Raw genomic sequence first — 144,179 nt, 5'->3', positions numbered from 1 at the left:
TTGTGCATGCGCAACTTTCGCAGGCCACTGCTGACGCGCGTCCGACTATAAACGCATATTTCCCAGACCGCTTTACTTGGCGTGTCTGACTTCGGTTTTTGCTGACTGCAACGCTGAAAACGTTGGACTATATCTGTGCCTTAAGCGACGGCGTCGCTCGCGGGAACGTCGGCCTCCACCCTGCCGTTATGGTGGGTCACACTGTCGTTAAGCGGAATGAGAGCTGTCAAGACGGCTGCAAACTTGGCGTGGCTCCTATCGACACCACCACGGTTGGCGCCGGTGTTTAGATCGGGCGACAACGCGTTTGTATCAAAGAAGATGTTTTTATTGAAACCACTTCACCGCGGAGGCAATTCATCACTGTCATACCTGTCCGATTACCAGCACAATACACAAAGTTCTTCCTGGAGCTTACATTGCTCAAATGTCCTCACAGCTCCTTCGCTGGGAATTTAATATCGCGACTAATTGTGCCCACTGCTTCTAATTGCGTGTATATCGTCAGCAAAATGTCCGTGAATTAATTGCGGTGCTGTATCACGAACCACAACACAATTTCATATTATTCATGCGTTGAGCGAGCAGCGCGAGACTTCTTCTCCATCATGAACGCGTTGTCATCTACTTCCTAAACAAGGGGCTATGGAAACCAGTGTTTCCACAACCTCGGGGCGTCAGTCCGTCCGTTCCGTCGCCGAGGAAGACCCAGCAAGCAAAAAGCTTTGAACAACAACAACAAAGGTTTCTTTCATACCTTAGTTACACGGGCGAGATCCTAATGGCACACCGCCGCCAAACAAAAGCCGCCCAAACCACTCGCACCCGTGTGCTTATATCTCCCTGACCCGCCCCCCTCACACGTGTCGTCAACCACCTGTCCTGCCATCTCGTGGCACAATCAAAACTGATAGCGATGGCCCACATCCCCTCACCATCAAGGGTCCCACCCGTCACTCATAGTTCATCGTCGGACACCTCGAGGACTACGTCCTCATTCGTCTTGGTAGGGGAAGATGCCTTCAGAAGATCAGGCCTGAGCCTTCTGAGCGTGGCCAATGCTGTGGCGACATCTCCATGGGCGGGCTGGGCGGGCTGCTGTTTAGCCTTGTTTAGTGGGTCACGTCAGTGAGTACTGCGGTGAATTTCCGGTTCTCCGCAAAGCGGACACAGGAGTCTCCTCTCTTCTTCGGTATGTAGGATGGGCGGGTCATTCAGGTGACAGTCAGTTAGGGTTTGTCCCCTGAAGGGGAGTGGCGCCTTGGTAGGATCGCCCGTGCGGAGCGGACGTGGCTGCGCAGACCAGCGGGTACGGGTGGCCCGGCTAGCTCAGTCGGTAGAGCACGAGACTTTTAATCTCCGGGTCGTGGGTTCGGGCCCCACGTTGGGCGCCAGTTGTGGAAACCTGTGTTTCCACAATCTCGGGGGACGTCAGTCCGTCCGTTCCATCGCCGACGAAGACACAGCAAGCAAAAACGTTCGAACAACAACAACAAATGTTTATTTCATAGTTACACGGGTGAGATCCTAACGGCACACCGCCGTCAAACAAAAGCCGCCCAAACCACTCGCCCCCATGTGCTTATATCTCCCTGACCCCCTAATACGTGTCGTCAAGCACCTGTCCTGCCATCTCGTGGAGCAATCAAAACCGATAGCGGTGGCCCACAGCGCATCCCACGTGATTCTCCTCCTGTTACACTATTAGCTGATCGTTGAATTCCAATGGCAGATACGAAGCACCTCAGGAGCAAGTTTTGTTGCTCCGCCGAGAGCAATTCTGTTCGATTGGCAGATTGGAAACAGTTCTGGAGTCTTCCAATGGGAGCTTTGGAGCGGCATTCGAGCCAAGGTCGCTCCAGGGAGCAACCCAGACCGCTTCGCCAAAATAGGCAGATTCAACCAGAACTCTATGTGGCGTGTCACTTGTGCTTCCTATTTCCTGTCTCTGCTTTGCCAACATGGCCGCTTCGCAACGCGTCTTCGCCGTGACTAGTCTTTCGCGTAGTACGTTGGCGATTTTGTTTCATGAAGGAAGCGATAAGTCAGACATTACCAGGGCAACGTTAGGGCGTTATAATGGAACATGAGTACCTTCTTCTTCTTCCATCTCTAGCCGCCATTATTATTAACCTCTAACGACAGTCAACAAAGTGCGCTGTCGTTAAAAGCGACACGGGAATACCAAAAGTGTCTGGTATCTCTCCCGGTGCTCGTTATTGCCTTCTACCCATACTTCTGTATCGACACCGTCGCTGGCTTTCGACAGCGGCTCGCAGTAGGGCCCCGTGTCGACCCGAGAGTAGGGAGTAGCTACTCTCCGCGTTCCAAAACCTGCTCGATGACGTCACGACCTCCGTTCCAACAGCAGGTCGCCTACTCGAGAGTGGCTACTCGAGATCGACTCGCTCTACTCCCTGTGAGACGGGAGTGGCTAAGAGTTGTGCCGTCAGAGCTGTCGTCTGCATTGAAATCTACGGTCGTCTGCTTTTGCTGCTGCTCGTCTCGTCAGCGTCATACAGGATGCAGGAAAGTTCTAGTGCAGATTTTGCGACCTGATGTTTTCTTCAGAGCAACATGCACGGAACCACATATACAACACACATCAGATAGACACACGCACACACACATGTGCATTGCATGTGAAGGTCGAAACCTTTTTCTGTGCCTTTAGTGCTAGCTGAAGACGAGAACATTGTTACCGTTTCTTGGAACGCGCGGTAAATACCCCTAATTCGTGGCATGAATGCTTTACGAACCCACTCAGATGACCGCATACCGAAGTCGACCACGTCACACTAAAGCGAAGCAGCGGACAGCGGCCTCGATATCCCGAGGCCCAAATGTCACTGTCGTCTGCTGCCGCCATGTTGAAAATTGTACTCGCGCCCGCCCCACAGCCTACCCGAGGGTTACCCTACTCCCGTGGTCACGTCGTACAACTCTGTCACGTTATTCTACTCTACTCTGAAGTTCGTTTTGGAACGCAGCCTTTGCTCTCTACCAATCGCACCAGCCTGTATTTTTCCTCGCAAGACGGTGCTCATTGAGCAATATCCTGACGTGCCCACACCTGTTCCATCCCGTTCTGTCTTGCATGCTTTTTTTTCTTGACGCATTTAGCTGGCTGTTCGATATTTTTTCTTGACAAGAAAGATTCTTGTTGAAGCAGTGTCTTCAGCATGACGATAGTGCTGCCACACCCTTTTAATCCGCCAACATGGCGCATGATTCTTAATAATTTTGCGATGAAATTAGTTCGGAAAGTAACCGCTAGGGACCAGATGCGCCATTCACTCCGTTTACATGGGACCGCTTAAGGGCCAGTTCTCACTTGGGGAAGCCAGCCACGTCGTGAGAGGGCGGCGGAAATGGAGGCGCATTTCAGCCGCTAAGTCAGAGCGCGCGAATTTCATGTTTCCACCACTGTGGCATTCCGTCGTTTAAAGCAGACAAATAATCGGGAGGCGTGACCTTTCTGTGTCAACTTAATTGTCGGCAGTATATCGTTCTCGGCATTTTTCGCTGTCATCGTGAAAGGCGTTCGGCATGGCACTTGTTTTGTCCGCGTTTCTCCTCTCCCCACAGCGGAGATGCGCATCTATTTTGGCTGCCTGCTCAAGACGTCGCCAGTTGAGAACTAGCCCTTAGATGTCAACCCCGGGGCGTCCGTGGTGACGTTCCCCTTCTGTACCGTTCAAGGTAAGTTTCACACGCAATGTTCTATTCGCGGCATTTTTTTTTTCAGGATATGTTCGATGGTTGCAGGTTGATGACAGTGACCACGGCCGGCATCGTCCCTAGTCGATTTGGGCGAGCTCGGTGAACGCAGATCCTGTGAGTGACACATGGAGCATGACTTGTATGACTTTCGGGCTTCCGGACTGGCTTTCACGGAAAGGGTCGGCGATTTTGGATTCTTTCTTTCTTTTTCTTTTCTTTCTTTCTTTATTATAGACACAACATGTTACATCAGTTGTGTAGGGGGGCGGCCAAAAAGCGGCAATACTGCAGCTTGACGAGGGCACGCCCCTTTAATAACGTACAGCAGCATCGCAACAATTGTACAACTAGCTATAACAAAGCAAATCGCAAAACAAATCGCTAGCAGTGCATGAATGTGTATTCACAGTAACAGACATAACAAAACAAAAACCGGATAAATGTAACGAAAGTAATCAGAAATAGAGGTTACAGAGATGACTCTGATGCAAGGCATAGTAACAAAATATTAGTCGCTAGAGAAATTGCAAGTTGTCAGAATTCAAACATGGCTCCTAGAGTTGTAAATGATGTATTCGCAAGATCGATACCGTTCTTGATGTACTTCTTAAGGATTGTTGCAATATTATACTGTATCAATTGTGTACCGAAATTAGTACGCAAGCGGGGCACATTCCAGTAGACTGCCTGGCGTGTCCTTTGGGTGCACTGTGACTGCAGGTTGAAAAGTGACAGTATTACTAAGTTGTTATTTTTTACGGCCGACATGTAGAACTTCAAAAGGAGGTACTCATAGTATTGATAAACTTTCATGATACGAAGTTGTGTAAATAATTCCGCAGTGTGATAGCCAGGTGGCACACCGGCAATCAGCCTTACTGTGCGCTTTTGTTGACGATGTAGGTCTTTGATGTTATTTTGAGAGGTGCACTCTTAAAAATGAACTTCACCGCACAGCACGCTCTAGCCAACCATCTGCTCGAATGATATCGCTATGTGCCCTGATTTGTTCAAAACGGTAGGCGTACGCCTTTTTTGTGACACTTATGCTGTTCATAATTGTCACAAAAATGGCGTACGCCTCCCGTTTTCAGCAAATCAGAGCAGATAACGATATCATTCGAGATGATGGTTGGCTAGGAGCGTGCTGTGCGGTGAAGTTCATTTCTAAGAGTGTGGTGCTCCACACAAGATGGCAATAGGTTAGATGCGACCTTATCAATGAACTTTAAATAGAAATCATAACACCTTTTGGCAAAATATGGATTATGTTCCGTATCTCAGGTGACGCAGCTCGACGAGCTACGTAACGTCCATTTGTCTGTCGTACCGGAACTGTGAGGGAAGAACTACCAGCTGAGGTGCGCTGAAAGTATTCACTACTCCCCGCTTTCGTTGCCTCTTATGCCGACGTCCATTCGAAGGTAAAAAAAGGGACGCACTTTCTCGGTCTCCGCCCCATGTTGGAGCTTCGAGGCGCAATGTTGCCAGGCGCGTGGCGTATTCCGCACCCTGTGACGTCATACTTGTTAAAAATAGGGACATACAAGGGTCGTTGAACGATGACCGAGACTTTTTATTTTTTTTATTTTTTTTAGATTTATGTATAGTTTATTTATTTTTAGACTTTATTTTTTAAACCCAGTGGAAGATTCGGAAATCACCAAACAGGTCCGTTTTCAAAGGTATTCACCTGCCCCACGCAAATGACTAGCAGCAGTCAAGCAGCAGTCTTGTTGCTTTTAGGCCATCCCTTGTACATAGCCAGTGTAAGTTACATTCCCATCTCTTGAATAAATTCAATTCAATTCAATTCAATTCAAAATGGAAGACGTCCCCAAACAGTCACACAGGACTCGAAAGTAGAAGGGTTTCGCCAGTTAATCATATCGGCAATGGAACATACGTACATCCAACAATCTGCCCTGGAGCGCTCTCTATGGTTGGGCATCTTCATTACCATCTAGTTAACTTCAAACGACCATTTTGGCCACTGTGGATTGGTCTAATATTAGCTGTTTAACTAGTGCCTTTCTGAACATCTGCTGAGGCTTCTTGATGCAAGGGGCATCTGTGAAGGTACTCAGTACAGTTTAGCGTGGAGAATCGTCCAAAAGGAACTTTGGGACAACAGGTTGGATCGTTCTCGATGACGTGATTGACAGACCTATCTCTTTAAGCATCAGCTTCACCCATTTCTGGCAGTTGTTCTTAGGGACATTATACTTGCTGGCGTAATACCTGTTCATCTTCTCCATCACCTTCCATATACGTTCCTTTGCGATATCAGCATTCCTTTTCACCGGATACTGGAACGATAAAGAGAAAATAAATATATTAAAGGAGATATAGCCCCTTCCCCTAAAAAACATGCACACACGAGGCTTGTTCAAACGTATAGCTTTCCGCAATCCCACTGTTTGCCTTTTAGTTTGCCAATCAACAATCCCAATCCAACACGCAAGACCAGTTTCAGAAGAACCTTAAAGGAGCAGTCTAGAGCAGTGTTGCGGATTTGGCCGCTCAAATCGGATTTAAATCAAATCCGCATTTTTTCTGAAGGTAGTAAATCAAATCCAAATCAAGTCCGGATTTAATTTTGGCACGTTAAATCAAATCCTTTTAAATCCGGATTTGTTTTTCCGGACCTAAATCAAATCTGCTTTTAAATCCGGATTTATCGAATCTTTTGACAAATCCAGAAGCCAAAATTCGTGCAGTAGCATTACTAAACCTATAACCGTGTCTACAAAGTACTAATACTGCACGTATTCACTAAACAGCGCTTAAATAACAGCGTGACGTGCCACAAAGAGCAATAAATTTCGTCTGATTGACGAGGATATAAAGGGCCAACCTATCAATCCGGTGGCCGAAATTTTATTCATATTTTAGGACATAAATTTTTGAGTTTAGCACGACATGTTCGGTTCTATTCACTTTGTTTTGACGTGAATGCGTGCACCTTATGCGTTCATATGATGGCGAAGACCACGAGTTTCGCGACATGATTTGGCAAGCTTGAAACGGGTCGTGCTTGAAGACTCAGCTAGAGGTCCACGGGAAAGGTGCTGTCCAATGGACAGAATAACGTTAACTGCGTTCAAAGAACTGCACCTGGTGCTCCCTCGGTGCGGTGAGGGCAAGTGATTGGAACAAAACGGCTACTCCTGTCGCTCTGGAGAGAGGACGCCGCTAGTGCGTGTGCAGATTTCAGACAAGGTCACATCAATTCGGGTAGAATGCGAAACGGCACTTCGCTCAATTTCAAATCCATGCATCTTGTGAGGGAGCTTGGCGAAATCCATGCGCAAATCCGCTGAAAAAGGGGCGATTCAATCCAAATCCAAATCATTCGTGAAAAATGCGATTCAATCCAAATCCAAATCCTGCCCATATTTTTTTGCGCAAATCAAATCGCAAATCAAATCCGCCAGCCCTCTGGTGGATTTAAATCAAATTCGTGGATTCAAATCCGCAACACTGGTCTAGAGGGCACACAATTTTGCTTCAGGTTTTGGTCGGTATGGAATGTTAGGCACTCGAAAATATTTTTCCCACAATTTAGTACAATCGTGGCGAAATTGGGACGCCTGCAATAGCCCCTGAATCTCCCGTGGGCAAAGCACCCTCGATTGTGTGCATCCCCTGGTCGGCAAACACATATCTTCTCACGGTATAAAGTTGCCACTAATGATCCTCAATGGATCAGTTGCTAACGTGTTGGTTATCCCTGTTAGTGATTCCGGGAACAGCGTGTTCGAACCCGACCGAAGACGTCAGCAACATTGTGCCAGCTGCTTTACCACATCGTCTTGCGCGATGGTCAACGACACGGTGTGTCACTCGTTGAGATGCCAGTGCATCTGAACGACCTCCGCACGTGGGCAAGACGAACGGAGTCTAAACCTCGATGGTGTCTCTCATGAGCATATATACCGCATTTTCACGCGTATTAGCCGCGGCTTATGCGCGATTTTTTTTTTCGCGGACGCTCTGCGGCTTATCCGCGGGTGCGGCTTATCTGATGGCTATTTTTCCCTGGTATTTTCCCCATGCCCCGGATTAAACGAAAGGGCCGACAGTGCCTCATGTTTTTCGGAGCAGGACCGCCCTGCCAGTGCACGAACATTACCGAACAGGGGCGGGTCCATATTCGAGTGGACTGACCTTCCGAATACATTCCCCCATGCAGCTTTAACAAAAGGGGTGACAGTGATTAATGTCTCCTGGAACACCACTAACTCGTCAATCCACGAAAAACACGCAACAAGGGCACAATCCGATCTTAGTAGAACACTAGAACTGGCCTCCTTTGTTATACATTATGCCGACACCGGAATGTGGACCACAGGGTTTATGGCCTTCCCTACGGTCTCCTGTGTCGGCAGACCCACAGGAAGGGTTCAATACACCTGACATCGGGATAAAACGTGGTCAGCTAAGCGTCAGTTCTCATTTGACCAGAGCAGCAGCATTCGTGGACACAGGCACGGCAGTTAGAGGTAAGGCATGTCTACAACGCGGAGGCACAGCTACGACAGCGGCTTCAAACTGAAAGTCGTCGACGTCGTGGACCAGTACGGGAACAGGGCAGCTGGAAGGGAGTACGGCGTCGACGAGCGCTGCGCGTCTCTATTGATTTTGTTTGTGCATCACTGGTTTAGCGCACAAAGCAGTCGCGTCGTATTACCCGCGGCTTATCTGCAAAAACATTTTCAAAATGTATCTAAAAACGAGTCCTGCGGCTTATCTGCGGCGCGGCTAATACGCGTGAAAATACGGTAGTTGTCAAGATGCAGGATTGATGTCGTGACTCTTACCCAATTGCCCCCTCGTTCCTTCAGATCGTCGTAAGTGAACAGTGCCGTAGACCCAGTCAGTTTTTTGGTCTCGGCGTCCGCCGTGCCTTCGCATCTCACCGCGGTCTTATCACGATAGATGAAGTAAAGAGCCCAATGGCTAAGGCAGTCACAGGCCAAAGAGCACGAAGCCGACGACGCTGAGCACGACGCAGAGAAAGACGAAAACCAGGATTGTGGTGAACGCCGTTCTGCGTGGGAAGAAGAATCTATGAGACGAGTGTAGATATAAACATCGCACGTATTGGGCAATGGTACGATGCTCGTGCTGTTATTCACGTCTTCGAATTCCATGGCTCTTCTGTGTGCATGACACTCTGGACCGAATCCCATATAGAAAGTATAGCTTGGCTTCTTGTCGTGCGATATGAATGCTATCTCCCTATACTCTTCTATCTTCTTGGCAAGCGCTCGCTTTCACGGCAAGGCGAATGACCGTGAACAAACATCGATAAAAGACAGACAGAGAACGGAATGCAAAGACACCGCAAAGTACACGTGAATGTAAGGGATGTAGTTCGTTACCGGGACCACTGCGTTTTTGTAACCAAAGAAAATAACTATAGGTAAATGATATGTTTTTACCTGAAGCAGGAGCAAATTAGGAACGCAATTAAACAGGAATGACCCTCGTATATTGCGTAAAACGTATAAAAACTAAATTTTATCGCCGGTTTCTTGATGGCGATCCGCCATCTTGGCTGAGGACCATCCGACCTAACCCGAGGCACAGTCTGGACGCCCGCACCGCCTAGTGCGTGCTTGGGGGGCCCCCAATCTGTAGAACCCGACTTAGCCTAGCCTCACTAAAGTGAGCTATATTTAGCACGTTTCAACGACCCTACTTTTCGCAGGACGGCAAGTTTCGAATGCGTTAGGCTTAGCTTTCCCGTGTTTCTCCTGCGCTAAAAGTGAATCAGATGGGGTTGTTTAAATGCGTATAAAAAAATTTCTAGTCCACGGAATTTTATGATTCTTACATTTTTAGACTCAGTATATGATCTTCTTCCACTTCTATGCAATTTCCTAACAAGTGGTCCCGATACGGAACTACGCCTTTTATTGGTATTGTTTTTTTTTTCTTTTCTTCTTTTTCCTTCTCTTCCCTTATTTCTTTACACCCCTTGTCCACCTTTTTCTTCCCCTTTTCGTCCCCTTTTCCTTCCTTCTTCCCTTTTCCTTTTTTTTGTCCGGAATAGCAAGCCGACCTTCGTCTGGCTGACCTTTCCCTTTCTATTTCTTACTAAACATACTCCCCCTCCCTCCCTCACCTTTCTCTCCCGCACTCCTTCGTTCTGGACAAGAAGCTTGAAAGCTTTAAAGCCCTTTACGCGTCATTACTTACTGCCGACGGTGCTGACTGCTGACGTTCCAAATTCCGCCGTCTTTTCGGCCTAAATGATATTATAGCCAATAAATGCCACAGAATTTCGAAGAGTACTCGCGCGAAGACGCTCACCACATGAGTCCCTGATGTCCGCCATTTGCAAACGAGGCAAGCTGAGATCAAAATTGCGCCATCCACGATGGCCTCAAACATGGCGGCCGGTTTATCCTACTCTGTCTCGTTGCGGGCTAGGTGCGGTTCACGGTTCCTGGCCTTCGTCTCAACGCCTGCCGTTTCGCATTCCCTCACTGCTGCTGTTCATTGTAGTCGTCGTGCAGTCAACGCGCCTCTGGTTGCTTGTCCACTCGAAGTGCTATCATACGTCTCGCGCTCTGCCGCAGCGGGCCGAGTCGAACTGCAACAGAGCCGTATATAGAGAGAGTTTGGCCATCGTTTGATCTTTTGCCGCTTCACTGGCGGAGTCTGTTTTGACGTCATAGTCGTCATAGCACCGCCTAAATCCAACTGAAATCCGCTTATCAGCCAGCAGGTAGGCACCATCTTGATGCAGTTCACCGGCTGGTCGACATGTACTATTGTCGCGCTCAATGTAATCTACAAGGGTCACCAGCTTATGACCCACAGGCGCCTGTGAAATGGGGGCTTTGTTACCAAACTGAAAGGATTCAAGGACGAAGGGGTATCAAAGGACGCGGTAAGCACGTGTCTTCCCCTTGCATCATGACCAACGCTTTTGCATCAACGTGGCGTCGGCGACAGGTTGACGACTGGACAAAAATAGAGCGCAGAGAGGGAGGTAGTTCAGCCGTGACGTCGGGCAGGATGCGGTTCAAGTTAGGCTCCTCCTAATGGCCAAACTCTCTCTATAAATGGCTCTGAACCGCAGACGCCGTACTCGCCCTTCGTGGACGCCCTGTAGCACTCGATACGCTGACGACGCACGACGCTCCCGTGCGTCCCGCATGCCGCCGATATCCGCGCGGAGGTTGTCCACTAATAGAAAGGCATGATAACAGCTCGTTGTACAAATATTACAGTTTCTCGAAACGGAAGCATCGGAATGGCGAATTCGCGGGCGGTTATTTCGTTGGCAACACGGCCTTGTGCTCGGAAATCGCCCGCGCTGGATTACGTGACCGTTGCCACACGAGCATGAGTGCAAGGAATCTCTAGCGGCACTATGGCCACGGTTTTAGCCGCTTGAATCATGCTGGGGGCATCGCGGTTTCGTCAGTTTCGTCGTCAGCTAACTCACAGTGAACTAGTGCGACGTGTGGGCCAATGACCTCGCCGCCCTTTGAGTGCGGATATGACGGCGCCACGCGACGAGACCAAGCGACGGAAGCGCTTGCTTGTATATACTCCTGGCGCTCGGAAAGCTCCACGCGGGATTACTTCGTTTTGACCAAGCGAACATGACTGCTTTGGATCGTGGCACATATGACCACACGAATTCGCAAATAACAACAGAGTTTGCGTCGGACTTCACACTTCGAAGACATGTCATGCCGGCGCTCAACAAGACGTAAGTCACGGAAACCCTCAAGCACTCGTGCGCTTGTTTTCTGCTTCCATGGACACAGATGAAACGGGAGTGCCAAAAGCCTCTCGTGGTTTCACACTCCCGGGTGCACGAGTGGAGCTTGTGTAGCATCAAATGACTGGACTCTGAAACACTCGCACTCCGGGGCGGCTACTTAACGCACCCTGCGTGTGAGTGCCGAACAGAACCGCATCTAGCCCTTATTGCGCGTAGACGATGTAGATACAGCTGTCGCTATCACTTCGCACGAGGTTGCGATAGGCGTGAATTTTTTGCCCTGAACGATGGAGTGCGAGACAAAAGGGAGAATATCTTGAGGCTTCAAAGTTCCAAGGGACGGTTGCACGTTCTAGGCCCTTATCGCGCATGGACGACAGATAAAGGTTGTGCTAATCGCTATCACTTCTTCGCACGCGGTTGCGAAAAGGCGTGATTTTTTTTTCTTGCCCTGAACGAAGGAGTGTGAGGGAGAAAGGTGAGGGTTATCTATCTTGAAGCGTCAAAGTTCAAGGGGAAACGCGTGCTGTTGCAAGTTGCTAAGCCCTTATTGCGCGTGCACGATAGATACAGCTGTCCCTATCACTTCTTTGTACGAGGTTGCGAAAAGGCATGATTTTTTCTTTTCTTTTTTTTTTTTGCCTTGAGCGAAGGAGTGCGAGAGAGAAATGCCAGCGACCTCAACTTGGCTAATTTTCAACACATACTGCGAACGCGCCTTAAACAAAACCGGCTTTTACGAATTACCGCCTTATTGAAATTCTGACGCTGTCCCAACCGAAATTTGCCCTGCTGCCGACTGACTCCACCTTGTGAGAAGGGCGAACCGACCCCAAACTTTTCATATTTTCCCTCTCTCTCTCTCTCTCTCTCTCTTTTCCCTCTCTTTAGCATATATTAAAAGGTCGCCGCGTTTGCCGAATTCTCCCCCGTCGCTTTGCCTTTGGTATAACCAGGGTTTACTGGATTGCGAGATCAGGCATTCTGATACCTATTCTGCCTGGCATGGAACATGCCTCCAGCTTTGGAACACACATTTCTGCTTTCGTGTCGACACAGAAGTATACGCTCCGCAGTGCCTATATTTCACGCGCGCAGCAAGGAATCCTTTCAAGCACGAACCATCTCGCAGCAGGTCTATAGCGCTAACAAATTTCTCCTGAGCACGTTTAACTTCTTTCCTCAATAACTTTCTAATCAATTTTCGAATCGCGCACTTGTTTCTCCATAGGCTGCGGTGCTTTGCGAGCCTAGCTACAAGCTTCTCACCGAGGTACGCGAGAAAACTCACGAGTATAGTCCGCCAGTGAGTACGACGAAAGCTGGCTTTAGATCGGCGACCTTGAAGGGAGTGACCCCCTGACCATCTTGATTAGTTCTTTCGGTGCTTCTTTTATAAGAAGCAGTGATGGCCATTAACTACTTCTACAGTAGTTTAACTATAACTACTAACTACTTCGTGATGGAGTAGTTTAACTAGTAGTTCAACTACTTTTCAGGGGAGGTAGTTAAAACTACTTCTTTAACTACCGCAATGTATTTTAACTACATCTATAACTACTTAACGTTGTCCATCAACACCAATCCCATTCTATAGTGTTCTTGGACACCGAAATTGGAATCACAAGCAGTGATAAAGGTGAAGATTTAGTTCGCATGCACGGCACAATTGCTCTGCACCTCCGTTCTCATCAAACAAGTAGCTCAAGGTAAAAGTCGGAAGCACAATCGTGCCGTAAAGCTTGCGGCAAAATCGGAAGTAGTTGGCGCCTGCAGTAACCTAACTACTGTAGTTAACTACTCGAAATAGCAGTTTAACTAGTAGTTGCCACTACATTTCTGCAAGTAGTTCATAACTACTTTTTAACTACAATCAGGTAGTTTAACTAGTAGTTTAACTACATGTAGTTAACTACTGGCCATCACTGATAAGAAGTATATACTCTTTTAATCATCCAAGGATTCTTGCCCTGTCGTTTGCCCTGTCGAACAGTCCTGGCTGGAATTCTTCCAGTAGATGTCTTGAAGACGAGGAATGTGACGGTAGAACAGAAGAATACCGCACAAGCTACGCACACTCAAACGATGGGGCTAAATGGCAACTTGACTGCCTACTTCCTTTGCCTGTGGCTTCCGAGCCTTTCCGAAGAGCAGGAAATAAGGAGATCCAAAGTACGCGGTAGCGGTGCCACATGCCCGGCAGTCGTACACTCTTAAAAATGAACTTCACCGCATAGCACGCTCCTATCCAACCACCATCTCGAATGATATCGTTATCTCCCCTGGTTTGTTGAAAACGGGAGGCGTACGCCTTTTTTGTGACAATTATGAACAGCATAAGTGTCACGAAAAAGGCGTACGCCTCCCCAGGCAGCACAATGTACCGAAAGTCGAGTGCAATAGGGGTGGACGGTATGTGTCTTATCAATGTTCTTTAGTTGCAAGAGCGTGTTCAAGGCCTTCCACCTACCCGTCCACCCCTATTGCACTCGACTTTCAGTACATTGTGCTGCCTGGGTCCCGTTTTCAACAAATCAGGGCAGATAACGATATCATTCGAGATGGTGGTTGGATAGGAGCGTGCTATGCGGTGAAGTTCATTTTTAAGAGTGTAGTCGAACGGGTCGAGTAACATGTCCGTTGCATTGAGCAGAAAGTTAAAAAACTAATGGAGGTCCGTTCGAAATGTCCCGGTGTAGTTGTATGGGTTCAGTCTTGTCAGTGGGAGGGTTGCTTGTGGATCGATGCTGCAGTTCCTATGACGGAGATGTTCACAGAGAGTAATAGAGCTGGGGTATCCGCATACGGGGCAATGAACGCAGTCGACTCTAAGCGTGCTTCCATTGAGTTCTAGTGAGGCAGTGAATTACGTGAATTTGTGGTACTGACTAAAATTTGGTGCAAGAAACGCTGTACTGTAGAAATATGTGCGAAAATGTTCCTATGGGTAAGGGAGTGTGAAAATATGCACTCGATACGACGTTGTCTGCGTACAAAGTTATTGACGGCGTTCGGGGTAATGTCGTTCCGTAATGTACTTGTAGCCTTCTGAAATCGTCCAGGTTAGATATCACCTTTAGTGCTCCCGAAACATTGTACCGGAAGGCGTCACTGTTGAAGTGGCCTTGGACAGTGACGACGATCTGCTGACTGCGTGAGGCGGGAGAAGTCCCAACTGTGCTGACCTGCGCATTTCGGAGTCATTAAGATTCCGAAGATTCATTGCCTTCGACACCGCTGGAACCCACTGGAGAACGAGCCTGTGCCCTGTTTCGTAGGCAAGGTTGTAAGCCATTAACATATCCATCACCAACGGTACGGTTGAGCCTCGGGGGGTGCCATAATTTTCAATAAAAAATTAGTTTCGAGGAAAATTGATGCTTCAAATTTTTAGTGCTCAGAAAAGATACTAAAAGATCAAAAAAGTGGTAACTTTACTGAAATATTCCTGCAGGCGGTAGTGTTAAAATATGTCTTGAAGTTGTGGGCAAAATTTCATAACTTTCTGCCCCATTCGGATTTCTGAAAAAGTGTACCTCAAGTTAACACGGTCCGCCATTTTTAAAATTATCTGTCAGACATCGAGGAAACAAAAACTATATTTGAAACAGGTGTGGATATACAGCTTAGCATGTACACAACCCCCATGCGCAGTATCATGCAGCTATATAGCTGCAAAAATGGAAGCGCTACGAGCCTGTTATGCGCAGCATGGTAAATTTGCCTGCATCTCTCATTAACGGTCTGTCGGCATCGGCGGGAACTGCTAAGTATGCTGAGTGTTCCGCGCTTTTGTAGCCTCTCATGCCGACATGAGACGGGATCTATTGGAAGGTAAGGAATCACTGCAACAGGGGACGCACATTCAAGGTCTCCGCCCCATGTTGGACCTTCGAGGAGCAATATTGCCAGATGCGTGACAGATTCCGCACCTTATGACGTCATACTTCTTAAAAATAGGAAAATAGAAAGGCCATTGAATGTTGACCGATACTTTTACTTTCTAAATACAATGGAAGATTCGAAAAACACCAAACATGTCGGTTTTCAAAAGTATTCACCTGTCCTCACGCGAATGAAAGACGCCTCCAAACGGTCACGAGGAACAAGTTCGCCAGTAATCATCAGCAATGGAACATACGTACAGTCTTAAAAATGAACTTTACCGCATAGCACGCTCCTAGCCAACCATCAACTCTAATGATATCGCTATGTGCTCTGATTTGTTCAAAACGGTAGGCGTACGCCTTTTTTGTGACACTTATGCTGTTCATAATTGTCACAAAAATGGCGTACGCCTCCCGTTTTCAGCAAATCAGGGCACATAACGATATCATTCGAGATTATGGTTGGCTAGGAGCGTGCTATGCGGTGAAGTTCATTTCTAAGAGTGTACATCCAATACTCTGCCCTTGAGCACATTCTCTGATTGGACGTCTTCATTACATTCCAGTTAACTCAAAACAGCCATTTTTGCCACTGTCGATTGGAATAATAATGGCTGTTTAACTCGAGCCTCTCTGAAGATGTGCTGGGGCTTGTCGATGCAAGCCCAGTCAGGGTACTGCGGCCTCATCTGTGAAGTCAACTGCATGGGGCAACTGTGAATTAATCCAAAGTAATCACAGGGCCCCTAAGGCAATGTAGGGCGACTGGTCGTATAGACATGGATGGCGGCATTGATACACCTATCTCTTGAAGCATCCGCTTCACCCAATCGTGGCAGCTTTTGAGAGTGACCTCGTGCTGGCGGTAGTAATCCTCGTTCATCTTCCCCATCACTTTGCATATACGTTCCTTGGAGAGATGAGCACGCATTTGCAGCGGATACTGGAACGATAAATGAAAAAAAAAAAATTAACTGCTGATTAAGTCGTGTCCATGGATGTGAAAAGTGTGCTTTTAAATCACATGCACGTACGAGGCTCGTTCAAATACTATACAACCTTCCCAAATCCCAATGTGTGTCTTGTTTTCTTCTTTTTTGTAACCAGCCAACAATCCCCAACAAGAACAACAACAACAACAAATAAGTAATGATAATGTAGTGGGATGTTTCGCCGCTCAGGCGACTCCCCCCCCTCCCCATCCCCATCCAACACGAAGCGACGAGCTTGAGATGAACTTTACATGTGTGCCCCAGTCACTCGGCTAATACGCGAGCCAGTCTGCCTGGGCTGTTGGGTACATGCGTTGAAGAAAGCATCCTGAGGATGCCACATTCCCCACCGCAGAGAAATGTGGGAGAAGTGACGCGTAAGGTTACACTAATAGCGTCCTGATAAACTGCACCGGTGCGCCCCGGTGCGACCTGGTGCGGCTTGCCATCCTCGATAAACTGCACTGGTGCGCACTGAACGTCCTCGATTAAAGGAGTGCACCCGTTCGGTGCAGCACTGAGTTGCCCCGAACCCACACCGAGAAAATCGGCCGAGCGCCAGAGTGCAATCCCAAAAAGCATCGCGATTGCCGGAAGCACGGAGGAAGGTGGAAGCGGCAAGTAGCCAGATGTAGCCGTGCAAGTAGCAGCAGACAGTCATCGTCAGCATGGCATTCGATCGGTGCCTCTCGCTACGGGTCGCGCAGCTTACGAGCCACAACGAGCCACAACGAGCACAGATCTCTAGGTAGCGCATGCTAGTATCCATCAGATCCACCAGTGCAGTGCAGTTTCATGTTCGATAATGCCTCCGCCCAGGGCACCGCCAGTGTAGAGCGCCACGCACCACTGTGGTTTCGGGGCAATTCCGGAGCAAGTTTATCGAGGACGCTATAAACCAATGGAAACTTGCAGACGCTGGGCGCCGCCATTTGTTGGGGGCAAACGAGGGGGTAGAGGAGCCAGCGTTGCGCAAGATGACGCCAATATTTGAAATGTCAGCCTGCACTCTTAGAAATGAACTGCACCACATAGCACGCTCCTAGCCAACCATCATCCCGAATGACAACGTTCTCGCCCCCGATTTGTTGAAAACGGGAGGAGGAGCCTATTCTGTGCCGTGCATAATGTGCATAAAATAGGCTCCTCCTCCCGTTTTCAACAAATCAGGGGCGAGAACGTTGTCATTCGGGATGATGGTTGGCTAGGAGCGTGCTATCTGGTGAAGTTCATTTCTAAGAGAGGGGGGGGGGGGTTCCTGCGAGGAATTTGCCTGCCCGTGGCAATTGGCGACTGGAGAACTACCAAAATATCTCAGCAATTACGTCACTCACTTTCCTTAGCACCCCTTTCCTCCGTGGGTAGATGTCCCAGAGTTTGTCCGGATGTCCTGACCCCTTCCTCAATTTCTGTCCTCACATAGTGTTCAATTGACCCTAGACCGCTTATCTAGCATACTGTCCATGTCTGGGCCCCCTCCTCAGAAAAATCCTGAATCCGCCCCCTGTGCACGTGTGAAACTCTTCCCGACATTGTGCGCGGGATGTCTTGTATGATTGTGTCAACACTGGATACCACTTTTCAGGTTACGGATTTTCGAATAAACTAGGTTGCTGACGGAACGATTCCCTTTTCCACGGTATATGTTGGAAGCTTGAGATGGCACGGGCGAATGAGACCTGACAATGTTATAGGTTTGTCTGATCTTGCTCGTTCGTGCACATAGGGGGTGGGGGGTGGGGATATTTATTAGATCAAAGGAAAAAAAACGGAGGAAAGGTTAGCCAGCTGTAGGGATCGAACCCACATCTTCTGGATTACCGGTCCAGGGCTCTACCAATTGAGCTAAGCTAACACGCCCCTCCAGCGACTTTCGGGGTTGCTTCATCTGAAGGGACGACAAACCAGCCACTCACTCTCACTCACCCTCCTTTCACTCTTACATTTTTTGCTCACTCATACACACATTCATACGACGGAAATCGACGCAAGCGGCACCTGTTGAACAAGAGAGAAACTGATGTTCTGAGGCTGGAACACATAGAAGGGACAGATACAAACAAAGCCTCAAATTGCCTAAGAAATCAACGATGAAAGATGAAAGTCACTGAAAAGGTTAGCCAGCTCTAGGGATCGAACCCACATCTTCTGGATTACCGGTCCAGGGCTCTACCAATTGAGCTAAGCTAACACGTCCCTCCAGCGACTTTCGGGGTGCGTCATCTGAAGGGACGACAAACCAGCCACTCACTCTCACTCACCCTCCTTTCACTCTTACATTTTTTGCTCACTCATACACACATTCATACGACGGAAATCGACGCAAGCGGCACCTGTTGAACAAGAGAGAAACTGATGTTCTGAGGCTGGAACACATAGAAGGGACAGATACAAACAAAGCCTCAAATTGCCTAAGAAATCAACGATGAAAGATGAAAGTCACTGAAAAGGTTAGCCAGCTCTAGGGATCGAACCCACATCTTACACACCCAGGGTATATGACCCGAGGATAGAAGTCGGTTGTATGTTGCGACTATCATGGTGTCTAGGCCGCCGATTGCTCTGGAGGAATAATTTTCCAGAACTTCTAGCGCCGCCTTACTGCCCGTGAACACAGTCCAAGCGCCGGGCGCTGATCCCGCTATGTGGTTCAACGCGGTCAGTATGGCAAAGAGCTCGGACTCGGTATACATGACGTTTCGTAGGAAAGCTGGTGCGCCACTTCAAGGTTTTCATTCTTTTCTTTTTTTTTGGCAATCAGTTCCACCAGCAGCGTTTTCTGGCCCGGGTTAGCCAAAGGTCGACGTCGTTGCTGCGCTCGAGAAGTGTGTAGAGCTGTGGTTGCGCCTCGTCCTCGTATCAAAATTTGGCGAGCGCACGTTCTCGATTCAGGGCCTTGGAAAGAAAAAGTGGATTCAAATAATATGATTGCCTGCAAAGCTGCTGTCTCGCGTTTCCTCGAAAACGTCTAACTGATACGAATCAATTAATTTGAGGTAATTAGTCGTCCACTAGTGGACATGCGCGTTCCCACATCGTCTTGCACCATGCTCAACGATACGGTGTACGACTTGCTAACGTACCAGTGCAAGTGAACGACCTCCCGCGTGGGCAAAACTAATTGAGCCAAGGGTCACTAAATAAGCTTCGCTTTAGAGTATATCGACACTGAGTTCCAAGAGCGAGCACGCGCCATCTTGTTTCCACGCCACGGTAGCCACGCGCACGTCAGGCGCATTTTTGCGCACTATGCCATCTATCGTGCGTGGGTGAAATGTTCCTTTCCCTTCAACTCACCTTCACATTCTCGGGACGCTCTGATGGACAATACGTGGATTATCTCGCAACAGTGATACAGGCACAGGGATGACACAAACCCGCCATTGTTGTACCTGCGCTCAAGCGGGCGCTTCTGGCAAAATTTCCATCTTGTCCTGGTTGCACGTCATAGAAAACGTAATTCTGACTTCACGTGACTTTGTTTTGCCGCTTACCCGCGTATTTCCGTCGTCATAGTGCCAAGATATGAACGTATTTTGCCAGCGTGATCTATGCGGTGCTTCTTCCGCAACATGGTAGCCCATTTCTCCTTAGTTTAAGTACATCGCATCCGCTCAGTGAGTCTTAACGCGCGGTCGTCATCACATCTTTGGGAGTCGTCAACAGTACGAGGCCTTATGTGCCAAAACTGCGCGTTTTATTGCGAGATTATCGGATAAAAATAACGACCGTGATCGAAAGACATCCGAAACGTCGCGCAGAAACAACAACCGCAATTGTTGGCGAACGGCTTGCCCGCCGATCACGTGCGCCGCCATCTTTGAGGTCACGTGTGCCTCGACGTTTGCTGTGACGTGCGACCAGGACCCGTCCAGGACGTATTGCGTTCGCCTAGCACGCTTTCGTCTACGGAGCCACCCCTTGGATGCCCCCTCATTGGATGCCCCCTCATTGGATGCGCCCTTCTCTGTGCCACAGGGAGCATTATGTTAGCTGTCTTTGATCCTCAACTGGGGATGATATACCGGTGTGGTGCGGAAACAAGATGGCGCTCCTGCTCTCCCTTGAAGACAGCAGTGTCGATACCCTGAAGCCTAACTAATTGGCCCTGTTGTAAAAAGGACGAAGATCATCGGACATCGTTCACGCGCGCATCTACCATTCAGTCCTGTATCGTTCTACCATCGGTCCATTAAATCCTGCACCCTTCAGACTCCGGTTTGCCATAGTTCTCAACATTTGGTGCCGAAACCCGGGAGAAGACTTTTCGAAGAAATATGGCAGCTGGACCGTGCCTTTTGAATAGACCGCGACAACTTCGGGAGCCTGTCCGAGACAGGGTCAGGACACTCTGTTCAGAAATATCCGGACTGCTCAACAACGCTACCTTGTCAAGTCTCTTGGAATTCAAGCTAGCTCTTCTCATGCGTAACGCCAATGTTTTGCAAGGACTGGACAGGGAGATTTACGAAACCATCGACCTGAACGACCTCGAAAGCGACGTGGAGGCCTGCGAGGAGATCACATATCTGGTTATCCTCACTCTACTACGTGCTAACAGGTTCCTTGGTCGTCCAACGGCCCCAACCTCGGTGCTGTCGCTCACAAGCATCGTTATCAAGATGTAGAATTGATGTAGTAAACTCTTACCCAATCACCCTTGCGTGTTCCCAGATCGCAGTGAGGTAATACTGCGGTACATCCAATGAGTTTACCGGTCTTGCTGTCCCTTATGCTTTCGCATCGCAGCACCGTCCCATCATAATAGACGAAGAAACAAGCCCAATGAGAAAGGTAGGCACCGGCCAAGCTCCACGAAGGGAACGACGTAAGCCAGGCTCCTAATGAAGATCCATGTACGCCACGAGTGTAGATATAAACGTCGCATATATTGCAGGAGTCGTCATCCAAGTCTCGTTGGGGTTCCATGACGCTTCGCTGGACAGCACTGTGGATCGAATCGAGTAGAAAAAGGTTTCCTGTCGCGCGATCTGAATGCTATCTCCCTACTTGTCTATCTTCTTGGCAGAGGCTCGCTTTCATGGCAGGGTGACCGACCGCGAACAAGCATCGATAAAAAAAAAAGAAAAAAGAAACGGAGAAAGAACGAAGTGCAAAAAAATCGCCCCTCATGCCGATATGATACGTGGTCCATTGGAAGGTAAGGAATCACTGCAACACGGGACGTACTTTCCCGGTCTCCGCAGCATGTTGGAGCTTCAAGGAGGAGTGTTGCCAGGTGCGGTGCAGATTGCGCCCCCTATGGCGTCACGCTTCTTAAAAATAGGGAAATGCAAGGATAATTCAGTGTTGACCCAAGACTTTCAGTCTTTAAAAACAACGGAAGATTCGGGAAGCACCTCACCTTTACAAGAGTATTCGCCTGCCCTCAGGCAGACAGAGTGAAGCAGACAGAGGGAAAAATGGCGGTTTGCGGGCGGTAGAGGCCATGGGAAATGCACGGGGTGAGAATTTGCTTTGCTTCTAACTTTTTTCCTACAAAAGTGACAGCATTTGAAAAAAATATGGACAAAGCTTCAGGCGAAAGACTTATCAGTCTGCGAAGTTTGATGCCCCAGAACCATCACCTTCTATCTTTATGACGCGATCAAAGATGTGTAACCTTTATTAAATGCACACTGTATGTCGGCAGCGCGAAAGTGTCGTTCGCGAGCGAGAACACGTGGCATGTGACGCAACTTAACGCTAGCGAAGAGAATTTGGTATTTCTTCCGCCCCAAACGCGTCGCCCGTAAAGGCGCAGATATAGTCCGACGAAACTGTGCTGCGCGTTCGCGCGCTATTCGCCTCGAGATCGAATAGCGTCGCCACCATGCGGCTGCTCCGTGAACTGCCTTTAGTGGGGATGCGCCGCTTGAGTGGGTGCTTTCGCTGTGGTTATCATGCTCGAAAACGTGCTTGGAAGGATCAATTTCTGGACATTTGAGCTTTTAAAATCGCTTCAAAATGAGTGAAAATGACTTGGTGGAAGTCTTTTTTGAACTTCTCTAGTTCTCTGCACCAGCGTGCTTAGCAGGGAGGAAAACTACGGAACATGCATATGTTCCAGTATGCAGATCCCACTCGTCCTTTGTTATATTATATTTGTCACTGCGGTTCTATGTGTCAAATAAAACGTACCAAGAGCTAAGGTCAATGTTTTAAGTTTTTTTTAAAATCATAAGCATAAAACTATGTCAGTTATTTATTGAATGGTTTATGTGCTAGCTTTTCGAAGTTACTTCATAATGCTGAGTTAGGATATTCTGCACGCGCTAAACACAAATTGTATCGAATGCATGAATATATGGAATATATGAATGCATGAATATGTATGTTATACGATGTTCATATGTATTTATGACACGGGTGTTTTTAAATGTGTGAATTTCAAGCTTTCATCTCATTTCATCTGACCGTATGACAGGATAAACTTTTATCGTTCACATACGTAATCATTTGAACACACGCATTCAAGGTAAAATGCTATGACCATCACTGAACATCTATGTTCTATGAAACTGAACGTTCTATGTAAAACACGCGTGTTTTTTGGGGGTATGAAGCGCGAGTGCAACAGCGTGTCTCAGAATATACCTGCGCTGGAACCAAAAACTTAGTTTATATGTAGTTATTACCTGACCGGTAGCACCCCACACAAAGTCAAGTCCACCACACAGCGAGACATCTCGTAACATATTTTAGCACCATTTAATGAATGCCCACACAAGAAACGAATCATACCTCGAACCTCTCCCGGACTCGCACGACCTGAATAATCACTGCTCTTATTCGACGCAAAAAATTGTAGCGAAGGGCTTGAATACTTCATGGGCTATTCTGCCCTTATGCTGCATTCTTGCACATTTGTACATTCAGATTCATTATTGTTGATTAGTACATTGTACATTTCGATCAGTGGATCAGGAGTTCTGAGTGTTTCTTTTTTCTTAATTCTTGTTGTCTCGACGTAAGATAAAGAGGTACAGGGAAAGACGGCTATATACACAAGCGACGAATAAATATTCGAGCGAGAGCTGCAAAACAAAATCCAGCTTGGAACAAAGGAGGCAGTGTTTCCCTTCAAAAGCGCACAGGAGATTTTCTTTTCACAACTTCGCGACTTGAGCGTTTCGAAGTGCATCACTTTTTGTCAACTTCCACACCTCATCAGCGTTCTAAGTATCGCATTTCAACACATCCGCAATATGTGAGGCACTGACAGCAGCATTTCATCCAGAAACACTGCGATACATGCGTAGAAAAGCCAGAGCCTACTGCGTCCGACCATGCCGTATCCCCACTAGGGCATCCGTCGCAGCGCCACCTACAGTTCGATCTCGAGGCGAATACAGTTGCGCCACGCGCGCAGAGCCGTTTATATGGAGAGTTTGGCCATTAGGAGGAGCCTAACTTAAAGCGCGTCATGCGACGTCACGGCTAAGCCACCTCCCTTGCCGTGCTCTATTGTTGTCCCGTTGTCAGCCGGTCGCCGACGCCATATTGATGCTGGTCATTGTTTACGATGCAAGACGGCCAGACACGTGCGTACATTGTCCTTCGAACGCCCTTCGTCCTTGAACTCTTTCAGTTTGGCAACAAAGCCCCCTTATCACAGGCGGCTGTGGGTCCTAAGCCGGTTATTCCTGTAGATTGCATTCATTGCGACAACAAAGCTGGCGGACAGCATCAATATGGCGCGCACCAGATGGCTGATAAGCGGATTCTGCTTGGATTCAGGCTTTTTAGGCGGCGCATCGACCACTCTGACGTCGAAATAGGCTCCACCCACGAGGCGGCAAAAGATCAAAGAATAGCCAAACTCTCCCTATAAATGGCTCTGCACGCGCGGGGGAAATCACGCCCTCTATAGTCTAGTTGGTAGCACGGCCGGCGGCGTTCAACCCGCTAGGACTTCGCCCGCGCAGAATAGAACTTGTTCTATTTTTCGCCGTCCGCGCTCGTGCCGTCAGATCAGCACAGTCGCAGTCGCGCTGCTGAAGTCACAGTGACTTTGCGCATGCGCAACTTTCACAGGCGGAGGCAATTCCTCACTGTCATACCTGTCCCATTACCAGCACAATGCACAAAGGTCTTCCTGGAGCTTACATTGCTCTACTTGTCAAATGTCCTCACAGCTCCTTCTCTGGGAATTTAATATCGCACCTAATTATGCCCACTGCTTCTAATTGCGTGTATGTCGTCAGCAAAATGTCCGTGAATAGATTGCGGTGCTGTATCCCGGACCACAATACAATATCATATTATTCGTGCGTTGAGCGAGCAGCGCGAGACTTCTTCACCATCATCAACGCGTTGTCATCTACTTCCTAAACAAGGGGCTATGGAAACCAGTGTTTCCACAACCTCGGGCCGTCAGTCCGTCCGTTCCGTCGCCGAGGAAGACTCAGCACGCAAAAAGGTTTGAACAGCAGCAACAAAGGTTTCTATCATAGTTTAGTTACATGGGCGAGATCCTAACACCGCCGCCAAACAAAAGCCGCCCAAACCACCCAAGCAGCACAGTGTACTGAAAGTCGAGTGCTATAGGGGTGGACGGTATGTGTCTTATCAAAGTTCTTTAGTTGCACAAGCCTGTTCAAGGCCTTCCACCTACCCGTCCACCCCTATTGCACTCGACTTTCAGTACATTGTGCTGCTTGAGCACTCACACCCGTGTGCTTGTATCTCCCTGCCCCGCTCCCCTAACCCGTGTCGTCAACCACCTGTCCTGCCATCTCGTGACACAATCAAAACTGATAGCGATGGCCCACCATCCCCTCACCCTCAAGGGTCCCACCCGTCACTCATAGTTCGTCGTCGGACATCGTCTTGGTAGGGGAAGATGCCTTCAGAAGATCAGGCCTGAGCCTTCTGAGCGAGGCCAATGCTGTGGCGACATCTCCGTGGGCGGATTGGGCGGCCTGCTGCTTAGCCTTGCGTAGTTGGTCACGTCGGTGAGTACTGCGGTGAATTTCCGGTTCTCCGCAAAGCGGACATGGGAGTCTCCTCTCTTCTTCGGTAAGTAGGATGGGTGGGTCATTCAGGTGACAGTCAGTTAGGGTTAGTCCCCTGAAGGGGAGGGGCGCCTTGGTAGGATCGTCCGTGCGGAGTAGACCAGCGGGTACGGGAGGCCCGGCTAGCCGAGTTGGTAGAGCACGAGACTTTTCATCTCAGGGTCGTGGGTTCGGGCACCACGTTGGGCGCCAGTTGTGGTATCACGGGTTTCCACAACCTCAGGCGGCGAATACCAAAAGTGTATCGTGCATATGAATACCAAAAGTGTATCGGCGAATACCAAAAAAGGTATCTCTCCCGGTGTTCGTTATCGCATTCTACCGATACTTCTGTACCGACACCGCCGCTGGCGCTCTGACAGCGGCTCGGAATAGGGCTCCGGGTCGACCCGAGAGTAGGGAGTAGCTACTCTCCGCGTTCCAAAACCTACTCGATGAGATTACGACATCCGTTCCAAAAGCAGGTCGCCTACTCGAGATGGACTTGCTCTACCCCCTCTCAGACGGGAGTGGCTAAGAGTAGTGCCGTCAGAGCTGTCGTCTGCATTGAAATCTACGGTCGTCTGCTTTTGCTGCTGCTCGTCTCGTCAGCATCATACAGGGCGCAGGAAAGTTCCAGTGCAGATTTTGCTACCTCATGTTTTATTCAGAGCAACATGCACGGAACCATATATATAACACATATCAGATCATTGCATGTGAAGGTCGAAACCTGTTTCTGTGCCTTTTAGAGCTAGCTGGAGACGAGAACAGTGTTACCGTTTCTCGGACCGTGCGGTAAATACCCCTAATTCGTGGCATGCATGCTTTACGAACCCACGCAGATTACCACGTACCGAAGTCGACAACGTGACACTAAAGCGAAGCAGCGGACAGCGGCTTCGATGTCTCCAGGCCCAAATGTCACTGTCGTCTGCTGCCGCCATGTTGAGAATCGTACTGGCGCCCGTCCCACAGCCTACCCGAGGGTTACCCTACTCCCGTGGTCACGTCGTACAGCTCTGTCACGTGATTGCACTCTATTCTGGAGTTCGTAACGTTCTCAACGAGCTACGTAACGTCCATTTGTGTGTCGGGCGTCGTCCGAAACTGTTAGGGAAGAACTACCAGCTGAGATGCGCTGAAAGTATTCACTACTCCCTGCTTTCGTTGCCTCTCATGCCGACATCCATTTGAAGCTAAAAAAGGGACACACCTTCTCGGTCTCCGCCCCATGTTGGAGCTTCGAGGCGCAATGTTGCCATGCGCGTGGCGTATTCCGCACCCTGTGACGTCATACTTGTTAAAAATAGGGACATACAAGGGTCGTTGAACGATGACCGAGACTTTAATTTTTAAATGCCATGGAAGATTCGGAAAACACCAAACAGGTCCGTTTTCAAAGGTATTCACCTGCCCCACGCAAATGAAAGACGTCCCCAAACGGTCACACAGGACTCGAAAGTAGAAGGATTTCGCCAGTTAATCATATCGGCAATGGAACATACGTACATCCAACAATCTGCCCTGGAGCGCTCTCTATGGTTGGACATCTTTATTACCATCCAGTTAACTTCAAACGACCGTTTTTGCCACCGTGAATTAGACTAATAATAGCTGTTTAACTCGAGCCTTTCTGAACATCTGCTGGGGCTTCGTGATCAAGCGGCATCTGTGAAGGTATTCAGTGCAGTTGAGCATGGAGCTTCGTCGCCAAGGAACGTTGGGGCAACACGTCGGATCGTTATCGAGGGCTTCATTGACACACCAATCTCTTCGAGCATCAGCATCACCCATTTCTGGCAGTTGTTCTTAGGGACATCATACTGGCTGGCGTAATCGCTGTTCATCTTCTCCATCACCATCCATATACGTTCCTTTGCGATATCAGCATTACTTTGTACCGGATACTGGAACGACAAAGAGAAAAGAGATATTAACTGGAGATATTAACTCCCTTCCCCTGAAAAGTGCGTTTTGTAATTATATGCACATACGAGGCTTGTTCAGATATACAGCTTTCCCGAATCCCTATGTTTGCCTTTTTTTTTTACAAGCCAACAATCCCAATCGGAGGATCGAGTACATATACAGGGTGTTTCAGTTAAATCCCCGGGCTAAATAATTCGCGAACCGGTGCACCAATCGAATAACTTTCTTTTTTACAAGTATCTGTCCAATACCGCCTACAAGATGCGCACCGCGTGAATGAGCGGGAGGCGCTCATTATTTAAATAAAAATGCAAATGAGTTTCGTAAAAAAGCGTAACTTCTAAAGCAGGGCGCTGTCGGTATTAAAATGGGTACTACCCCTTTTGGGACCTTCAGTGGACACCTTTCAGAGAAAAATCTGCCACCGAAGCGGGTCATTTGTTGCAGTAATTAAATTGGTTTCGGTTTACGTATTTTTGTCGCGGCTGGTCGCGGCGAAGCGCAAAAGGACGTAATTCATTGATGTAATTCATTGGTGTAAGGACGTAATTCATTTATGGATAAGGGAGTGAAAGAGCGTCTTTTTGCGCTTCGCCGCGACCAGCCGCGACAAAAATACGTAAACCGAAACCAATTAATTACTGCAACAAATGACCCGCTTCGGTGGCAGATTTTTCTCTGAAAGGTGTCCACTGAAGGTCCCAAAAGGGGTAGTACCCATTTTAATACCGACAGCGCCCTGCTTTAGAAGTTACGCTTTTTTACGAAACTCATTTGCATTTTTATTTAAATAATGAGCGCCTCCCGCTCATTCACGCGGTGCGCATCTTGTAGGCGGTATTGGACAGATACTTGTAAAAAGAAAGTTATTCGATTGGTGCACCGGTTCGCGAATTATTTAGCCCGGGGATTTAACTGAAACACCCTGTATGGTAAATCCGTAATATGCCGATTACAACCAATGGTCGCTCTATTTTACAGTGACTGTATTTTGTGGTTATGTGCTGTACTTTACACTGATTTTTCTAGACATTTCTTTCCTTCTTTTTTGCTGCCACTGTTGCCAATGTCATTGACGAACGTCTTTAGTGGACCCATCACTAGCCTCTGCTATGGGACCACTCAGTTTTTGTGACATTTTACCTTGAAGAAAAGTCCAAATCAAATCAAATCAATTCAACACGCAAGACCAGCTTCAGAAGAACTTTAAAGGAGCAGTCTAGAGGTACACAACTTCGCTTCAGTTTTTTGGTCTGCATTGAATGTTAGGCACCCGAAAACAGTTTTCCCACAATTAGTACAACCGTAGCGAGATTCGGACGCCTGCAATAGACCCCTGAACCTCCCTAGCGCGAGACACCCTCCTACGCCTTCTTGATAGACACGTGATGAGCGCCGCCACGCGCATCGCTATGTGACGTGAGCGGTAGGGACGCTCCTCATTGGACCCGGGGTCACATGATCGATGATGAGCAACACCGCGCGGGCCGGAGCCTCTGCTACCGCCTCGGAGACGCAAGGCGTCCCCAGCTGCCTGATGCACGGTATTTCTAAGCAGGTAGCGCGACTCCCATAGGCCCCTGTGTCTTCAGACTGACGCCATGATAGAGACGGTCAGCGCCATCCATCCGTTGCGCGGACTAATACGACTTTAGGTAAATGACTTCAGAGGTGACGTCAGCAGGATAAGTAATGCATAATTAGCCATGGCACGTTTACGTTCGCGCACTCCGTTTGCGTTCTATTCCCTTTCCCTCACCCAGGCAACAATACCAGACGAGAACAGAGAAAAATAAATCGTGTCAGGTTTAATGAAACATATCAATTCGAAATACGTATAGTTACCACAAATTTTGACAACTCCAAACAGAAGGGCATCGTGACGACCACGCAGAAATTAGGAGGCTCACTTAAAGCTCAATTTCTCACCTATAGAGCTATACATACACGTAGTGATTAGACGTTTGCATTTATTCAATGAGTGACCATTATAGGTCCATTGCAACAAAACATGACATCGTTGGTGCACAGCTGATTCCTGCTAACACGCATGCCATCATGGCCGCTCGTCCCATGTTTTTTTTTTTTTTTTTGGGCCAGCAACGAGGACGCATTGAATTCACCTGTTCACATGTGTTAATCTTGGTCTACGGTAGAGCCCTGCACCATCCGCGGATGGAAGCGGATATCCGCAAGATACTTGCGGATTCGGATGAAGATTTAGCACTTTCTGCGGTGTGCGGATCGGATGCGGATGGCGCGAGGTCGGATGCGGATCGGATGCGGATACGAAGGCAGCGGATCGGATGCGGATATACCGCGTGCTGTCATTTTTCCACCAGCAATTTATTTGTATTGCGCGCCGACAGCCGACAGCGAGCGCATGTTCGGGTTCACCTTTGACCATGCACGGCGGCAAGACGGGAGAGGAGGCATTCTGGAGTCTCGAACCTCGCGAGCACCGACGAGGTAGCGTTCCACGCGTTCCAGAAGTCTCTCCATATCGCGTTTGTTGAAAGGTTACCTTTGCTTGTCGTCATGACTGAGTCCTTCCGTGACAGCATGGAGGCATCCGAAATTATACCAACATGCTTCCGGCGGTCTTTACGCGTCTTTCGAAACGTGCGGATTTTGCGGATCGGATGCGGATGATGCGTTTTGCTCAGCGGATCGGATGCGGATGTAAACTGTTGTGTATGGTGCGGATGCGGATAACGTATGCGCGGATGCGGGTCGGATGCGGATGCCAAAAATCCCATCCGCGCAGGGCTCTAGTCTACGGCTCCGAGATGTGAAGTCAATCGTTTCCTGTTTAACCCAAAAAGTGGACGAACTCCGTATTACACTGCACGGACACACTGCACGGATACAGAGGCGCACGGAAAAACGCGACCCACTGTGACACATGCGCAAAGGAGCAGGATATGAAAATGTACTCGGCTGGTAGATGATTTCGTGTATGTGCACGAGTGGGGCAACAGAATGTTTTTCCTACATTGAATTTATGAATAACCTATTAGTGAACACACAACCCAGGCCAATGTTGTAAAGTTTTTTTTTCCTTGTTTTTACGATTGTCCGTCTACTACAAACACCCAGGATCGCTCGCGCCTCATCATAATAGCCTTGCCGAAGGGTCTGATGGGGTATTTTCACTTGTTTTCCCTACCACTTTATATATATATATATATATACCTTGCGTGATGTCCGAAACAGAGCACTTGAAGGCTGTCAAGGACATGACCGCTGATTTTTGGGACCGCTGATACCATGGAAAGAACGAGCGGTGCAGCACGAATCTAACTGTGTGTTGTACAGCGATACCCCACCCAGTGCTTCCCGATTGTTCCCGATAACGTGGAGCATGCCTCACCGTTTTCACCGCACAGTTAGTTCAGTGGCTATCAGGTGGCGCCACAATAGCGCCATCACTGCTTGCTTTGGGGAGTTCTCGAAATTCACCATTAAGAATAAACCGCTTAAGAGTAAAACATTTAAGAATAAAGCGCTTAAAAATACACTGGTAAAAATATATCACCTAAAATAAACCGTTTACTATCCCCGCTTAAGGATCACCGTTTAATAATCCCACCATTAAAAATCAACCGTTTCAAAATCCCCTCACCATCTAGCACGGAGGCGCACTGATTGCAATTTGCGCCGGGTTGGATCAGGTTATGTTAGATTAGTTTAGCTTGGTTTCGGTTAGTTTGGGATAGTTTAGGCTAGTTTGGTCCTGTGAAGTTAGTTTAAGCCCCTTGCTTGCAGTTCACGTCGATGTGGGCCATACGACATTACTTTAGCAACTATAGGGGAGTTCCCGAAATCCACAATTAAGAATAAACCGCTTAAGAATAAAACAGTCAAGAATAAACCACTCAAGAAATACACGGTTAAAAATATATCTCCTAAAATAAACCGCTTACTATCCCCGCTTAGAGATCACCGATTAATAACCCACAATTAAAAATAAACTGTTTCAAAATCCCCTCACCATCTAGTACGCAGGCGGATTGATTACAATTTGCGCCAGGTTAGATCAGGTTATGCTAGGTTAGGTTAGGTTAGGTTAGTTTAGCTTTCTTTCGGTTAGTTTGGGAGAGTTTAGGCGAGTTTTAGTCCTGTGAGGTTAGTTTAAGCCCCTTGCTTGACTTCATCTTGATTGGGGCCATACCACATGACTCTAGCAACTGTAGGGTGGATTTTGGGGGATTCCGAAACGATATATTTTTAACCATGGATTCCTTAGCGTTTTTATTTAAGCGGGGATATTTCGGCGATTATTTTTGCGCATTGATTTTTAAGCGTATATTCTGGGAGATATATTTTTAACAGTGGGTACTTACGCGTTTGTTTTTGAAAGATTATTTTTAATGGTTTCAAACGGGATACACCCCAAATTGCAATCAGTCCGTGCTAGATGGTGAGGGGATTTTGAAACAGTTTATTTTTTAATGGTGGATTATTAAACGGTGCTCTCTAAGCGGGGATAGTAAGCGGTTTATCTTAGGTGATATATTTTTAACCGTGTACTTTTTAAGCGGATTATTCTTGAATGCTTTATTCTTAAGCGTTTATCCTCAAGGGTGGATTTCGGGGAACCCTCCCCCCCACACACACACTAAAAGGGAGTGATTTCTGAAGAAAGGGGAGTCAAACAGTAGACAATGCCCCGGTGATATGTGACCCTTTTCCAGAAAAATGCAAATACAGTATACATGACAGAGACTGAGGCCGTTGACGCTTTTCCGGACAAGCGAATGAGAATGACCTATATGACGTCCTTGCAGATCGTTACCCGTACTTGCCGTCCGGATACGGACGACGAATTCCGGATAACCGAAACAAAATCCGTTGGTAGCAGGCTCGTTCCCTGTAATGTATAGTCCGGATAACGAGATTTCCGGATATCTGAACTCCGGATAAGCGAGACACGACCTCACTGGCTTCGCACTGGGCCTTCAGTGGTGTTTCGGCACACCCTCACGGGGCGACTCACGCGCTACGTCACTTGCGGCGTGACACACCGTGTCTCAACGCCTCTTACGGACGTGCCTTAGCAATTTGCACAGTCCTTGCAAAAGTTGGAACCCACAGGCCGCACTATACCCTCTGATACTGGACGAAAAGTGCAAATCACTAGTGCGGAAATTGCATAGCACAACTGCGCGATGCGGACACGTTGAGCTACTCTTCCGCTGACGTCTTTGCTACGACACTTCCGACCGAATCCTTTCGCCACGCCAGCTGTGTCGGCAAGGGCATATCTCATCACGGGATGAAGTTGTCACCTATCAACTTCAGTGGATCAGTTTCTATAACGCGCCCTATTAGTGACCCCGGGAACAGCGTGTTCGAACCCGACTGAAGACGTCAGCAACATTGCGCCAGCTGCTTCACCACATCGTCTTGCGCGATGGTCAACGACACGGTGTGTCCCCGCGTGGGCAAGACTAACGGAGCCTAAACCTCGAATGGTGCCTCTCATGAACATGGCTCTCAAAATGCAGAATTGGTGTCGTAACTCTTACCCAATTGCCCTTGCGTTGCTCCAGACTGTCGTGAGGTAATACTGTGATAGCTCCAGTCAGTTCGCTGGTCTCAGGGTCCTTGAAGCCTTCGTATCGCACGGCGGTCTTATCGCGATAGACGAAGTAACAAGCCCAATGCGAAATGCGGTCGAAGGCCAAACAGCACGAAGACGACGAAGAAGTGGACGACTCAAACCAGGACTGTGATGAAGGCGTATCTATGGGGCGAGTGTAGATATAAACATCACACGTATTGGGTGATTGTAAGGTGATCGTGCTGTTATTCACGTTTCGTTGGGATTCCATGTCTGTCCTCTGTGCATATAGCACCGTGGATGGAATACTATCTCTCTACGTCTCTATATCTTCTTGGCAGGCGTCCGCTTTCACGGCGAGGCGATTGACCGTGAACAAACATCGATAAAAGACAGACAAAGAACGCAATGCGAAAGCCCCGCAAAGTACAGGTGAATGTACGTTCCCGTGCACCAGACTTGTGCGTAACGCGTTACTAGTAATTGCGTTACTTGTAATCAATTACCTATTTGAGTAATTTTTCGAGTAATCGGTTACTTTACTGTCAAAGTAATTTTTCGAGTAATCAATTACTTTTCTGAGTAATCGATTACTCAGTAATTGATTACTTTTCCGGCAGAGATCTTATCTTTCAGATGTTCTGCCCCAAGTCAAGCCCCTGGTGCCATCAGCCTTTGTTGGGCTGTACCACTATAGCAAGCGGAGGTCATTGTAATAACGCTCTGGAAGTTCAGCGTCTCTCTCCCTAATCTCTTCCTACGCCAGTGTGATGGTACCTGAAGCTTTGGAGGTTTAGTGAGTCATGGGGAAGTTCCACGCAATGCTCTTCCACAATCGGGTCAACGTCTTCCCGGGTGTACAGATCTCCTTGTCCTACGTGTTTTTGTTTGTCTTGTTATTTCAGATGTTCCGCTGTTGATCCTTTTTATTTTTATTTTTTTCTGAGGCACACAAAGACGGTTATAATTTGCGTGAATGCAGAGTAACGACCGAACTAACGCGTTACTTTTCTACTCGTTACTCAATTACATTTGAAGTCGAGTAATTGGTAATGGTAATCAATTACTTTTTCCACAGAAGTAACGGTAACGGTAATCAATTACTTTTTTCGAGTAACGGGCACAAGTCTGCCGTGCACTACGTGAGAATTCTGCCTCACGTGTGAGCAAATCAGAGGTGGGGAGTAATGCATTGCAAAGTAATCACCGTGATTTCTACTGTGCGCACCTTGGAGTAAAGGATAATCAATGAAATAGGAATATAGCCTCTATGAGGGCAACAAGTAACAATTAGTGGTAGTGATTCGCTGTTTTGGTATGGTACCGTCTTAGTGTCTCTTGTGCTGTCAGAGGTAGTTCTTCTGCCAGGACGGAACTGTAGACTGTGGGCTTCATCCGCCGGCTCCATAATGCTAGATAAGGCATCATCTGTAATAAATCTTATCTATAATTCTTGTCTATCAGCTCCCCTTCTGCGGGGATTTAGTGGCACCGATTTGGGGATGCACGGGTGGCTATTACCTACTGCAAAAAAAAAAAAAAAAAAAAGCGAGGGAAAAAACTTATGCATAGCATCTTTGAGGCTTATGCCCTAAAAGTAAAACGTAAATGTAATGCCAGAGTAATGTCATTACTGCGTTAAAGTAATGGCATTACTAATGCATTACTAACATCCAAAAAGTAATGAGTAATGTAATGCATTAGTTTTTTTATACATGTAATGAGTAATATGGTAATGCGCTACAAAATAAAAGTAATTTCCCCATCTCTGAATGAAGTGGAGAACACTGAACATATATTAATTAACTGCACCAGATACAATGTTCAAAGCACGACCTACTACGTAATAACGACCATGTCCTAGGCACCCCTTCCCAGCGCCGCATTTTTGGAAGCTAGCGGTGGCGCTTCTCATCGTCCCAGTTATTGCTTCCCCAACTTCTACGGTACTTTGTACTTCAGCTTACTTTTGTATTTCTGTACGAGCGGTGGACGTTCCACAGATGTTTCATTCTGAGGTTGATTATTATTATCATTCTACGCGTTTTCATAGGAGCTATCGCTGCATGTCGTCTGCGGGTGTATCCCGTTTGAAAGTCTTAAAAATAACCTTTCAAAAATAAACGCGTAAGTAGTCACGGTTAATAATAAATCTCCCAGAATATATGCTTATAGATCAACGCACACAAATAATCGCTCAAATATCCCCGTGTAAATAAAAACGCTAAGGAATCCCCGGTTAAGAATATGTCGTTAAAAATAAATCGTTTCAGAATCCCCCCAAAATCAACCATACGGTCGCCACTGTCACGTGGTATGGCCGCGAGTGAAATAGACAATCCGCTTCGACAAATAATCCCAAAGTCGGCGAATTTAATTGCACTCTTGCCATGAGTATACTTCGTACATCGAACTTCCATTCTTTGTACGCATAGCAAGCGTACTTCATTTGAACGTCAGTGTAAAAGTGTCAGTGTCAGTGTCAAAAGTGTCAGTGTCTCTTGTTAAAGCGAACTCAGAGCACACGGACGAAAGAATGAGCGCTCAACACTACCACAGTTCCCTTCGAAACAACGAAATCAAGTCAAGCGAAATAACTCCGGACATGCATATAATGCATAGTGTGAAGAAGATCCCGATCACGCTCAGCCCCATCGCTCCCACCATCGCGCCGAGCCGCGCGCAATTAATTCTCGTTTCGGAACTTCTTTTCCGAAACGGTTTTTCATAACTGTTTTTCAACGGCTTTTTTTTTGTCCTTTCTCCACGAGAAAGGAAAACATAGCAACAACACACACATAAACAACATATGGCACCCATGACAGATTACTAGGTAGAGGGTGAGTGCTAACAAGAGCAAAATCCACCAATATAAGCTATGTCTTACCGCTATCATTTGTGTAGAGGTACACATCTATCACTCCGCTGTCGTGTTGGACAACAGGTCATTTTTTGACAGTTTATTTTTAATGATATATTTTTAAACAGTTCACTTGTGACGATATATTTTGCAACGATATATTTTCATGGTAGATTCTTGAGCGATTGTTTTTTGGGCGGGGATTTTTGCGGTGTTGATTCCTTATCGGGGAATTTTACGCAGTTTATTGTAAATAATATATTTTGGAAGAGTTTTTCTTAAAGGATTTATTCTTAAAGAGTTATTAGTGTAACTCCCCTGGTCTGCTACGGTAGTCGACATACGCTTCTGCGCGTTCAGAATTCAAATTTCCATCGTCCAATCGTGGCGTGCCGATGAGTAGCGCACCTAGCGGATCGTGCGGACGGGCTCCTCATAGGGGTTGCTGATTATGATATGGTCGTTATAATCTAGTAGGTCGTGGTTCAAAGTAATGACATCAGAGCCGCCTTGGAAAGAAAGAATGGACCACCGTCCTCTAGACTTAGTGAAGCTCCTCGGAGAATGGTCGCGTACACTGCTGACCCTCGGGAATATCCTACGACAGAGCCACAAGATATTCCGTAGCAGACGACAGGGAAACACGCTGACGGTGTCGTCCGCTAGGTGTCGTCTGCTAAGGTGGTGTTCTTGATGTCTCGTGCTTCGAAATAACATGTTCTGTTGCACATTTTTCAAAACGGAATAACGAAGAGGAAGTGATAGCATCGGTGACCGGCCTCTGTGGCGCAGCTGGTATAGCGTGTTCTCAGGTATAACGACTTGTATATATAATAATATATAATATAATAAAGCGTGTATATCAGGTAGATATATCTCAGACAGCGTGGGACAGCTGCTTTAATGACATCTCTTGTGCACATTGCTGCGCCTCTAACTTTCAAGTCTTCTATTTTTTTTATCTTCAAGTGTCTTGGAGTAGCCGGCACCTGTGTTTTGTAGGAACCGCCATCTCTATATATTTCTTTTTATTCCAACCATCCAATCAACCAACCGGCCGCAACCGGGATTTTGTTTTCTGTATTATATGTATTCATGGCATTATGGGGCAAACATAAACAAACCCCCGCCCCCAACTTCTGGTGCCTCAAAGACTTCCGGTCCTTGCACGACTCTAAGGACTCTCGCAACCAGCCGTCATGCAGAATTATATCTTTCGCTTTCCTGACTTGTTGAAACAGGGAGGCGTATATGACGCTCTTTCTCCTCAAATCAGAAGCGATATTCTGTATCACTCGCCACACTGGTTGGCCGTGGCGCAGAGCGTGGTTGGCTGTAAAACCGGATGTTGTTTCGGCACCAAACCGGAAGTGGTGAAAATGTCACGTTGCCACTCCAGGCACCGATGGGCAGGATGACACATGTTTACACCAACAATAAAAAAAAAAACATCTATTCGGCGCAAGTTGTATATGCTCGCACTTGTATACTCCTGGCGCTCGGAAAGCTCGACGCGAGGTTACTTCGTTCTGGCCAAGCGAACAGGACTGCTTTGCATCGTTGCGACAAAAGTTGCCACGAATATCATTAGACGAACTCGCCAGTAACAAGATACATAGTTCAGACGTCACACCTCGAAGACAGTCCTGCCGGCGCTCAACAAGAAATACGTCACGTAAACCCTCAACTTGTCGTCTGCTGCTGTCGTCTGCTTCTACGCACACAGATGAAACGGGAGTGCGAAAAGTCTCTCGCGGCTTCGCACTCCCGGGTGCACGAGTGGAGCTTGCGTCGCGTTAATGGCTGGATTCTGAAACTCTCGCACTCCGGGGCGACTACTTAACGCACCCTGCGTGTGAGCACCGAACAGAACCGCATCTAGCCCTTATTGCGCGTAGACGATGTATAGATACAGCCGTCACTATCACTTCGCACGAGGTTGCGAAAGGCGTGAATTTTTTGCCCTGAACGATGGAGTACGAGAGAGAGAGAGAGAGAGAAAAAAGAGAAGGTTATCTCGAGCCTTCAAAGTTCCAAGGGACGGTTGCACCTTCTAGGCCCTTATCGCGTATCGACGACAGATAGAGGTTGGGCTAATCCCTATCATTTTTTCGCACGCGGTTGCGAAAAGGCGTGATTTTTTTTCTTTTGTTCTGAACGAAAGAGTGTGAGGAAGAAAGGAGAGAGTTTTCTTGAAGCTTCAAAGTTCGAGGGGAAACGCGTGCTGTTGCAAGTTTCTAAGCCCTTATTGCGCGTGCACGATCGATATAGCTATCGCTATCACTTCTTAGTACCAGGTTGCGAAAAGGCATGATTCTTTTTGTTTTCTTTTTGCCCTGAACGAAGGAGTGCGAGAGAGAAATGCCAGCGACCTCAACTTGGCTGATTTTCAACACGTGTACTGCGAACGCGCCTTATAACAAAATCGCCTTTTACGAATTATCGCCTTATCGAAATTCTGACGCTGCTCTCAACCGAAATTTGCCGTGCTGCCGACTGACAACACAAGGACGAACCGACCCCAAATTCTTCGTGTTTTTTCCTCTCTCTCTTTTCCCTGTCTCTTTCGTATATATTAAAAGGTCGCCGCGTTTGCCGAATTCCTCCCCCCACTCCCCGTCGCTTTGTCTTGAACCATGGTCCATAATGGATGGTCCATTTTAGTAAAGCAAGCGCCACCTGTGGCACGCAAGGGCTCATGGGAACATCTAGCGCCCTAAAGCATTATACGAGACGGCCAGAGCTACGGAGGTAGAAGAAGAACAACAACGTTCCCGGTGTGCGCAGCAGCAGCGTCAGCCGTGGTAAACCACAACCGAAGCAGACGACAGAGCAGTGTCCCTCAAAGTTCCCATGCTGCTTTGCGCCGCGCGCTAGGTGGCGCGCGCAGCTTTTTAAAATCGCCCATTGCGAGATCAGGCGTTCTAATACCTATTCTGCCCGGCATGGAACGCGCCTCCACTCGCTTTGGAACACACACTTCTGATTTCGTGTTGACACAGAAGCAGTGCGGCCTTCGCGCAGCGCCTATATCTCACGCGCAATGCGAGGAATCCTTTCAAGCACGAACCGTCTCGCAGCGGGCCTTACGCTAACAAATTTCACCTCAGTACTTTTAACTCCTTTCCTCAAGAACTTTCTAATCAATTTTTGAATCGCGCACTTGTTTCTCCATAGGCTGCGGTGCTTTGCGAGCCTAGCTACAAAGCGTCTCGCCGAGGTACGCGAGAAAACTCTCGAATAGCCCGCAAATGAGTACGACGAAAGCGGGCTTTAGATCGGCGACCGTGAAGGGACTGATCCCCTGATCACCTTGATTAGTTCTTTCGGTGCTCCTTTTATAAGAACTCTTGAAGTCATCCAAGGATCTTGCCTTGTCGTACAGTCCTTCCTCGAATCCTCATGTCATCAATTTCTTGAGGACTGCCTTGTAAGGTGACCCATTGTTGTACAATAGGTCCAGAAGGCTCTTCACCGTCAATAATCCTTTGAAAGCGGACAATGTCTTTTGGCGCAACCTTCGTCCACTCGTTCAAGTCTTCCACTTTTGCCATATAAAACTAAATGTCTCGGATGAGTGTTATCATAACGGATGCAGTCTGGTGCATGGCCAAACACCATGTCCTTCAGAACCATCTCTTCCGGAAGGTATGGTGGAATGTGCGGTGAAAGCATATGCATGCCGTCGTTTGTTTCGTAGCAGGGATGCCATGTCATAAATTCCGTCTTCTAGAGGGACACTTCGGAGTAGAGACGTTATAGAGATCCCCCGTAGATAGTGGACAGCGTCGGCACAAAGAACGGCAACGACAAAAGGATAATTCCAAGAGGCGTCAGTCTCTGATGATCAGCTGGCAACTGCCCGGGAATGGCTGTCGAAAAAAAAAGTGACCCGCCGCCGCAGTCGCATTGCGGGTACACCCACATTTTACCCGCTTACCCGCAGCGATCGCGAATTCCTACCCGCAAATCGTGACTATGTGCGGGTAACTGCGGGTACCCGCGGGTATACCCGCAAGCGCTATACTCAGCGCTCTGGCAATAATGGACCCGTGCTTTGATCTGTTTAACGAGAACAACTTTATTTTATTGACGGCGATTGGGGGAGATTCATAGCCACTGGGAGATACTCTACCTATTGTATTGCACCTTTTACGACATTTCCACCAGCAATGAGCTGGTGGAAATGTGGTAAAAGGTGCAATACAATACATCATTCGTATCATCTGACAGTGACTCCCTCACGAAGATGCTGGCTCGGAATCCCACAAGGGTATAGAGTGAAAGGTGACTCCCTTCGTCTGGGGCTTCCGCGAAGCCGAAGTGGAGGAGCAGGAATGGCGACTCCCTCGCCTGGGCTTGTCCCAAAGTCCCATCTCAGTTGTACATGAGCAAACTTATAGCAAACTGTGAATGTTAAGAGGTTCAGACTATAGGGCATCCGAGCAAATTGCAAGTGACCTTGGAGCTCCAGGGAGTGCGCACCCCCCCCCCCCGCCCTTGCCCCCCTCCCGATGCGCCTATGCCTGAAGGTCGCTTTGAACTTAAACAACATGGAGCTTAACAGGTAACGGACCCCCTTCATTAGTGATCCATACCAGTTCAAGGCTTTTCACAAAGTCTTCAGGAATGCCATCAAGTTCTTGCTGGGTGAACTCAATGGTTGAGTTTTCTTCATTAAGTACCTTCATGAACGGAATGCATAAATCGTTGATTTAATTTGGGAGTTTCTTGAATGTCGTTTGGCAAGTGAAGGCCTGGCACAGAATTGTACAGGTCGTTAACGTTGTTCCCACTTGCAAATCTCACAACTGTATAGGGACCGCGCGACACCTACAGGGGGCGCGCTGCTCCGTCGCGACAGCGCCGCCAGTGGCGGTCTTGGACGTCTCCGACGTGATACGGCGCCGCATATTCTATGCATTCTCAAGTGGAACCGTAGCTTGCGTAGCGACCTCCGTAATTAGAAGGGCTAATTTTCGAAGTGCAAATAATGTGGAACTTTTCTGGGGCGCGAACGAAGAGAATGGAGACAAACTGCACAGAAGCAACAGCCGCATTTATAATGCATCTAACAGTACGGAAGGAGAACAGCCACTCGCGTCTGCCCGGTCAAAACACCTGTAAGTGATACGTCGAGAGGATGGTTATTTGACTCCTCACAAAATGGCTTGCTAGCGAAGGCTATACACGTGTATTCCTCTGACTCCAGCCATTTGTAATATCATGTTTTTGACTGAGTCTTGTATCCCTTTCGTCGTCCTTGCACACACATAGCTTCGTCACTGAAATTTACATCGTGCTTCCATACATATAAACACGTGGGGTCACAACTTATTGCCTTTACTTGTACTGCTGTTTTTCCAATATCTACAGATACAATAACTCTAAAGAGATCCTCAAAGAAGAAAGTATATGAGTTTTTACCTCGGCTACCGCCGTAAGCTTGCGGGACGACAGCTGTGAAATGGTCGGTGAGTAAATGCTAAACAATTTGGACAACGTAGAACTTCTGTTCTCACTGTGAGACTCGTCATACCGGGAGCAATATCGGCTCTGGGCACTGGCGATGAAACACTTCAATCATTATCTCGAAATAGGTTGCCGTTTGGTCGGTGCATTTGACGGTGATACAGTATCCAGCGGCGTTTCACCGTCACGAAAGTGGCAACTGTAAATCATTGATCATTTTGCAGGTCCTCATTGCAGTTTCCCGCAATGCAGTTTCATTGAAGCTAGAACAAAAGAAATAGAATATATTCGCTCATGTTGTGCACACCTCATGCAATGGCCGAACGCGCGTCACAACGCTATTCGCTGCGAGTCTAGTGACCTCGGTGGTATTGGAAGCGTAGAAATCACGAGAAATGAAGCATCTGGTCCTTAATGAAGAGTTCTTTTAGGTGCTAGCACAGTTAGCGATGCTGTGGCAAAAAAAGATACCCGCACTTCACATGTAAACAAAGCTGGCTACCCGGCGGCTATCACGCAAGGTACTTTCTCCGGAGGCCGCATCGCGGCGCCACCAGTTTGTCGCACAGTCCCTATAATGCTACATTTCTAGCAGATGCAACCCTACGTATCATAACATAGCATTCCTTTCACCAAGTTTGATCAATCTGTTTAAGTACCTCTGTATTTCTGCAGGTAGCACCGTTGCGTGTTTTTGTTCCAGTGCTTTCAACTTCTCAAGTATATCTTGCCGCATGCTGTAACACACAAAAAAAAAGAGTACCACTTTTTAAGATGGAATAAGCGAAATGTGTTTACTAAATAAATATTACAGCTGTTTGTGAACAACATGCATTGCCAGCATGCTACATAACGGCAAGCAGCCACATGCATGTGTCGTCTGTTGCCAAGCGCTCCTGGTGCAAGGAACGGAGCGTGTGACTTGTGCGTATACAGGGTGTTCAAAATTAAGCTTTCACGAGCGCTACGCAAACACAGCGATGGCAGGGAACCGGATGAAAACTTTACGCTACTTGTGTAAGAAACAGGTGCTGCTAATTATGTGGCACCTGTTTCTTACTCAAGGAATAGAAAAAATAGCACCAGTTTTCTTTTGTTCGCCTAGTTATAAAGTGCTAGTGAAAGCTTAATTTTAAACACCCTGTATGTACCGTATTTTCCGACACTGTATAACACTCGCGTTGGATAAATAGGGTTGAATAAATAAGGCTGCTGCAGAGATTATAGAACCGGTACCTAGAGTCACTAAATAAGTTCCATGATAGGCAAGCCTGAGCGACGGGCAGGCGTGCCTATCATGGAATTTATCCACCAGCAACCTTGCATTTACGCCATTCTGTCAGTCACTAAATAAGCTTTGCTTCAGAGCATCGACACAGAGGTCCAAGGGAGAGCAGGAGCGCCATCTTGTTTCCGCACCACACCGGTACCTAGAGTCACTAAATGAGCTTCGCTTCAGAGTTTTGACTCTCAGGTCCAAGGGAGAGCAGGAGCGCCGTCTTGTTTCCGCACCACACCGGTACCTAGAGTCACTAAGTAAGCTTCGCTTCAGTATCGACACTCAGGTCCAAGGGAGAGCAGGAGCGCCATCTTGTTTCCGCACCACACCGGTACCTAGAGTCACTAAATGAGCTTCGCTTCAGAGTTTTGACTCTCAGGTCCAAGGGAGAGCAGGAGCGCCGTCTTGTTTCCGCACCACACCGGTACCTAGAGTCACTAAGTAAGCTTCGCTTCAGTATCGACACTCAGGTCCAAGGGAGAGCAGGAGCGCCATCTTGTTTCCGCACCACACCGGTACCTAGAGTCACTAAATAAGCTTCGCTTCAAAGTATCGACACAGAGGTCCAAGGGAGAGCAGGAGCGCCATCTTGTGTACGCACCACTCCGGTACCTAGAGTCGCTAAATAAGCTTCGCTTCAGAGTATCGACACAGAGGTCCAAGGGAGAGCAGGAGCGCCATCTTGTTTCCGCACCACACCGGTACCTAGAGTCACTAAATAAGCTTCGCTTCAAAGTATCGACACAGAGGTCCAAGGGAGAGCAGGAGCGCCATCTTGTTTACGCACCACTCCGGTACCTAGAGTCGCTAAATAAGCTTCGCTTCAGAGTATCGACACAGAGGTCCAAGGGAGAGCAGGAGCGCCATCTTGTTTACGCACCACTCCGGTACCTAGAGTCGCTAAATAAGCTTCGCTTCAGAGTATCGACACAGAGGTCCAAGGGAGAGCAGGAGCGCCATCTTGTTTCCGCACCACACCGGTACCTAGAGTCGCTAAATAAGCTTCGCTTCAGAGTATCGACACAGAGGTCCAAGGGAGAGCAGGAGCGCCATCTTGTTTACGCACCACTCCGGTACCTAGAGTCGCTAAATAAGCTTCGCTTCAGAGTATCGACACAGAGGTCCAAGGGAGAGCAGGAGCGCCATCTTGTTTCCGCACCACACCGGTACCTAGAGTCACTAAATAAGCTTCGCTTCAGAGTATCAACACAGAGGTCCAAGGGTGAGCAGGAGCGCCATCTTGTTTCCGCACCACACCGGTACCTAGAGTCACTAAATAAGCTTCGCTTCAGAGTATCGACACAGAGGTCCAAGGGTGAGCAGGAGCGCCATCTTGTTTCCGCACCACACCGGTACCTAGAGTCACTAAATAAGCTTCGCTTCAGAGTATCGACACAGACGTCCAAGGGTGAGCAGGAGCGCCATCTTGTTTCCGCACCACACCGGTACCTAGAGCCACTAAATAAGCTTCGCTTCAGAGTATCAACACAGAGGTCCAAGGGTGAGCAGGAGCGCCATCTTGTTTCCGCACCACACCGGTACCTAGAGTCACTAAATAAGCTTCGCTTCAGAGTATCAACACAGAGGTCCAAGGGTGAGCAGGAGCGCCATCTTGTTTCCGCACCACACCGGTACCTAGAGTCACTAAATAAGCTTCGCTTCAGAGTATCAACACAGAGGTCCAAGGGTGAGCAGGAGCGCCATCTTGTTTCCGCACCACACCGGTACCTAGAGCCACTAAATAAGCTTCGCTTCAGAGTATCAACACAGAGGTCCAAGGGTGAGCATGAGCGCCATCTTGTTTCCGCACCACACCGGTACCTAGAGTCACTAAATAAGCTTCGCTTCAGAGTATCAACACAGAGGTCCAAGGGAGAGCATGAGCGCCATCTTGTTTCCGCACCACACCGGTACCTAGAGTCACTAAATAAGCTTCGCTTCAGAGTATCGACACAGAGGTCCAAGGGTGAGCAGGAGCGCCATCTTGTTTCCGCACCACACCGGTACCTAGAGCCAGTAAATAAGCTTCGCTTCAGAGTATCGACACAGAGGTCCAAGGGAGAGCAGTAGCGCCATCTTATTTCCGCACCACACCGGTACCTAGAGTCACTAAATAAGCTTCGCTTCAGAGTATCGACACAGAGGTCCAAAGGAGAGCAGTAGCGCCATCTTATTTCCGCACCACACCGGTACCTAGAGCCACTAAATAAGCTTCGCTTCAGAGTATCGACACAGAGGTCCAAGGGAGAGCAGGAGCGCCATCTTATTTCCGCACCACACCGGTACCTAGAGCCACTAAATAAGCTTCGCTTCAGAGTATCGACACAGAGGTCCAAAGGAGAGCAGTAGCGCCATCTTATTTCCGCACCACACCGGTACCTAGAGCCACTAAATAAGCTTCGCTTCAGAGTATCGACACAGAGGTCCAAGGGAGAGCATGAGCGCCATCTTGTTTCCGCACCACACCGGTACCTAGAGTCACTAAATAAGCTTCGCTTCAGAGTATCAACACAGAGGTCCAAGGGAGAGCATGAGCGCCATCTTGTTTCCGCACCACACCGGTACCTAGAGTCACTAAATAAGCTTCGCTTCAGAGTATCGACACAGAGGTCCAAGGGTGAGCAGGAGCGCCATCTTATTTCCGCACCACACCGGTACCTAGAGCCACTAAATAAGCTTCGCTTCAGAGTATCAACACAGAGGTCCAAGGGTGAGCAGGAGCGCCATCTTGTTTCCGCACCACACCGGTACCTAGAGCCACTAAATAAGCTTCGCTTCAGAGTATCGACACAGAGGTCCAAAGGAGAGCAGTAGCGCCATCTTATTTCCGCACCACACCGGTACCTAGAGCCACTAAATAAGCTTCGCTTCAGAGTATTGACACTCAGGTCCATGGGAGAGCAGGAGCGCCATCTTGTTTCCGCACGACACCGGTACCTAGAGTCACTAAATAAGCTTCGCTTCAGAGTATCGACACTCAGGTCCAAGGGAGAGCAGGAGCATTTGACAGCATCTCCAGCCGTCGAGGAAGCACAAACGAATTTGCCCAAAGCTTTTCGTAAGCTTCCCGACTCGATGCGACTCAAGTCAGAATCTAGACGCACAGAGACCAACTTTTTCGCGTTATCATTACAACACATATACACTCATGCTCTTTTATTTTTTATTTTTGGCTCGTCAGTGTTTCTCTAGTCATGTAACTAGACAACTTTACTTTTGTCTCGTTGAATCTCATGTGTCCTATTGTGTAACCTCATGGGGAAATACATTCCCTGCCTATCAGGAAATTCTGGCTGCGTTCCAATACCCCGGTTAGTCGACTGCCTAGCGGTCTAACCGGAAGTGCCGCCATGTTAAGTCTCGTTCCAAATCTCGCCAAGTCCGCTATTCAGTCGGCTACCGCCTAGTGCGCATCGATGCAGTCTAGTTATACGCCTGACCATCTGACAGCCGGGATGGCTGAATGCGGGAAACGCTAGTACCTGCTGCGCTTGCGCCGTACGCATTTCTTGCGTGAGCAACGAGATGGCGCCACAGGCGCCTCGGCTAGGCAAGCCTGTTCCAATAGTGACAAGCAAAGGGGTCTACTCAGCTGCCGAGTCAGGCGGCTTCGCGGGCGCGAGGTATTGGAACGCAGCCTCTATTTAAGTTGCAGGGCCTAAGACTGATAACCTTGTCTCACACGAGGCATCCATCGGTGGACCTTTTTACGAGACTTAACATACTACCATTACATGATTTAGTTCGCTTTGGGTGCCTGAAGCTAGTGTGTAAAATGATAAATACCGGGGAATATCTTGGCACAACAGGGGTTTAATTTGTGCCCTAGAAATAACAGGAGCGTACGACGTCTTATTTTCAAACCTTTTCCAACAAACAACGTTTGTGGGAGCCGGTTGCTAGAAAGCTATGGTATCAGATTGTGGAATATGCTGCCATCCGACTTAAAATTCGGCAAACATTTTGTGTTCAGTTTACGTCGCTATGTGATGAACACCTCAACCATTCTGTCATCTTCTTAATGATTTTGCTGTAAAATTGTAGTGTAAGAGTATGTGGGTAATACTTTTAATGTCGTTTCACTGCTTTTCAGTGTCGTTCTAAGTGACCGTGGCTTCCCGCCAACGGACAACCGACATTCTTCCCCCCTCTATGTTGAGCAGAGTTGATCCAACGCTCTGCGCTCAAAGCTCTTCTGGCATTTCTGGACACCATCGGACTTCGATCGTTATTGTGAAGGGGCTCGTTATTTTATTCCCCCCATTCCCACCAGCAATGGGGTAGAGTATCGCCTGTGGCGATGAAACTCCCCACTCTCCAAGGTAAAAAAATAAAGTTGTTGTTGTGAACTAATGTTATTGAGGATGAGCTGTGGGAGTGAATACTAGCCTGTGCTAATGACACCCATAATTCCATCCCTAAGCTTTATATTTAGTAATTTTAATTCAATAAACAATATAAATCAGTTGTTGACTGTGACCCCGAAGGTAATGTCGGCTTTGGGGTGGGTCCATATCTGATGTGGTATCTTTTGCATTTTGTTGCCACTTTAAGTGCCCCCAGGCAGACTGGCTCGCTCAGGGCCGAGCACCTGGTGATGATTACTTATTATTATTATTCGGTATCGGAATCGAGTATGTCCTATTGTGATATGTTCCGTCCTTGTGCGTACACAGGTCTACAATATGTCCTATTGTGATTCCGATACCGAAGCTTATCGGTATCGGAATCGAGTATGGAATTTAGCACGCGGTAAAAAAATAAAGTTGTTGTTGTGAACTAATGTTATTGAGGATGAGCTGTGGGAGTGAATACTAGCCTAACCTTAATTAACACCCATAATTCCATCCCTAACCTTTATATTTAGTAATTTTAATTCAATAAACAATATAAATCAGTTGCTGACTGTGACCCAGAAGGTAATGTCGGCTTTGGGGTGGGTCCATATCTGATGTGGACATAATGCAGAGTAGAGGATTGTTAGGTCGCTTCGAAGCTGGTGATTGGTTGATGAGAGCTTCAATGTTTCGTGTCTCCTCCGAAGAATTGAAGAGTACAGTCCACCATAGGTAGGACGTGAGGAGAAGCCCAAATATCCAAGAGGAGTGTTCAAAGTACAAGAGAAATTCCTAGTGCAAGAGTGCATGTTGAACGCGTGGTCCGACGTGTGAAAGAATTACACATTCTTGATCGGGCCTTTCCCATCAGCATGGTGGACATTACTGAGCAGATATTTTATGTATGCTGTTACCTTAGTAATTTCGAAATATCCTTAATAAATGAGGCCTAACACGACGCAGGGAATGAATTAAACAGACACAGAGTGTATGGGGCCGGTTGTTACATATCCTAGAGCAAGGCCTAGGAGAAAGAATTAAACAACTGTGCACGTGTTATCGTATTATCATAATGTAACACGTGAAGTTACCCTATAAGATGAACAAAGTAATGAGTCAGTCCTCATTGAGAACAGCATCTTGGAAAATGTTTGTAGCACTGTATGCATTTACTACATTCATTATAAGCGCTATCTATACACGTTATGTACATTCTGTGCATACATTATATTCTCACGCTGTACATTACTACATATTAAGACTACACGTCTTTCAATCAAGACTTAAAGACATTAAGGCTGTACGTATTATACTCATTCACTATATGCGCTCTCCCGGAGATCTATGAAATAGCGACTTTTATGTCTCTCATTGCTGCCTTTCGCACTGATGATGCCTCCAGAATGGGAGACGAAACGTCTGCAGTAAATTGTTCATTTGTTGTGTTAAGTCGGTGTATTTGTGTGTTTTTCTTAATAGGCATACCTGGTCATCTAGGGGACTGTTAGAGTTCGCCCGGCTCCCCTTCGAACGGTCCAATTCTCCGGACTCCGAGCTCAGGCCACCTGTCTGTATCTCCCAGGTCTTAATCGCCCATTTGTAGTGCAGACAGAAGCGAGCTCAAATATTCAAAAATCTCTAATAACGACGGATCTGACTGTTGGTGATTGGAGAGATGAGAATTCTCGGCAGTGAGAATTAGTGACGCAACCAAAGGTTGTGGGATGCGTGATAGAGCATCAGCGACAACATTGGTTTTTCCCGAACGATGGTGAATCTTCAGAGGAAGTTCTTGAAGATCGAGAACCATGCGAGCAAATTTTCTATTGATTTGCTGTGCATTGGTCATTAAGGAGACACTGTAGTTGTCTGTCCAAACATGGACGATAGGCAACCCGTACACATAAATACGAAATTTGTCTGTAAGTGCCCAATGAAGAGCAATGCATTCGAGCATGTTTGAATGCAGTTTTTCCTCTGTTGTGTTGGTTGGTTGGAAGAGGGGGATGTCCTGGGTCGCCAAGTGTGGAAGGAAGGTGACCGGGCCGTGGCTCACTTGAAGAACATCTTCATCCGCCAAACTCTTGTAATAAGGATGCGGCAGTCGGAGTAGCAACAAATACAAACGTTTAATGATGATGAGACGTATTTACAGGCATGCAATGCTGGAGTGCACCTTCGGGCTGTTGTAACAATTGTTACAACAGCCCGAAGGTGCACTCCAGCATTTCGCAAGCCGCACGCGGATGTCGCCTGAACGAAATTACACCGTGGCGGAGAAAGAGTGGCTAGCTATCATGTTCGCAATGAATAAGCTCGACATGTATCTGGGTGGTGCGCAATTTGCAATCCAGACTGACCACCAGGATCTTGCCTGGCAGAGTAGACTGAAAAATCCCGCCCGAAGACTTTGCTTGCGTTGGAGTCTGACGCTGCAAAGCTACGACATCTCTATCTGATATCTGAGGGGGACCTCTAACAAGGTGGCAGATGCGCTGTCTCGAGCACCTCCACCCCTGGAGGACGTCGTTACCACGCAGGAGCTCGTAGCCGCGGTTGGATAAGCCGGTACGGACAGAATGCTGGCGCGGGGACACATCGTGAGCCGGGAGGACATCTTGAAAGCCCAGAAGAGCGGACGGACTCTGTTAGCGTGTAGTAAGATGGCTGGACACTACGGGCCCAGCGGACGCCTGAGACGCTGAAGAGAGGTTCGACTCTTATCAACTGAGCGAGGATGCTCTTCTGGTAAGGCACGTCCCTCAGGCGGAAGACGAAGAGGTCGGTCCATTTCAGGATCATAGTATCACGACAGCTACGCAAGTTATTCCTCAGGTATTTCCATGCCTCGGGTTTGGCAGGTCACGGTAGCGGTAGCAAGGCTTATTTTGTGTTGTATCGTGACGTGGCCAGACATGAGACAGGATGTCTCGCGATTTACTCGTAGCTGTCCACAGTGTCAGAAGTCGAAACCTTTGGGTGGGCAGCCGCGCCGGTATTGCTGCAACCGATTGTGAGTCAGGAGCCTTGGCAGTAGTAGTAGTCGCATGTGACGTAATGGGGCCATACCCCAGAAGTCCTCGTGGTAACCAACATCTGTTAGTCATTACAGATCACTTCACGAAGTGGGTTGAACTCTATCCTCCGCGGAAATTGGTGTCAGCTCGAACCTGGGATCGACTGCCGGATGTCTCTTCGCGGTTACGATTCCCGGACCAGCTTATCACGGATAACGCCTCGTACTTTACCTAAGGTGTATGGTCAAAATTATGATGGTAGCGCTTACCACCAGGCATGAAGTTTGGGACGCGTGTCTACCCGAGATTGGCTTCGCCACTCGTACGACGGAAAATAGGTCTACTGGATTCTTTAAGTCACACGACTGGAGCAAGTATCCCAGTGCAACAAGGTAGCATACCGCGTAGGAGACTTAGTGCTGAGGCGGACGCGCGGCGAAGGGCTTTGCAGTTTCTCTCGCGGACCGAGGGAACGGGCCTTACCAGCTTACACCCGTTACTTACAGACTTGAACATTCCAGTACAAGCGACGAGTCTGACGCCCAGTTCACATCACAGACTTCGAGAAAGTCATCGATCGCATCTTGTAGCAAGACGAACGGCAAGAGGACTCCGGCACAAGTTCGTCGCAATTCCAACCTTTCCACGGCCCCATGGACACGGAGCCGCAGCCCGCGGAAGATGGGGCAGTTCTAGGCGGATTACCGGGGTCTCTTCGTTATAACCTTCGCCTATAGCGCTTCCAATGTGATGTTTTTCTTTCTTTTTTATCGCAGATGGCCCGCGAGTACGCATCACGGAACGGATCTCCTTCTGGCTCCTCCTGTGCACGAAGACCACCCGGTCGCAACAACACGGTACGCGACGCGATAAGCAATCACGTTAGGAGCAATTGTATGCTCACCCGTGCGTATTGCGGCCTGCTAAGGATGTTATTAAGCGATAGGAAGCCCGCTGATGTGGCTCAGTTGGTGGCGAAACTCGGAAGGGTCGTGCTGACGGCAGCACGGAGTAGCTTATGTTTCATGTAAGCAAATCAACTTTGTTCTTCGTTCTTTAGTTGGTGTGTTCGTCGTCTTCGCGGTTAGGGCGGGTCGGATTGGGAAGCACCCTGGGTTTGTGGGCCGCTGTTCCCACAAGTGTCACAAAAAGGTGTACGCCTCCTGTTTTCAACAAATCAGGGGTGCAAACGACGTCACAGCGAGCCTGCACTTGCTGTATAGAAGGTGCAGTACGAGTGGACGTGGAGCAGACGACACGGGTCAGCGTCCGTCGCATGGATGTTGGTACGCTGACAGTTCCTACCTGCAGCACTACAGTCGACATGTGTGCGATGCAGCAGTCAGTGAAGTTGCATGCTCGCGATGAACGCGTGGAATAATGCGTTTCTATTTTGCGACCTCACCGAACGGATTACTCGCATTCTCGACTGCACTAGGAGCATTAATTATTACGCTCGTTTTCACTGCGGCAAATGACTCAAGTTTCACAGCCTCAGTAAAAAATTATAATGTTCATTCTGGAGTTGCCAACATGGTATAGCCACATCCTGTATACCATCAATACCTCCATCATTTATATAACCATCTCTCATCTCAATATACCATCATTTATTAATGCTTTCGTACCAGCGATGCAAAGCAGCAGTGTATCAGAGCATTTGAAGGCTCCGTAGTCTTGGAGTTAGTGGTGCCCATACCTGCCAACTTGGGAACATTCAAATTAGGGAGATCAAAAGCGGGGGGGGGGGGGGGGGGTAGGAGAAAGCCGTTTTTGGGTGGCTTTTATTTGCATATGTAACAGGAGCACACTTCACCCCAGCAGGCTCGTCGTTTTGCAGCAACAGACTTTGCCCTCTCCAAGAAACTATATCTGGCTGTCAAGCTGTGACAAGGCTATGAAACTTTCTCAAAAGAACGTGAGGACACAAAACTATGTCTCTGTTCTGTTTTCGAGGTCAAGGTTCTCTTTGCGAGGTACGCAAGGTCGAAACAGCTAGTGCAAAGGCACCTTTGTCGCCCGAAAACATGGAGGAAATGCCCGGAAACTAGAAGTGCTACAACTAGAGCCATGACCAGAACCCCGTAACACAGAGGCTCCGGGAAGCGGCAGCGATGCCGATGGCAATTGGGCTGGTATTGGATTGACGTTTTCGTCTGTGTGCCCAGAGAAAAAGCAGGCGTTTGAGATATAGAGAGGGAAACTGCATTTTCCGGGAGATTTGCTTCTCGGCCGTACAATCGTACAAACCGGTCCGAATCCAGGAGTCTCCCGGATGAATCGGGAGAGTTGGCGGGTATGGGTGCCCCTTTTAGGATCGCAGTGGAGCTTTATGAAGTATATCTTCTTTGCAACTTTTGTATTGGTCATGCCACCAGTGAGGGGCATGTAAAAGGAGTCTGGCGCAGTTGCTTCCGGGATGTTTGTGTTTTCGCTGTTACAAGCCCTGTAAAACATTGCCTTTTTTTTTTTATTTACCGCTTCCGTGCCAATCGAGCACGGCACCTTGAAGGGTCCTGCACACAAACACGGCAGAAAGTCATCCAGTTTGCAATTATTTATCACTGCGGCACAAGCGACAGCACTGGTCGAATCATACCTTTTAACTTCTCCACACAGTTTCAGCACCTTCATTTGTACGTTGTCGATCCATTTATTATCAGGAGTCTCCTTCAATACATTCGAAGAGGCCATTAACGAATCGAGCAGGTGTTCTTTGGGGAGCTTATTTTTATTTCATCATATATTACATACCTTGTCTCTAGAGGTTCAGTCATGTCAATTTAGCATGACTTAATATTACGTGCACAGCTTCGAAAACACTAGCATGCTTTTTTTGAGACATCAGCATATGGGAATAGTGTAGACACATATACATAGCTGCGATATTCAGGAATGTTATTTTCCTGCAATTCCTCCAAAAAACAGGAGACACCGAGGAAATGCTCCATGTACGTGAATAACTTATTTACAGAACTTAATTAAGAAAATATAACCTCATACAAAATGAGCTCATAACTCCGTTACTGCACGTTTGCCCCTTTTACGCTTTGCAGGATCGCATTAAATAAACAACAAAAAGTCATGCACCATGTAGCTGCGTAGCGCAGCAGCAGCAGCAGCAGCAGCTATACCAATTACAGTGTAGAGAACATCTTTAAATTGCATACAACAGCTAAAACAACGGATCAAGGTGTGGTTACCGATGCAGATTATCTCATTGTTAAGCATTGGCACGATAGAACTTTTCTCCGTCTAAAGCCAAGGGCGAGACAATTCCTCTTCGTTTATTCTAGGATGATCGCCATAAGACTGATTTTCGTGAAACACGAGTTTTTGCTAGTAGTTTCAGCACACGCTTTAAATTAACCTTTTACAAAGGTTTAGCATTCTCCTCGTCGCAAATACACGCTTTCAGTTGAAACAAAGAAGTTAAACATCGCAACATATTGGCAATAGCCTTCTCACGTTCGACTGAGAGAAATGGAACACATCGCCCAACGTGTATTCAACCGCCTGTACAGAAACAACACGCTACCGAATTAAATTCAATTTGCCTGAACAGATATGCTCAACCACTTCACGAAAACAGTGATCTTCAACAGTGAAGAAGTTGCTATAATTCTCTAAATTAATTGCACTGCATACTGAAGGACTCCTAAGTTATGAAATTAAATGCACATATACAGCTGCTCTCACATAAATGTTAAAGCCATTTCAGCAACACTGTGTTTAGCTTACAATGGTACAAGTTGTTGAATTTTATATATTTGGAGGCCATATAGCAGGAGTGAATCTCAATTATTATACAGACAAAATCAAATAACACAACACATTCCTTCATGTATTCACTCTATTTAGTTAGTGTCGTTATTTTTTTTTACACCAAGCACGACCTTGCACCAACGACCCAGTTGGAGAGCTGTAACAGTATAATCCTAACAGAACTAACAACGTGAATCGAAATCAACAGACTGACTAGACGGCACGTACGAAAAACAGATCGTCTGCTTGCTTTGTCGTTTGAAGCTTAGGGAGGCAACCCTGGTACAACAATACAGGAGAGGAACAGCTCTGTGGTGGGGAAAGGGCGCTACAAAGAAACGAGGGAGTATACACTGTAGGTGAACGGCGTCTGCTCGAAGAACGTCGCAACTCCTGAGAATCATCCAGCATTAGCTGCAATAGAAAAGACAAACGCATCTGTGTGAATCATGAGATTATAACCAATACTAGTTTTTTGTGTAAAGTGTGGTGGTCCACCTGAGAAGTGCCTTTCAGAGCGATTTTGGTGTGAATTTGGTTTGGTTCTCCCCAGGGTAGCTTTGTATACTTTGGCCCGTTTATTACGATCCGCGATATAACGACAGCTCCGATATTACGATCCAATTACTCGTTCTCGTCAGCTCGTTCATTGAAGTACATGTAAAGAAGGCTTCAGTGTAAAGGTCGGCATGAAGAAGCTTGCTCGATTATGGCGGTCAGAATTTATCCCTGGAGTCGCTGAAACGGCGCCAAAATCGAGAAGCAATATTAATGTTTTTAACGGAAAACAAATGAACTAAACACTTTCAAGTGTCATAGCCTTCGAGTGCACTAAAGTGAGAGCGTGGTGTGTTTAACCGCGCACAACTGAAAGGGATACGGTACAGTACTTCGAGGTACAGTAGAAAAGGGGTTAGAACTTGGGCGTGTTGCTAAGTCATAATTAAAATCAGTTGTCAGTGCTGCGTCATCGTCTCCTCTGTGTACGTCCATGTCTTCGTGCCCGCACTGAGCGTATTTTCGATTTTAATTATAGGTAAAGGAGGTTCCTCCCTACGTCGTTCTCTCGTCCTGAAGCTTTCTCTGAGTTGTTGTGTGCATTGATGACGTCTACGGCTCCTGGACGGATCTTGATGAGGAAGGGCACATGGCTGGACTTGAAGTTGCGCGTGCTTGACAGATTTTGCATCTCAGCAAAACCTCGCGTGCCTTCCAAAATGTGAGTTTGCAGACGGTTGCGCGTTGCCGCTCAAGCACCGTATCGACGCTCTCCCAATAGTTCAGCTGAATCCCACTGGGGTGTTCCAGCTCAGGTGTCTCAGCCGCACCGGCTGGAGCTGCGTTCAAGTTAAGGTTGCAGGGAGCTGTACCTGCGTGTACTGTCCTACTTTGTTGACGTGATCCCGACTGGCGATTTTGCGAAAGTTCGTGTATAACGATCGGATTTCGCGTTCCGCTCAATATCGTTATAAACGGGCTCGCTCTCTTGAAAATCTAACGAGCGCCAAAAACCCAACGGAACACTTTAGACAGGAATGTCATAGTCTAGAACACCCGTATTTTGCCTGCCGGATTCGATAGCATATTCGAGGCACCTATCCTGACAAGACTTTACCCTGACGGACCCCAGATATAGACATAGATACACTTCTTTTACAATGCTTACTCTCATTAATCAGCACGAACATTCTGAAACTGCAAGTGGAATATAACAGTAACTACTCACGTAATTAACACTCGTTTTGACCCAAAACGTAGCATCACAGATAGAATGCATCAATGATGCGTCAATTACGCGTGTCAATATGGTAATACACGAGTGATGCTTCAACATGTCTATGCAAGCACATAGGTTTTTTTGGCGCCTTTTACAGGTATGAGCGGTCTCTAACCCCTGAACTATCCCCGGTAGCTGCTATTTACCTTTGTCAAGGCATCCAGTAATTTGTGACAGCCCACGTACTACTTCTCCCCCTGTCGGCTGCCTGGCCGCTTCCATCCTCGGTGCACTGGTATCAGCGAGCGGCGTTGCTGCGGCTGCTGTCGTCCCGCAGGCACGGCCGATGAGCTCGAGATATTAGGGCTCGAGGTCCTGGAATCCGGGGTCTGCGACCTGCGAGTGGGAACACCGCTACGCGCCGTCCGGGGGCTCTTCATGCTGCTCGGCCGAGGCAGGCTTCGTGTGGCCTTGGTTGGAGACATCGTAGGGACTACGTAGAGCACACACGCTTTTAGAGGCGCGAATGCATCTCACCCTTTATCCTACGGTGTTGCAGACAAGCAACGCAACAACACTGTATTAAAAGTAGTGATGGCCACTAACTACTTCTAGACTAGTTTAACTATAACTACTTTGCGATGGAGTAGTTTAACTAGTAGTTCAACTACTTTTCAGGGAAGGTAATTAAAACTACTTCTTTAACTACTGCAATGTATTTTAAACGTTGTCCATCAACACCAATCTCATTCTATAGTGTTCTTGAACACCTAAATATGAATCTCATGCAGGGATAAAAGTGAAGATTCAGTACACATGCACGGCATAATTGCTCTGCACCTCCGTTCTCATCGAACAAGTAGCTCGAGGTAAAAGTCGGAAGCACAATCGTGCCGTAAAGCTTGCGGCAAAACCGGAAGTAGTTGGCGCCTGCAGTAACCTAACTACTGTAGTTAACTACTCGAAATAGTAGTTTAACGATTAGTTGCACACTACATTTCTGCAAGTAGTTGGTAACTACTTTTTAACTACAATCAGGTAGTTTAACTAAATGTAGTTAACTACTGGCCATCACTGATTAAAAGTACTAAGCGCTTTCCCTCTCCCGGGGACGTGGCAGTGATTTTTCGAGCAATCTCATATCTGCTGCTTTCTGCACCATTTCTGCATTGTTGGATGTGTTTCTCCACTTAGAGTGGTCTGGAGTGGACCCAAACGTTAGGTTGCACGCACTACAGAGACGGTAATATTTCAAACGGAGGAAAAAATACCCAAGACAGGGAGCACGAGGACAGGACACGACATGTTCTCCCACCCTCGACTCTCAGGTTTTGCTCTGTTTTCAATGTATCAGCTTGCATGCACACTAGCACTTTTAGCAGTGCTAATATCTGTTTACCTCATACGAAAGCATTATGTAGTGACGAAACATTCGACCACAATCAAAAGACATCGTCAGAGGAATCACTGCGACACGAGTGGAGCACGTTAGAGATGTTCCAGTGCATGTAGATCATACAGGGGACGATCATTGCCGTCATCGCGCTTGCCACTCTGTGCCTCAATTAAGACAACCTCGCGTAAATTTGTCGTAACCATTTCCTTACGTTCGTTCGCCACGGAGCAGACATGCATCGGTAGTTTTACAGCGCCAGATATTAAGGGCAGATCTTCCCCCCCCCCTCCCCGGCATCTCATGGTCGGCGTCCGCGGAGAACGCGCGTGACGTGACCTCTGCAGCTATACAACACGGTTTGACTCATACTCTTAAGGCGACATGCGTTTGAAGAAAAATGTAAGGAGCGGATAGATCGTATTGGTTGCGAGACAGCGTATGATGCGAGGGGTTTACGAAGGCACGACCGGATTGGTGGATAGACGTCACCACGAGGGTTATCAGGGGCTGTGGTGACGTCACCACAACGGCCATATAAACCGGTTGCAGAGTGTTTCTGCCTTCAGTGCCTAGTCAAGATGGGACGCCCAAAGTGCGTCAAACAGCCTTAACGTGGCCCTACAGTTGATGTTTACCCCCAGCACCAACGACGGGAGCCCCACTCGAACCCGTAACTTGTGTACGGACCCTGGTGTTTCAGAACGGGAACCTTGTGCGGGATATTTCCCATATAGCGACCCATTTCTTGGATCACGAATCCATCGTCATGGCTTTGAAATATTGTGGTCTTACGACTCAATCATTCAAACCATTGTATTATAAGAACTACTAGGCATTGATTCACCCGCAGCTGACGCTGAAAATCGCGTCACAACTGCCTAACCGTCCCTTCAATTTTTTGTAGCCTCTTTGGGTATCTTCATCGCGCTGTTTAAAAAAGATGCAGGTTCTTGTCCTCGACCAAAAATTCGGAATTGGTCGATAGTTTAGACCGAATTTATTGTTTCTGGAAAATCGATCCGGCGACTCTATTCTAGAACAAACATTTTCCAGATTTTGGAGATTTCCTTTTACATGCACTCAGCCCGAAAACTGCTTTCATGGAGCGCATTGCTCCTCACAACAAGCATACACTGCATCAAAAGTAGCAAAAAGTACACACTGTAGCAAAAAGTTTTTTTTTTTTTGATTGCGTGTTAGCGCCGCGAAGCAACTGTGGCTATAAGCGGCGTACAGACGTGGACAGGTGGAGAGAGGACAGCAGGAAGGAGAGGGGGACAAGGGGATTAGTATGCGTCCTGGGCCGACTTCAAGGGGAACTGTGCCGACATTCGTCTGGAAAGTCTTCGGAAAACCCAGGGAAAACCTCAGACAGCACAGCCGGTGGTAGGATTCGAACCCACCACCTCCCAGTCTACAGCACGACCTTGGTTACCACCAAAGAGCGGACGGGTTGCAAAAAGTATCCCTACCCTTTGTCGGTGAAGGGGGCAGGGCACCCTTCTTCTCCGCTTCGCTGGGGGCATGTGACATCTTTTCCCAGTGATTTCTGAGTTGCTTGAACCGACGCGCCTCTTCCTCGTCGCCGTGCATGGCCGGGTAGGCCCGCAGGCCGGCTGCAAATTGAGGGTCGGCAGCTCGGAGTTTGCGCTGCAGTTCGAGCACCCGCGACGAGTTGTCCAGGGTTTCCGGGAGCGGGGGACAGATTTGCATGCCCTGATTCGAAACGTGTTCACTGTATTAGCGCACAAACTACTTTCCCTGCCCTACAATTTACCACCACTATAAGACATGTACAGCGCGTTCATGTTACAATTGTGTAATTTATTTATTTATTTATTTGAAAGATACTGCCGGCCATCTATTGATGGCCATGGCAGATGAGGTGAGTACACTACATACAACACATACAACATACGGCTATACACAGTGCAAAATGTCAAGTGTTAAACATCTGAAGTCAAGAAAGAAAGTTAGTCTACAAGACTTTGTAAAAACAGGGTTGGTGATGAAATTTGTGTAAGACAAGAGGGCAATTTGTTCCATTCTCGTACAGTGCGAGGAAAAAAAGAAAATTTAAACACATCTTTATTGCAACGAAACTCACGGATTAATTTACTATGTTTCAGTCTTGTGGATCGGCTCGAATTGTAAATGAATGTAATGAATAGTTACTCAAATAAGAGAACTCGGGGGGGTCAGCCATTGGGCCACCCTTACTTATCCAGAGCATGAAACAGATCCATGATAGTGTGTCCCCAATAGGCCTGCATACAAGCAACTAAACCATTATTTGTTGTTAGTCGTTGATTAGTTTGCGTTCCTCGGGGCTGCGGTGCGTCGGAATTCGAACCACTCGGAGTTTGTGGACAATTACCCAAAATTGGCGCCCGATGTTGTGCGGAAATTACGACCCACAAACCCCGGGTGGTTCGAATTCTGACCCGCCGACAACAAAAACCGTGACCTCGAAGAACACAAACTACAGTGAATCCGTTTATAACGAACTCGAAGGTCGCGTGGAAACTGTTCGTTATATCCAGAAATTTGTTACGAGTGGAGTCTCGTTACATAGAGCTTAATATTAACGGTCGTTTCCGATGTGTTCGTTATAACCGGGAATTCGTTATAAGCGGGGCTGTTATGGCCGAGATTCACTGTAGTCAACAACTAAAAACAAAGAATACGTTTATTCGCTTACATGCAAGTATGGAAGGGAAGCCGCCGGTTTTCCCATAAGTGACTCAGCTGTCCCAGAGGCAAAACAACAAGCCCCCTTGCCGTAAGCTCCGCTTGGCGTGTGACGTCTTCAATTGGGAAGCAACGATGGCTCTAGAGCGCTTCGATTCGTTAAAACGGAGCAATCTGACAACAGCTTCGGCAGTTGCGTCTTTCTTGCAACATCTTTTTTTTCCTCCAGCATGAAGCGCTCTGGCTTACAGCATTGGTGCCGCCAGTTGAAGGTACCATTACATTCTCTCGGGGACTGCGCACGTTATTGTGCCCAGTCTGTATAGACGTTGTCGCGTTACTCTCAAACCACTAGTCTCCGTACGCTGCTTAGCCTCGTTCCCAGCGACGACACAGCAGGGGTGGACTGCCAAAATTGCTCCATCCCTAAAGGGGTGCTGCATGCGATGTGCGCAGTTGTTCACTTGGGGAGTACTGGTCGATGCGATACCTGTTCTACACTGGTTTTGCGTCATACGCAAAAACGCGATACTACCGGCCTAACTACTGCCCTAATTACTGCAAGCACGAGTAACTTTTACCTGTAGCGATCGTAACAACAGTAAAAAGAAGAGAGAGCTGAAGCACACCTTGCTGTCGGGCGTGACTGCTTCCTCAAAGGACGATCCCACCAGGCTGTGGCAAGTGACCTTACGTAGGTCATCCTCCGTGTCGTCACTCTCATCTCCCTTGCCTTGCCTTGCCCGAGGGGAAGGAGGGAAGGGGGAACGGGGGGCCAAATGGGGTTTCAAGCTGGGGGCTTCACTTAGCGGGGCGAAGCTTAGGCTGAAGCCGAAGGGAAGCTCGGAGAGCAGATGCAGGTTGCAGGTGAGTTCCTCCCGCAGGAAGAACAGCGAAGGGTGCGAGAGCAAGCTGAGGAACGCTGAAGAGGTCTGGTAGTGCTTCTGTTGAACTTGAGGGTTGGAAAAGAGGTTCACAAACCAAGTGTCTAGGCAACCCAAACTGAAAGGAAGTAATTACAGTGTAATGGGTAACTGGCTCTGAACCAAGTTCCATTTTCTGAAGTATTTATTGAGAAAACATGAGGTGGTTAAAAAAAGTCAGACATCGCTGTTGCTGAAATGATCTCATCACGGGCATGATCCCTCGCCAACGTTTTTGTCTCCGCAATGAACTCATAAATGGTGTCGCATTTCAACGGCAGTTTCTGCACAGCGATTTCTGTCGTAATTTTGCTATACAGACATTAACACAGTTTCCTACTACGTTATTTTTACTAAACTGATCGACGCTGAGTCTTCTTTTTAATGCCTATGGATTTTCGGCAATGTGCCCTAAGTCCACGTGGCTGGCTTCATAGGTGCTTCTCTGGCGACTTGTTGTGTGGATACCAGGGAGGTTTCCATTGGACATGTTATCTATGATAACGCTACATCTCCTTTGAATCCTGTACGGCAACGTGAGGTACTTCTAACCCTATGTATTACCGCTTGTCCTTGTGTATCCCATCCCAGAGTGGTCTCCACTGCTGCTACGGGATTGGTTATCTCGTACGCTTTTCCAGTATCTATTTCAAGACAGTAGTCTGATCCTGCCAGCGCCCCTTATCACTTTTATGATTATCTGTAAAACGCGAAAAAGTTATGCAGGCCTCCTGATGAAGCTAAGCGAGACCTTGGGGTGAAGCGAAAAATATTGCAGGATCAGATCATTATAAGCGATTTGTTACTGGAAAGACAAAGGACAACCGATTCCGTAGCAGTAGTGGAGACAACCCTGGGATAGGTGACACAAGGACGATGTAAGATGTGGGTGTGTACGTCCCACACGTCGCCTCACAGGACTCTAAAGGAAATGTAGCGACATCAACGATGAAATTTCCAGTGAAATCACCCATTGCACCCACACAAGAAGTCGCTGTAGAGCAACTACGGAACTAGCCATGAGAGACGTTCATGCACATCGTTGAAGATCCATGGCCGTAAAAATAAGTTGAGTAAGAATGTGTTGTGCAATTTCAATAAGGTGAATAATATGTTGTTGTACAAAACAGTGCATAACAAAAGTACAGTCGCCGACCGATTTTTCGGACATGGTGAATTATTCGGACTCGTTCGCGGAACTGCCGCGGATCCCACTGAGTTGATGTATAAGGAAGTCCAAAAATTCGGATGCCACATGCAGCCCCGTCGCTCGATATTTCGGACTCTGTTTGCCCAACCAGCGAATTTCTCTCTTGGGGTGACGGAAAATATTGGTATCATCCGAAATTCGTATAAAAAATTCAATCAACTAAATGACTGAGGCAAGAACAACAACAACGACATAGATGAATGGATGATGATGATGTGGGATGTTTCCCTGCGTTGAGTGCAGGACCCTACCCCATTCTAAAGAGGTTCATATGAGAGGATGACGAGGGAAGGAAATCCCTACAGTTCATGAAGGAGGCCGGTAGCCCTCAGAAAGGAAAGAAAAGCGCCAAGTGCACGGCACTGATGTCCAGGGTTACCCCATGGGCCGAGAACTTTGCAGATGTTGAATGGCCTCTGATCGAGCATTTCAAGTTGACATTTAAAGGCCCGTCGCTAGCATACGTACTGGCTGCAGTCTTCTAAAATGTGTCGGATTGCTGCCGGGACACCACAAGTTGTACATAGCGCCGTGTTGCTGTGGCCCAGCCTATACCGGACTGCAGGGGTGAATGCGACGCTAAGTCGTAAACGACGTACGAGAGAGGTAAAGAGGCGAGGGAAACCGCCTGGCATTTCAAATAATAGTGTTGGGTCAACAGCATACAGAAGCGACCACCGGGTGATGTCATGACACCATTCCTGATAGGCACAAGGCAAGAAAAAAAAAAAGGCAATGATTCAAAAGCCTCGACTCAAAATTGCTGCCGTGAGGCCGACAACGGCAAGCCCTATCGCCACCACCACCACCACCACCTCGATTCAAAATGCCCAGCACGTGCTGTCTGCCCGCGAATCGCGCGACAGCGCTGTAAAGCGAGCTTCACCTAAAGAACGCATACATTAGGTGAAGCCGACTTGCGGATTTCATGACGGCTGTCCCTGTGTCAGTGTACAGTGACGAAATGTTGCTTCGAGAAATAGAAGCTGATGTTATCAGGCAGAGCTGGAAGCGCCTTAGGAAAGCCTACTGGTACTTCGCAAAGTTTACTTTCAAGCGAAATTCGTTTTTCTTTTTTTGGACAGCTCGATTATTCGAACTTTTGCGCCGTCCCCGAAGAGTCCGAAAAACCGGACGGCGACTGTACTAGAGAAATCGCTGCGCAGAAACCGTCACTGAAATGCGATACCATTTAGGAGTTCATTGAGGAGACGAAAGGTGCATCGATGGAACTAAGAGAGTGGAACAGAGAGGTTCTAAGAGTGGCATTGAAGATTAATAACACCCTTTCCCGGCATAACAATGGCGGCCGCAGCATGCGTCGGCGCGAGGAAAGCAAAACGAAGAAAACAATTTTGCCACCGTGCAGCCAATTCTCTTCGAAAGCGAACGTTGCCTAGATCACATGAGTCCGCCTTGAGAAACGCGAGCGTGTTAATTGTGCGTACAAATGCGGTACTATTTTTTCCGAGAGAAAAAAAGTAACTCACTTTAGTAAGCCCAGCATGCAGGCCCGAAACTTCTGGCCCTCGTCAGACAGGGCATCCGATTTCTGGATGTACTCTACCAAGTCCAGTATCTCCTTCCTGACATCCTCTGCAAAAAAAGAAAACACAATTTTGTCAGCACACGCAATATCACAGACATTTCGGGGTTCGAATTAAAAAAAAAGGTCGTGAAAAATTGAACTTTTATTTCGAAAGATTCGAAAAAGACCGCAAAGTTTTGCATGTTTATTTGAGCTTGTGCTAGTCAGGTGGAAGCGCTAGAAAATACCTATTATGGGGAACCACCTTTAGCGAGCTCTGTTGGTTTGGTGGGAAGACGACGCTGCACAAACGGACAACATTTATATTTTCTCGGGCATTGTACGTATTCATGACATCCGATTTCAAAGTATAAAAGCTATGTAAACAGTAACATTTTTACTTTTCAAATAAGACACACACACACAGAATATATCTAATACATAGGGATCATAACTCACTTGTCTGAGCTAGAGATTCCGTGAGATGCCACAGAGAATTTGGGAGCGGTCCAAAGAGACCTCGAACATGAGGTTGAAGTCCGTCTGAGAGAAGAGCCTCCATCGCAGGAAGTAAGTATTCAGTGGTTAAGCGGCCACAGGTGCTGTCCTCTGATAGTGAGTTGATGATTGGTTGCTACAAAATGTAAGTATTTATTTACTTGTAATACCCTCAAGGTAATAACTTTATAGGGGGAAGTGGGGTACAAACTAAACAGGGGGATATGTTTAATGCAAAGAAAAAAAGAGAAGGTAAAATAGGGAATAGGGAATAAATAGGGATACAATGTGAGGAACAAACAAATTTGTGATCATGTTCGTTATTGCTGGTGGTGTCCACTTTATGAGTGTGATCCATTCTCATTGCGATATAGTGCGGAGGGGACATGAATTCGTGTTTTAGTACACGGGACTATGAAAATATATTTTGTGAAAGAGGGACAGTAGCAATCTTACGCCCCGTTGGTTTGAATGGAGAGCTGCTGTTTCATTAACGGCACCCTAGTAATTCGAGTTGTTACTAAGAAACAAACTTTGCTGCCATATAGATATAGAAATGAACTGCCTTCAGCCGTCGCTCATAGTTGTAGGATCACTAGTAGTATAAGGGCACAGCAAGTAAGGTAGACTATTGTCTAGTCCACGTCTAGCCAAGTCTGAGCTGTTTCTAGCCAGTTCTAGACTTGTAGAGTAGTTCATAGGCTGCCCCTAAACCAGCTTCTCACCGCGATGCAAACAATTCCCCGCAATGATTGGACATTTTCCCCACATCATTATTCGCGTCTTTTATGAAAGAGAAAAGAAGGAAAACATAAATTGTGGTCTCTTTCGTACATAAACCATGAATGACACCGACGGACGAATCTTATTCCGATCTGCAGTGTTGTTCAATATAGAGGCATCTTTCATGCCACAACGAAAAATGCTTGCACTTTAGTTTCGCTCGAGACACCTATTGATATCCCATTACAGAAAAAGTTGTGGTGACTCACTTGTGAATTATGTTCTGCAGTGCAGCTGTCGATCACCTGTTTCGTGCATCTCAGTGCACTGTCCAGAAGGCCTGAGAATACAATTTAAAGTTTATAATAGAACAACAGAACATTTTCAAGAAACTACACCTGCACATTATACAATCACTTCAATCACAAATCTGACCTGTGGAAATTTGCCATTGTGGCCATAGTGTAGCCCATAGATTGAGAATTTTGATTGAGTTTTGAATTTTCAAAGATTGAGAACAGAACTGAGAAGTTACCCGTCAAAAAGAACTCATTACAAGTTAAGTTACCGGGTGAAAAATGTAACTAAGTTAATAACGAAGTTCTAACTCGCAGTTACAGAAATAGAAAACACTAGAAACAGTTTTTGCAATACAGCACAGTGCATATTTTGTTCCTTAAAATGCACAATTTTATACGATACCAAACAGAGGTATCAAAAGCTGGGGCCCCTCCCGTATCAGGCTCAAGTTAGTGAGCTCACTCCCTTTAAACAAGGAGAAATAGCTGAGGCACATCTTTTCCCTAAGTTGTTTGAAAGTATATATTTTAGTCTTATAAGCTTGATTTTTTGAAGTGTTTATATCTTCACCTGTGTGGATCTTGCTTAAAGCGGGTAATATTTTTCATGTAGTAAACTCCATTTCAAATACGCATTCACTATACCATCAAAACACCTGTGATATAAAACACATTCCAAACATAAAATCTCTAGTTTTGTCGTTCACATTTGGAAAAGGAAAAGAACAGCCACTGCATAAATAAGAGTGCCGTATGTGGAAGCTGCTTAACATATTTGGAGTCATGCTTAAGGCCCCCTGGTTCTCTGCTGCAGCAAATTCAAAATTCTGCGGCGCCCGACCAATAAATTCCGCGATTTTCCGCGGCAAGCTGTCAACGGTTGCTTGAAATGGGAATGGGATAATGCAGGAACAAAAATATTTTATAAAATTACAGACTGAAAGCACTGTTGTGGCTCAGCATTATATACATGATATCTTGTGTGCTCCCTCTGACAAAGACAAAGGTTAGTCGTCTGCTATCATTTTATACCTGCTAAAAGTTCTTTCAGTATCTACACAGCTTATAGGAGCTTTATAGGAAGATTATAGGAAGGAGCTTACAATACATGCCCTGTGGAAGTTACAGGACATCCTTTTTGTTTCGGCTCTGAGCATTATTGAAGAGTCTTTAAAAGCAAACTCCCAGACATCAAATCAAAGTCCCCCACTGCCACCGCTAAACTGCACACGGGAGGGAAGCCGCCCCTTCCTCAGGCGAAGTATGCACAATAAACTGGGGCTAACATTATCTTAAGACGAACCACAATCTCTCTGTGCTGGTCCTGCAGCATCGGCAATTTCGTAAAGCAGGCTTCGCCACGTGAATTGAAGCTTCAGGTGAAGCCCACTTTCGGGAAGCGTCGTTCGTATTCGGCGAATAATCGGATATTCAGAAATTCGAATAATGCGTATTCGATTCGCGGATGAAATACTTCGAGTGATTGATAATTGATTCGAATTCTAGAATCCGAATATCCGCGCAGCACTAAAAATAAGGGATTCCGTGACATTCTGTTTCCAACGAAGGATTCCATGATGAATTTCGGATTCCGCGATATTTCGCAGAACTGCGTAAAACTGCGGGCCTTAGTCATGCTGGACGGTGGCTTCAGCTTGCAGTCCTATGACAAGGGACTTGCAACGTCCCTGGTACCAAATCATTGGTAACACACATATTACGCAAAGCTAAAGTAATAGAAACTATGAGAGTGACGGTGTTCAGAACTTCAACCTTATGACCACATAGGTTCTGCGAGCTAACCTTTCTTCTGATCGACGAGCTCCTTCTGCGACCTTGAAAGTGGGGAAGCAAAACACGAAGGTGACGTTGATGGTGACAGGCACTGGGTAGAGACGCTAAATTCACGAGGCGGTCTTTGTTCTTCGTCCCCTTTGAAGAAAGGCAGCGTCATGTTGCGTGGCAGGCGCTCGGCGCTCCCTGTAGGCAGGAATGGGAGTGTTATGAAAATAACTAGAGTCACTAAATAGCATCGCTTCAGAGTATCGACACTAATGTCTCCCAGAGAGAGCAGGAGCGCCATCTTGTTTCCGCAGCACACCGGTACCATCCCCAGTTGAGGATCAAAGACGGCTAACATAATGCTCCCCGTGGGATAGAGAAGCGTGCATGATTGTTGCGTGATAATCCACGTATTGTCCACCAGGACGCCCCGAAGATGTCAAGGTGAGCTCGATGCCGTCAACTGCTGCTTGTAAACGAAAGGAACATTTCACCCACGCACGATAGATGGCGTCGTGCGCTAACGTGCGCGTCGGTAGCGTGGCGCGGAAACAAGATGGCGCATGCTCGCTCTTGGAACTCAGTGTCGATACTCAAAGCGTAGCTTATTTAGTGACTCTAAAAATAACCACTCTGACTGTTCTTTTAGAAGGTCACTAAGATACGATAAGATGACTAGAATTTCCTAAGTGAGTGACATAACAGAAGATGACGTTGAATGCAAAGTTTGCACGGTGCTAGCCATCGCAGCGCAAGCCACCATCAGAGCCAGGCGGTCGTCACTAGATCTCTTCATTCCCCCTTTGTTCAATAAATATATACCCCCCCCCCCGTTCATTAATCATCTTTGCGTGGGGCGTGAGCATGATACTACCTGGTATTACTGTGAGAAAAAGTAAGATAACTAGGAAGGGTGGCATATCCAGTGAACAGGTAAAGGAATGTTATGGGAAGAACCTCAGGACGAGAGAGCCCCTGATATTTCAGACAGAGACTGTTGTTCTTTTGGAAGGTCACTAAGATAGGATAAGACAACCAGGATTTTCACAGCGCTGGATAGAAAAGATGGTGTATGCAAAGCCTGCATGGAGCCAGCCACTGCAGCGTAAGCGACAGCCAGCGCAAGGCGGCCGCCTCCAGACCCGTTCGTGAATTGTCTCGGCATGGGTCATTATACCTCTCTAAATTACTGTGAAAAGCTTCAGGACAAGTGGAATCTCATAAGCGCTTGGACAGAACAGAAGATGACGTTGTATGCAAAAATCGTGATTCAAGTCTTGACAAGAAGATTCCTGTTGACGCTGGGGGAACTGATTCAGGTATATTTCGGTAGAATATTGTACTTAAATTTTCCTTGTGCGTCGGGCTCCAATTTTGCAACGACAACATGCCCTTATGGCCAAAAAAGTATATGAATAACGTGAGTAAGTAGAGTATATTTTCACTCAATCTGTCTGTTTGTTGTTCTAAAAGTACATACACGTTATAGAAACTAGAAATGTTTCTGCACTCACTCACCGTATGTCTTTACGGGACTACTCCGACAGTTGCAAGTGCAAACTGCAGATGCTCGAGATGCCTTCTGTTCTTCTGACTCAACATTAAGGTCTTCACTAAAGCTCACTGCCTTCTTGGCCCTGCAGGCGCAGCAGGGGTGTTGTTGCTGAGTCCCAACCGCAGACAAACCTTGGGCCTTGTTCCTGGTGTGGCCGCCTCTGCGCCAGGAACCTTCAGAGTTTGTCCTTGATAGCGGGTGAGGTTCTTTTCCCAGTCCCGTACTTGACGTCAAGTCCCCACATGGCGGGAGCAAGCCATCCAAGTCTGGTAGGTTCTTAAATAACCTTCGGTAATCCTGGAATTGAGCCAACAGTATATTATGTACTATGTACCTCATACCATTTATTACCAGTACCATTATGTACCTCGCATGGTCGAGTATTGCCTTTCGTAGAAGTCTGCGTGGGTTATGATACAAAATGAGGTCAGATTTTCCTTAAAGGGACCATGAAATGATTTTCGCGAATTTCGAGTACTCTGCCAGAAACCGTCCTCATGATCCCTCACTAACATACACACATCGACTTTTAACCGTATTCAGTGCACCGGGGGCGTAGTTGACACGCAAAAATAGCGGGCGTGGCCGTAGGATACATCCATTCGAAGCGGGCTTACGTCATCAACGTCCAGTCCTCTCAGCCAATTGTGGACGAACTGGAGCACACACCTCGCGGGACCACGTGGGTGCATGGTTTCGGTTTGGACAACAACGACGTCGTATACCTGCCGTCGAAATCAGTAGAAATATGGCTGAACGCAAGTTGTCAGCGATGGAATAAGAGATTACGCGATGCACACAGCGTCTAGGAGCCGTCCCGTACGCGGCAGCCACCGACGGAGAAGAAGCTCAGAGAGGAAAACGTGCTTCGGTAGCCATGCTTACAATCAACGGCTACATTACACTTCTGGTAGGATTGTGTGGCAAGGATTAGATACGATCGTAGGTTCAGGTCAAACGAAGCATATTTCATGGCGAAGTTTACAAGCTTGCTTGCAAGTTTTGCAAAAAGACCGTCAGAGACCGTCGCAAAAGATCGCTTCTCAAAAGACCGTCCGCGATTCGGACGATGTGGCTGATTCGCCGACCATCTTTCTGTCTCTGTGTATGACGTCACGGCCAGTTTGCCTCGCAGGCGGGTCGTAGCAGCCGACGTTCACGGCCGTGGTTAATATAGAATATTTTCGCTATTCGAACGATTTTCCACTTCATATTTCACAGGGGAAACAAACTGAAAATGATCGTAGGCTTGTCAAATATCCTTTGACGGTCCCTTGGAACTAACAATTCGGATATCTTGATAATTTCGGACTGATTTGGGGTAGACTGAATGAAGGGAGTAGGAGGCAGGCAAGCTGTTGTCATCGACTTGTGGCTAACATAGTCCTTGATTGATTTCTCATTATACTTTGGGATTATGCTACCTAAAACGTAAAATAAATCGATCGGCGACTGCATACTTGTGCTAACGCATGTGCAAGTACATTTTATATTGCCATATCTCTTAGCATGACCTTTTGTAATTTACAAAATGCAAATGTGCAACAAGGCGACGTAAAAACATTTGTACTCAAACCCACCTGAAGAGAGTGGCGTCGATTCGGAACTTCGTCAGGGAACACTGGATCTCGACACCAACCTCCATCGCCTTCTTCAGCCGCTCTTCGCAATATTCCACGCTGCCCCAGAAACCCTTTCGGCGGCGACATCGCCAGAAATGTGCCCGCTTCCTCTCGAACGTTGCCCGCCTGATCCAGATTCAGCGGTCTCAAGACCTGAGACCTTGTCGTCGTCACGTCCTCTGGCGCATCCTTCTTAGCAGCGTGTCGATATCGCGAGACGAGTGCCTTGACGTCGTCAGGTAGGAGGACACTCAGGGAATCCCAGTCCTGAATGTGGCTCAGGTTTCTCCGGGACAGGTCCTCGAAGTCGGTACAGGATTTGGGTCTTCTGCTGGCTCTAGAGTCACTGCTCTGTGCACGGCGGTGTGGTACGTCCTCGTCCCGCTCTTCATCTCTTCGAGGAAGTCGATGTTGCGTCGGCTTCAAGACGACGTCTGGTTTATCTTCTGCTGAGGCAAGTTCGTTGAGGAAACTCAGGTCTGGTAGAGAGTAGTTTGGGTAGCAGACGTAGATAGAGCGTGTGGGCGTTGCTCCATCTTGCTTTGGTTCCTTCTGCGAGAGGTAAGAAATACCGTATTTACTCGCATACCTAACGCGCTTTTGCCCCCGAAACGCAGTGCCATAAAGAAACGTTCATTAAATGCGCAAGGTAAAAATTGGACCGCAGCACTTAACGTACAGTCGAAAACCGATTTTTGTCAAATATCTGAGTCGGTGACCCGGAATCAATGGGCATTTCCTCGCAGTGCTTGAACACAACAATTTGCCTGCTACATATCACACACAAATCCATTAAGAACAATATCCTGTCTCCTGGTCAATGTCGTCAGGGCACCACATATGAAGAATACAACACCAGTTTATAACTACCAGAAATATAAATTATGGGAATAAATAATCCGCATAAACAGCTCCGCAAAGACATGTTTTCTTACGGACCCACAATTACACTTACTGTGCTTTGAGGATACATGGTCACATTGAAGCTCCTCTGCATTGACGCCGAAGAGTCATCCACAGTGTACAACCAATTCGAACCTTCTGTCGCCACTGCCCCTTCGACTGACGTCTGAATGCTCCTGTCTCGAATATGGACAGGGACTTGTGTACTGGAATGTCTGGTTCTAGCAATAACGGCCGTGGGCTTTCGCCTGTTCCCTCCGGCGCTGAGCAACGCGGTCTGCCTGTGGATCTGATCCACAGAGTTCTGCCGACTGACGTACCCACTGGACATCGTGCCGGACTCGCGCAGCGACGTTCGGTCGGGAAGGCTACTTCTTTGGTTCGATGACGCTTCGTCCAAAGATGTTGCTGCGCCGTCTCTGTTGTTTAGTCTTTTGGTTTGTGTACCTTGGTTCGTGTGCCCGGCGTCTTCGACGGGGGTAACGTTCGTGGATTTGGTTGTAGGGAAGACATTTTGAATGCGGTCCGTGCCAACCAAGGGTTGACCACACTGGCGGATGCGACGCAGTGGCGAGTTGACATCGTTGTTGCGTGCGACGATTGGTGCAGACTGTGGGGAAGAGACAAGGAATGTTTTGACTACACTTTTCTCCAAGCCTCCCCAACCCCAACGAATTTAAGGTATACAGTAGAACCCCTTTGTAGTAAACTCTCTGGGACCATGATGAAATTTTACTAGATCAGGAGTTTTATTATATCAGGTGTGCCATTGAATGTATGGGATTCTATCGGGACCGCAGTTCTCGTTTACTATAAGCAGAGTTTTACCACAAGAGGAGTTACTATAAAGAACTTCCACTATACTATACTATACTACTACTACTATACTACTTCTACTTTACTATAAAGAGGTTCTACTGTACAACGATTACTAGCACCAATGATCATGCATGAGCTAACCAAGGGTGAGAACTAAAATAGAAGGACGGTATTGTTTAGTCCGAATAAGGTTTAGATAACCCCTTCATACACCCATTTTTCTAAGATCAGGTAATGCAGTGACAACACACCGTACAGTGCAAATATTTTGTACGGTTTGTCCTGACAGACTGCTTGACGAATAAAGCAGGGTTTTGAGCGATGTCAAGTGTCATTTCTTTAACAAGTCTTTCTGCAGACTTACATCCTCTGAGGAAGCTCCCCCTTCGCTGCTCATGAGGTCCCTGCTGTCACGCATGGTTTCGTCCCCACTGGATTCCAGAGGCTCCTCCTCTTCTCGTATGGGACTACGCGCACCGGGGGCCTTTGGTCGTGGTTGGGCCGCTTCCACGAGGCTGTCTTCGAAGTATTGCGACGACGTATCCTCTTCACTCTCGGATAGCCTCCGTAATGCGTCATTATCGTTCACCAAGCCCGTCCTGGCGTCAACGCCATTGTTATTGTTGGCCTCCAACCTCTGAAAACGAAAACAATGTAACAAGTGATGTGACGAACACGTCAGGGTTTAAATTCGAAAGCCTGCGTCAAAGTTCCACTTTATTGCGCGTGTGCATCTACCTCCTTCTCGGATGCCGCCACTTATTGGAGAGGTCAGAGCCCTCTTTGTTGCAGAGCACGCGACATCAGAGGACCCCGTGAGGAGAAACCTTCGATGAGCCATACAGCACCAACGGCTACTGCAATTGGTATCGACCAAACAATTTAGGAACAGTCGGAAGTGAAATTCTGCGTCAGTTACAGGACCTCTTCGGAACGAGCACTCGTCGACGCGAGCCTACGAAGCAGGCCTTCCTCAGCCTGTTTCCTCCGAATGTCTCACTGATTCTGGGGGACAGCGTTCACGCTATATCTACAAGATTTAGTAGCTTACGCTGAGTGAATCCCGGATGTCACGAGTCCGTCGACTTCTGCCGCTCCCGCTGCCGTCCCTGACCTAGGAGACATTGGAGCACATCTACCGTAATTTCACGCGTATTAGCCGCGGCTTATGCGCGATTTTTTTTTCTAACGGGCGCTCTGTGGCTTATCCACCGGTGCGGCTTATCTGATCACTATTTTTCTGTGGTATTTTCCTCATACACCGGTTTTAACGAAAGAACCGACAGTGTCTCTGGGACAGCACCGCCCTGCCGGTGCACGAATAGTACATAACAGGGGCGCGTCCATATCCGAGTAGACTGACCTTCCTAGCGTCTTCTGGAAGACCACTGACCCAGCGATCCATGAAAAACACGAAACAAGGGCACAATCCGATATGGGTAGAACATTAGAACTGAACCCCTTCTTGTACACCATGCCGACTCCGGAGTCCGGACCACGGGGTTTACGGCCTTCTCTATGGTCTCCCTTGTCGCACAAATCAGTCGCGCCGTATTGCCCGCGGCTTATCTGCGCGTGCGGCTTATCTACCAGAAAATTTTCAAAACGTCCCAAGCAGCACAATGTACTGAAAGTCGAGTGCAATAGGGGTGGACGGTATGTGTCTTATCAATGTTCTTTAGTTTCAACAGTTCGTTCAAGGTCTTCCACCTACCCGTCCACCCCTATTGCACTCGACTTTCAGTACATTGTGCTGCTTGGGGTTCCTAAGAACGGGTCCTGCGGCCTATCTCTGGTGCGGCTTATACACGTGAAATTACGGCACCTCCTCCACTTAGCGTCCACCTGGCCACCTTGCAAGCTGTCTCTCCACAACCTCTACTGCTGTCTGCGACGACAGCGTATCTCGACTGCCGCCAATCTTGCACCCACCGCGACCGCGCTCTGTCGAGCAACCGCGCGTTCACCCTCTCGGAGATGAAGCCCAGTTCCTTCCCCCATGTATTTCTCGCGACAGTGACCCGGACCACTGTGGGCCATGCTAGGACCATCGCTAATTCGACGCTGCAGCACGTCGATGCACCTGCGGCTGTCGCCTGGTCAGAAAATGGCGCGGGAGATCGCTAGAGGCGGGGTTGGCAACGGCGGTCCCCGAATTCTTCAACCAGCCGCCATGTTCTTTGTCGTGTACGAAACATTCTGAAGAAAAGTAGCGTGCCTGCCCACAAGTCTCGAGCGTGAGCAGCGACGAGGAACACGGACGTGAAGGACGTCGCATGGGGACACGCTTCAGTAATAATACGGTGAACACAATTTCCTGTAACTCCGCAGAGTGGATTTTCATGCGTTATGTTTGTGTTCAGACGTATGTATGACCCCGGATGTATTGAAAGCAATGCGTTTACATAACCCATTTAGCGAACCATCTGACACACGTACGAGTAATGTGGTACTTCTGTTGATGTGATTACTCGAAAAGTCGTTTATAACGATGCTCTGATATAAAGAATAACGTTTGTTGAAGGAGCGGCAGTTAGACGTGTCCTGTCTTTACTGTTCACCGTCCCTATAGAGTCCCGTAGTGTAAAGTCGCCAACAGTCAGTCACTCTGATATAAAGATCCGATATCGCGTTCCTCTCAATATCGTTATAACCAACCTCAACTGTAAACATACATCGGTCAAATCGGTCAATCTATCGATACAGCAACTTGTGGTAGTTCGTGGCTATATACGTCGCGTCGCTCATGAACGTGCGTCGAAATCCCATGACACGGCATAACGAATTTAGCATCCCACGAAGCGAAGGTATATAGCGTGTCTAAGCAACTTGCACCGCTGCCACCAAGTTGGTGCCGTCCTCGGCTGGGATAGAACCCACAACATTGAGATCAGTTGGCGGACAAGCTACAGCGGATCCACCGAGATCAGTGAATACAATTTGTAGTTACCCTGCCCATTTAGTGAAGTACCACGCACTGGATCTTTTAGCTCGTGTGACACATTGAATGCAATTACAGCAAATCTTGGGCACTTGCTGGTTGGCCGTGTTGAACTTTCTCTTACAAACAGCTACAGTAGTATTCTATTGTAGGTGTACGGCGTATTTCCCAAAGATATACGGTGAGTGCTATGCTGCGTGTAGCCCTGCCACTTATTTTGTGGCCTACATTCCAAAGGGAATTCTCTATTTAAGTTTGTCGTCTGTTTACGTTACCTGTGACTTTCCTGTGACTTTCAGATACCTGTGACTTTCAGAAATGGCTTGTCTTAGCGTAATAAAAATGTCATTTCCAGGACGAGCTCTTACAGAGCTGCACCCCGCGGTTACACTAAACATCATACGCAACGCCAAGATCAATGCACCACTCACCTTGACGGTATTGATAGGAGTTCTTGGCAGGGACGCGTTTGTGCCCTTATCGTTTCCCCCCAACAAATTATTCTGCCTATGCACAACGTCCTCCTTATGAAACTCTAGTCCGCACAGTCTACTGTCCCCGCTGCTGCTGCTCTTCGATTCCATCGACGCCGACTCACACTCCGCACTCGCAGAATCCTCAGACCTACTACTGGACAGCGATCCCCCGCTGGCCGCCTTGCTCCTCATGAACAGCCTGAGCAGCGATCTCGCGTCCACGTCTTCGTCCCTCGAAGACTGCAGGGTGTACAACGGCAAACACGCGTCGCCCACACGTCCCGTCGTCGAACGCCGAAGAAGGTTTGGTAGACTCTGACTCTTGGAGGTCGTCACGTCGCGTAGCCTGTGCCACGTCGTGAAGGAGAGTTCTGAGCGGGCCATGGCGGATGGAGGTGCCGGTTGTTGTTGCTCTGGACAGTCGGAGGACTCGTCCGAGAAGCGCGTCCCGCTCGCCTCAAACGCGATGGTGTAGTTGTCCTTGTTGGCCTGGCATGTGAGTACAAAGTCGTGCTCCTCATACGAGCTGCAGTCGAGGCTGTCGGTGGAGAGGACACCGCTGGTGACAGGTGGCGCCACCTCTTTCACGGGTGAGAAGAGGGGCTCGTCACGGCAGATGGACATCTCGCCAGAGTCGTCGGTGGCGGAGCCGACTTTGACACTGGAAAGGCGGTTGCGACAATGAGGGAAGGACAAGTAAACGTCACGCCGCTGTCAAATGTAATTTGGTACAAGAACCGCTTTAAAGGGACTATGAAACGATTTTTTTCTTCGTTTCGTTCGAAAGAAGACATTTTTCTGAGTCTAGAACCGAAATTTTCCTTTCGTCGCGCGAGCGGATTTCTCGGGAGCGAATTTAAACGGAGCGGCGAAGGGAGGACAGCTGGCGCCACGCCGTGGCGAGCTGCCGAGCGGAGACACAACGGGTAACTTGACGCGACCACGGCTGGCTCAGCAACACGTCATCGTGACGTATTGCCGAGCCGAGGAATCCCGCCAGGAGCATGCGCCGTAGGATCCCGCGTATGCGTTCATCGGGAGTGGAAATCTCCATGACAGCAGCTTTCGCGCGATCGGGCAGATTTCGGCAGTGGCGGCAGCCACAGCGCGAGTTCGCGGCATTACTTGCCATTGTGCAACACCGGTGACGTAACGGGGAACCGAAGTGCGGTCCGTACAGTTACACCATCGGCAAGGAAATCTGCGCGGGAGAGGAGGAACGCGGAAGAGACATTCCCAGCGCGCGCTCCTCGCAGAGTGGAGCGATTTCGTCCGGAAAAATTTCTGGCATATTCGTTTCTCTGCGGGAAGAACAGTTTCCATCGAAAAAAAGTATGGGGGTTCGGGAAATTTCATAGTCCCTTTAAGGCGAGTCCGTGCGCTTACCCAGTTGCGGAAGCCTCAAGCGGCAGGGTCTCGAGAAAGGATCCTGAGACAGAGGCGCACCGGTCGCCATGGCTGGCTGACTGGAAGTCAGTCCCGCCGTAGAGGGCAGGCAGGGCAAGCAGGGCATGCATGTCCTCCGAGCGGAATGTTTCCATGTCGATCTCTGCCAGGTTGGCGTCGATGTTCTTCGACAGGTCCTCATATGCCAGGTCCTCCAGCGACCCACCGGCCACCATCAGAATACTCTGACGGAGCAGCTTGCTCGACGACACCGATGACGGTTGCCGCTGGAACTCCCTGCATGCAGAGCATTAAAAGGTTAGCAACATCTCACAGTTCGCAAGTGGGGTTGACACATCTTTGGGAGGGATCCCAGATGCTGCCTCTTAAGTTGAGTTTTTTCCTTTTCAACTGAATGTAACCACAGCTATCTGTGGAGCTGGTCCAGGAATCCACTTCTTAGCCAAGAACCTCATGCTATCTGTCCACGTCGGCACATCGTTCACAGCTGCTCTTGCTTCAAAATACTGACACAAGCTATCAAACTCACACACAAATCGCCGTGGACATTTCTGTTCTAGACCATTCATACTAGTTCTCTCAAACATGTGATCTACTGGGGAGGTGACACCTCCAGCCAGGTGTGTCTGAAGTCTCGCCACAGAGAGGCGAGTTGAAGTTCGAATGACGTGTGCATTAAAACTCTCTCTACACAGAAAAGTGTGTAATAGAGCGAAATTCATACTTATGTACCACGCGCAAGCTGTGGCTCCTGAAGAGACTTTAGAACCTGGGGACGAGATATGAAGCACGTCGGATGAGCCAATATATGTATGTTGGTAGGGGAAACACAGTGTCTTTCTCGTTTCGGTTCTGTAGCTACATAACTTTCTGATCACTTGATGTTTAGCAATGGTCTTTATCATTTGTCCCATATATACGCCCTCCCCTACAAATATAGTGCCTGCCGGCTTCATATCTCGTCACCAGATTCTCTAATCGATTCAGGAGCCACAGCTCGCGCGTTGTGCTAAACGGACAGCCGCATCCGTTCCAGTCGAAACTATACTATCATTTTATCCCCCCTGGGCCACTGAACGCGGTATCCGAAATCCCACGCGGAATAGTGGCGTAGTTTGATTGTCGTTCGGCGGAATACACGATAAGTGCGAACGCCGGATATTGAGAATATGCCGGAACTCCCTCTCTGGAAAAACGAGAAAACGTCACCAGTCCTCCTCAGGTACCCGCGGACTCGGCTGTACAGTATGTACCACTGCGCCCATACACCATGTTGCAAGCCCATTGGCCTAGACTGTGCGCGCGCTCCGATTGGTCGAGAACGTTTTGAAATCGCATTTTGTAGCGCGCATGTGCGTACAGCGTCTCGACCGTTTCAGCATAGTTTCGAAATAGCATGGCCGGCATGTCGTCCTCCTGTGTTCGGTGGTGTCAATCGACAGAACAGTTTGCAGAAATATGTTCGCGGGTTTATTCGTTCGTCATTGTGAGTCTACGCGTGTTGTGCTGTTTCTGGACACAACTGTTATCCCACGAACAATTTGTCAACTGTGGTACCGGAATGCTTCATGAGTTGGAGCGTGAAGAACAAGTTCGAGCGCCGCTGGACTTCGAGGACTGTCAACAAAGACAGGATTACGTGCCACACAAGCGCTTTTCGCTTCGCTATAATGGATGCACCGGAGGCAGCGAAAGAAGATGCTCATCATGAAATGGTACGCACTCATGAGACTGGCTCGGTATTAGGAGTTGAACGGTGTACATGAGAGAACTGATGAACGGTGTGTTCGTTCTGCTTCATGTTCGAACATTGTCCCAGTGTGTCAGCAACGCAGTGGGCTTCGTACCCATGTATCAGATCTTTGAATTAGTGCTTTTGTATCAAATAAATCTTTATTTTACCCCAAAATCTCTTTCGTTATTTTAAATACCGAGTAACGGCGGCAGGCCTGAAATCCAGTAGAAGTCGATGGTAGCCAGGACCGACCGAAAAGCCAGCCAGACATGGAGGCTCCTGATTGGCCGACTGGTTGTGCATAATATCCACCACGTCGCAATTTCATTGGTCGTGTGCCCAGTGTTGTGTGAATTATCTCAAACTATGGGCTCTATGGGGAGCTGTTGGAGCCTGACGTCACTCCCTAAGAACCAATGAGGGCGCGACCTTGAGAAAAGGAATGCTGCGGCCGTGCGGAAGTCATTAGAGAGTTACGGGGCGCTCTGAACGTCGCTTTTCCTCCTCTCAGCGCCGCGCTCTCACTCCTCCGCTTAGGGAGTGACGTCACGTCGCCAGATCTTCCGCGGCCGCGGAAGAAGCGCTGATCTTTAAAATTCATTTACTTGATATCTAAGCACTTTTCAAACGAGAAAAATTAGTCGGGCAGATTGTGGGCCGATGCCCAACATAGCGATACCGGTTCCATGGACGAGCTTCCGGACACGACCGTCCCTTTGGGTGTGATTTTCGTTGTAGAACGCCATACGCTACAACGCAGTGAAGAATGCCACCAGCTCAGTGGCGGACCCAAGGGGGGGGGGGGAAGCGGTTGGGCGATCGCCCCCCAAAAACGTCAGTTTATACATTGAATTTCCCTCTCTCCCCTCCCCCACTATGCGCTAAGACAAAGAAACCGCCCCCCAAACCGAGCGTCTGGATCCGTCCCTGCTCCAGCTATGATAAACAGCTTCTAGTTACGCTGCATCATGTCGTTACACGTACGCTACACTAAACACTAATACATGGACGTTCGTTCTACAGGGTGCTTCGCCTTCATAATTCCTCCTCGCGGAATGAAAGCTGCCGTTACCTTGACAGCAACACGAAAGGAACGGAATTCACCCGTCACGTCCTTCGCGATCTACGGGCGAAAGAAAACCGCCCAACTGAGGCTCTCCCTCTCCTTCTCAAAGAGCGCGCGACAAGGTGGGCAGGCCTAGAACTGGTCTCGTTCTCCCACGATCATTGGACAACTTGTTTGAGGAGACCAATGAGAGCGTTGTCAAGGTAACGGCATTGTGTCCTTCCGCGTGGACCAGCTCGCGTGACACGCTGAGACTGGGAGGCGACGTGGGTTCGAATACTCGCACCGACTGTGCTGTTTCAGGTTCTCCCTGGGTTCTCCGAGAGACTTTCCAGACTAATGCCGGCGCAGTTCCCCCTGAAGTCGGCCCAGGACCCGTACAGACACCCCTGTTCCCCATTCCTTCCTTCTGGCTTCTCTCCATCTGTCCATGTCTGTATGATGCTCATAGCCACAGTTCCTTCGCGGCGCTAACACTGAATTTTAAAAAGTAATTAAAAAGTAAAAAGTAAGGAGAAGCGTTTGCACTTCAGTGCCCCTTGAAGGTGCCACGACGGAAAATATCTGGTACCTTGAGAGTACTACCTACACCTCATTGCAATCCACTTGTCTCGCATCCTGCCAAAATATTTGTGTCTGTGAGACGTGTCCGTGAGACGAGGACGTATCATAAAATTAACACCTCGTGACGTCACATTTCGCGCACTCTTGTCCATCCGTCTGGCAACATTGCTTCTCCCTAGGTCCCAGTTCTGTCTCCCCCACCAGCGCAGCTGGCAGTCTTCCAATTTGGGGCGAAGAACATAGGAAGGTTGGTGGGCTGCTGCTACGAGGCAGACGCTAGAGCACATGATGACGTCTCTTACTCCCGGAGAAACCGAAACTATAAAGTTTTGCGGGTTCTTACGAAAATTCATGGAAGCGTGTAACCTTCGGAGTCCATCAACGAGGTTAATTTGTAATACTAAATAAAATAAGTATCATTTTTAGTCCCGGGGCGGCACTTGAAGTGCTGCGTTCATCCGTCCGTGTTTCACTGTGCTCAGATACCTACACACTGCGTTAAGAATGCTTTATACGTACCGGTTGAAAGGGTAGTCTGCGCACCACTGAAGATCTTCACCTCCATCCTGCAGCAAGACAGAGTCCGTGCATGAAGAGGTCTGGCTCGGGGGAGCCTCTCGGCTGTCGTTGTTGTTGTTGTTGTGGAAGTTAAGCTGAGAGAGGCTCAGCCCTGCCAGTGTCTGACGGGCCATGGGGCCCTCCGTCATCACCCCGCCTGCGAGATGAAGGGAGGGGCTGTGTTGGTCACGTGGCAACATGGACAATTACTCTTGAACCTTACCCGACCACCATTGCACTTGGGGCGACAATGTAAACGAATTAACGGCCAGGGGTAAGTCACCCCCCCAAAAAAAGTGATGCAAGTTACATTGACAACTAGCACGTGAAAATAACTCAGTTAGCTACACTTATGTAAGCAACGAGAATTAGCCGAGGCAAGCGTTATGTAACAGTAGCCTCCCTGACTGGGAACCAGGAGGATCTATAGGTTCAATACCTAGCGTCACCAGTAACCAGGATGGTCTAGATTCAATACCTAGCGTCAGTGTATTTTCCTTGGGTTCTTTGAATTTCATAGTTACACTTTCTTTTTTTTTTCGAAAGACAACTATTTAGATCTACAGTAAGCGAGGTGAAGTACCTCACAAAGACCTTTTTTTTTTCTACCGAGTAAGTTTCCATTGATTCACTTCAAACACATCCTCTCCCACACTTGAAAGTCGGTCAGTAGAAGCGTTCGAGTTGTCGACTATGACCTTCGAAAGATTGATAGGCGAGGTCTGGGAAGCGATGCGTATATGCGGCACTGAGTAACTTAATTAGTAACATTTCACAGCTACTTTCACCAAAAGTATAGTTACTAATTACAATTAGCTCTTTCCCCCCACCACCCCCAAAAAAGGGTCACTGGTTATAACTATTATAGTCACTGAAAAAAATTACAAATATACATGTTACTCGTAACTTATAGTTACCCACAAGACTACAAATTGGTGTCGGAAAAAGTTGGCAGTAGGCCAGTGACAACAAAGTCTATTAATGTTGCAGACTATATATGCCTGGTGGCAACTATGGGCGGCGAGCAGCATGAGAGCACTGTACGTGTAACACCTCCTTTTGGAACCGGATGTGGATTTAAAAAAAAATACTAAAATTCAATATTATCTTTTCGATTAGGGTGCTCCCAAGGAACTGAAAATAGTAGCAGCGGCAGGCAGGTTGTGAGCCGTGGCATTCCAGAATTCTTTTGGCACCAATCCCGTGTTAAAAATCCAGGAATAGAACACCACCCTTGGTGGCCAAACGAAACGGGAATCAGCGAAACGAAATTCTACGACGACAAGAAGAAGAAGAAAAAAAAAAAAGTAACAGCGAGCCGATGTACAGCGATTCACCGAGGATCTGCCGACCGGCGATAAAGTTTCCTGCCATGCGAGCCAACTTCATTGGGAATTGTGCCGTCATTTGCAAGAGGAAATCCAGAGAAAAAAAAACGCCCAGACAGCACAACTGTGCCGGGACTCTAACGTAGTGAGCCACAGGCAGGGGCGGGTCTATGATTTTCCCGAGAGGGGGGCGCTATGGACAAGTGTCAGATGCGTGCTGGGATTGGTCCATTGATCCCTATGTTCAAATCTAGAATTCAGGGGGATCCGGAGCCGCCCCCCTAGATCCGAGCCTGGCCACAAGCGCCAGCACAAGTGAGGTGAACAACGGACAGAGGAAATCACATCACTTATTATTATACCACGGCAGCACTGTGGACCTCGCTGGTAGAACAGTCAACAGTCATTGGAGCAGAAGCTTCAAGGCCAGGAAGCCCCAATATTTCGAACAGGAGCTTTTCTCCTAGGGTTGCCACCAGGTCGGTATTATACCGGGACGGCCGGTTATTTGCGCGCTCTGCCGGTAGGGAGGTGATACCGGCAGCCTTTTGCCGGTATTTCTGGCTCAAGACCTTTCATAAGGGCTCTTACGGAGTTTTCCCTTCAACATTCCACTACAGCTTGAATAAATCTGGAGCACGGACCTAACTCCGCAGTCACCAGTCATTTTCTTAGTTATTCATTATGATTATTCAGTGTCATTATTGTTATCATTGTTATACATAACGTCTTGTGTTCGGACGGGACAAGAGCAACGGTTGTGCAAGGCTGCCGGTGTTGTGTCGAGCCAGCTAGAACGTTCCTCACCCACTTTCCCTTTCCCACGACTCTTTCCTCCTTTCCCTCTATTCCACCTCCAGTCCCTCAGCCGCTATTTTTCGCTCCGAAAGCTGGCAACCCTATTTTCTCCTAATGGGTGGTCACCAGGAGAACAATCTCTGTTCGAAATGTCGGCGGCACCCGATCTCAGAAGCTTGCGTCAATCTACTGTCACTGGATCTTTGGGTTCTTTGACTTTTCGGCTGTAGAATATAATCAGTGTGTTACTCGACGGAAAGCATTTAGATACGGCTTAGGACAAAAGTTAACGGAATTCGGCCCAAGACTCGCACTCCTTCCAGGAGCTCTCTGTCTTCGTCTGCCCACGTCTGTACGGCACTGATAGCCACAGTTTCTTCGCGGCGCTAAACAGGAATAGAACAAAAAAGAAAAATGCTTAACGGCGTGTATCTTCCCTGTGCTTCTGAGAGCAACGGAAGATCGTGTTTCTCGCAACCCATTAGCACGAATGATATGTATGAACTCGGGAATCTTAATTCGCGCCGTCAAGAAGCAGGCGGTCATAAACGAAACGGCGACACAGAAAGAAGAAATTAAAAAAAAAAGAAAAGAGAGGAAAGGATGATAAAATGGAGAAGAGAAGATGGGGCTTCAATTGTCGATCGATGCAACACCTCCTCTCTTTCGGACCGGGTCCATTCTAAAAAGTCACAGGGGTGGGCGGGCTTCGGAAACCCATCGTAGGCGTAACATTCCTATATTCGTTATGCATTGAGTGAAACTGAGTGCGTGAGCGACTCCTGACGGCAGGAAAAGTAACTAGGCCAATTCCAAAAAAATGCGCGTACTCGTCGCAGTTCTTAAAAAAAAGCGCGTAGTATTTTTGGAGAAGTGCAGTAGTGTTTCTAGAATCAGGACAAACATCAGGGCAAAGGACAGGATCAGGACAAAGTTCCAGGGCAAACACACGACTTGAGCCGTGTGTTTGTCCTGTCCTTCTAAATATGTTTTGCCCGGACTCGGGCTCTTCACTTTACGGAGTTTGTCCACCAGATGTCCTGCATCGACACCGGGGGGCGGGGGGAGGGAGAGGGGGGCAGCCGGCACGTTCCAGAAGCTAGGTTAGACTTTATTGTCTAACAGACAAAAAGAAGTCTACAGAAGAAGTCTAAGAAGAAGAACAGACAAGAAGAAGATTGTCTAACAGACAAAAGAAGACAAACGTTCTTGGTTCTCGTTTTATTACGAGAACCAAGAACTTTTGTCTTCTTTGTGTTTACAGAGCGTGTAGTAGTAGTGGTAGCGGTGGTGTGTGCATGAACGGCTCTGGGTTACGTCACTGTGACGTCAGCATGACCGCGACTTCGAAGAAGTCGTGGAAATTCCTAGAGAGGTTCAGTCACTAACAAGTTAGTGAAGGAGTGCGAGGGAAATGTGGGGTGAGAAACTGGTGTGGAAGGCGACATGACGGGTACCACCACAAGGGTGCCCTGTCACAAGAAAATACCGTGCCAGACGAACACAATGCATTCTGGACATGGCCTGGTCACACATCATTGCATACGTCAATGTACACGTGACCGTAAAAATGGCGGCGCCCATGATCAGGTGCCAAGTCGGCTGTAAACAATATACGGTTGTTATATTTCTCCGTGTCACTTTGCAACGTCTTCAGACCTTAGTCCAGCGTCTTCCAGAAGACCAACGTCTTCAGACCAGACCTTTGGTCCAATACGCTTTTCACAGTCGACCCCCTCGCCCTCTTCTCTCCTCCTCTCTCATCTATTTATCTCTGCCTCGTCCGTCAGAGGAGAAATGTGCGTTGAAGGCTGTCGAAGACGGAGTCCACATGAATGCCACCCCGCATGTACCAGGAGACAGTTCCCATGGACTTCCTAGCCGACTCCAGCATCTTGCTTTTCATTGTCTCTGGGGTGCACTCTAAGAAAAAAAAGGAGTAAAACGGGGAGTAATTGCAGCTTCTACTCCCCTAGTCTGTAATTACTCCCCATTTTAGTCCCCTAACCCAACATTTAGTCCCGACATTTACTCCCCAGGACTGCAAATTGTCACTAAACTTTGCGAATGGTCTCCTGAATGCGACAGTGTACGTAAATATGTGCCCTTGGTCAATTTGAACGACATAAGGCTGTATAACTCAGACAACGTAGCAATTTTCCAGCCACACGCAGAGTAAGAAACAGTCAGCGCATCTTTCTTCGCAAATTGTGCCCTATAGTATGGCGCAAGATTTTATATCACTCGATATATCACGGTTGACGGTTTGCTTCAAAGTATTGTAAGCAGGACAGTAGAGGCAGGATAGGAGGGCAAGAGACCGTTTACTGAGCGACGCTCAATATTCGAAAGCGGCGGGTGCTAACCCAACGATAGCGAAGCGGCTGCCCGTTGCTCGTCTTCTTCACAGTATTTTCATGCATGCGCACCAATTATGTACCTGGGACTCTTACAACAGCGCGTGAAATCCGGTCTTCACTCTGTGACATTCATTTACTCCCGTGCATTTACTCCCGATAGGGACTATTTTTTGTGGCAATGCAATTACTCCCCAAAAGGAGTAAAAGTACTCCTTTTTTTCTTAGAGTGTGGAACGACGCATCCAGGCTCCATCACATGTGATGATCGGTTGAAAAATTCGTCCCCATTGGATTGAAACCGGTTCGGCAGACGCTCGAGAGACCGCCACGAGTGCTCCCTTCTGGTCACAAGTGAGATGTCGGGGAAGCCATCTTGCTGCGGAACAGTGCGTGCTCGTGAACGATTCACATACACTGCCGACACTAATATTACGCTGGGCTGCAATGTCCCGAACTGTTACTTGCCGCTACTGGAAATGCGGTTAATCAACGCCTGCAATGTTCACTACCAGCTCCGGTGGCGCAGCGGTAACGCGTGCGCTTGGAGACTGGGAGGTCCGCGGTTCGAATCCGCGGGCCGGCTGTGCCGTCTGGGGTTTTTCCTGGGTTTCCCTCAGATGTGTCCCCTAAAGTCGGCCCATGGACGCAGCTATCCTCCCCCCGAGCGGATTCCGCTCGGTCTTCCACTTCACCCTTTCCTCTCCTCCTCTTCACTTCCTTTCCCTTCCCGAGAAACATGCCGCCTAATCAGGCAGGCAGACCTCTCGGGTTCCTCCCAACGACACTCCTCCTCCTCCTCCTCCTCCTCCAATGTTCACTGGCGTGACCGCAGTCGGACAACCGTGTCCATACCGTTCATTCGTCACCACATCACGTCCTTCGTCCAACTATCTGCACCACTCGTGCACTCTTCCCCTTGACACACTTTGTTCCCCGTACAGTGCCTGTAATCTTAACAAGATCTCAGCTGTTTTGATGTCCTCCCTCACAAGGTACTCGATTATGCATCGCCGTTACACAGCTGCAGACACACTGCTCGCCGCCACAGTAGCTGTATCTACTGCGCGTGCTGCAAGTGCCACTGACCAGAGAAGGATTGCACTTCGTCCTCCGAAAGTTTTCTTCAATTAAGTCAATTCAATTCTTCAATTAATTTCTTCAACAAGGTCGCGTCTCTTTCAGGGACCATTGTAATCCCCTCAAGACGGCGGCTTTTGGGCGCGACCTTGTTCGCCTCTAGCTTCGAACGTAGTTCCACTCTACCAAATTGGTGGCGCTGTCGAACACCATGACGTCAAACGTTTGTTAACATTATGTGTTTGTGAATACCATAGCGTCAAGCGTTTCTTTACAAACAGAGAGAGGTCTAATAGACGGCTGTTCGACAGCGCCACCAATTTGGTAGAGCGGAACTACGCTCCAAGCTAGAGGCGAACATGGTCGCGCCCGAAAGTCGCAGTCTTCAGGGGATTACGACGGTCCCTGAAAGAGACGCGACCTTCGGTCCTACTTTTCTTTCAGTACGAGACAGCGAACAAGTGTCCATTCGTGGAATCCAGCTCTCCCCCACGACGTACTAGATTATAACGACCATGTCACAATCAGAAAACCCTATGAGGAGCCTGTCCGCACGATCCGCCAGGGGCGCTATTGATCGGCACAACGCGATTGGACGATGGACGATGAAAACGCGTAGAATGATGATGATAATCAACCTCAGAATGAAACATCTGTGGAACGTCCACCGCTTGTACAGAAATACTAAGGTAAGCTGAAGTACAAAGTATTGTAGAAGTTGAGGAAGCAATAAAATGGGACGATTAGAAGCGCCACCGCTACCTTCCAAAAATGCGGCGCATAGAAGGGGTGCGCCTGACATGGTCGTTATAATCTAGTAGGTCGTGCTCTCCCCTTTCGATTTGTTTCGGTTTCAGTTTGTCTGTCAGAGTTCAATCGTAAATAAGTTAATTATTCTAAATATTGCCGGTCTATTGAAGCATTTTAAAAATTCAGTTTTTAATTTGGGGGTCATGCTCCCGACTAGCGCTGTGAAGACCGCATTTCCTTTCTCTTTCTCTACTCTTACTTCTTCTTCTTCTTTGTAATTCCGCGTTAGTGGCGCGAAGCAACGTCTGAAGTAGAGCGATGCCGTCAAAGAGACCTCCTCGGGCAAGCAAACAATCTAACTGTCCTACAAGGGCACGCCATTCTTCATTCAATCTACCATAGTATACAGGCTGCAGGGTCATTCGACGGTTGGCTTGAAAGCGAATCTATCTATAGCCTAGTTAGAGGCTGACAGAAGCTTCTCCATCTTGAACGGTTGCATGTGCGGTGTGTGCCCTCTGCACTATTTACCATTGATGGGTGGATGGATCACGTGCAACTGAAAGTATCGTCTACGAAAATGGAAGATAGCTTGTTTTGACTGTTGAGTGCCAGGAGGCGCTGGCATCGTTCAACTTGAATGTCAACCGCAGTCGCGAGATAACGCGGTCGACGTGAAATCACGAGACTTGCGGAGGCTCTCAAACGGGACGGAATTACGGGTGGCCGATGTTCTACGGTGCTTCGTAGACGCGTTAGTCTTATCGAAGGTACAGAGAGGCTGATGGAGAGGCTGATGGAGAGGCTGATGGAGCGCCAGACAGCACTTTGCTATTTTAATTTCGTGCTAACACCGCGGCGCAACTGTAGCTACGAGAGTTAACTACATGTGGTTAGACTACTAGTTGAACTACCTGATTGTAGTTAAAAAGTAGTTATCAACTACCTGCAGAAATGCAGTGTGCAACTACTAGTTAAACTACTATTTCGAGTAGTTAACTACACTATAGTTAGGTTACTGCGGGCACCAACTACTTCCGATTTTGCCGCAAGCTTTATGGTACGATTGTGCTTCCGACTTTTACCTCGAGCTACTTGTTTGATGAGAACGGAGTTGCAGAGCAATTGTGCCGTGCATGTGTACTCAATCTTGATTGATTGATTTTAAAAGCAAAAAATGGAGATGGTAGTCTCGAGCCACTCGGGACTGGCTACTCCAGGACGCGTTATTAATAATCAATCTCAATCTTCATTTTTATCGCTGCTTGTGATCCATATTTAGGTGTCCAAGAACACTATAGAATGGGATGGGTGCTGATGGACAACGTTAAGTATTTTTAGATGTAGTTAAAATACATTGTAGTAGCTAAAGAAGTAGTTTTAACCACCTTCCCTGAAAAGTAGTTGAATTACAAGTTAAACTGCTCCATCGCGAAGTAGTTAGTAGTTAAACTACTGTAGAAGTAGTTAGTGGCCATCACTGGTAGAGCCGTTGGGCACGAGTGGGCACGGCGGGTGATCAGCTGACACTTTCAGTGACCATATTCAATAACATAATCAGTAATTATATCACACTGCATAAATTATACAAGATGAGGGAATGAGTTGGTACGCATAGTGGTGTCAAGGTTGCAAAGTCTACTAGGTGGCGTAGTATACAACCTGCTTAGCCACCTCGAGCTTCAGTATCAAGACGGTCTAGTCTTAGCTACACTGGTATACAACTCAGAACTCTCAACACTTTATTAGAACACTTGTAAGCTCCTGTAATGTCGACCGCGACACATGACGTGCCTGTTACAATTAAGCAGTAGTTTCAAGGTTAACGCAATGCATATGCCGTGATATCGCATAAGCTTCCACTGCTTCAGTCCAAACACATGGCCCTCCACGCGCTAAAAAGTTGTTCGAACAGGAGAGAATACCCGTATCGAATTTCGCAAACATCACCTTCATGATAAAAAAAAAAGAAAAAAAAAACGTTCAAAGCGTGCAAACATATGGTATGAACACGGTACTACCCGGTAATTTAATTACAATTACATTTTATAGTTACTTTAACTGAAAATAGTTACAGTTAAAAATTACTTTCCCAGAAAAGTAACTCGTTGCTGCAACTAGTCACGGGAAAACTATTTACAGTTGCAGGTTACTTTACAAGCAAGACAATACTCCTAAGCACGCGTAAAACACGGCGCGGCCATTCAACATGGTGTTCCTTACCCCACGGTCGTATCCAGGGAACCCTCGTTAATATGACCCCCGATAATCTGACATACGCGCTTTACGACCATATACTCCTGGGGAACAATGGAGTGAAACCTCTGCCACTTCCCCCCCCCCCCGTTACTATGACAATTCCGCATTATGACCAAAATTTTCGGGAACGACCATGGTCACAATAACGAGGGTACACAGTACAGTGAACACTCGTTAATACGACCATGGTCGTTCACTGAACTTGAACGGTGAACGGTTCACTTGAACTGTTCACACTGAACCGTTCACTGTAGTGTGTAAAACAAACGCGAGCGTCGCTTTGCACACAACATCATATAGACTAACTAAGGCGGGATCGCGAATCGGCGAGACGTAGCCATCATAATCCAAACAAGAATCCGCAAATCACAGCCGCACTTTCAGCGACCGTATAACCACAGTCAGCCACAGCCTCTAATGGTCGGAAGCTTCCCGTGTTTGAAATATCGTTCGGTGATTGGTTGTGGCGGACGATATCGCGACATCGTATGTCCACGTAGCGAGAGAGAGAGAGGGAGGGAAAGGAGGAATCACTTCTTCAGAAATCTATAATGGGTGATTTTCGTTCGCACAGCACACGTGAACGCTCTAAACCATCATCGTAAGATTGGTATACTGGCGTGTTCTCTTAGCTTTTCTCTAGTCAATGACGTAATTTTTTAGAGGACAAGGACGAGCCGTTGATTTTTAATAAATTAAATAATAAAAATAAATTAATAAATAATAATAATAATAAATAAATTAATAAATAATAATAATAATAAATAAATTAATAAATAATAATAATAAATAAATAATAAATAAATAAAATAAATTAAATTAAATTTTAGATAAATTAAAATAAATTTTAAATAAATTAATTATTGGTGCGTCTCGAACGTGTGCTGCCATCTGGATGGAGTGTCGCACACTAAAATATTTGCGAATTCGGGCTCAATACAAATCAACGGATAGTCCCGGAATTCTACAAAATGTGTCATTGATAAGGGCAAAGCAAGGAGAACACGCCAGTGCTTCTGTTTTGACGATATTTTACGCCGTTTCTGAGCGCTGTGCGAAAAAAAAAAACGTTCTCTATATATTGTCTTGCGCAGAAGTGATTCCTCCTTAATGTGACGTCGCGGAAGAATAACGCGAAACTTAATCGCTTCATCGTCGTTACGGTCGTTACAAGCTAACGAGTGGCGGGAAATTCAAAAAAAGCGGGAGGGAAATTTTAAAAAGTGGGCACGTGATAAAACACGTGCACGGCGCTCTTCGCGCGATACGTGAAGACCGTGGTACACGTCACGCGCAATGTGTCACGTGCCCACCTTTTTGAATTTCCCGCCATTCGTTAGCTTGTAACGACCGTAACGACGATGAAGCGATTAAGCCCCCAGGTTAAAGAAGGGCTCGTGCTTCCCAATGCCGGGAACGACAGCGAACTTGTGTCCTCCGTTGAGATTCCCACCTGCGTTTCCGTGGTCGCACCAATATACCACCGGCAGCATAAGTGGCTCGACCCCCATCAGAGCTATAGTACCGGGGATATAATTGTATTAGAGCAGTCCTATATCGCCCTGTAGCAAGGGACCGTGACGGCCCTAATTTACCCAACCGGAATGGCACGGATGCCAATTGGCTTCCATGAAATGTGCCATCGGAGAAAGTGCACAAACAAGGTTAGTAGCTGTTGGGTAACGAGCGACGGTTCATGCATACAACATGGGTGAGGAGGCTTAATGAGAGGAATCCGTGATCGGCACTCGGATATTGCGCTCCAAGCTTCCCGAGCTTACTTTTTTCTGTGGTTATCCGCAGCGGGGGCTTTATCTGCGGCTCTTGATTTCAAGCGAAACTGCAAATTTCATGTAACGTATTTCATGTAATGTGATTTCATTGTAATCAAATTTCATGTACAGTGAACCCTCGTTAATATGACCACCACCGTTCCCGCAGATTTTGGTCATAAAGCGAAATGTCATACTAACGAGAAACGCGCAATACGCTGACCTCTTCCGGCCATTCTTAGGCGCACAACACCAGCGGCAGCACAGTGTGACCTGGTCTCGTGGTCACTGCTGTATTAAGCATCACAGTGTTTTTGGCAGAAGCGCTATGAGTAATTCTTAGGTCAACAACATCAGGAGTCATCCCAAACCTTGGCGCCCTACTTCAATAGGTGTCACCCTCTGCCTGAGGTATGTGTGTAGCCTCTCCCTGGGGGTTACTCTGCGGGTCATGTGACGTGGTCATAATAAGGAGAAGATAATACCTGTGTTTTGACCCTACTCGTGACAAAAATCTCAGTCATAGTCGGATAACAGGATCGTCATACTAACGAGATGGATTTACGTGGCGGCGGAACTGTTCCCAAGAAGAACGGTCATAAAGTGAGTATGTCATATTATCGGGGGTCATATTAACCAGGGTTCACTGTAATGTAATTTCATGTGTGAAAAGGTGGTAACTTATTCTACAGTTACCACCTAGGCCAACATAGCGACTCATAAAGGGTGTGTAACAGGGTGGCAAAAGCAATTATCATATATCCAAATTGCTAGAAAAAGGAGTACGCCCCCCCCCCCCTCCTTCGCTCACCGAATCAGAAGCGGTAACCCAATCATTCGTGGCAGAGAGTGACGTAGAAGGTAGAACGTTGCAACGTTTTAGGCACAACATATGCGACAAGTATTACCTCCTAAAAGGTGTTGCCCCACTATAGAAATTGTGGAAACGTATTTTCCTTAGTTAGTAATTACTTTAGTAATTAATTAAAGGGTAATTATATTACGTTACACGGGTTATATCCTCAGTGAATGAGCTACGCGCAAGGATACGAGTTCGAGCGTACCGAGCCGTTAACGGGAGAAGCCTGAGCAAGCAAAGCAAAGCCTGAGACAGAGTGGTTGGATTCGAACCCACTACCTTCTCGGATGATCTCGGATCTACCACCCATAATCATGTGTAATAATAATGTGCTCCGTTCACTCGTTTTATGTGCGCGTGTGGGGTTTCAGTCTCTCAGCGTTTTCTTGTCCCTTCATGGAATTACAAAGGTTCACGAATACATGTAAACAAGCATACAAAACTATAGGTTCTGTAAAATTAAACAGACAATTACGACTCTGAGTTTACTGTTTGCAACACACTTATCCGAAATGTTCATAGAAAGTATACAGCAGCCCGTATTCGCTAGGCAGCACCCTGAGGGGCCTGCACCGTTATTGTGTATGAGGGTGGACAGTATATGCAGTATACCAGTCGGAAGAAACACCGCCTGGAGATGTCACACACGTTAAATCGCGAGATGTCAATTTCAGACAAGTGTGCCACAAGCAGTATACTTCCACCTGAATACCCTTTATGTTCCACTTTCACGTTTTTCATTTTTTTCTTGCCCAAACCTTACTACAAAGGCTTGACTGTCGGTCACACGTGCCACAGAGAATATAAAAGAGGTGACACAGACAGAGACGCAAGAAAGAAAAACAAAAACAAAAAAAAACATCTTAGCTGACCTCGTAAGCGTGACCTTTTTGCGTGACACTCGTATACGGTCACCTGGTGGTAAGGCAGCGCACTTCCGAGGTTCGCCTGTCGTTCGTACGGGGAAAGGGGGGGGAGGAAACTGCTGGTCATAAAAAAAAATAACGTCAAAGCATGGCATCCAGAGGCAGGAAACTTGCGTGACGCACCCCATCAAGCAGTCGACGATCGACGCTATAGCGCGTGGGTGGGTGGGGTGGCTCTTCCTTTTTTGTTTCTTTTTTTTTATATATGTATTACTTTTCGTTACGCGGAGGAGCGTTATTTGGAGGTCTAGCCCGGTTGGCGCCACGTTTATTGGATGGGTTTCCGGTTACGTTTTCTGCGACTCCACGGGGAAGGAGATAGCGGTGGAGAGAAAAATATATACAAATGGGAAGAACCTCGCGGGTGGGCTATAATAGGCAAGTTGATACTCCACATGGAGCACATTGTGGAAAGGAAAAGAGTGGAACACTTTCTTCGGTTTCGGGGACAAAACGATGAAGACTACACAACAAGACCGAAGTGAGACTCTCGTATTGTCCTCATCGTGTTCTATCGCGTTCCTCAAACAGAAGGAAATGTGGCGTCTTTTTACGGTACTGCACCCTAGAACAAAATATATCGCCTTTTTCACCACCTCACAGGGATGCCCTCAGCGGTCGCTCCGGCGAAATGACTATTTTGTTCCAGTCCGATGTCATAGACAAAATTATTTTCATAATGAAAAAATGGCTAGGAAGCAAGCGAGCTGGTGAAGATGATACATAATGTAAAACCCCGAGACTAGGGAACACGAAGGGACAGACACAACACGAAGTCTCAAGACTTCGAATAAGACACAACACGAAGGCTTCGTGTTGTGTCTCTCCCTTCGTGTTCCCTACCTACATATTCCCTACCTCGCATATTCCAAGACTGTAACAACATTCTGGAGAACATTGTTAATGAACAAAATGTCGCTGGTTTCGCCTCGAAGTCAGAAACTGCCTTGTGAAACCGCATGTACCCCAACCACTCGTGAAGAACGACAAGGATGGGTCAACAGTATTGTAAATAAATGAATAAAAACCATTAGATGAACATATTTCCTTTCCTTCACATTAATTCTTTTTTTTTTTTTCAGAATAGCAAGCATTTTTCATCCTTTGCTTACTTTGTTCTAATAAATACCCCTCCCCCCACCCCAGTACACTTCGAAATATTCTTCCCAGTTGCTGTTGCTAAGAAATAGCAGCGTCTTGTGCAAGTTTTTAATTTCTGTGACCTATATAAATACGCGATTACATGCAAGCGATATCTTTCAACAGAACTTCTGAAAATCGAGCAAACAAAAAAGAAGACTGCGTTCAGCAAACTGACATAGAGTACCTTTTTGAACGTGTAAAGGTTCGACACCGATATGTGTCTGTTGTACCTTTTTGTAAAACAGAATACGGGAAATGTACAAGAAATTATATCGTGCCGCGGCAGTTTAAGCATGCAGGTAACAAATGAACCGAAAGGTAACCAAAGTGAGAAAGAAATAAGAAAATGGCTATTAGGCATAGTTTGTAAAGCTACACTTTCTTCTGTATTGAGTAAAGTATTATGTATAAAATATTATTAGTGGTTTCTAAACGAAACTAATGACATTTTTAGAAGGTATACCTTGTGGAAAATTCAGTTTGGTCAGGAATGTTTAGTTAATTCCAGGAATTTCTGGAAATACTGAGAATTACATGCCACTGTCTGGGTCCTGCAAACAAGCCTTGTGGAGATTTGTGAAAATGAACATAAGGTTATTATTATTGTTATTATAGTTCGGTGGCAAAGTACGGAGGAACGTGCAAATAATGAATCGGTTAAAAGTATACAACAACAGTATTGTTTAAAAGGCATGAAACGAGAAACACAAGAAGGAAATCGTTGAAAGGATCAACTTAATTCGGCAAGGATACCTAGCATACCAGCGATATATATACTGCAGTACTTCTAAGTGGACTCCGAACTGAATCAGCCCACCGCAAAGTACCTCACCGAAGAACAGAGATTAAATTGTACTTTAGTAAATATCATTGAAAGCCACAAGGTAGGAAAAATACGTTGAAATACAATGCAAGCAGCGTGTGAGGAAACCCAAATGACTGACTTAAAAAAAAAAAAGTATTATCGAAGATATTATCATGTATCTGGTCTTACGTAGCTGTGGCTCGGCAGGTCTCGGCTCGAACTGCATTTTGACGAACTGCTGTGCCAACATTGGCAACACGTACATGTGCCGTCTTGCAACTATTGCCTACTCCCGGCATCCAGAACCGAAGGTCATTGAGCGGAACTACATAGAAGGAGCTTCTGTTTCGAGATAATCGGGCGCAGCTACTATACACAAACATATCTCCTTCCCGGACGACGGGTATGTACATTGCAAACGCATATACACGCGACATACATTCTTGCGAATGTGACTAAAACTGCGAAAGAGGATGTGCAGTTGGTGACGACATTTCCTCCGTGGCTGGCTGGTGCTTCCTTTTTCTTATGAAAAACCTTTCGCGTTTCATTTGTACTACGTTACTACGTGGTTCGCAAATTGAAAACGTCGTTGTAGCTATACAGCCTTTCGTCTGTTTCGTCTTTGATGAAAAAAAATGTCTAAAAAATATTCAAATCCCAGATGTTCACAATCTCACATTTCTAAATTAAAGCTTTAATGCGAATAATGGAGTAATGATAGTGTTGAATAATGCATATTACTGACAACCTCGCAGGAAGTGAGTTGCCTCAGGACAGAAGCCGCCGATAGTTCGAACAGAGACTGTTCTTCTTCTGGGCGGATCTTCTGGCCCAGAAGTAGAACAGTCTCTGTTCAAAATATCGGCGGCTTCTGTCCCGAGGCAACTCCCTTCCTACATCTCTACCGGTTCGCTGGATTCCTACCCATCTACGTTGACAACCTCGCAGTATTGCGTGATTTTGACGCAGGCTGAAGTCATTGTCGCGAATAAAAACCAGGTTTCTCCATTAGGCTTAGCATGGCGGCCATATCAGGGCAGTGCAGAAATTGTTAGAATTAGGTTCGGTTAGTTTTCGAGAATAGGTTAGTTTAGATGTTTCTGACAGTTCACCACCCCGTTTGGGGAGGGGGGGGGGGGGCTCCCCACAGCTGGGCACGCCGTTTGGGAATTTGGAACATATGGGATTTCGAGAACGTCAATACTTATCCATTAAAAGCCATCTCCGGACCGTATACGCTACGGCAGTGTATACGTAGTGTACATATACAACGAGAGAACACATACATTGACTTAGCACGTGACGTTGTCCCTCTGCTTCTCCTCCAAGACGGCGTGTTTTCAGAGCTTGATGGATCGCGGTGTATACGCGGTCTTGACCAAAAATGGCAACCACACCAACAGAGCAGCAAGAAGGGAAGTGTCAGGAAGATGCAAGATTTTGAGCGAATCTTCTTTCATCAGAGGGGAATAGATACACAAGGCGTCATAGTTTCACGGCGGGCCTTCGAGCAATCAGGGATTTCTGTTGACACAAGGGAGGCTATGCAAAAGTAAACAGCCGAGTTCGTCAAGTTGATACGGTTGTCAGATCGTCACCGGATGCAGCCATAGAAAACGCACGAGGAAGGAACACATTCGTAACGCTGTGCTGAAGTTACTCTATCTTAAATAACTTCTGCGGATGCCTCGTGATTATGTGACCGTGTGCGTGACTTTGCAGTTTTAGTTTTGTGTTCTTCCTTTCCTTTTCTTATCTTCTTTGTCTTTTCCTTTTCTTTTCTTTCCCCTTTTCTTCTTTTTCTTTTCTTTTCTTCCTCTTTTCTTCTTTCTCTTTTCTTTTCTTTCCCCTTTTCTTCTTTCTCTTTTCTTTTCTTTCCCCTTTTCTTCTTTCTCTTTTCTTTTCTTTCCCCTTTTCTTCTTTCTCTTTTCTTTTCTTTCCCCTTTTCTTCTTTTTCTTTTCTTTTCTTTCCCCCTTTTCTCCTGTTTTCTTCTCCTTTCCTTTTCCTTTTCTTTTCTTCTCTTTTTTCTTCCCCCATTTTCCAGTTTTTTTTGGAATAGCACCTCCGACTGGGTAACCTTTCCTAATAAGTCTGACCTTTTCCCTTTATCTTTCCTTTCTTAATAAACATATTCAGTATACTTAGCATCTAACTTAAGTACACTGTAAACTGAAAAACACCCTTATGGGTGTAAATCGCTTGTCCTATAATTGACTCCTCTTTTTACACCGTATGGTCTGGAACACCCTTTTTAGAGGGTGTATCCCGTGTAAAACGCCCTTTGAAACGGTGCTTTTCCTTGAAAATGCCGTCTTTTGCACCCTTTATACACCTTTTTAGGAGGGTGTTTAACGATCTTACACCCTCCTAAAAGGGTGTTTAAAGGGTGCAAAAGAGGGCATTCTCAAAGAAAAGCGCCCTTTCCAGGGGTGATTTACACGGAATACACCCTCTAAAAAGGGTGTTCCAGACCATGTACGGTGTAAAAAGAGGTGTCAGTTATAGGACAAGCCATTTACACCCATAAGGGTGTTTTTCAGTTTACAGTGTACCCGTTCACCCATTTTCCATTTACTCCTAAGCAGTTTTTCTTTCTTCTTTTTTTTTTCGCAGACAAGAGGATGAAGATTTAGATGAATTTCGAAGGTTTTAGCTCGGTGCCATGTTAGCGCGTATATTTCGTCCGAGATATTCCTGGGCCAAGTGAAAGTGCAGTCTACAGAAGTGGAACAATGTATCGGTTTGTAAGGACACGCGCAAATACTCGGCCATATACGAGAGGACCGTTGCCTCATTGAGTCCAGTAAATCTGATAAATTGTAAATCAAAACTACACCTCGGAGGTACCGAGTTACTTTAATAAGCATTTAACATTTAACTGACTACTGAAATACTTTCGAAGGTTGCGCATGAAGTACTCTTTCTCGGTTACTTTTCTCCTGGTTTTCCCGCGCTTGAAGGCTGCAAGAGCGGCTGGGAAAGAGCGATGCGAGGGAAAGGGGTGTAGATATACAAGAAGGCGATGTCTATACTAAGCCTCCAAGTTCGGACACTGCCTTGGAAGATCCGCTGGCAATTCAGCGAATGAACAACCGGTGTTGCCGCGGTTGTCGTTGCTGTTTTACCGAAGTTAAGTTCGGTAAAATAACGGCAACAACGTTTCTTTTTTCTTGTTTTTTTTTTTAACAACTATGTTTTTTCCACGACTATACAGCTGTAACTTTAATCCCGTCCACACTTCAATTTGGAACTGGTTGGAACATAACAGCACACAAATGTTGCCTGAGAAGGCGAAGCACGATCTTTCCGAAAATAATAATAATAATAATAAACATCAACGCCAACGCCTTCGTCCGCTATACATTTTGAAACTGGAACTATAAGCCTAATAAGGAAGGCCTAGCTTTTGAGGCTGGATCTCTGATCTAGCCTTACGGTTTACCGACCCCTGCCGGACACTCATATATGTGTGGAGGACCTCCTCGAGCAACGGCCATCAATCTTCATCATCTGCAACCTTCAAGTCCAACTATAGCTTCATCACGGCTACTGCCGCAACGCTGCCCATATATATATATATATATATACACGCGGCAAACTGGTAAAAACGCACCACCATCGTCTGTAAGCGTATGTTCCACAAATAATTGGGGGTCTCATATGAAGCGAGACAACCATGACCACCGATATGTGCAGGCGGACGTCATTTGGACGTCAGGATTTGCGATTCCGTAGGGGGTGTTGGAGGGTAGGGTGGTTTTAAGGGGTGGAGTGACTGGCTTTTCGGCTTTTTCTTTCTTTCTGTTTTTCTTCTTTTTTATTTTCGGAGGGGTGGGGGGTGGAGTGGACTGCTGAGAAGTGCATTGTCCATATTTGTTCGCCCAACGCGTGGGTTCGAGGCTTTCCGTACGCGCTGCAGCACGCGTTTTCAGCTCACTTTTACCCCAAAGTTATTGGCGGAACACTACATGCCCCAGCCGCTGATACGATGGGCAAGCGGTGGACCTTACCCGCAGACGTCGGTTTAAACTATATAGAATCCAGAATTTTCCGAATCCGAATTCAAGGAAGGTTCTGTATATAGAATCCATATCTATATCCATATCCAAATCCATATCTATGAATCTATATAGAATCCAGAATTTTCCGAATGCGAATCCAAGGAAGGTTCTGCGAATCCACGAATCTCGAATCTTTCGAATCCTTTCTTTAAAAAAAATAGCTTAAAAGCCACGGAAAAACTCCTCCACTGAAAAGTGTTTTGAAGCAAATTTGATTTGTTTAATGAGAGGAAAGACAATGAAATAATAGCTCACTTTTAGGAGAAAACATTACACATACACTTCTTCCTAAGTGTACTTTATTTAACGTGGTTTTCATCGACTACAGGAAATACATAAACTCTGGAGTCTCGAAATCAAATGAACGCAAAACCGTGACACTTTTAAACTTGTAATAACGGACCTTTATGTTGTAGTTTTTGGCGCGTTCCCAAGGGGCCGCCGGTCACGCGGGCTTTCGACGGACTCCGGAGGCACCAATTTTAGAAGAAAAAAAAAAGAAAAAAGAACGTGTTCGGTGGATTCGAAAGATTCGATTCGCCGTTTTGTGCACTGGGATTCGGATACATGAATCTCGAATTCTGATTCGGCCCAGAATTCGCGGATCCGGGGATTCGCAGATTCGGTTGGCTCATTAAACTGTTCATCACAACTACGAGAATCCGATGCAGGAAAGCTAAAATCCGCGTGTAACGCCAAAATAAATTTTGTCTACACACGTTAGAAGTGATGCGTGAGTAGTGATACCGTATATCTCCCGCTCTTGCAACAACAACAACAACAACAACACCAAATAAGTAATGATGATGTATACTCAGCAAGTGACTTTTTCGGGTTAAATGCCTTTCTCAGATTCGGGGGGTAAAAATCGGGCGCTATTTTGTAAATCTGTAATTCGGGGAGAAATCGGGCGATAATTGTGCCTCCGGGTGTTATCGGGTGTTTTTGTTTGTCCTCGTGTCTATTCAGTCATCTCCTAATCTCTCTTTTTTGTTCTTTTGTTGTTGTTGTCTTTTTTTTTCGGGGTCGCGACCTTCCAGCGGTAATCCCCGAAGGCATAGACAGTGTTGACACACACGGGTGTATTGCTGGGACCGTAAGTGACCCATTCTTACATGCGTTACACGTGGCGACCTTTGTTCTCGTCTTCAGTGGAAACGTCACTTGAGGATTTCATGGTGACTGGAATTCGGGGAGAATCGGGCGGAATCGGGTTTAACCCGAAAAAGTCATTCCCTATCAGTATAGTGGGATGTTTCGCCCCGCTCTGGAGGGCACAATGTACGCTGCGAGAAAACCTGTACATGTACACACACACAGCCTGTACAGTGCCACGACGAAAGGTACCCTATTCAACAAACGATAGAGTTTGTATACAGGGGATGCATTACACGTCTACAGACGCAGCTTTGCACCTTGCTTTATGTAGGTGCGATGCCCACCGCAGCAAAGTCCAGTTAAACGTCTTTGGATCGATGGCGCAAATTGCCGGAAATTGCATAAAGCGTGGTACACTAATATCAGTCGAGGGTAACTTGTGTTGCAGTTACACCTATAGCTTCTGAAAATAATGACTGAGATAGTAGTTTTTTTTTCCTTTTTATTAAACTAATCACAGCTGCGGGTACCATTATTAAAGTAAGTCAGATACTTTACAGGTCACTTTCTAGTAAAGAAAATCTGAGAACACGCAACTCACCAAAAATAAGTTTTTGATAGATGCGTGTACGTTGGCATGCATTTTAGCTGTTGTGCCGTCCAACTGGCTACTACATCACACGCTCGTTATATACATAAGTAGTATAGTTGTTCTTTCGCAGTTATTGGTTTCGCTTCGGTTCCCTCTCACTTCAGATGAAGCAATCAATCAATCAATCAACACATATTCCCTTCTCACACTAAGAAGCCGTTCAACAAGAGAGCTGGAATCTGTGCTCGTATATCGAACTTCACAAACATCGCCTGAACGACTCGTTCGGAACACGCAAACGTTCGTTCGTTCGGTCAGACGTTCAGAACATGCAAACATGCGATATTATCCGGTACCTTTACCTTTAGGACGTACCGGTACCGTTTCACCTTTATAGTTGACAATTACTTTCACCAAAAGTGGACAGTAGTTGCAATATTACAAATTACTTTCCTAGGAAAACAGCTCGTTACTGTAACTCGTTGGTGAAAAAAAAAAGCATCTGGTTACAGTTACATGAAATCCGTGTACTACCCAATATTGAGTAATGGTACCCATTATCATGTCCGCCCATTATCGTGCGGGTACTCCAGACAAGATTACTCGCACAAACGCCGGTTCATTAAACAGCTCCGGTTAAATAATACAATGGCAGGGCAGGCGGACAGCGAACAAAACCCGCATAACATATTCCATGCGTCATTAAATCCGCGAACACGCGGTCACGAAAAGAAAACCAAAACATCCGATGGAAAGAGTAAATTCAAAAGTTCAGGCTGAGCCCCTTTGAAGTGCGTTAAAGTAGAAACGAAGACAAATTTGGAGTTATTTTAAGTATCGCGTTTGCACTAAACCACTGCAATGTAAGCCCCTCTGCTATTTCGAGCTCCTTCACCGCAACGCATTTGGCCACGACTAAAATTGTCTTAACTTCCCACGGTTTGCGCCGATTCTGAGGTTTTCGAGGCACAAAGGTGTGGACGAGGTTATATATAATCTGTTGCGAAACCCATCTTGTAAAAGGGGCAGACAGTAGGCCTGAGGTAGTTCACCACATGTCACATAACGACGACAACGCAGTCTACTATAGTCATTTCCGGTCATATAATGTTAAAACGGCAAAATGTCTATAATAACATAGTCGTACTTACATTGCAAAGCCGATCCCGCGATCGGACTGTTACAGAGGACGGCGGCGCGGCGAAGGATATCAACACGGTCCCCTTTCATCGCATTCTCCTAAGCCTTTCCTCCAGCACCGCGGCACAAGCCCACTGCCCAGACCCTGCGTCGTGCTTCACTGTCGCTTCTTCGGCACAAAAGCCCACGTAATCCACGTAGCGCTACCACTGTTCACACAATAACGTCAACACACATGCTGTTACACCAAGACGTAAAAAAAAAGAAATCGCAACGAGCACAATCCGATTTTTTGAAGCTGAGAAAACGACGGGTTTTCCGAGCGAGAGAGATGCACACGCCGGCTCCGTTGCAGATTGTCCTCTGCGCTGCGAAGTGACGTCATCCATTTCGCCCTTTTCTGTTTTTGCCATCTTCCTCTCCGCGGAGCTTCTCTCGCCTCCCGCCGAGGGGCGCAGCGAGTTGTGGCGTCGTCTGCTATGTGCATCTGTCACCATTTTTTTGCAGCTAGTTCTTTCTTTCTCGCTATTTATTATTTTTTTAGAGCTTCCCACACGACGTCTTGGGCCGTTTTGTGTTCCTGCTTTCTTGGCGCCGCTTCGGAGCAGCTTCGCGTAAATAAAGCGGAGTAGGAAAACAAGAAGAAAAAAAAATGTGAGGTCACGGATCGTCTGCAAGACATTGTGAGACACACAGTCCTTCACGACGCTTTCCATCCGAAGGCAAATGTGAAAAAGAAAAGATCCGGCAACCCGTTCTGTCTGTGCAGTGGGTTGTTACACAATAGTAAGGCTGAACATGCAAATTTCAAACGCCAGCTGTTTGTGCTTACAAAACTGGGACGACGGTGAGACATAGCGTGCTAGCATACTGATGTAGCGGCTTTGTGGGTTCTGTTCAAAAACACACACACAAAAAAACAGAAAAAAAACAACAACACCCGCACCAGTTTTGAACTTAAAAATGTCGCGGAAGTGTTTGTCCGTTTTCATGCAAAATTTACGGTAAGAGACGATATACTTGTCATATATCAAAACACAGACTTTTGAAATTTGTCAAGCCTCTTTTGCTGGCTTTGTGGTCATATTCGCAACACTTTCGTATGTACATCATTCTTCGTAGTGTTAGAGAAATGCTTTTCATTAACAGCCATGCATAGCTCAACAGACATGCAGATCACGCAGGTACCTACTCTGTTCACAGAGATATACATATCGCACGGCCAGGAAATTACTCGTTCGCAAAAATAGCTGGCAGGAAATTTACTGGGAATTTCCTCCTCCGCATGACACTTTTTTTTTTTGTCTATACATGTGTGATGACCATCACAGAAACAGAAGTCTTTCAAGAACAGCTGTGAAGCTAGCACTCTACGCTGCGCTGAAGGCGTGCAAGAGAACGCAACAGATAACAATAGGTATGCGGCCTGGCTTCCGGAAACAGAAATGAGTATTTAATAAAGTAACCTACGAAATAATAATAATAAAATATTTAATTACGTTATATTATAAAAAGTCTTGAAGTTTATATTGCACTTATTCGACCTAATATCATTTTCTCGCAGACTTCAATGTCTACCTATTCCATTCCGTCGTGTTAAGAACACGCTTGTTTTCAGTTAATATTGTTGATGCTTTGTGTCCTCGTAAGTTGCTGTTGGTGCATTTTAATGCTTTTTATCGCACGGTGGTATGCGATGGCAATGCAGTATATGTCCCTTTTTCACAGTCTCTGTTTCATGGGGTGTTATTTCGCCTTGCTGGGAGCACTGTAAGAAACGAATATAAATAAACATAAAACAAAAATATACTTTTGCATACAGTTCAATACAAAATATTAAAGGGATTGTGCCACTCGGCCGAAACTTATCCCGGATATAAATGACGTCAGCGTACATTCCCATTTTCACAGGATACTGGGTCGTATATAGGCGCCTAGAAAATTTGTACCGCGAATTCCGAAACTCTCCCGGCTGTGACATTACGGGAGGCGGCTGCGGGAGAAGTCACGTGCTTTCCAGGACCAATAGGAGTGACAGAGACTCTCATGTCTCTAAATGGCTGAGCTCGACGCCTAGTTTTGTTCGAAGGTTGCTATCTGTCCAACTCCAACACGCAAAAAAAAAAAAAGTAATAATAATTTGTCTTTCGTCAATTCGCTCGCGTGCACATAGTTTAAGTCAAAACATAAGGTGTCTGAGCTTCCACACCCAATTTCAGTAGGCTGCAATCATTTTCAGTAAAAATAAAAAGAAGAAAGGACACGAATCAATAACGGGCTCCGTCAAAACACAAGGTATCCAAACTTACACTACCCATTTAAACGCAACAATCGAACAATCAGTCACCGTTCGCTCGAAATGTGAAGCACAAGGTTGCTACGTCGTCCGTGCAACAATCGAACCGGGGAAACAATCGAACACCGGGTGACCTTAGTAGCGTACATCAGACAGGACGGATAGATGTATTGAGGACGGTCACCGAACCCTATCCACGCCTGCCGAATGTGTACGCCTGTTGAAAACACAATATGTTGTGTTTTCCACGAAATACAAAGTATCCAAAGACAAATACAAAGTATCCAAGGCCGAACACTGAAAGTGGGACTCCGGAACAAAATCGCCACAGAGATTAATTGTGACACAGCAGTAACCCTTGCGGTGTCAGGAACATACGTACGAAATATCGAGTTCCCAAAGTACGCAGATTTTATTCCAACGAATTATTACGAAGTGAGCGCTTCCCCTGTGTGAAGCAAGAGGGCGCTGAATGCGACACTGCTGACGTCATCCGGCATGGAAGAATGCGAGCTTCGTAGCAGACGACAATGCTGGGTGACGTCACAGCATCTTCCTCCGGGCGAACCGCCGCGCGCTTTGCATTTTGGTTTCGGTTTCTCATTGTCATCATTTGCGAATTAATTACTGGCACAAAAATAATGCGAGTGTTGTATTCTGTATCAAGGAAGCGGTGCGTGTTCGGTATGATGCTCACCTAATTTTTTTTCGAATCCTTGCGAAGTCACCGTTGAAAGGGCGAAATATGAGTGACTCAACGAAAACAACAACAACAACAAACTCGAACGTAAAATATGTTTTGATTACCGGTCAAGTACATTCCTGATGAAGCCACAATGGTGGGACAGAATGTGTAGAGTGCGTCTACTGGACGTCCGAAAGACGTCCCTCGGCAAGTCTTCTTCGGGAGGTCGCGGTATAGTGTGGTCTACTCGTACTCGGCAGTGCGTCAAGAGTTTCTAACGCGCCAATTCTTTTTAATGACTATTTGCCGACTGTTTTTTACACACGATGATAAACGGAACATGCCCTACTACCCTGTAGATTATGAAAACATTCCTCCTATAAATAATATTGAAGTCGCTGAACAATGAAGTTTTTACAATCATACTGGAGATGGATACTAAGAAATCGCCAGGCCCTGACACCACCAACAACATCATGACGTTGGTGAACGTCAACGTTGGACAATGTCATCATGACGTTGGTAGACAGACTGAAACCGAAACTAATCGGAAGGGGGAGCGATGGGTTCCACGAATGGGCACTTGTTCGCTGCCTCCTGTTGAAACAAAAGTAGGACCGAAAGTCGCGTCTTTTTCAGGGACCTTCGTAATCCCCTCAAGACCGTAGCTTTCGGACGTGACCTTATTCGCCCCGTTAGCTTCGAGCATAGTTCAACTCTACCAAATTGGTGGCACTCTCGAACACTATGACGTCATCAGTTCACAAACAGGGAGAGGTCTACACTGCAAGACAGCTGTACGACTACAAGTCCGTCTGCAGTCCATCTCTGGAGTCAGTAGACTGTATACAGGGTGTTCAAAATTAAGCTTTCACTAGCACTTTATAAATAGGCGAACAAAAGAAAACTGGTGCTACTTTTTTCTGTTCCCTGAGTGAGAAGCAGGTGCTACATAATTAGCAGCACCTGTTTCTTACACAAGTAGCGTAAAGTTATCATCCGGTTTCCTGTCATCGCTGTGTTTGCGTAGCGCTCGTGAAAGCTTCATTTTGAACACCCTGTAGATTGATGTTCGAAACCGCTACATCCGCAAAGTTACACAAGCAGGACGGGATTGAGTCGAAGTCATAAAAAAAAAACGTTCCATAAGACAGAAAGAACGCAACATATAATTAGCAACAACGAGTTACGATACAAGCATATATATATACGATTGAGGACAGGCAGTCAACGAACCTGTAGCACGATTGGGCAACAGGGAGATGACATCTCCTACAAACATCAATTAGCCCGGCTCCTTGTATACTCCGTATGGAGTATGGAGAAACACGCGAGGCGACCATCTCGGAGTGTATATAGAAGAGGAAAACTTCCTCGACGACCGGGCCGCACTGAAGAGCATTATGCAGATTAAAGTACACGTCAAAAAGTGGCACGGGGCAGCAGTTTATTAACTTAGGCGATGCGGCTCGGTCAATCGTATAAGTATATCTGCATAGATGAGGTTTAAATGTGTCAGGTTATAAGCTGTTACAGAAGTGGGCTATACGAGGAAGCTGTTAGGATTGTGTACATGGAACACTTCGTTCGGTTTCGCACGCGAGAAAAAAAAAAAAGAAAAAAAGATGTTGCTCAGGGTGCCAGACTGACTGCTTTTTCTTCCTCTTTTTTTTTGTGTGTGTGGCTGTATATACAAGTACAGAAGAAAGGAGATGGATGGACATATACCTCCCCCCCCCCACCCCGGCGGTATCCCACTCTGCTCACATTGCGGCGCATGCGCGTAACAAAATGAAAAAAAAAAAAACGGTAAAGAACGATTGGCTCCCCATTCTATTGAAATATTCACCATCACTACTCTTTTTACCACTGGTATTTCCGCGATTATCACCGGCCAGTCACCTATACAGCATACACTCATTGACCATGCTATAGGCCTATATCATAGACCTATATATAGGGCTATATCCGAGGCCATGCTATAGGATTGGAAGGTCGCAGGTCTGAATTCTTCCACCACTCGTCCTGTCTCAGGGTTTCCATGCGGCTTTCCTGGCAGGCTTTCTAGACCCACGAAGTCGGCCCAGTACGCAAACGCTTCCTCTCGCATGTTTCAGTATGCTACGTGCTTCGAAGTTTCTCGAAGCTTGTTTTTTTTTTTAAATCCGTTTTAGCGCCGCGAAGCAACTTTGGCTATGAGCTGCGTACATATGTACACAGATGGCGAGAGGACAGCAGGAAGAAGGAGTGGGGGTTAGTATATGCGTCTTGGGCCGACTTCAGGGGGAACTGTGCCGACATTCGTCTGGAAAAAGTCTTCGAAAAAAAAAACATGGGGAAAGCCTCAGACAGCACAGCCGGTGGTGGGATTCGAACCCACCACCTCTCAGTGTATTTTAACTCCTTGTTCTTGCCACATATATCACTCCCTTTTGCAGAGTACAATTACTCTCAAAAAGGAGCCTGCTTACTCCCTTTATAGGGAGTGGGGTTACGCGCTAACTCCCTACCGGAGAGTAACATTACCCTCTGGTAGGGAGTAAGGGAGTAGTGTTACTCCCCTGAGGGAGTGAGGAGGCACCTTTTCGGGAGTAATTGTACTCTCCAAAAGGGGGTGATATATGTGGCATGAAAAAAGAGTTAAAGTACACCCTAGAGGTGTGCGCCGCCGCGCCGATGCGCCGCCGCCGCCGAGTGCATAAGCCTCGCCGCCGCCGCCGATGCAGAGGGATCGGCGCAGCGGCGCCGCCGATACTGCAAGAGCTACCTGTGGCAAGAGGCCGTACAAGAGCCCGTACACGTTCTTTGTATTGGTTAAATCCGAAATATAACTCTGCTTTTTCAAAGCGTCGTCCATTCAGAGCATGCTGTCAATAATTTGTACTTAAAAGCTTCAAAACTTAGTGCTTGAAAGCCTATAAAACGACGGGCATCGTGTTCACGCCGCACTTTTACGTAACACTTACAGAAGCGGGACTGGGGCAAAGAAGGGTCACGCCGATAGAAGCAGATCGGCATCAAGCCGCCGCCGCCGCCGGCACAAAAACAGGAGGTACGCCGCCGCCGACAAATTTGCCCTCGGCGCACACCTCTAGTACACCCTTTAGGCCATGCTGCTGGTGTTTGTCGAAGTACGCGCAGGGATTGTAAAAGCAAGACGCCTCTTCGTCCCTGGTCTCCAGCATAAGGTCGATGATTCTGCTAGGGCGCGAGATTAATATTAGCCCCACGCGCAGAGAAACCTCCACCTCAGAGAGAGGGGGGCGATAGATCTTCATGAATAACCACCGGAGGAAACATATCACCCGTCCTTCCTCATCCGACCTCCAATTTCTCCGCGCCGTCTCCCGTACGTTAAGTCCTGATGCTCACTTGCGCCCGACAGACGACCGCATCGAAAGCGAAAGGTCATCATTCCTAATCCGTGCAGATGGAGACTACGAGGTTCGGGTCTGTTTACTCTGGTTGCAATCCGCTACGCGCGGATTAATATCGCGCACTCGGAATCGAGGGAAAGTGTGGCGAGCTTATCTATTCTCATGCACACGCTGGAATGAGATACATAATGCTCTAGCGGAGACTTTCTGCGCCGCGAGCGTGTAGGCATTGAAAGGCACGGCATTCTGAGGACCTTCTTTTTCTTTCTTTCTTTTTTTTTTATTCTTTTTTTATTTCATGTCGGCGCCAGGAAGCAGCTGTGGCTATATGAGCGCGGCGCACAGACGGAGCGGCGACAGATGGAAAGAAGTCAGCACGAAGGGGATGGGAACAGGGGGGGAGGGGAAGGGGGTTAGTATGCACCCTGGGCAGACTTCAAGGGGAACTTTGCCGACATTCGCCTTTAAAAGTCTGCAGGAAAACGAAAGGTTCCGGACAATGTCATTTCGTAAAGTGGGGATTACGTAGTCCTCGTACTCCCCTCCGATCTCTCCCCAAGTGGGTTTTTTTTTTCTTTTTCTTTCTTTTGTTTATTCTGCGCTACAACCGCGATGCAACGGTGGCTATATTGGGTGTGGAGTAAGGTAGGCGTGGGCAGATGGAGAAAGGGTGGTAGGTAGGGGTGGAGGGAAACCTTGCGGCTGCATGGCGTCCTTGGCGGGATTTGAACCCACAATTTTGGTACTATTAAGGGGATACTTGAAAAAAATAGGTGAGTATCATACCGAACACCGGCCGCTCACTTGATAGCGAATACAACATTCGCATTCATTTTGCGCGAGGAATTAATTCGTAAATGATGAAAATACGAAACCGAAACCAACATGCAAAGCGCAGAGCGGTTCGCCCGGAGGAAGATACTGTGACGTCACCTGGCACTGTCGTCTGCTACGAAGCTCGCATTCTTCCGTGCAGGATGACTTCGGCAGTGTTGCTTTCAGCGCCCTCTTGCTTCACAGAGGCGAAGCGCTCACTTCGTAATAATTCGTTCGAATAAAATCTGCCCGCTTTGGGAACGCGATATTTCGTATGTATGTTCCTGACACCGCAAGGGTTACTGCTATGTCACAATCGATCGTTGTGGCGATTTTGTTGCGGAGTCCCACTTTAGGGTACCAACCATCCCAGTACCCGGATTCCGTGGTGCATTTCATGAATATCGGGATTGAAAGACAAACCTCTCTCCCCTCTCAAAATTGTTTGTCTCCAGGCCAAATCCAGCCGACCCATGCTTTGCCCTAAAAGCTCTTTTTGACCTTTTTTTTTGGATACCACATAGAGCTTCGACCATTATGGTTGGAGGGGCTCATTATTTAATTTCCCACATCCCCACCAGCAATGGGGTAGAGTATCGCCCTCTGGCGATGAAACTGCCCCGTTCATCATCACAAAATCAAGTTGTTGCTCTTTTGATTTGACGTGGATCAACCCGCGGATTCAAAATTACACGGGCTTCCTTTGGAGTGAATTTACGATCATTCATAAAACGGGGGCTCATGAGGGTCGATAAATATGGTTGGTTTGAATCTGACGTGTGCCGTCAAATCCACATCACTGGTCACCGTGCTTACACACAATGGTTTTTATTATTATGCACTCTTTCGTTTATCTTTTTTTTTTCTTTTTTTTCAAATTTGAGTACTGATTTCTTTAAACTTCCGCCTGCCGTCATTTTGTCTCCGAGCGGTCTGGAACAATTTCGAATCTCTGCCGACCGGACGGCAACAACTGGCTGAAGACGCGTCACCTTTGCGGCAGCTGGGACACAGAGGTGACCCGCGGCGTAATTGATCAAACGGGTCACGTGCCCAGCCAGCCCTCCAATAGGGATTCCGCCTCTCGCCGGCAGAGGTCAGAGCAGCGCGCGCTCTTTCCTCCTCCCTCACGCGCGCGCGTAATCATCTGGCCCGTCACGCCTGTGACTCATCCAGGTTTGGGAAAACGTGAAACAGCATGCCAGGGATCAGCTCAGGATTTCCGAATGCTGTTTAGCAGAGCGGAGAAAAGTGCTCTTTAATGGTCGAGAGACGAAACATTAAACCGCACGTCTGTCATGACAGCAGCTCATGATCGCCGATCGTACTCCACGATGCATTGTTACATTTACAAACAAAGAAAAGAACAGTCTAGCAAAAGATTATACACATTTTTAAGGAAAAGACCAATTCGAACTCGCCCGTGTTGCTAAAATTACTATTAGGAATTGCTACTACATCGGTAAACCACAAGGCGTGGGCGTATAGGAAGGGGGGCAAGTGGGGCTGTGCCACCCCCCCTGGAACTCCAAGGTCGCTTGTGAAAATACTGTACTATTTAGTCATAGGTCGTAATGATTATTCTCAGATGTCATGATCGGAATCTCTGAACACACACATACAGTGCGCAATGTCCACCTCCAGAAAAAGATGTGGTAGGGGGGGTTCCACTCTTGCCCCCCCTGGAAGCGCTTTTGCCCCCCTTGGAAAAAATTCTGGGAACGCCCATGCCACAAGGTGTTTTCTTTTTAACTGCACCTCATTTTTAAAAAAAAGCTATGAGAGCAGTATTGGTACTGTTTTTGCATTTGAGTTATACGGTCAGACGGGCATCTTCGCTAAGTGAATATGTAACTACAAGACAAGCAATTACCGAAAATTCAATAAATAACTCTTCACTTAGGGGCTTTCAGACAAAAAGTGAGATAGAATGGCAGTCAATTATCTCTCGTTGAAAGCCATTCTATTTTTTCAAACAAAGTCCTGAAAGCAGCACGTGTGTTAAAATATATATCGCTGAATACTTCTATTGCCACGCAAATGAGACGAAACCAAAACTATGATGAGCTACCAGTGCCGGATTTACAGTGGTGGGGGCCCCGGGGCACAGTGCTGTGGGGGCTCCCTCGTGTATTCTATGTATTATCCTGTGTATTCGTGTATTATATGTCTATAAATGACATCGTTTTGTATCTAAAGGACGGCGGCCGTGTGGCACACTAGTCCGAGATTTTTCAGCAGTCAGGTTTTGTCATATTTTGAACATTTCGTAGACAAGTGAAATAAATATTCTATTCATGTCTATCCAATGTGTTATTCGGGGTCGATATGCGTGGACGGAGGACAGATTTTTACCAAGTTTCCGTTTCGGGGATGCGTTTCAGGCATGCAAAACAGATTGCCCTTGGACAAGACCTTTACTGGTGGGGGCCCCTTTGTGGTGGGGGCCCCGGGGCAAGCGCCCCGTCTGCCCTCCCCTAAATCCGGCACTGTGAGCTACAGCTAGGCTTCTAGCTCACGATACCAAGAGCTAGAGCCGCACCCTGTAGGTTTGGCCGGCGATCATGGGTGCGGTCATTTTTTATTGTCACGTGTATGCTAACGTTTGCAAAATCCTGTCGCCAGCACCTATCCAGAATGCCGCGTTGCGTTCGCCTAGCACACTATCGTCTATATGGACCGATATATGTTAGGGCCACGACGGGCACCTCTGTGCCGCCTACAACTAGTGCGGACGTCGCCGGATAGTTCTGCTTCCCACGTGTAGGTGGCGACCCGGCAAATGTGCCGTTCCTATCCTTTCTCTGTGCCATTAAAAAAAAAAAACGCTACTCTATTATGTAATCCGGGTGACGGACAGCTGCCGCGCCGTGAAAGGTGTACAAAAGGAAACGTTCTCGTTCCCACGTCACGTTTTGAATAGAAGCCCTCCCGCACAGACGGCGGGCGCCACCAGGCGAAACGAAGCACAAGCCTATCAAGTTGCGTGGGTAAGCCTGACACACAGGAAAGTTCTCTTCGAGTAATTCCTTCCGCTGGTAAACTGCAAGGTGATTCACATCCTCCTGATAACTGTATCCTTTTTAGATCATTTCTTCCTGTCGCACGTTCAATTCTTTTCTCTCTCTTTTTTTAATTTTTACTGCCTCCAGCGTTTTTTCTTCCCAAGCACCACAATGTACTGAAAATGTACTGAAAGTACAAGAGGGGTGGACGGTATGGTGTCTTATCAAGCCTCTTTAGTTTCACCAGTCTGTTCATACGTGCACCTACCCGTCCACCCTTATTGCACTCGACTTTCAGTACATTGTGCTGTTTGGGTTGTTCCCAGGCAGCACAATGTGCTGAAAGTCGAGTGAAGTAGGGGTGGACGAGTAGGTCGAAGGCCTATTGGACAGGCTCCTGAATCTAAGAACATTGATAAGACACATACCGTCCACCCCTATTGCACTTCACTTTCAGTACATTGTGCTGCTTGGGTTGTTGTATTCAGTTTACTTTTCGCACGTCACACGCGTTCACTTTTTTTTTTTTTTTAAATCGTGCTTTGACTCGCAGTATGTGTAGCAAAATAAAGGACCAGCGTTGATGAGGACCACGCGTAGTTAAACGGTGCTCTGGTCTGTGCTTTATTTCAGGATCCATATAGTTGATTCTATTTGCCCACGTGAGGGCGTCGGGTAAGGCGTGAAGCTAGGAGTCATAGAACTGTACGCATACGAGGAGACTTAACTTTAATGTGGTATATCTCTACGCTGCGCTACGAAGTCTCGCTGATTAACTGATGTAGACTCTACGCTTAAAATCATAGCAATTAGAAAATGAAGAAGTCCTTAAACAGAACTGTAGGACGTATATCATTCTTCGATAACTTTTTTTTTAATTCCTGGCAATAGCCTATTTCATCAAAGTGTAATACACTGCCCCGCTAGTGTTTAAATATTTTGAACATTTTAACGCTGCTGGGTCCACGAAGGAAGTAGTGAAAATATAGAGTTCAAACGCTGTCGAGAACACAAGGTTTACAGATGAGCTTTCGTGCACGAAACCTCCTTAGTCGAGAGTTTTAGCAAGTGGTTTTCACTGAAACGGTTTTGCCTCTGCCGAACTAGAGGATTTCATCTGAATCACTTCCCGTTCTTGTTCGTCACCAGCGAAGTCGTTTGTGAACTGCTTAAACGGTACCCGGGTTCGAATCCCGGTGCTGGCTGTGCTGTCTGGGGTTTTTCCTGGGTTTTCCTCAGACGTTTTCAGACATATGTCGGCACAGTTCCCTTAGGAGTCGGCCCAGGACGCACATTCCCCCAGGGCGTCAGTCGTGACGTTGCCCACCTACGTGAGGCCGACAACGACAAGCCCTTTCATCATCCACCACCACCACCACCGCTTAAACGAAAGTGATTGAGTTGCCGATAAAAATCACTCATAAAACCGGATGTTCCTAAACGTTTGAACTCTAGTTTGACTACAAAACACCAATTTTATTAATGACGGATAAAATTTTCACTAAATTACGTCGGTAAAAGAACCCTCAGGTGGGCAAAATTAAACAACAGACCCGACCACTCATGATCACAGTTGTCTGGCGACGTAAAGCTACGAATTATTAATACATCGGCATGGTCGAAGGGATATACTACTAGATGCCGCAATGGCGACGATAGTTTCCTAGGGTCGTGACAGTTATCTCGATGTGATATCCGGAGTGTCGGTCATGGCCAACGTCTTCCTCCATGCACAGACTACAGTCAAACTCCTTTACAACGAAACTCAGGGGACAGCAAAAAAAAAAAAAAAAATCGCATTAAAGGTATTTTCGTTAAAAAGGATGCCCATTATTGGACCTATAGGGCTCCAGCGGGACCTAGTGGTATTTTCGTTAAAAAGGTGTTCGCTATAAAGGAGTTTGACTATATCAATTGCTCTACTCCCTTATTACAACCCCAAGGAAAAGAATATACGCCGTCTTTTTGGAGCGAAATGGGTGTAATGTGTATATGTCCCGCTCTGCAGGGTGTAATTTCGAGAATTGGTGCGAAAAAGGTGTAGAGGCCATCAAGGTTCTAATGCTTGGCTAGGACAGGTCTGGCAACAGTGTGCCGTTTACTCTGCGTTCTCCAGCTATGGCGGTCGGAGTTAGTTGTGGTAGTTTTCGTGTTATTTGGGCAGGGCGTTTGTTGAACTATATAGGCATGTGATATATCATTCGCTCGCTGGCGGTATAGCTAGAAAGTCATGGTACACACTGGGAGGTAACGGGTTCGAACCCTACCAAAGGCTGTACATACCGTCCGACGTTTTCTTTTTTTCTTTTTTTTTTAGGTTTTCCGGAAGACTTGGTTGCACCTGAAGGCGGCCCCGGACGCGGAATAATCTCACTCATAAGGGAGTATCGAAGGCTATATTGCTTCCACATCGAGATTGCCTAATTTTGTCTTTCAAAGCGCGTGATAACTTCTAACTCCAAAGACGTTATGAAAGCGAAAGCAAGTTATTCGACCGCTGCTCGTCTCTGCATTCAGGTACGATACGCCATACGGGCATGGAAGACGCCATGTTTTATGACGTGTTGCCGTGACGTTTATGGGTCACGTGTGCGGGCAACTAACCACAATGCCATGCGCGCGGGTCACAGCAGCACGCACGCTTGCGTTGTTGGGAGAGGCGCTTAGGGCATCTCCTTAGTTTCTTACCTCCCACGTCCAGTCAGCATCGCCAATGCACTGATTCGAACCCTGGCTTCCCAGCGAAACGCGGGCACAGAAGTCATTTTTAACACCCAGTTTTCTTCCTATAAAACTGTTAAGTTTGCCAGTAAGATGCACCATACGAAGTAATTTACAGCACAGAGCCATAATTGTCGCAGAAATTGAATTTAAAATACGCCGCAAAAAGCGACCGTGCGCAACGGTGGTGAAGAGCAGTACCAGCCTGTGATCTGCCTGGAACCTCGCGCTGACGCTATAAGGAGAACGCTCGCTGATTGGCCTAGAGAAATGTTGTCTGCTACTCCGCTGTCGTCTGCTACTCGGCTGTTCGGGCTTCTGATAAAGCCTTTCTCCTTGCTCGGTAATGCTTCGGCCGCTCCTTCTATCCCCAATTCTCCGGGAGAACTGGCAAAACAGGTTTACGGCGGCAAAAGGACAATGCGCTGACCCCCACTGACCGGCAAACCAGAACGAGTCTCCTTATGCCGTCATCGGTGACGTGCTATCATACCTCCTCATCCTCGTTATAGCTGGAGTGGTGAGTTAAGGGTGAAGGCGCGGAGCTATGTTTATGTGAGTTTTTTTTTCTGGGAAACAAATTGCACACATCAAAACCTTTCGCGCTACCCGGTATAATGACACACACACTTTCATCAGATGTCTTAATCAGAAATTTTTTTGGATGGCCCTCTGTACAGACTGTACTCCTTTAAGCATCCAGCAACAGATTCATTGCAATGCCCACACGGAAGTTATGCCTACAATATGTTCCCCGATATGCCTACACACAATGAGAAAGAATTTTTTTGCTTTCCTACGTTTACGTGTGTGTGTGCCTCCCTGAGCGAGAGAACGAGGACGTCCTTGTTTGAAGGCTCCGTGCGTGACACATTAGACATTTTTGCGTGCCGTCCAAGGTTTCCGTATATCTCCTCGCGAGAGAACTTCCCATGCTATCTCGTTTCGTTTATAAGAAGGAAGAAAAGAGAAAAGTTTGAATGGGCACACTCGCTGTTTCTTTTTTTCTTCTTCTTTTTTTTTTCTACGCGGTCCCGTTTCAAATTGATCGCGCCTGACTGAGCAGGCTCGTACGCGAAATATTATTCGGGAAAGTATATAGGCGAGTTTAGCAGCCGAGTGGTGGAGGAGAAAATTGAGTGGTGAGCAAGGGGGCTAAATTCTCGACGTTGGAAAGTATTTGGTGTGTGCGTGTGTGTGGGGGGGGTGTATATGTTTATTAAGAAAGAAAAAAAAAAGAAAGGAAAGGTTAGCCAAGCAAAGAGCCGACTTGATATGCCGAAAAAAAAAAGGAAAGGAAAAGGGGAAAAACGAAAAAGAGAAAGGAAGGAGAAATAAAAAAAATAAAAAGGGGGAATCAAAAAAGAAAAGGAAGGAAAAGGGATAAAAAAGGGGGAATCGAAACAAAGGAAAGAAGGAAAAAAGAAAAAGCGGGGGCAATCGAAAAAGATAAAGAAGGAAAGAAAAAAACAATAATGGGGAAAACAAAAAGAAAGGAAAGAAAGAAAGAAAATAAACACTAGCACAGCGTATTTGGGTAAAATACGTACTCATGCAAGTAACAGGTAACCTTTAATGATCCTCGAGCAGTTCATAACAGTGGCCTTTTTGATAGAGCTGTCCTCTCCTCTAGCTTGTACAGACACAAAGCACCCCCCCCCCCTTCCCCTTCGGGACAACGCATTGTCATTCGCCTACAGGCTACTACCACTTTCCGCTGACGCACCGAAGACGAAATGTGTCCAATGGCCCCGCAAAGACAGATGAAGCTCACGTATTTCTCGATCATCTCTATCTCCTCCCTCCCCACTCCACCTCAAACAAAGTATCTTACAGGTAGCCGCCTAAAAATGAGCCTCCAAGGAGTATTTAAGTTAGATGCTAAATACTGACTTTTAAAAGTATTTGCAACAAGAAAATAAAAATAAAATAAAGGTACGTGTTCCCTACTAGTGCTCAGGGAAAGGGACGTATATGTCTCGATGTGCATGCAGATGCTGAGCGGAATATTTCGTTCAACAAACCGCTGGCGTTCTCTGGGGGGGGGGGGGGGGGGGGGCGGCAGCGCAGACGTGGAGAGATTTATTGGGGACAGTTTACCGGCGCTGGTGTTCGAACCCGCGACCTTTCAGACCAGTAAGAAGACAACTGACGACCGATTATCAACCGACCGGATGGTAAGGTATTAAAAACGCCCACGAACTTCACGAACATCTCATTCAGGTGGGCCACCAAGCTCCAAAGCTTTATGGTCGTTTTATCATCGACAGTAATTCCGCTCTCTCTTTACCTTATTTTTTTAACTTATTTCTTCTTGACATTCAAGTTATCATCTTTCACGTTTCAAATTTCCCAAGTTTCCAATTTCCTCCTTCGATCCCAGCGGTCGTATACATTACTAGTTTAGGCTGCCAAGGGGGACGTCGGACAAAGGAGGAGACACCACAACAGAACTACTTTGTCCGACTCCCCTACTTTGTCTCCTACTTTGTCCGACGTCCCCCTTGGCAGCCTAAACTAGTAATGTCACACCAACTACCCCAACTTAGCACTTTGGTACGGTCGTATACATATACTGAGCAGAATCCGCATCCATTCATTCCATTTCCAGGGGATCAAGCAACCATGTAATGTGATTGGTGACGCCACGTGTTATTGACGCGCGATCTGCCTGCCGATCTGCCTCATGTGGCTTTCAGACACGCTTTCAGACATATGTCGGCACAGTTCCCTTACAAGTCGGCCCAGGACGCACATTCCCCCAGGGCGTGAGTCGTGACGTTGCCCACATACGTGAAGCCGACAACGGCAAGCCCTATCACCACCACCACCTCATGTGGCGGCTCAGGGAATCTTACCTCCTGGGCCGACTTCATAGGGAACTGTGCCCACATTAGCCTTCCAGGAAAAGGACACGAAGGAGTCAGCTCGCGCCGTACGCGATTCGAACCTGGGTCACTACACAGTCCCAGAATGGAGAACAGTGCACGATGTGTCGCTCTTCCATTCAACGATGCGTGTATAGTGGACAGCAGTGACACTTGCCATTACATCCGTCCCCAACGACAGGACGTTCCATCCTGCTGCGTTCCACACCGTTTCATCGTATCCGTTCTGCGTGATTTCACGGCCTCTACCGCATCAACTGACCCACATACGCATTCACGCTATACCGCCGGCCGTGCTCATATGATTGCGTCCCCAGCTGCTCAAAAGCACGACGCTTTTTCGTCAAAAGGCGGGAGACTGTTACCCCGAGAAACAACGGCGAGTCTAATAAGCTACGTAGAGATGGGTAACTTGTTATAATATTTTTGTTATAAATAATAATTATAATAATATACTATAATTATATAATATATATATAATATAATATAAACTCAATATTTTTTGCTATTTGTTTGTTTGTTTTTGTTGTTGTTTTTTACATGCTTGGTTTCCTTGTCTTTTTCCTTGCCCCTCCGTTGTGTAATAACCCCCTTGGGGGTCCTCAACGTATGTAAATAAATAAATAAATAAATAAATAAATAATAATAAATAATTTATTTCCACATTCTTGTGGTGGAGTCAGAGGCAAAAAAGCTCCTCAGGAGCTTGACAAAGGCCTCTGACACCTACAGTCTGGCAGCAATTTCATTACACTTGTAGATGTAAAAAAAAACATGACCAAAATTTTCATCAGAGAATATTCGAAGCTTATCAATATGACATACATCATGCACTATCATTGTATTTCATGAACGCCTACCAAACAACAATTCTTTGAGAGCACGGTTTGTTGGCACGCGCCGACGGCCATGACGAAAACCCGAGACTGGGAAAAAGACGAAAAACACACTGTTTTTCGTCTTTTTTCCCAGTCTCGCGTTTTCGTCATGGATCTTAGACACCAGCTCGCTTGCTTTTTAACCATTTTATCTGTATCATACGAAACACTTTGTGCACCATAATAAGGTGACCACATGGATGATTGATTGATTGATTATTTAAAAGAACCATGGCGTTTTGCCTGCTACAATAGGTTTTTGTCTGAATGCTGGGATTTACCAGCGACAAGAACAAAGAGTTGTTATTCCTTAGCGAGTTTCTGTACATACATAAACATTTATTGTGAAGAAAATCGGTGACCTGTATTATTCCATTATTTTTTATCATTTCCGTTATCACCGCGACGCAACTCTAGCTATGCGCGTCTAGACAGACGTGGACAGGAGGATGTAGACGGAGACAGAGAAGTTAGTATGCTCCCTAGAAACTATCCCGGTATCAGTCTCTAAAAAAAAAGGTGTCGGAACACCCAGGGAAGACTTCAGGCAGCACAGCCAACTTATCCAACGTTAACCGGCAACGGTTTAGGTACCCTGCGCCTTTTCCCGTATCCTACGTTTTGCCTTTGTCCATCTCCCTGTCCAAAAGATATGGACTACAATTAACGAGGCTTTAAGTAGAACCGTAAAAAAGTAATGACATATCGGCCTTATGTGACTCTTCTGGGAATCTAGTTTCAAACAAGCAAGTTATTGCAGAAATGTTCAATGAACACTTTATTCTTTCCGTCGCTGATTATCAAGATAATGATTGTATTAATGAACTACCTCTACCTGAACGTAATCTAGATACGTTTTTTTTCTTTCTCCTGTTACTCCAACTCAAATTGTGGGCGTAATTCAGCAAATAAATAACACAAAATCGGTGGAACATGATAACATACCGATGACTATTACTAAGACGTTACAAGCATTTACTTTCTGATCCTTTAACTAGTTTAATCAATTCCATCTTCGTGTCTGGGTCTTTTCCTGACCTGTTAAAAATCGCGAAAGTAGTGCCGGTTTACAAAAAGGGTGATAGGTTATCAGCTACAAATTACCGCCCGATATCTCTCTTGTCGGTCTTTAGCAAGGTTCTTGAGAAAACTATTCTAAATAGGCTACAACAATTGCATAAAAATTTACTCTCTCCATCGCAGTACGGTTTCATGAAAAAGAAGTCCACGGAACTAGCATTAGTAGATATAGTGGAGAAGTTGAAACAAAATCGAGATAATAAAATCATTGCATTAGGTATTTTCATAGACTTAACTAAGGCGTCTGATCTCGTCAATCATAATGTATTATTCATGAAACTCGAACTTTATGGTGTACGTTGTCAACATATTTAATGAATATAGGAAGCAGTATGTGAAAGTCGATAACGTACATTCTCATGAGCGAAGCGTATCCTGTGGTGTACCGCAAGGATCCATACCCGGACACTTTCTTTTCCTTGTACAGTGAACCCTCGTTATTATGACAATGGTCGTTCCCAAAAATTTTGGTCATACAGTGAACCCTCGTTAATATGACCCCCGTTAATCTGACATACGCGCTTTACGACCATACTCTTGGGGAACAATGCTGTGAAACCTCTGCAAATCACCCCCGTTAATATGACAATTCCGCATTATGACCAAAATTTTTGGGAACGACCATTGTCATAATAACGAGGGTTCACTGTAATGCGGAATTGTCATATTAACGGGGGTGATTTGCAGAGGTTTCACAGCATTGTTCCCCAAGAGTATGGTCGTAAAGCGCGTATGTCAGATTAACGGGGGTCATATTAACGAGGGTTCACTGTATATGTAAATGATCTACCCGAAATAACGTCATCCATCATGATACTTTACGCGAACGATACAAAAATTGTTGTTGAGGGCTCCATCTATAGTTGAAATATTCCGAAAGGCCAACCTTGTTCTTGAAAAGTTCTCCTCCTGGCTTGTAGCAAACAAATTAAAACCCAACTTATCCCCAAATCGTGTTTCATAATCTTCCACCCTAGGCAGAAAGGCATCACACACGACAATCTGGAGATCACTTTCTCTGGCAGTAAACTTAATAAGGTATAGATTCTGTTAAATTTTTGGGTGTGTACTTAGACTCCTCCCTGACCTGGTTTCCACATGTTACTTATGTGAGAAAGAAAATTTCGCAGGGCCTATTCGCACTATCTCGTTTAAAATACCTTGTCCCCCTTAGTGTGCTGTTGTCTGTGTATTATGCACTAATTCACAGTCATCTTTCTTATGGTTTAGAAGCATATGGCACTACATATAAACCTAATTTGGAACCTTTACTGTTACTACAAAAGAAAGCACTGCAGATCTTATTAGGTATCTCATCGTCTGAATCTGTTTCATTTGCTTTTAGTTTTATAGCTGTATATACCTTCGTTAAATTATAAATGTCACTTGTTAATGTATAAGCTCATTCACAATATGGTATCTTCATCGGTAATTAAAGTTGACTATTGTGACAGACCTTATGAGTCCAGACCATCTAACCTATGTATTAAATTACCCCAAGCTCAGATAAATTTTGGAATATTTACATTTAAATACTATGCGGGAAAAAACTGGAATAGTCTTCCATCAGAAATACGCAAAATTACAGCCTTCTTCGTTTTCAAAAGTAAGATTTCTCAAATGTTATGGGCGGATTGTTAGTTTACTAGTTTTCTTTTTCCTTTATGTGTGTATATGTGTACATGCGATTTGTTGGATTTAATGTTCTGTTCCACAGCTAAATACGACTTTTCATTGTGTGTCAGTTTGTAGTTTTTTACATGTATCAGCTTGCAGACTAGCATCGTATAAGTGGAAGGGATCACGTCACAGGAGCGCCTTGCGGTCCCGTTGAATAACTGTATATTTGTTTGACCAATAAATAAAATACCTACCTACCTACCTACCATGGAAGAAAAGAAACGAAAAGGTACCCTATAACTATATGGTTTCGAGGGCCGCGAATACGCCGAAGTGCGTGAAGCAAGTGACGTACAAATAAGGGAACAGATTCAGCTTCTTTCGATCCTTGTATGCGTGCCTATGACAGAATTTTGCACGCTCCACTTAGGGGGGGTAATTTTGAGAAGCTACACGGCACGTCTATATACAGGGACCCCGAAAGTACTCTTGAGAGGGCTGCCCAGACAATTGTAAAGCCGAAATCGCGGCACCCAAGAGGTGACGTCACGTAGCGGACTCCCAATGTGGCTTCTGGCGCCGTGGAAACACAGCGCTGACGTCACTTCCCACGCACAATGGCGTCATTTCCGTGTGTATGCTTGCACGTGCCCCAGAGAAGAGATAGCCCGTTTATTCATTGCGCGGCAACGTATGCGCAATGAATCGGGACAAGATGTACGTGTTATGCCTGCAATGTCTCACTATACACCTGCATTACGTGGGAGCATCACGTGGCACGAAACAGCCGTGACAGCTTGTGAAGTCACTTTCGAGTTACTATCTCGGGCTAAATCAGTTTTTAAAAAAGTCAGGGTCTATAAATTTCTAAATACGGATGATAATCAGACACTTTTCGCATTTCATCAGAGATGCAAAATTTCCGGAAATTTTGAATCGCTCGAAAAAGAAAAAACGTTTTTTCATTTTTTTTCCCCGAAAATTTGAAAAAAAAATGGAAACAAACGTGGTTACTGCTGAGTCGAAGCATTGCCGGCGAAACCACAGTATACAATGAGCTAGAAGCTTTAGTAGTGTTCATCCTCTAGGCATAAATGCAGAGCAGAGCATCCCATGAGACTGCTGTCTACTCAGCGATAGGTAATTAGAACAACCCGTCCACACCGACCGACCAGAACTCCGACATTATGTGAACGCGATGGCGATCGCATGGAGCGGCCAGACGGAGCACTAAGTTAGTGGTTGTCGGCGGATTAAAGGCACCTAAAGCACTGTTGGCGGGTTGGAACGCATCGAAGGCACGAAAATTTACAATTTTGAATTTTGTCGCCTGTACATTTTGGGTTATTTTTCTGGAAACGAGAAAAAAAACGAAAAAAAAACTGTTTTTTTTCCTAAAAATTTCCGTTTTTTTTTTTCGGGGCTTCGCATCTCTAAATTTCACACGGCATCGTATTTCACAAGCTTCGAAATTCGCCCCGGATTATTATGATAAGGGATAGCCGGCCACACACGTTAATACAACCTACATCTCCGCGTTTTCTTTTTTTTTTTAAATTCAATTCGATTCAATTCAACGATAATTCGCGCAGCGCTGCCCATATGTTCTCTTTCGCGCGATACATTACATAATCTCCCAAAAGAGGTTCCGGATTGCGGGGGTGTCGTTCGTAGCACCCACGCGTATTTCCAAAAGAGGCAACCCTTAGCGGTTCCGAAAGCAGGCTACGCGGAATGAGATGAGGATGATGAAAGCCGAGCTGTGCTCGCCTGCGTCGCACATCACGAGGCTTACCGGCTTTCCCGCCTTATGACTACTACCCACGTCGGATTCAAAATATACTTCCTCTTTGCTCGAAATGAACAGTTTCATTCGAACGAGTCATATAATTTTTTGCAGTGATGTTGGGGGGGGGGGGGGTATGTTTATTAAGACAAATAAAAAAGAAAGGAAAGCTTAGCCAGGCACAGAGCCGGCTTGCTATTCCGAAAAAAAGGGAAACAAGGGGGAGAGGGGGAAAACGAAAAAGAAAAGGAAGGAGGAGAAAGAAAAAACAAAAACGGGAATCAAAAAAGAAAAGGAAGGAAAAAGAAAAAAAAAGTGATGTTGGCTTCACAAGTGAATGTATAGCGTTTTTTTGGTCAAAATAAACGAACGAAACTGGCTGGAAGGAACGAAATCCATATATCAAAGGTGCCGTATGGTACAATGCCTATCCGATATATCGCGAAAAATCACACGTACACAAAACACCTATTTTTGTCGGTGCTCTTGTCAGTGTTTCGTTTTGTCGGTGATTTGTTTTTTGTCGCGGTGTGCCGATTTTTGTCGGTGTTACACTGCCTGCTAAGCATGGTGTAGTTTCCCCTCGAGTAAATATGCCTTCTATACAGTTGACTTCAAGGCGCCGATTTCAAGGCGATTTCAATAGACCGCCGATGTCGAAATGGACAGGATGTTTCGAAAGGAGACGTGATATCGAGGAACACACAACGGTATTGGTATCACATGCGTTGTTACGTGGTAAGAAATAACACATTTTGGGTATATAATAACCAGCTGACAGAGGACAAGCAAAGGGTTGTGGTAATACTTTCGAAAGGCGGTAAATCCAGCTTAAAATGTTGTACATACTACTAGCATCCTGTCCGAAACATAAGACAAACTACAAAAATATTCCAGACCATATGGAACTGTTATCCCAAGATTTCCGAAACCAAATCTGACAAAAAACGACAACTCCGAAGTAAATAGATTATATCACGCCTGCGCAGAGCCCCTTGGGCTGTATGCCGTTTTTTCGTGAAACAACGAGCACATCAAACGGTAACTTTTTTTATTTATTTCATGCTGAGCTTATCGATTTTCTCTCTGTGTATATACCATTGATTAATTATGTCCCACCTATACCCCAACCCTATGATTTCAAACAGGCAGCCTCAAACCTAAATTACTACTGCGGTTCAGTAGAGCAAGTAGTACCCACTAACTTTTCCACAGACGCCGACAAACACACCATGTGCTAACTAAAACATGCGCAACCGTTGTATTGCTCTTGCCCTTTGACAACGCAGCCTGCAAACGCGTGCTCGGTCGACGACACGTCAATTTTGAACGTTTCGCAAAGTTGCCAAGTTTTTTGCGGACGAAATAAACTAAATTTGTTGTTCCTTTTTTTTTCTGCGCATAATACGACGCATGGAAGTTACGTTTGAGGTCACGTTACAAATATTTGTCATTTATCCCTTCTTTCCTTAGGTGCGAAAACACATATTTTATTCAGGCACACGCAAGAATGAATGATGCCAGAATAGCTACGACGAAAGGTGCCGTTATAATATATGTTCGGGTATCAACACAGTTCGTCTGCAATGTGGTGGTGGGAATAAAAGCAAAGCAACATTGGAGAATCGATAAAATCCATTCCGGTATTGCAGCTGTAAAAAAACCGTGTTCTTGCACGAAAAAAACGTCATTGTAACTCAATTTCTACGTGACTTAGCATCTTTCAACACGTATAAACACATCGACACTACAAAACACTGTCAGATAAAGTCGATCTCTTTGCAGACGACTTGGCATATTTGTACACACACTGCGGTCGCCAACGAGATATCAGCGCAGCGCCGACCACGGAAAGCGGCTCCTATGCTGACTCACCTTGGTTAGAATCCGTGTCACATGTTGTCGGTACAGAGTGTTGCGCGTCCAACAATTATCAAGGAAGCGAATCACAGAGCACAGAGGCAAAAACCGAACCGAAATTGCACTCTTCAATCACACCTCATTCGTTGCTCGTTGCCCTAAAACCTGATCCTGCTGGCTGGGCGGGTCTGTCTCGCGGAGTACCGCGTAGCGCGAGACGATGCGCCTCCATCGCGTCGTCTGCTAACAGTTCGTCTGCATCGTGGCATCACTCGCTCTCGCAACGCGAGACATATTTTGTCACTTGCGTTAAAAAAAATAAGCTCACTATATGTGAGGATGACGTTGTCAATCTATCCGCTTGCCTACGGCGTCGTCTGTAAGCAACTCGTCTGAACCATGACACCCATGACACCGTCCTGCACTGCGACCGCAATTTATTTTATTTTTTGACAAAATGTGGAATTATTCGTTTATTACATCAGAAAGCAAAGCGATCACCTTTGAGAATGATATTCTTCATCGACACGCTTGGACATGTGAACTTTCAGAGTTCTTGTTCTATGTTAGGTTAATGTTTTTATGTTGCATAAAGAACATTCCTGTCGATTTCACTGACGTAGTCAGTCTACATAATAAGAACGACTTATTCGCAAGAGGAAATGTTCTTTGTCTCGCATAAATCTCTTCATGACCTAACCACTCACTAAGATATTTCGAAAAAAGAATTAACGCAATTCGTGGAATTACACCACAGGGTTTTAAAAAGAGAGTGGATGGGCAATAGTATATAATCAATTCAGCAAATTGGTGGTAAGCGCTGCCTGAACGTTTTAGACACTCAAATCATATGCCAGTTAAACGTACAAGATCGTGATAAAGTACACGGTAAATGTCGAAAGGAGCAAAACATTGTAGCTACATAAAAATAAATGAATAGTTGAGCTGCACTCATTTTTGCGCAAGGTTGCAAGGGAGAACATAGATGCACTTACATATTCCAGCACGACTGTGCTGCTTAAAATGCTGTATCCTCCTTTGCTGTCACCCTCTGAAACCATGCTGTACGTTGTGGGTACACATCGAACACGCTCAAAGTTCACAAAAACCATTTTGCCACATGCACATTCCATTAAAAATCGGTTTTCCACACACACACATCCACACGGAAACAACTCGAAACACGAATCAAGGACTGCCACTCAGCCGAAACGTCAGACCTGTCAAACTTGCAGTAAAAAAGTAAACAAATAAATGAATGAATGAAAGAAAAGAAAAGAAAACGTGCGGCAGAGCGCGCTGTAAGCGCCATCTGTTAGAGTATATCTTAGCTAGGCAAGCAGTTTCGATTTCGGTTTCGGTTTCGTTTGCTGCGTAGTTTCGGTTTCATGAATCTCGCACAGTTTTCCACTTAGCATACTTGGTACTCCAAACTATACTTCCACGCTTCTCCACATCACATCACAGTGAAGCCGTGCACTTCAATTCAATTCAGTTCAGTTCAGTTCAGTTCAGTTTCGTGTTCTTCAGTTTATTTCATGAAACGCACACACTTACCAGCGGCGACTACATGGTGTACGATGGTGGTATAGATGTTCCGTGAATACGGCTATTTGTTCTAAACGTTTCTCGAACTAGAGTCACATTCATGGTGAATTTGTCTTACACCGCCGCTCGAGGGTGTTTACAGAAATGGCGGCTGTATATCTGTGGTCACCACGAACGAGACCGACGTGCATATGTGACCGGAGATCAGAAGACCCAGGTTCGATTCCTGGAGTTTTTCCCCCCGAGTTGTTTGAATTCGTTAATTTCTGGGCGTTTGAGGCTTACGTGTCTGTGTCGTCCCTAATTGCGGTTTACGTATTACAATAATCAGTCAACATTTATTCGTTTTATTGTCGCGTTCACAGAAGCAGGGTGTCACGTATTCCTTCTCAAAGAGAACATAGGTAAATGTCAGGAAACAACAAAATATTATGTCCATAAATATAAACATAGTAGGGGCATCCCTCGTCAGGTGTCGTACGGCCTGCAGTCCCCGTAGAAGATATTGGAGTTTGGTTCGGTGAACAAGGGATGACAAAGCAGACCCTCACAGCAGGACCGGACGGGACTGCACTGAAAATGGACGGAATTACAGGTTTAGAGAAAAGACTGAAAACAAATATCTTCAATGGTGCTCTCAATAGTGCTCTCAAAATAACGAAAGTCTCACTAGTCACGCCGGCGCGAGCACACGAATAAGCCTCTACCCGAGAAACGTCATCATGACGTTGGTAGACAGACTGAAACCGAAACAGATCGGAAATGGAGAGCTGGGTTCCACGAATGGGCACTTGTTCGCTGCCTCCTATAGACGAGTCCAGAAAATCCCAGTGTGCTTAGCGTCGCTTTGAACTGTGGGAGTTTACTAATACGAAATAAACGGGTGACCTCCAAACTGTTCAGATTTCTCCACTACCGGTCCATTGTCCACGACGTGTCAAGGTCAGGGAAAGCGAAATGTGAAGGATATTATTCTTCGTTCCCCCCGCTCAGCAAGCGCCCATGATGCAATGCGTGCGCAAAGAACACTGGGATTTTCTGAACTCGTCTATTGAAAGAAAAGTAGGACCGAAATGTAGCGTCTCTTTCAGGGATCATCGTAATCCCCTCCAGACCGTGGTTTTCGGCGCGACCTTGTTCGCACCATACACTCTAAGAAAAAAAGGAGTACTTTTACTCCTTTTGGGGAGTAATTGCATTGCCACAAAAAATAGTCCCTTTCGGGAGTAAATGCACGGGAGTAAATGAATGTCACAGAGTGTAAACTGCATTTCACGCGCTGTTGTAAGAGTCCCAGGTACATAATTGGTGCGCATGCATGAAAATGCTTTGAAGCAAACCGTCAACAGTGATATATCGAGTGATATAAAATCTTGCGCCATACTAGGGCACAATTTGCGAAGAAAGATGCGCTAACTGTTTCTTACTCTGTGTGGCTGGAAAATTGCTACGTTGTCTGAGTTATACAGCCTTATGTCGTTCAAATTGACCAAGGGCACATATTTACGTAGACTGTTGCATTCAGGAGACCATTCGCGAAGTTTAGTGACAATTTGCAGTCCTGGGGAGTAAACGTCGGGACTAAATGTTGGGTTAGGGGACTAAAATGGGGAGTAATTGCAGATTAGGGGGTAGAAGCTGCAATTACTCCCCGTTTTACTCCTTTTTTTCTTAGAGTGTAGCTTCGAGCATAGTTCAACTCTACCAAACTCGTGGCGCTGTCGAACACTATGACGTCATTTGTTTACAAACAGGTAGGGGTCTATTCGCTAGAGAGCAGCAAAATCCAGCACGGAAAGATCGAATCCGAATCTACGATCGAAAAACAATCGCGATTCAGTCAAGAAGCCTGCAGAAGTTTCGCGGGTCTTGCAAGACGCGGAAGTGGAGACTGTTGGCGTTCGACCCGAATGCGAGCTACATAGAGAAGCGAGTTGATCTGAAACAGACTTGTGCCCGTTACTCGAAAAAAGTAATTGATTACCGTTACCGTTACTTCTGTGGAAAAAGTAATTGATTACCATTACCAATTACTCGACTTCAAATGTAATTGAGTAACGAGTAGAAAAGTAACGCGTTAGTTCGGTCGTTACTCTGCATTCACGCAAATTATAACCGTCTTTGTGTGCCTCAGAAAAAAATAAAAATAAAAAGGATCAACAGCGGAACATCTGAAATAACAAGACAAACAAAAACACGTAGGACAAGGAGATCTGTACACCCGGGAAGACGTTGACCCGATTGTGGAAGAGCATTGCGTGGAACTTCCCCATGACTCACTAAACCTCCAAAGCTTCAGGTATCATCACACTGGCGTAGGAAGAGATTAGGGAGAGAGACGCTGAAATTCCAGAGCGTTATTACAATGACCTCCGCTTGCTATAGTGGTACAGCCCAACAAAGGCTGATGGCACCAGGGGCTTGAATTGGGGCAGAACATCTGAAAGATAAGATCTCTGCCGGAAAAGTAATCAATTACTGAGTAATCGATTACTCAGAAAAGTAATTGATTACTCGAAAAATTACTTTGACAGTAAAGTAACCGATTACTCGAAAAATTACTCAAATAGGTAATTGATTACAAGTAACGCAATTACTAGTAACGCGTTACGCACAAGTCTGATCTGAAACGAGCAAAGAGACGCGTTGCGGACCGACGAGTGAAACAGCTGTTCCCTATACAGTGAACCCTCGTTATTATGACTATGTCGTTCCCGAAAATTTTGGTCATAATGCGGAATTGTCATATTAACGGGGGGATTTGCAGAGGTTTCACTGCATTGTTCCCCAGGAGTATGGTCGTAAAGCGCGTATGTCAGATTATCGGGGGTCATATTAACGAGGGTTCACTGTATACCGAAGAGCATGCAAAAACACTGGAGTAAAAACCGCGGGACTAGTGTACCCAAAAGGGGAAAAGAGTGCGAGGACGATACTTAGGGTACTTCACGTCAAGCACCCTAAATATTGTCCCCCGTTTTTACGTTTGTGCTTTGTGTACCTGGCAGTCCTTTTTATCGTTCACGCAAAGCTACTCCACATGTGAACCAATTGAATTAGCGATAACGCATTGAAGGGCGACATGTCAGCAAAAGAGCCACCATGAGAGATGAGTTTAGACAAGCTATCGCATCCGCTCCAATAAGCTCCGTTACGCAGTTCACATTTTTCGCGGTAGATGGCTTACACGGTGCAGCAAAACACTTTGGGGTTGACTGGCTTTGCCCGAAGGTGTCCCGGCCGGATTAATGTGAAACACGGATCCTTGCATCCACGTGCACATTCATTCCACGCTTCACAGCAAAGGGGATAATAGATAATAAGATAGATAAAATTGATAGAGAAACCGCGGATACCAAAACTCATCAGTCTTTGACATGACGGCAGGCGTATCCGCAAAGGAGACGACCACCGGGGAGGCCACGTGCTCTGGAGGACGAATAGACCTATCCCTGTTTGGAAACAAATGACGTCACAGTGTTCGACAGCGCCACCAGTCTGGTAGAGCTGAACTATACTCAAAGCTATGGGGGAGAACAAGATCAAGTCCGAAAACCGCGATTTTGAGGGGACTACGATGGTCCCTGAAAGGAAAGCGACCGTCGGGCCTACTTTTCTTTCAATAGGAGGCAGTGAACAAGTGCCCATGCGTGGAACCCAGCTTTCTCCCTTCCAATCTGTTTCGGTTTCAGGCTGTCTACCAACGTCATGATGACGTTCCTCGGGTAGAGGTTTATAAGAATGGTCAAGGCTGTCGCCACTCCGACGTCAGAGCTAACTCATGCTGAGATTTGTTCAACAGTTTGTGTGTCGCCAAATGCGAAACGTAGCAAAATGAACTTTTTTTTTACCAGTAGTCTGACGCGCGGCATCACGCCAGCGTGCAGGTTGAGTGATATATGCACACCTCTCCTACGCCCCCAAATGTTTGGTGACAGCCCCTCCCTTTCTTCCCTATAGCCCCTAAATGGGTGTCTTCGTTATTTCAGCTTTAGAATCATGGTTGTTGTGATGCGTAAGACTGCTATACGACGTAACTGTATAATATCCACCCTCAGCACCCCAACACATACCCCTCGTGCTTGCAGTTCTGGATACGCCACTCACGTGGTAAGCCACAACCATCAAAGTGCCACAGGCAACGGCAAAGATTTTGACTCATATTACAGACCTCAGCTAAATTTAGAGGAGCGACTAGAGATGCGAAGCCCCGAAAAAAAAAACGGAAATTTTTAGGGAAAAAAACTTTTTTTGTTGTTTTTTTTCCTCGTCTCTGGAAAAATTGCCCAAAATTTCCAGGCGACAAAATTCGAAAATGTAAATTTTCGTGCCTTCGATGCGTTCCAACACGCCAACAGTGCCTGAGGTGCCTCTAATCCGCAAACAACCACCAACTTAAAGCTCCGTCTGGCCGCTGCAAGCGATCGTCATCGCGTTCACGTAATGTCGGAGTGGACATGGGAGTGGACGGGTTGTTCTAATTACCTATCGCTCAGTAGACAGCAGTGTCATGGGATGCTCTGCTCTGCATTTATGCCTAGAGGGTGAACACTACAAAGCTTCTAGCTCATTGTATGCTGTGGCTTGGCCGGCAATGCTTCGACTCAGCAGTAACCACGTTTGTTTCCACTGCTCCCAATTTTTCGGAAAAAAAAAACCCCAAAAGAAAAACTTTTTTTTTCCCGAGCGATTCAAAATTTCCAGAAATTTTGCATCTCTAGGTGTGACGTTGATCTATCACGGCTGCTTCCAAACGTATAGGGAAGGGTATTCCCTCGTCTTCCTAAATATCGCTGCTTTCCTATAGACTATATTCTTATATGACTATTCCGACGCCGAATACCTTGTCCGACAATGACGTCAGCGCTGACGATGGAGGAGGTGTTAATATTTTATACTACGACGCGTCTAGCGCGTACTTGCAGCTTGACGTCACGTAGCCCTATACAAGCTTTCACTTACGTGATGTAAGATCGCGGTAGTCTATCGAATTACATATAGGGCTATCTGCACTCGGGTACAGGAGCGTTTCATTATTAGCCTACAAAAAACGATGAGGGGTTTTTAAATTTAATTTATGCATGGAGATCGTTGTCACCAGTATCCGGTATGCGTAAAAGAGGATGCCTAAAATATCACCGAAGTCGTGTGATATTTTGTACGTTGATACCTTAGGGTCTGCCTTCGAATTCTCTGTCCAACGTTTGTATATGCGTAGTGCCGCCAGAGCGGTTCTTTGTGGGTAACAGTGTCATCACTCCTGCTTGGGCCCTCGAGGGCGCGAAATATTCTGTAAATGAACGGCAAATAACGCATCTATTTTCTGTGAATCGGCGCTGTCTGTAATTTGAAGGGAAACCTCGCGATATTGATTACCGTGCTAGAAGAAACAAAGGAACGATGTGCCAAGGCACTTGTATGCAGATAGACTAATCGTAGACTAACCTTAAGTGTAACATCACGGTACCATTATCATTATTACTAATCGTAATCGCGAGCGGCGCAACTGTGTAGTGAGAACCCATTGTGCCCACCCAAGGGTTCTTGAACGTGCCACTGAAACCTCAGTACACCGCGCCGCGCATTCAATAATGGTGCAAGATATTGGAGTGATGAGAATCGTGACAACAGTGCCAATTGCCACTGGTACGTCTCATGTGACCCTTTTCTTTCTCTCTCTCTCTCTTTTTTTTGGCTCCGCGGGAGAATGCGGGTTTCTTGCGGGTCGATCCGGAACGGAGTCGCTCGTTGTGTCTAGAGCCACTAAATAAGCTTCGCTTCAGAGTATCGACACTCATGTCTCCAAGGGAGAGCAGGAGCGCCATCTTGTTTCCGCACCACACCGGTAACCGTCCCCAGTTGAGGATCAAAGACGGCTAACATAATGCTCCCTGTGGCGATAGAGAAGCGTGTATGATTGTTGAGCGATTATCCATGTATTGTCAATCAGAGCGCCCTGAGGATGTCAAGGTGAGCTCGAGTGCTGCTTGCAAACGACAGGAACATTTCAGCCGCGCACGATAGATGGCATCGTGCGCTAAAGTGCGCAGTGCGCGTGGGTAGCGTGGCGCGGAAACAAAATGGCGCATGCTCGCTCTTGGAACTCAGTGTCGATACTCTGAAGCGTAGCTTATTTACTGTGACTCTAGTTGTGTCGGATCAACTCTCTCCACTCCGCTCCGCTCCGAAACGCTCAGATTCGCTCGGAACTCAAAAAAAAAAAAGTCTCGTCGTCACTTCCGCATCTCGCGAGGAAAAACAACAGACCGCGTCGAATCGACTCACTGGGTTTGCAACGACTTCCGTCAGTCTCTTATCTGGAGCGCTATCGATTCTCGCTAGTGGATTGCGGGGTCCCTCCGTGCCGCATTTCGTTGCTCTACAACGGATTAAAGTACAGTGAACCCTGGTTAATATGACCCCCGATAATCTGACATACACGCTTTGCGACCATACTCTTGGGGAACAATGCAGTGAAACCTCTGCAAATCCCACCCGTTAATATGACAATTCCGCATTGTGACCAAAATTTTCGGGAACGACCATGGTCATAATAACGAGGGTTCACTGTACTCGCTCCAGATCGACCGGTGCGTTTCTGCGTAAGTCCCCAATGAAGGAAGTTGACGATACAGATAGGGTGCAGGCAAGCTGGTGGTTGATCGTGGAGGAAAGCCGAGAGGTACGGACGAAAAGAGGATATCTGTGTGTGTCTCTCTGCGTCCGTGCGTCTCGGTTTTCTTCCTTGATAAAGCTCATATACCTGTACACGTATTATAGAATCAACTGTGATACGAAATAAAGTAAGCGTCGTTTTGCGTCGAGCGGGGCACCTTCCTTGTTGTGTTTTGTTTGTGCGCTGTTAAATGCGATTGAATAAACCGAAATACATTGTCTTAGCAGAGCGAAAGGAAAGAACGACGAAGCAACCTTCCTGATTCTAAATCGTAGAACTCTCATAATAACTATAAAAACCAAGCCAGCGAAAGAGGGCATCTCAACATGGGAGCCGCCATGATCGATACGTTAGGCCTAGCGTCTTACGAACGGTGTCTCCAACACTCTAAGAAAGAAAAAAAAGGAGTAAGACGGGGAGTAATTGCAGCTTCTACTCCCATAGCCTGCAATTACTCTCCATTTTAGTCCCCTAACCCGACATTTAGTCCCGACATTTGCTCCCCAGGACTGCAAATCGTCACTAAACTTCGCGCATGGTCTCCTGAATGCAACAGTCGACGTAAATATGTGCCCTTGGTCAATTTGAACGACATAAGGCTGTATAACTCAGACCAAGTAGCCATTTTCCAGCCACACAGAGTAAGAAACAGTTAGCGCGTATTTATTTTCATGCACGCGCACCAATTATGTACCTGGCACTCTTACAATTAACAGCGCGTGAAATGCGGTCTTCACTCTGTGACATTCATTTACTCCCGTGCATTTACTCCCGAAAGGGACTATTTTTTGTGGCAATGCAATTACTCCCCAAAGGAGTAAAAGTACTCCTTTTTTTCTTAGAGTGTGGAATAATTTTGTCCACCTGTGGCAAAGTTATTCTACAGGCCTACCAGTGTGGTGTCGTTTATGATCCCAGTTGTCTCGCGGCGTATAGCCACCAATTATTATTATTTTGACATACTCTACACTCTAAGAAAAAAGGAGTAAAACGGGGAGTAATTGCAGCTTCTACTCCCCAAGTCTGCCAATTACTCCCCATTTTAGTCCCCTAACCCGACATTTAGTCCCGACATTTACTCCCCAGGACTGCAGATTGTCACTGGCCTCCGCGACTGGTCTCCTGAATGCAACAGTCTACGTAAATATGTGCCCTTGGTCAATTTGAACGACATAAGGCTGTATAACTCAGACAACGTAGCAATATTCCAACCACACAGAGCAAGAAACAGTTAGCGCATCTTTCTTCGCAAATTGTGCCCTATGTATGGCGCATGATTTTATATCACTCGATATATCACGGTTGACGGTTTGCTTCAAAGTATTTTCATGCATGCACACCAATTATGTACCTGGGACTCTTACAACAGCGCGTGAAATGCAGTCTCCACTCTGTGACATTCATTTACTCCCGTGCATTTACTCCCGAAAGGGACTATTTTTTTGTGGCAATGCATTTAGTCCCCAAAAGGAGTAAAAGTACTCCTTTTTTTTTTCTTAGAGTGTACAATGACCTTGCTACGGCCTGATGTATACACAAGCCACCACGGAACAATGGAGTGTCACCGTCGGCGGCCATGACACTTCATGTCCGATAAACTGATTAGTTAATGCCGTACGCTCTCGTTTCTTGCTCACGTGTTCAGGTTGGGGGGAGGTTACAACATGTGTTCTTATCAAAGGTCAGAGCCTGGACGTAGAACGTGTGGAAAAAACCCCAACCAACAAACTTTTGCCCCAAAACTGCTTCAGGTTACGAGTGAAGGCCGTTGGTGACCCCACTTGAGCTACTATATTTTTTTAACTATAGTAAGTAATACGAGCAAACTTTAGTACTTTAAGAAACGAGAAATTATATCTAATTTACATTTAATCAGGAACCGTTAACTCGCCAGCCGTTAGCTTGCATCTCCAATTTCAAATTTACGTGAATATACAACTAAATTTATATTTATATTTTATCAAGCGTCATGGAACAGCTGGTCGCACCAGTGCGACCTAAGTTTGCAGTTTTTTTTCTTTCTACTTGTAATATAATCTAATCTATATTTATGTCCAAAGTACCTCTTCGATCACATCAGAATTTACGCAATACAATGAAATTCAGCTATGATAGTAACATTAAGTTGGTCAACATGATGAGGTCAAGTTCACCTTTGTCACGCTCAGACATGTTTGCTCAAAACATGAATCGCACGTTTCCCGGCACGCTCTCATAGCCTCGCAACAGAGGAAATTGAACGTCATTTCCAGCTAATGACATTCACACTGAATGTCAATCGCTCGTTCTGTTCGACCGGTAAAATATTAAGACTACGAGTATACTAGAGCATATGCGTCCATGTCATATATTCGTCTTTTATCTTGATAATTAAAAAAAAAAAGAACTGCATAGTAATGAAAATTTTTTAGCCATAACTGTTCATGATGATATGCGTTTGCAAAGCACGTTGACCAAATAAATATGGCTGACGCGAAACCTGGCCGCTGAAGCTCACTAGAAACGAGGCTAGTTCATTAGGTGAAGTCGTCCCATTCCATTTAATGTAAAAGCCAGCCACTAAGTTGCTTAGTCATTCTAGGTCTCAATATCGAGACTTTCAACTACTCGGCAATAATTCGTCCTCCGCATTATTAACCGATAGTAGTTATTAGTAGTTCTCTTATATACTGCTGTCGCACGGACATTTAAATGACGACTGAAGGCAATATCAATTGACACTCCCACATGGGCTGATCCATCGCTCATTTAGAGGTGCATGGACACGTTGCGCATCCATCTACTAATGTCCCTGGATAGATTCAGACTTGTACAGAGCAGTGATGTCCCCATAAATTCACTGCTGGGGGGGGGGGGGGGGGGGTGCCGAGCTTTCAAGGGGGTGGGGGTTATGCTTGGTGAAGGTTCAACTTAAGGAATTTTTCTTAGACACGGAAAGAATCGTTGCACAATGGTGACATCTCTGCATAGCTTTCCCGTTTTATTTGTACATGTTATTAAGTTAGAAAACAGTACATTAGAATACAGAATTCATTATGAACGGCATTTCAACATTAAGATGCATAATCACACGACCGACAAAGAAAAGAGACTAGCACCTTGTCTCACGAAGCTCAATGAACACCTAGCAACCAACGGTGAAAACCTTGGAATACCTCGCTTGATTGAGTTGGGCGCAAATGGTTCTTGATGATCCACATTGAGTTTGCGTGCCCGCGCGCGATTGCCCGCGCCAGATTGCATGACTGGAGTTCATAGGCTGTTCATAAGACCTGAATGGCTCAAGAAATCCGGGCTTTTTACCGTCTGTATGGTGTGCATAAGCTTTTGGTAAACTAAAGGAGTAGACTCGAGTGACGAAAAGTGTAAGGGGAAAAAAAGATTTTCTAATTTTCATAGCGTTTGAATTTTTCACTACACGTAATTACTAATACACTTAATAGCTATTAATGTATTTTTGCGCGACAGTGTGGTGTCGACACTGTGCCGACGCATAATGTCGAGAGCAGCAAATTGAAGTTGCGAATGTCAACCACATGCAATGAACGTAATGATGGTTATACTGAAGTTTCAGGACTTTCCATAGCACTTCTCACAGATAGTGCGTGCGTTTGTTTAGCGCTAACTTGTTCGCCGACCACGAGGCCTGCTTCGACAGCTTCGATTGTGTTTCACGAACCTTCATCGAGTCGAGAACCATCCGAGTCAATAGTTAATCAATCAATAGCAGAGTTCGAGGTAACTCGTTACTGTAACCAAGTTCCTTTTTTTTTTTGGTAACTTGTAACTTAACTCGGTACTTTTGCGCCGTGGTAACTTTCAGAGGAACGCGTTTCCTTTTCGGGTAACTTTGCCAAAGTAACTTAAGCTCAGTTCCAAGTTACTTTTAATTCGCTTTTCACTCACGTCCACTTATTTTCTTGCTTTCTCTGCAGTTCTTTCATGGCATATGCCATAAAGCGTGATATTCAATCAATTCTATTCAGGAAGTAAGAAGCGCTGCCATTGAAATGAAGCTGAACCATTGTGCGTCCACAGGGAGTAAGATGCAAAGCGTTCGAATTGGTGGGTATAAACAAAAACGTTTTGAGCATGTTGCACTCCTCCGCAGGCAAATCAAGCTCGACCTCAACTACTCACGCGTGCTGCACCTGTGTTGTGTTATTTTGTGTCCGAAGTAACTTGGAAGTAACTCGTTCTTTTTTTTAAGTAACTCCGTAACTGCGGGTTACATTTCGAGCTGAAGAACTTCGTTGTTAACTTAGTTACTTTTTTCACACGGTAACTTAACTCGTAGCGAGTTCTTTTTGACGGGTAACTTCTCGATCTATGATCAATAGTAATCCGAATCAAAGTCCGGTTACCATTCAGTTCGATCGGCATTCATTTGAGGCACCATTGAAACGCCCCTGTGACAGTAACGTAATGCTTACCGGCTCCCACTTATCCCGGCATGGTTTCCACAAGAAGAAGGCGCTGCAGCCAGAAAATAGAAGGGCTGAGAGGAGCAGGGCGAAGAGCCAACTTCTACAAGGGAGCAGCATCTATGGAAACAACACACAACAGCTGCCTTAGGTTAACAAGCTCCCAGACAGGAAGAATAATGTACTACGCAGGCTTTGTTGTAGGCTTCCTCTATTTTCAGGCAGATGTGAATAGAATTTGGAAGTGTGCATCGCCGCGAGGATTTGCAGGCTAAAGGCGTAAAACATAAAAATGTCGCGTTCAATCTATAATGCGAATTTACGCTAGAATCCAGCGCCTATACATTCGAATTAACGTCGGTGCTTTATGCTTCGCTTGAAATGGAAATAACAGTCACGTTATTTAAAATTCGCATTCAGAATTCACGTCGAGTACTAAGACACATATAATCAATTTGAACGAAAGTTACGGTCAATGGGAACAGGGTAAATGCGTAATATGCACATAATTTTAACAACTTTAATCGATTAAAAATTACAATAATCTTTCGACACGCTCAAGTTGAAGTTACATGTCTGTTATGCCATCCACTATCTAACAAAAAAAAAAAACAAGTTTTCTAGTAAATCGACTTATCAACGGTCCCTCAGTATGTGCCCGAGACTAAAACGGTATTTTTGTGCTGGATTTTTAATTTTTTTTGCCAGATCTCACCAGCAAATCGGGGGTTTATCCGCTGCAATGTGATAGGTCTGTTCGATTCAACGCACAGAAAAGCGTGGGATAAAACAGATAACGAAGATCATTGCGAAGTTAATAATAACAATTCTTGAATAGTCCACGGCCAATGTTTCGCGTCGTCCTCTGGATTCACTTTTGCAAAGCCTTGTGGTCACATTCCGTGTCGGTCTACATGCCCCGAAGAAAGAACTCTGCTTCAAGACGTAAGAACAATGTCATCGGTTATTATATGGACCAATTAAAGCAGTTAAGTATGGGTAGCACTATAACTGAACACCAGTGATGGCCACTAACTACTTCTACAGTAGTTTAACTACAACTACTAACTACTTAGCGATGGAGTAGTTTAACTAGTAGTTCAACTACTTTTCAGGGGTGGTAGTTTCAACTACTTCTTTAACTACTGCAACATATTTTAACTACATCTGTAACAACTTAACGTTGTCCATCAGCACCAATCCCATTCTATAGTGTTCTTGGACACCTAAATATGAATCACAAGAAGCGATAAAAGTGCAGATTTAGTACACATGCACGGCACAGTTGCTCTGCACCTCCGTTCTCATCAAACAAGTAGTTCAAGGTAAAAGTCGGAAGCACAATCGTGCCGTAAAACTTGCGGCTTAATCGGAAGTAGTTGGCGGCTTCAGTAACCTAACTACGGTAGTTAACTACTCGAAACAGTAGTTTAACTAGTAGTTGCACACTACATTTCTGCAAGTAGTTGATAACAACTTTTTAACTACGATCAGGTAGTTTAACTAGTACTTTAACTACATGTAGTTAACTACTGGCCATCACTGCTGAACACATCCGTGCCTTATTGGTCATACTGACGAATCATCTACTTCAATATGCGTCTAGACGATCCTCTGTTTACAAACATGTGACGTCACGAGAAGACCGGTTCGAGGTTATATTTTGCTGTGGTGGGCACGAAGCGGGAAAAACGCGTCTGCTGATAGGCAGATAAAGCTGATAGAGCCCACCAGCATGCTTTGCGCGGCGGCGTTACGTAATCATTGACGTGTGGGGCTCATGGTCGTCTATAGAGTCTAATTTCAAAGCTATATACAGCTATTTTTATAGGCGATATCGTTCCAAAACTGCCAACGCTATACGTCTGAATAGGAACTTACAGAGTTGTACGTAACGCGTTACTAGTAATTGCGTTACTAGTAACAATTACTTTTTCAGTAATTTTTTAACGTAATCAAGTAATTTTCCAAGTAATCTGATTACAATTCTGGGTAATCGATTACTAAGTAATCGATTACTTTTTTAACCTTCTGTCAACAATGAAAATCCTTTTCAGCGACCCAATCTGTTCTTCTGTTTCACCACGAGTTCGCATGAGGCATGACGCAGAGGTCACTGTGACGTCACTGAGGTCACTGTCACTGTGAGGTCACTGTGACGGCCGTCTCTAGTCCACACGTGTTCCATGCACACCACAGTAATATGATAATCCCTTAAAACCGCGACCTACTCGAGCAACAGTAAAATAGGTGACTGTGTTTATAAATTGTTCGGGCTGAACATAACAATAGTAACAAAACGAAGCGGATGTTTCGATGCTGTTTTAAATATGTATATACATCTGTAATAAACGCGTGTATGTGTTTTGTATGTTGCTTTCAAATGTATTTGTGAATTTCACTTATCATATGTATGTTTGGTGTCTCATATTAGAATTTGCAACAAGAGCTGCATGGTTGCATTCACTGCAGGCTTGCCGGCTTTTGATATGGCCCACAATTTAAAAGTAACGGGCAAAGTAACGCGTTACATTTTTAATCGGTAACGTATTACATTTTTGATGAAGTAATTTGTAACGGTAAAGAATTACTTTTTGCGCAGCAGTAACAGTAATTGTAATCAATTACTTTTTTCAAGTAACGTGTACAACTCTGATCTGGAAGCAGACGAAGCAGGCGTCTGCTTTGTCACTGTCGTCTGCGCAACTGTTTTCCATTTCGCAAACACATAAGTAGCTCTAAAACCCCTCTACGCGCATGCTATGCACGGCGGAATCTAGCTGAAATTCGCTTTGGGACAACAGCGTTCGAGGATAAAACAATTTTGTCGAAACTCAGATTTATCAATTCTAGCACGGACACATTGAAACATTAAGTTCATGCTCGTCATGTTGACTGTCCTCACATCTATCTCGTGTGCCGGTGGCTCACCAATGATTTCTAGAAAAATTCATTTTTTTCTCATTTCTTTTTTTGCCACCGGTTTATCGACATATTCATTTAAAACTAGACTTAAATGTACACGAAATGGTTATTTGATTACAGGAATATACCTTCTTTTGTAATAGCGCAGTTGAATTCTCGGGTTAAAAGGTAATTGGTAACTGGAGTAGATTTTACTTAGTAGATTTACGTTATTTATTGGAGTCAGCCTATAATGTGGCGACATGCTGCACGTGCCGCAGGGTACGTCTGCAGGGTACGTCCAGGGTACGTCCTGAATTTTGAGGCTTATGCCTTATGCCCATCCGAAACTTCCGCAGTCTGTCCTATAGAACTGACGCACGTATACAAAGAAAACAAAGAAATCACCATCCAGTAAAAAGAACAGACATATTGCGAAGACAACACTTGATTTCACTTTACCTTTGTCAGGACAGACACACTTCACTGTCACTTGACTTCTTCGCATAGAATGGAGCACCACTTCAATCTTTAACCAGTGATCCAGCACCGATCGCTGTCAGTTTTATTTATGACCACACTCTGCCTTTCCACGTACACCAACTGCTCGCGTGTTCGCAGATACAAATGAGCCAGAGAAATGAATGGGGCCATTTATGTCCCCTCCACACACATTGTTTTCGGCGCGATAAGATAGAGCCATTGAGCTTCCGTTCGACACGACGCGTGTTTGAGGAGCGGGGTCACGTGCAGACTTTTCCCGAAGCAGACGGTCGTCTGCTTCGTCGTGTCGTCTGCGTGTAGTGTCGTCTGCGAGCCTTAGAATTCCACTGCGGACAGATGCATGTGATTACAGCTGGCTCGTAAATAATCGCGCGTAGAGTGCGAGCCTGGCGCAATAAAGACGTAGATATACTCCCCGGTTGTAAATCGCGAGCTGTGCGAACGTCGTCAGAAATCCTGTCATTTCCTCGCACAAACAAAGTCGCAAGCACCGAGCTGGAAAGCAATTCAGAATGTGCGCGATGTGCACATGCGCACGAGTGCGGTGAAAGTACCGGCGCTGATTTTGTACAGAAACTGTATGTCGTTGTTAGCAGTCACATGGAGCGCTTCGATTTTAAGTACTTTTTACTACATCCATCACGGTTGCAGTGTTTGCCTCGAAGCCAATCTTGCAAGAAGTTACTGTATAATGTAACTAAGTCACGGCTGTACATACTACGCGAAAAAAACAAAAAAAAAACAAATAAGTTAAAGTGGATACTCTGAGCAAATAGTAAAGGCTGTACGCCGAAATAAATATTTTTAAAATAAAACTTTAAAAAAATTCACGCTTAAGATTCCACCCTTCAAAATCCATTTGCTGAACTAACCCGCTTAAAAGTACACGCCCTCAAAATAAACGCTGTTAAAATAAATCATGGTTAGGCTTAGCAAGGTATAGTGCTATACGTATGATAGTTTATGGGCGACACGATCTTCTTTTCGGCGCCACATGCCATTATGATGTTTCTTACTCATGTTTGTACTAACTATTTCTGTACTCATGTTTGTCCCCCACTAAGTTGGGAACACTGGCCACAGGTCACATACAGAGAGACAACCTCGTCCATAGTTCTAGCCCTGGCTAGCCCTATAAGCGCGATGAGCACACTATTTTCCGCGGAGCCGTCGGTTTTCCACCAATCAGGGGCAGTGGATTTTAAAAGATTTATTTCGCAGTCGTTTGTTCTTCAAAGTTTATTTTTCAGAGTTTATTTCGACAGCGTGCATTTTCTCATGATTTATATGGAAGAGTTTATTTTGAAAGTTTGATCTTTACTGAGAGATTTATTTTTGAACGTTTTTTTTTTTTACATGATTTATTCCGACGCCATCCCAGAGTCATCGCGCTATATACACGTCGGATTAGAACGACATTAAACGCGCTTCTCTTAGAAGGTTGTCTGTGTAACTTTTGTATTAGTAATAAACACGGTATTATTGTACTGTATTGATGATCACGATGCGGGTTTCCCACTGGCCGCGTAAGGGACGCGGTGCTTGAAGAGCGTCAACGTGTTCAAAGAGACTGAAATAGAGACATAATAGCCCACAAAATGAGAAAATGTGCTTTGTTTCATAATCAATGCTGGTCCATACTATATGTCGGAAAACTGTTGTCATCTTGCCCGTCAAGCGGCAGTCGACGCCAAAAACAAATATGCAAAAAAAAAAAAAAAAAGAGCAATCATTAACAACGCCAGGCATTTTGCCAAAATAATGCTTGTTTTCGTGTAATTTATAAAATAATTGCGCGGCTTGGACACATTTTTAGCTCCAATGTATGCCACATTGCGTGTGGGATTAATAAAATCTGATGAAATCGTAACATTCCGTGGAAAATGTTTGTTTATGGTTTCGAGGTTAGTTCTGTATGCAGGTGAAGATTACAACTTTGTACAGTCGAGACCGTTTATTACGATCTTCGATAGAACGATAACTCCGATATTGCGATCGAACTGTTGGACTCTGTAAAGCCACGCTTTACAGAGTGGCTTTATGGAAGTTTTATATTGCTCTTGTGCTTAGACAGTGGGAGCGGGAGTACGATTTCATGGGCGAATGAGTTGTGGCGATCTCATTACGCGGAAACTGTCATTCAGACGAACGCTATTAGTGTCTCCCTAAAGCACGGTACGAACGACAGTGAGACACCGAGACTTAACTCATTACGCACTTAATGTCATTTTCCGTGGCCCCGTACGGCAGGGCTATTATAGTTGTTTCACAGTTACTTCCCGAACTGTCCAGCAGTGATGTCCAACAACGTTTATTCCAATTTCAGCACTAAGTGGACAAGTACGGTCTGTGTCCCAGCAGCTTGCCTGTCAGGATGTTTGCCGCACAACATTGCAAAAATGTCCCTATATACACGCTGAACAACAGCTTAAGTGCTTCAGAACTACCAGAGATATTGTACCCAGACTTGTCAAGCTCTCGTAAAAAAAGAAAGGAACGATTGCTCCTGGGTCCACGTACCCTCAGCGAAAGTCGCCGACAATAAAGTTTGTGGGGAAAACGACGACGAAGAAGTTGATGGTATAGGAGGCAGGATGGTAAAAGGAGGACGACGAAGGAGTTGGTACGCAGTGTGGACGTGGAAGCGCACAGGAGCAGATTGTAGGATGTAAGTGATTAAAATAGCGTGTTGGCTTGGTATACCTCGTCTTTGTATCGGAAACGGACCAGTATTGTTCTGCTGAGACGAGACCGCCGTTCAATTCTGCGACGCCTAGTGACACCCCTGGCTTCCCGCCACAACCGACATTCTTCGCCCCTCTATGTTGAGCAGAGTTGATCCAACGCTCGCTTTCCGCATGCCACGAAACACCTCTCGTCAAGATGCTGCATTAATCCACCGAATGCGCCTCGATGTGGCCTTTACAGCTCAGTGGCGTTACCGCTTGAGACAAGTTAAGACTCTCCCACCTGCTGCCACTGTGGTGAGCTTGTGGATCTGGAGCATATTCTTCTTCCATTGCTCCCACTACCAACCTTTCCGAACCACACTCTCAGAGTCTCTTCGTCAGCAGGACTCTCGCCCCTTCTCCCTATCGAAATTGCTCGGTCCCTGGCCTAATCCAGCCCAGCAACGCTCAAGGCTCTTTTGACATTTCTGGACACCATCGGACTTCCATCGTTATTGTGAAGGGGCTCGTTATTTTATTCCCCACATCCCCATCAGAAATGGGGTAGAGTATCGCCTGTGGCGATGAACCTCCCCACTCTCCAAAGCCAAAATAAAGTTGTTGTTTGTCTTTGGGGTGTAGTTCCGTATCGGGACCACTCGTTTTTAAAAATTACTGAAACGGTTAGGAAAGTAAATACTGCATAGAAGTGGAAGAAGATCATATACTGAATCTAAAAATGTAATAATTATAAAATTCTGTGGACTAGAAGTTTTTTTATATGCGTTTAAACAACCCCATCTGATTCACTTTTAGCGCAGGAGAAACACGGGAATGCTAGGCCTAACGGATTCGAAACTTGCCGTCTTGCGAAAGGTAGGGTCGTTGAAATGGGCTAAATCACCTCACTTTAGTGAGGTTAAGTTATGTTCTACAGATTGGGGGGCTGGGGGTGCGCCCCCCCCCCAGGCACGCACTAGGCGGTGCGGGCGCCGAGATTGTGCATCGGGTTAGGTCAGTAAGGTCCTCAGCTAAGATGGCGGGTCGCCATCAAGAAACCGGCGATAAAATTTAATTTTTATACGTTTTACGCAATATAGAGGGACATTCCTGTTGAATTTCGTTACTAATTACTTCCTCTTTCACGTAAAAGCGTTAGATTTTTGTTTTTATTCGTTTTTCTTTAAAAAAAGCCAGTGGTCCCGATACGGAACTACATCCTGTCTTTGTAGTTGTGTTTCGCCTTCCACTGGGATCCAGGGGACGGGATTTGCCCCCCCGAGAGCGGGGAATAGGCTCCCACACTTGGCGCCCAACGTGGGGCACGAACCCACGACCCCGAGATTACGAGTCTCGTCCTCTACCGACTGAGCTATAGTCGGCCGAACGTGCACTATTGCGCCGCTCTAGCGAGATGCAGAATTGACGAGAACGCTCTATTGGAAGGGGGTTAAAACAATTGTGGGAGCCTAATCTCACTC

At 46.4% G+C, this 144,179-nt stretch overlaps 1 protein-coding gene, 2 long non-coding RNA genes and 2 other non-coding genes across 7 annotated transcripts; 1 reads left to right on the top strand and 4 right to left on the bottom strand.

The window, feature by feature from the left end:
- The first annotated feature begins 1,318 nt into the window (after positions 1–1,318).
- On the top strand, positions 1,319–1,391 carry Trnak-uuu (transfer RNA lysine (anticodon UUU)). The gene has a single exon. It is a non-coding gene; the product is annotated as a tRNA-Lys (tRNA).
- A 2,545-nt stretch (positions 1,392–3,936) lies between these two features.
- LOC135384215 (uncharacterized) lies at positions 3,937–8,907 on the bottom strand. Its single transcript, XR_010420293.1, has 3 exons — positions 8,547–8,907; positions 5,965–6,032; positions 3,937–4,437 (listed from the first exon to the last, which is right to left on the bottom strand). It is a non-coding gene; the product is annotated as an uncharacterized LOC135384215 (long non-coding RNA).
- Positions 8,908–26,886: 17,979 nt separating this feature from the next.
- Positions 26,887–33,186, bottom strand: LOC135384214 (uncharacterized). The gene is made up of 2 exons (XR_010420292.1): positions 32,812–33,186; positions 26,887–27,258 (listed from the first exon to the last, which is right to left on the bottom strand). It is a non-coding gene; the product is annotated as an uncharacterized LOC135384214 (long non-coding RNA).
- A 19,335-nt stretch (positions 33,187–52,521) lies between these two features.
- LOC135386307 (uncharacterized) lies at positions 52,522–125,132 on the bottom strand. 3 transcript variants are annotated; one of them, XM_064616143.1, is made up of 16 exons: positions 124,969–125,132; positions 79,951–80,146; positions 76,046–76,342; positions 74,615–75,320; positions 71,607–71,879; positions 70,476–71,033; positions 69,479–70,072; positions 67,862–68,195; positions 66,365–66,541; positions 64,532–64,602; positions 63,501–63,675; positions 63,004–63,109; positions 60,010–60,382; positions 58,162–58,405; positions 55,500–55,786; positions 52,522–53,990 (listed from the first exon to the last, which is right to left on the bottom strand). In XM_064616143.1, exons 2-15 carry the CDS (start codon positions 80,136–80,138, stop codon positions 55,539–55,541), a joined length of 4,344 nt encoding a protein of 1,447 aa, XP_064472213.1. In that variant the 5' UTR covers positions 80,139–80,146; positions 124,969–125,132; the 3' UTR covers positions 52,522–53,990; positions 55,500–55,538. The 3 variants fall into 3 exon arrangements, with proteins under 3 accessions (XP_064472213.1, XP_064472212.1, XP_064472211.1); XM_064616142.1 differs by lacking the exon at positions 124,969–125,132 and adding an exon at positions 123,989–124,182; XM_064616141.1 differs by lacking the exon at positions 124,969–125,132 and adding an exon at positions 100,973–101,331.
- An 18,875-nt stretch (positions 125,133–144,007) lies between these two features.
- Trnat-cgu (transfer RNA threonine (anticodon CGU)) lies at positions 144,008–144,082 on the bottom strand. Its single transcript has one exon. It is a non-coding gene; the product is annotated as a tRNA-Thr (tRNA).
- Between the last annotated feature and the right edge of the window lie 97 nt (positions 144,083–144,179).

The sequence above is a fragment of the Ornithodoros turicata genome, chromosome 2 (assembly GCF_037126465.1).
Source record: "Ornithodoros turicata isolate Travis chromosome 2, ASM3712646v1, whole genome shotgun sequence".
Lineage (NCBI taxonomy): Eukaryota > Metazoa > Arthropoda > Arachnida > Ixodida > Argasidae > Ornithodoros > Ornithodoros turicata.
Note: the sequence above shows the minus strand (reverse complement) of the source record. Positions and strands in the feature narration are given on the sequence as shown.

Excerpts from the sequence above, each read along its gene's own strand:
- LOC135386307 (XM_064616141.1), bottom strand. The coding sequence starts at position 101,051 with ATGAAAGGGGACCGTGTTGATATCCTTCGCCGCGCCGCCGTCCTCTGT. Across the intron at positions 71,034-71,606 it reads GGGGAGCTTCCTCAGAGGAT|TCTGCACCAATCGTCGCACG; the intron begins GTAAGTCTGCAG and ends TCTTCCCCACAG. Across the intron at positions 64,603-66,364 it reads GCTCGTCGATCAGAAGAAAG|GCCTTCTGGACAGTGCACTG; the intron begins GTTAGCTCGCAG and ends TTGTATTCTCAG.